General features: G+C 40.6%; 1 protein-coding gene and 1 non-coding gene across 2 annotated transcripts; both read left to right on the top strand.

Annotated features, from left to right (window-relative positions):
* The first annotated feature begins 27,238 nt into the window (after window positions 1-27,238).
* Window positions 27,239-27,345, top strand: LOC125363681. The gene has a single exon (XR_007213276.1). It is a non-coding gene; the product is annotated as a U6 spliceosomal RNA (small nuclear RNA).
* Window positions 27,346-36,903: 9,558 nt separating this feature from the next.
* Window positions 36,904-88,893, top strand: Tmem260 (transmembrane protein 260). Its single transcript, XM_048361880.1, has 16 exons — window positions 36,904-37,129; window positions 41,977-42,008; window positions 42,734-42,885; window positions 58,561-58,738; window positions 60,548-60,661; window positions 64,231-64,410; window positions 65,979-66,019; window positions 70,783-70,866; window positions 71,731-71,845; window positions 73,147-73,316; window positions 75,624-75,795; window positions 77,986-78,134; window positions 80,759-80,935; window positions 81,969-82,022; window positions 84,080-84,170; window positions 87,975-88,893. The coding sequence occupies exons 1-16, from the start codon at window positions 36,970-36,972 to the stop codon at window positions 88,227-88,229; spliced, it is 2,124 nt and encodes a 707-aa protein (XP_048217837.1). The 5' UTR covers window positions 36,904-36,969; the 3' UTR covers window positions 88,230-88,893.
* The last annotated feature ends 55,286 nt before the right edge of the window (window positions 88,894-144,179 follow it).

Below are 144,179 nucleotides of genomic sequence, written 5' to 3' on the forward strand. Positions count from 1 at the left end.
GTTAGTATTTTTAGTGTCTCAAAGGGTTTATCTTTTCGTTCTGCTTGACTTTTGTATTCTCTTGTACTCTTTCTATCTTTTGGAGGCTGGTAAATCCTTGAGAGGAGTAGAAGCCCCATGTTCCTCTCCAAGCTCCCCAAAGGCTGTTGTAGAGTTGTGCTGTCAGCTCAGAAATAGGCTCAGATTCAATTCCCTGAGGAATAGACAATACACACAGAGGAGAGAGGTGTTTTCTTAAGATTTTGTTGTTGGCAATACTGGGTTTGAACTTAGCACTTGTGTTGGTTTGGCAGGCACTCTATTACAGCCCTAGCACTTTTTTGCTTTAGTTATTTATTTATTTTTAATCAGGTCTCACATTTTTCCCTGGGGCTAGACTCTGGACCTCTATTTTCCTACTTATGTCTTTCTTTAAAAATCTTTTTTATTTTTTAATTCAGTCTTGGGGCTTTAACCCAGGATCTAGGTGCTGTCCCTGAGCTTTTTCACTCAAGGCTAGTGCTCTACCACTTTGAGCACCACTTCTGGATTTCTGGTGGTTAATTGGAGATAAGAGTCTTAAGAACTTTCCTGCCTGGGCTGGCTTTGAACTGTGATCCTCAGATCTCAGCCTCCTGAATAGCTAGGATTACAGGCATGAGCCACTGACACCAATCTGTTGTGGAATTTTAAACCCTTCCCAGTTTCAGTCTTCTGAGTGGCTGGGATTAAAGGTGTGAGCTACTGTTCCCAACCTACAAAGCAGAGATTTCACTCACTGAAAACACAAAAATAGATAACAATTAAAAAGAAACCAGCCTTGCAAAATAAAGTTACATAATACTTCATAGAGTCTAGATTCTGATCAATAATAAGTAATGTGTAAAATAAAGAGCAGAAGAATGAAGAGGAGGAGGAGGAATAGCAGTTCTCAAGAGAGTTTAATTAAGGATTACCTATTTTAAACACTAAAGCAAAAAAGAAGAAGTACTTCTGTAGGGCTAATTTCTTTATGAATATCAGATATTAAGCCCTAGACAGCAACCTATGAGCTGGACAAATGACAGGGTATGTGAGGAAGCCCCCCAAGTTTTTAAGGACTAGCTGTGATGTGTCCCCTGAGCCAGTTGTGCTAGAGGTGAAAAGTGTGCCTGCCAGAGGTGACTGTGACTCAGCAGTGGTGACCCACAAATTGATTTGTGTGGCTTGCCTTATGGAAAGCACATGGTAAAGCAAAAATCATATTGAGCCGGTGAGAAAGAAGCCCAGGGCAGAAAATCCCACCTGTCTATTAAACACCTACCTGAGAAGTGATTGCTAGTTTAAATGCTTACATGAGCCTTCCGTACTGTTTGGGGTTTTTTTTTTTTTAGCTTATAAATGTAATTTTTATTGGTCAACAGTAAAAACAATAGCAATTATAGATAGACTTAGTGTCATTGTTGTTTGGTTTGGTTTGGTTTTTTTGGACAGAGTTTTACCACTTAGCCTAGACTTGGCTCAAATTTGGAGCCTCTTGCACTGTTAATAGAAAACATGAAAACATTAGCTATCACTTAATATAAAACAACATTACCTTAATAATTTCTACAAAGAAGCAATATTCATGTTATTTATTAAATAATCATTGGCTAGACATTGTACTACCTATTGCATTTTTTTTCAGTTTATACTCAAGGTGATGTTAGAAGAATGTAGATATTTAGATGTTTTCCTCCATTTTACAGAGGAGGAAATAGAGGCCTGGAGAGGCTACATCATTAGCCCAATGTTACATAGCTAGTCATTCTAATTCTTTCAGGTGCTAGACACTGGAGCTACCAGGCTCTGCCTCTGTTATGCTCTTTTCTGTGTACCGTGGTAGCTTACAACAGGAAAAGGTCTGCCCACTAACCCATTTCATGCACTGAGCTCTAGTGTGGCCCCTCACTGGTAGAAAATACTCAGAAAATATTCATAGGTTACCTAGCAATGGAGAAGAGTGTGTGTGTGTGACATGTGCATATACTGCAAGATGGGAGAGAACAGGGAAGGAGAGCCGGGACCACTGAATGTCTCTCATAACTCACAGTGACACGGTGCATCGCTTCAGCCATCCTTCATGCCATACCTCATTTGCATGGACAGAAGTGAAGTTAGCTGCAGAGCCCATCATTTTGTGAGCATGATGGGGCTCTTCCTACCTGCTGATTCCCATTAAACACTGGTTAGAAAAATAATTGTGTGATTCGGCCCTGTTGGCATGAAGTGTAAATCATTGGTTTGGCCACTAAAATTTAACATTCAAGGTGTGCAGAGAGACAAGCAGCCTTTTATCTTTCTTGCTTGCTTTTTTTCCCCCCAAGATGCTTTAACTGAAGAGAAGAGATGCTCCAGATGGTCCCTATTGCAATCGGCCACATGTGTGCGGCTTGCTCTGCGGGTGGCCCTGTGCTGGCCACGTCACTGAGCCATCAGTCACGGATTACAGCTGCAAGGGGAGCCCTGCTTTAATCTCATTTTTGAATGAATTAATATTATTAGTTTTGACAAATTAATGGTATTAAATGTTCAAGGTTAGTAGGAATTATGCCCACCTCTTACTAAATGTGCTAGAAAGCTCGCAGAGTCCATTCCGTGCGATCCTTTTGACTTTCTGTTTCCTAAAATGCATCTTAGAAGATTGATAAAGATGGGCTAATATACCCACGGGCAAGTGTTTCATTTTGTTTAATATATAAATCTGTATAATAGTCTGTACAAAAAGGACTACACAATTCAATTGCCAGAAGAAAATACAATTTGGTGGTGGGTTATTGCATATTTTTATAAATGTAATTGTCAATATTCTGCATTTGAGGAAATCTTATCTTTCTGGAGAGTCTTGAGCCTTTTCTTTCTCCTTTCTACCTTCTTATTTAAAAAATAAGTGCTCAGGTATATCCATTTCTTGGTGTGTGTGTGTGAGAGAGAGAGGGGGGAGAGGTAAAGGAAGGAGAGGAAGGAGTGGGGGGAAAGGAAGAGCAATATGGGTATATGTACCTTTTCAGTTTGATATTCTATTTTCCTTATTTGAATCTAAATGAAATGCATAAATATGATTAAAGTCTTATGACAACAAGACTAAAATTCATTTCTGTAATTGGCATTTTAAAAGACATTATGACTAAATGTAAATGGGCATGTTCTATGTTTAATTATATTAATAATTTAAAGATGTGAGCATATAGATTGACTCTAACTCCTGCATCCAAGTTGTTGGGAACTGGGCTTTGTGTTTGACCCTGGGTTCAAAACCTTTGTCTTTCTCTCCCAGCTACCTAGGAGATAGAATACAGAAGAATCTAGAGGAATCACCTAGGCAAAAATTATGGAGACTCCCATTTCACTATTTCACTTAATAAGTGGGCATGATGGTGTGTGCCTGTCATCCTACTTATGTGGAGGCTAAGGTAGAAAATAGCTGTCTGAGGCTGGTCTTGAGCAACAACTCAAGACCATATTTTAAAAATACCTAAAATCAACAAAAGGACTAGGAGTATGACTCAAATGGTAGAGTACCTGCCTAGCAAGCATGAGATCTTGGGTTCAAACTCCATTTTTTTTTTGCCAGTCCTGGGCCTTGAACTCAGGGCCTGAGCACTGTCCCTGGCTTCCTTTTGCTCAAGGCTAGCACGCTGCCACTTGAGCCACAGCACCACTTCTGGCCGTTTTCTATATATGTGGTGCTGAGGAATCAAACCTAGGGCTTCATGTATATGAGGCAAGCACTCTTGCCACTAGGCCATATTCCCAGCCTCAAACTCCATTATTGATAGGGGGAAATATGAAACAAAAAAGCATTTTTCTTTTCCTTCTTACATCTCATTGGCCAACATTTGGTCACTTATCAGAGTACAAGATAATGAGATTATGTGGTAGATCTGGTGGAAAAATTCACCTTTCTTAAAATCAGCCTACCTCAGCTTTATACTTTATACATGAATACAATCTGAGCTTTTAAAGCAGGCAGTCAAGGGTGAAACCACGTGTACCACATCCTCTCAATTCAGAGTCCATTTTCCATTAGAACAACAAAAGACCAGAGGCTCAGAACTTGACAAAGTAAAAGGGTTGATTTAGCTCAGTTTTGAATCATAGCATGTGATTCTTTAAAAGACACACTCAACACCATACCCAAGACAAAGCAAAGGTACAATATAATTTCATTTCAACACATAATCAGTATTTTTAAATTTTGGAGGTATTTTACCTTATTATCAAAGTGTTTGTCTCAGAATATATTTTATCCTTACAGAACATCTCAACTTTAATGGCCATTACTAGCCAGCCTTTCTTTTTCCCAATATAACTTCTCATCCTAAATAGTTAATTCCATATCACACTCAGTGTTTGGACTTGTTTGTCTTGCTTAGCTAGCCAAATTTCCACTCATTTAATATCTTTCCATTTGCCAAGCAACTGCCTACTGCAAAATGAAGGAAATTTTTTTCCTGCTTTTCATTTCAGTGCATAGCTGGCTGAAGTGCCAGACTTTGAAGTCAGGCCCCACTTTACCACGCAAACCCCACTTTACCACGTGAACCTGAGATAAGCAGGCCCTGTGAGCAAACCCAGGACAAGCTTATTAGGGCCCAGCCGGTCAAGAACTCTAACCACTGGGAATGCTTAACTCTAACTGCCCCCAGAATGCCTCGAGCCCTGAGCCAATCAGATTTGTACCTGTGTCCTAATCTTGCTTGCTTGAACACCTGATTGCTGTAACTTTGTTTTTTGCCTTTATAAACTCTGTGTAACCACAGCTTGAGGCTCCCTACTAATCTCCGCTGTGTCGGTGAGTAGGACGAGGCCCGAGCTGTAGCTCGCTTGAATAAAGCCTTGCCTTGCTTTTGCATTTCGGAATGTCTGAGTCTCAGTGGCCTTCTTGGTGGTCGTCTCGCGACTTGGCACAACATTTGGGGTTTCGTCCGGGATCTCCCCCGAGACCCCGAGACCCCAGACTCCAAAGGTAAGGAAACAGCGCTGTTCATTTTATTTATTTGTCTTGTCCTGTAATTTGTCTGTCTGTTTTGCTTTTGCTTATTTCTTAAAGGGGTTCTTTAAGGGGTTTTCGAAGCGGACGCGCTTACTTGGCAATCCCAGGGAGACTGGGGGCTGCCCCAGACTCTGAGTCCACTTGGGTCCACTCCTCCTGCACCCTTGCGGGAGGTTGAGCCAACTTAGGTCTGCTCCTGCTGCTTAGCAGAAGGAGGCTTGTGGGCCAATCTAGGAGATCTCCAACTCATAACTTTTCTTATTCTCAGGCCTGTGTGTTGTATTTTTTTGTAGCCTTTTTTTTTTTTTTTTTTTGGCCAGTCCTGGGCCTTGGACTCAGGGCCTGAGCACTGTCCCTGGCTTCTTCCCGCTCAAGGCTAGCACTCTGCCACTTGAGCCACAGCGCCGCTTCTGGCCGTTTTCTGTATATGTGGTGCTGGGGAATTGAACCTAGGGCCTCGTGTATCCGAGGCAGGCACTCTTGCCACTAGGCTATATCCCCAGCCCTTTTTGTAGCCTTTTGAACTAAACATCTGATCAGAGCTATGGATAACGTTCTATCTTGGAGACCTCCATCTAGCCCCCTAGATTTGACCCTAGCTCACTGAAGGGAGGTCAAGGAGATAGCTCAGACACCTGGAGGGAACTAGTTGACAGGGACACTCCAGCTTGGGTTCGGCCTTTCTTAAAATGTTTCAGCTGTGCCCTCCGCTCTGGAGGGTCCGGACCAGTCCTGGTGCTGGCAGCCCAGGGCACGGAGGCGTTGGCCCCGAGTCCTGACCCACAGCCGCCGCCGACAGGGGCAGACACGGGGCCAGCCCAAGCCACCCGCAGGTAGCAGAGAGTGACCGCACCGCGCAGCGCTGTCGTCTCTGTGTTTATAAGTCTGACAGTCTTTTGTGTCAAACCTGCATGAGACGTACAGGCGAAAGCTCACAATCAGTGTGAGTGTCCGCAAAAAGAACTCTGGGGGGACCCCCACCCAGCCTTCTTAAGCAGAAAAGTATTTGGTGTGCTAAGATGTTTTACTAAGACTAAAAATGTTTTACTAAGACTATCAAGCCCTGGAAAATGAGGCTGGAGAATGCTAAAATCATATATTAAAGGTTTGGTCTTAAAATTTGCGTGTTGCAGGAGTAAGATTGGCAAAAATATCTCTTGCCACTGGAAAATGTATGGCCGATGCCTATTTTGTGCGCTTTAAGATCTTTTGAGTATGTATGTGTGTGTGAATGTGTGAACATGTTCAAGACTGTTAGTATGATGTAAAATTGAATGAGTTTAAGTTTAAATTTAAATGGTCATCAAGTTTGGGCATTACCAAATGCTTTAAAGCATTATTGCATTGTTTTAAAGAGGAACTATAGTTAAAAAATGTTTAATTAAAAAAATCAGAGCTAAGTGTCAGAAATTTGGATTTAAAAGGATATATATATATTAAATTAATGGGGATAGAAGTAAACTCTCATTAACTCTATGTATGGAGGAAGAAATGGCAAAATGGGCCAATGTTTCTCACTAATATATTGGAAAGCTGAATGGTAAGTGTTTCTAATTGTAATTCTTGCATTAAGGAAAAATTGTCATTTGAGTTCAAAGGTCTTCATGCCATGCAGTAACTGGGACTGAAGAAAAAAGAAAAAAGAGGCTCTTTTGAAACAAGCAGTCTGTAGGCAAAGGACGGCACCTGGTTTCAGAATGCTTGTGAGCTTCAGTTTTTCCAATGCAGATAAAAGCTGAAGTGTTGTGTTAGTGTTAAAAAGGCTTTGGAAATCAAGTGTACATTTCTAGATAAGAAATTTGGAAGTAAAATTGTCCTAAATAATTATTGCAAAGTGAGAAAAGGAGAATTATGGCTACCAAAATGTTTAATTGCCATTCCAGCTTCTTTGTAGGTTTTTTGTAACCGTTTCCAGCAGGCCCACAGAGAAGCACAGGTGATTCCTACAAGTTTGTCAAGATCTAATACTGGCCCTTAATAAGTTCCAGGTAAGAACATGCTTAAAAACTGAAAGGGTCGAGAAGCACATCCACGGAATGGAGGACACCAAGAGACGTTCTCATGCAAAGGCAAAGGGTTTATTAGAGCGGGCTCGGGCTCACAGTCATGACTGTAAACCAGTCAGCAACTGAGAGCCCCGAGCTTTTCTGAGGGTGACCTTATATAGGACTCTACTATCCGTTAGGGTAAAGCCCGCGCATTTGTAACCAATAGATTTAAAGTAACACATCGTGGTCTGCACGCAAGCAGCCAATCATTTTACACTGAGTCACATACGTTTACCAATCATTTTAAGGAATCCTAATTTGGGCTGGTAAGGGATACGTGCCAAGCTGCATGTGCGCGCCGATTCTTGGAATGGGGAAGTGACCTTTTGGACGCAATTTCCCGAACAGGGCTGGCGCCTTTTGTTTGTTCCCCTCAAGGTGGGGTTGGGTGACTGCTTGCAGGCTACAAAGTCCAGATAACTGCAAAGTCCAGATGACAATAGATGACAGGATGGGGGGTTTGTCCTCGTGTCCCGGAGGGGCTTGGGTAACTTCCTACTCAAGGGGGCTCGTATAGCCTCTTTCAAAACTACTTCTGTTTGGACCACCTCCTTGCTTTTAATTGGAGTAAAGTGGTCTCTTGTAAGACTCACTGATCTGAAATCTGCGGTTCGAAGCCGACCGGGCAGAGAAAGGTCCCTGTGAGAGACTTGTCTCTAATCAGCCAGCAGAGTGCTGGGAACAGAGTTGTGTAGAGCTCAAAGTGGTAGGGTGCTAGTCTTGAGCTGGAGAGCTGGGGGACAGCGCCCAGGCCCTGAGTCCAAGTCCAGTGGAAAGTCACTCCTCCTGGAACAAAAGTGATGGAGCATCCAGAGGCAGTAAGCCACTGCTTGGATGGCAGAGATGGTGTCAGATCCTAGAGTCACTCCTGTTTGGCCTTTCAAAAGTTAATCAAAGCCAGGAAGTCCTAGAAGAATAGTTCGTAAGCACGCCTTACTAATGCCCATGTCTGTCTACTGGGCAGGAACTTGCCAGTCATCTGTGATAGTGGGTAGTAAAGGTAAGTTTGTCAAATGAGAGGATATTTTAAAATCCCAACCCCCCGCATCTACTCAAAGCTCTGACTGGCAGTGAGAATTTTAAGCTGATACATCTGTTCAGGAAAGAAAGCTTGTGGACCTCAGACTGTGTCCTTATTGAGATCTGTTAAAGGCCTGCAAAGGTAATTTTTTTTTAGGTCATCAGAGATCAGTTCCCCAGCCAGTCAGGAAAAAGCTTTTACAAACTAGAATGTTACAAGGCACAAATTTGTAAACCTGAAGTCACCTATCTGGGCTTCATATTAAGAGAGGGCAAGCGTTGGCTGTCAGATGCATGTAAAGAGACTGTGCTGAAAATCCCTGTGCCTAAGTCAGCCAGACAAGTCAGAGTTCCTGGGAACAGCAGGCTTTTGCCAGCTGTGGATACCTGGGTTTGCTGAGATGGCCAAGCTTCTATATGAAGCCACCAAAATCCTCCCAGAATTTCACTGGACTGAGCAGATGCAAAAAGCTTTTGAGGCAATCTAGAAAAGACTTCTGGAAGCCCCTGCCTTAGGCCTACTTGACATGAATACCAACAGAGGGGGCTATTGACAGCCGAAGGAAAGGCCATTAGAAGCAAGCAGGAGATTTTAAGTCTCATCCGGGCCCTATGGGAACCAGCAAAGATTGCCATTATGCACTGTCTGGGTCATCAAAAGGGAGTTGATTCAGTGACTAGAGGGAATAATCTGGCCAACCAGGCAGCTAAGGAAGCAGCCCTTCAGCCCAGAGAAGTATTGACTCTAGTAGACCCAGAGCCACGAGCTTTGCCTCCTGTGCCACAGTATTCCCAAGAAGACTTGGAGTGGATAAAGAAAATTTCCATGGCCCACAAACCCTGGACAGAGAAGGAAACAATGGCTGGTGGAAAACTTGTGAAGGGAAATTTATCTTTCCACAAGGGCTGAGTAAGGGGATCCTTGAGAGAATCCACCGAGCTTCTCACATGGGAACCCGAAGAATGCAGGACTTGCTCCGACACTCCAAAGTACAAAGTAAAAATTAGATAAGGAGACCAACTTATTGAAGATATTGTTAAAAATTGCAAAGCCTGTCAGCTCACCAATGCCCTCAAATCAACAAGTTACTAAAGGAGCTCGTATCTGTGGGGATAGGCCAGGCGTGTATTGGGAAGTAGATTTCACAGAAATTAAACCTGGAAAATTTGGATACAAACATTTGCTAGTTTTTGTAGACACCTTTTCAGGATGGGTTGAAGCCTATCCAACAAAGCATGAGACTGCGAATGTAGTGGCTAAGAAGATCCTGGAAGAAATCCTACCCAGGTATGGCTTCCCATCCACCATTGGGTTGGACAATGGACCGACCTTCGTCTCAGAAGTAAGTCAGGGAATAGCCGCTGCACTGGGGACGGATTGGAAATTGCATTGTGCTTATAGACCCCAGAGTTGAGGACAGGTAGAGAGAATGAATAGGACTCTAAAAGAGACCTTGACGAAATTGGCCTTAGAGACTGGCACAGACTGGCTGTCACTCCTTCCTTTTGCTCTGCTTAGAGTAAGAAATTCTCCCTATCAGCTTGGCTTTACTCCTTTTGAAATAATGTACGCCCCCGCCCATTATCCCTAGCCTTTAGACTGAATTGCTTGCTGATTTGGATGATGCTGAATTTTTGTGTAAAATTGATTATTTGCAGCTCATGCACAAGAATATGTGGCCCCAACTTAAAGCATATGATTCTGCTTCTGTCCCTACCCCCCATTTATTCAGACCAGGGGACTGGGTGTTCGTCCGGAGGCATAACCCCAAATCCCTAGAACCACGGTGGAAGGGACCCTACGTGGTGCTACTGACTACTCCCACCACCCTCAAGGTAGACGGCATCACCATTTGGGTCCATTGCTCCCACGCCAGGTTAGCTGACCCCTTTGCCCTGGACGACGACTACCGTGGTGGAACATGGGAGGTCTTCCAAGCACCCGACTCAGCTACTTTGCCTTCGCCTCAAGAAAAGAAAGTTAGACTGAACATTGTTATAATTTTCTTTTTGCCTTCTACCCTGGCTAGTGTTGATGTTATTTTGGCAGCTCACTCCAAAGTGAGGTGACCCCCTTATTTTAGGTAGTTTTGGGCTTGCTCAGGAATACGGGTATAGCCACCCGACCCTTAGAGCACAGCTGAGAAGTTTATGTATTTTGTTGCTTACATTTGGATACTAAACACTATACAGCTAATGGTAAGTCTGTATAGCTGAAAGTTAATTTTCAGTTTGCAGTAATCCTGCAGTCCCTTGGTGAAGTAGACTAAGGCTATAGGTTTCTGGCCAGGTAAGGTCAATGCCCCTGAGTCAGCCTGAAGAAGCTACAGAAGATGGATGATCTTCACCCATCAGCCCCCCCACCTTAAAACCAAGGGACCAGAGTTGTTTTTGGTTACTACTTTGGGCCCTACTGGCCCATGCCTTATCTCTATATCATCCCCTAGACATGCAAGCCATTGAAATGGACAGAATGGAGCCATGATTGGTTCCCAAGGTACCAAAGAGAAAAGGGGGAAATGAAGTGCCAGACTTTGAAGTCAGGCCCCACTTTACCACATGAACCCCACTTTACCACGTGAACTTGAGATAAGCAGGCCCTGTGAGCAAACCCAGGACAAGCTTATTAGGGCCCAGTCGGTCAAGAACTCTAACCACTGATGGGGCTGGGAATATGGCCTAGTAAGAGTGCTAGACTCGTATGCATGAAGCCCTGGGTTTGATTCCCCAGCACCACATATATAGAAAATGGCCAGAAGTGGTGCTGTGGCTCTAGTGGCAGAGTGCTAGCCTTGAGCAAAAGGAAGCCAGGCACAGTGCTCAGGCCGAGTTCAAGGCCCAGGACTGGCAAAAAAACAAAAAAAAAAACAAAAAAACTAACCACTGGGAATGCTTAACTCTAACTTCCCCCAGAATGCCTCGAGCCTGCCCTGATCCAATCAGATTTGTACCCATGTCCTAATCTTGCTTGCTTGAACACCTGATGGCTGTAACTTTGTTTTGTCTTACTTGAACACCTGATGGCTGTAACTTTGTTTTTTGCCTTCATAAGCCCTGTGCATTCACAGCTCGGGGCTTCCTCCTAACCTCCGCTGTATCGGTGGGTAGGACAAAGCCCAAGTTGCAGCTCGCCTGAATAAAGCCTTGCCTTGCTTTTGCATTTCGGAACGTCTCAGTCTCCGTGTCCTTCTTGGTGGTCGTCTCGCGACTTGGCACAACAGGCAAAGTTTATAGTTAGAACATGGGCAACGTTTCCATTATACTACATTCCATATATATTTTTAAATTATTATTACTATTATTATTGCCAGTTGTAGGGCTTGAAATCGATGCCTAGACGCTATCCCTGATCTTCTTTGTGCTCAGGGCTAGTACTCTACCACTTGAGCCACAGCACCACTTCCAGTTTTTTTGAGTGGTTAATTGGAGATAAGAGTTGCACGGGGACTTTTCTGCCTGGGCTGGCTTCGAACCATGATCCTCAGATCTCAACCTCCTGAGTAGCTAGGATTACAGGTGTGAGACACCAGCATCCAGCTCATATATATCTTTATAGTAATTTTTTGGCTCCCTGTACTTAGGAAATAGCAAGGGAAACTATATTCCTTCCATTTATACAAGATATTTTAACTGTATATTCATGATAACTAGAATTTTGCATCTGAGGGGTTTATTTTGGAAAGGCTCTCAGAAGCTGTGATAGTTAAGTTTTTGTCTTAACTTGACTGGACCACAGGGCACCTTGATATTTGGGCAAACATTCTGAGTATTTCTGTGAGTGGGTTTTTGGTTAAGATTGAAATTTAAATCAGTAGACTGAGTAAAGCAGATTTCTATCTCTAATGGATATAGGACTCATCAAATCAATTAAAGCCTGACTACAGTGAATAGTCTAGCCCTCCCTCAAGAAAGAGAATTTCCCAGTCCAAATGCCTTTGAATAAAGACATTGGCTTTTTTCCTGCCTTGGGATTCAAGCTAAGTTTGAGTCCTGCTGGCCTTCAGACTAGATTAGCAATATCAGCTCTTTGAGTCTCCAACTTTCCAACATACCTGCAAATCTTGGGACTTCGAGCAGAATAGATGAATGGATGATAGATAGATGGACTGCTGGGTGATTACGCTGTAAGACAGGCTTCGCTTTTGATATATTTCATCAGATATATTAGTAAAGGTTGGACATTTCATGGCTGAGAATACAGTTAGCATGTGCAAGGGCCAGGCTTTCATCCCCAGCACTCCAGAGCTAGAAGGAGGAAGAGAGGAGAGGGTGGGAAGTTCAAAGTTGCCTCTAAATCACGCTAAAAAAAAAAAAAAAGACAGAGGATATGATGTCTCTTGCACTGTCCCCAGCTCCCTTCAGGATTCAAGGGGTGCTGACCAGGTATACGGCCAGTACACAGACACTGAAGGACAACCCTTCTAAGTGCCTCTACAAATGTTTCCCTGAGAACAGGACTTCCAAGAGCTATTCCCAGTGATTCCTAAATCCCAGCAGAGTGGCCAGAACTTGCACATTTTGATTCATTTGGTCCTTAGGTGTAGAAGTCCCTGTGGGTTTCATCTGGTGTTTTCCTCAAATTCCATTTAACTCATACTATTATGTTCAATATAATTTGCCTCTAAATAAGCCTTCTGAGGGAGCTGATTGCAGCACAACCCTCCCACTTTAGACCTAGGATTTTGGCCAACACCCAGGCCAAAACCTGTGCTGTATCACTTCTCACTAATGCTCCATCAGAATCCTTAAGTGACTCTGCCATCTTTTCTTGCCTGGAGAACTACAGGTATTCCATGGCAAGTAACAGGCAGTTGTTCATCTCCACAGTTCTGTGTGTGTGTTTCCCAAACCTTATTTCAAATTTTGCAATTCTTTAATGCCTTCTAGTTCTTCCCCAGAGGTTCTGAGTGTGCTTTTTGTACCAGTATATTTTGTACCACTTCTAACAACACTGAAGGAGGTTCTAATCTCCCATAGTAATTAGCCCTAACCAATATTTAAGTGCTTTCTTTTTTTTCAAGTTCTGTTTGTTTTGCCCATGACACTAATTTATGGTTAGGTTATCATAATGGCAACTGTAATCATTTACATTGCTAAGAAATTCATAAGCTTTAAGGGACCTTATTTGGGGGGAAGGAAAAGAAAACTACTCTGTTTTGTTTATTTTTGTTTGAAAATTCTCCCAGGACTTTCTCTCCCCACTTTCCTTCATTCTAGGTATTTTAGGAACAACTCACAGCGAACTTGTCTGGGTAAAACTGCCCTGAGCTGGTCTTTAAGTTAATTATCCCTTCTTTTGGTTCTGTGAATGGCTGTTCACTAACACTGTCAGCAAGTGGAATGAACCAAATTACTTTAATTATGGAGTAATTGCACAGAGTGATGGTAATTAAATCTTGATCAGTTTAAGTGAGTGAATTAATTGCTCTAACTTGGAATGCACACCACAGCAAGAGGAGTTATTTTGTAGTTTAATTAACACCATCCACTAAAGTCTTATCATATCTAAAATGCAGACAATTAATGAGTTTGATATTATTCTCACCTTCGCAAGAACTAGGACAGAATACATGCTGAGAAAGGCGATGTACTAGGGAATGATAGAAAACTTAATATTCTTGTCACTTGTGTAGTTATATTGGTTGCAATCTGTACTTTTGCCTTCTGGAGAAAATGTGCAAATAGAAATATTTCCATATAATTAGCTTCTGGCCCCATTTCATTTCAATATTCCCTGATCTATGCAACAGTATACATTCCAACATTTGTTAATGTTTTACATTTCCACAGCCTGAATTTCACTGTGCACATCGTTTGCTTTCTTTTCATTCTATTTCAGAGAATCTGTTTCTTATACAGGTATGCTTGGGGTCTTCATAACATTTGGTCATTCATCAATCATCATTTATTGGAAATAGCTTTCCATATTTCTTACCCGTTCCCTGGTGCTGGGAAATGCTCCGTGTTTTTTAGATTTAAAAACAAACAAACAAAAAACTCCTACCTTGATCTAGACCAGTGGTATTCACTCTTGACTTTGAATTAGAATCATTGACAAAATTTACTCAGTCTCTCTGTTTCTCTGTCTTTCAGTATTAGGACTTGAACTTAGGGCCTTGCATTCTTGCTTGATTTTTTGCCATACCTCCACTTCTGGCTTTTTACTGGTTGATTAGAGATAAGTGTTTCTCAGGTTTATCTTCTGAGGCTGGCTTTGAACCATGACCCTCAGATCTCAGCCTCCTGAGTATCTAGGATTAGAGGTGTGTGCCTCTACCTGTGGAAGATGGCCTTGAAAAGGGCAGGACTGGATGCAGAGGGTCCAGCAGGAACAGCAAGTGCTCCTGGCTATGGGAATGGAGAGGATGGGACTGATAAAAGATGCTTCTGGGCAGAAAAGATTTAAAACAAAGCAAAAGTTTTAGCTTTGGAACTAATCCCTTTGTCTCCATTACTTAATTGAGGATAAACTATAAAGAATTTCCTTTTCTTGCACAACAATGTTCATCGCAGCACAATTTGTCATAGCGAGAATCTGGAACCAACCTAGATGCCCCTCAGTAGACGAATGGATCAGGAAAATGTGGTACATATACACAATGGAATTTTATGCCTCTATCAGAAAGAATGACATTGCCCCATTTGTAAGGAAATGGAAGGACTTGGAAAAAGTTATACTAAGTGAAGTGAGCCAGACCCAAAGAAACATGGACTCTATGGTCTCCCTTATTGGGAATAATTAGTACAGGTTTAGGAAAGTCATAACAGAGCATCACAAGGCCCAATAGCTATACCCTTATGAACACATAAGATGATGCTAAGTGAAATGAACTCCATGTTATGGAAACAATTGTTATATCACAGTTGTAACTACTTTCAACGTCCCATGTGTATATGTAGCCTCTATTATTGATGATGTTCTTGTATCACCTTCCTGTGGTTGTACCTACACTATCTCTGTAATCTTATCTGAATATATTGGAAACCGTGTATACTGGTATTGGATGCAGGAAATTGAAAGGGAATACCAAATTTGAGAGACACAGGATAAAAAAAGACAAACAACTACAGAAGCAATACTTGCAAAACTGTTTGGTGTAAGTGAACTGAACACCTCCGGGGGTGGGGGGAGGGAAAGGGGGAGGAGGAAGGGGGGTATGAGGGACAAGGTAACAAACAGTACAAGAAATGTATCCAATGCCTAACGTATGAAACTGTAACCTCTCTGTACATCAGTTTGATAATAAAAATTTGAAAAAAAAAGAATTTCCTTTTCATTGCAAAGCAAAATCTAGCACTTATCAAGTTCAAGATTGAACAAATATAACTTCCCATATGCACCAAAATGTGTGGCTCTGAGAAAGCCCTTGTAGTTTGTCAGGATGGAGAGTTTGTCCTGTGTTCATTCCAGGACAATTCAGAATGAATATACTGAATCTAGTCCCACATTTTCTTGGGAGATAGACTGTGTGTTGGTCAGGACTGTAAGTCCTGAATCAACCTCTGGAAACTGCACCAACAGGTCTCAAGGGTAGGTAGTGAAATGGTCAGGAAAGCCTGCTCAAGCACAGTTCTTCACAGTTATCTTCATCTCATTCTTCCCCAGAGGAAGTCCATGGGGACTAACCTGCTAAAGTAAGAAATGAGTAGAAGACAGGCACTGGTGGCTCTTGCCTAATCCTAACTATTGAAGAAGCTGAGATCTGATGATTGAAGTTCAAAGCCAGACTAGGCAGGAAAGTCTGTGAGTCTCTTATCTCTAAAATTAACCAGCAGAAAGCTGGGAATAGAGCTGTAACTCATACGACAGAGTGTCAGCTTTGAGCAAAAAAGCTAAGGGACAGTGCCCAGGCCCTAAGTTCAAGTCCCATTAGTGGTGCATGTGTGTGTGCACATGCACATACACACAATAATAATTAATAATATGGATAGAGTGCAACAAAACACTGAACATTTGTAGAAAAAAGGAAAGATACTTTCTTTGGTGTAAGATAGAAGGTAGGCTGTGGTTGTCCATCTTTTCAGAATCAGATCTGATTATTTTATTCTCTGGATTTTTAAAAATCACAAAATTGTCATTTACTAATGTAAAAAAACAGATGCATATGAAAGCTTCATGTAATAGAAGGGAAAATGAACAGTGAAATCAGTAACAATAAATCACACAGAATTATAACTATTATTAGCTGTAATAAGATTTGAATTTTAGTCACTGGAGTAGGAGAGATAGGAAAAATACCCACAAGTCTTTCCTTGTCATCTTATTTTTTTGAAGGGTGGGAATTACCTGAAATCACTTATTTTAATCTGCAACAGGACAGTTATGTAAATGGCTTTGAGCAGAGAGCATCTTAACATTTACTTCTATTCCATTTAACACAAATGTTTCCAGGAGCACATATTGGTTTGAGTGCAATAAAATTCAGATGACTTGTTTACCCAGTGCTTCTACAAACCTATTACAGATTATTTTTTTCTAAAACTGTTTTTGTAAGCCAAATGAAACCCCCAGAAAGTGAGGATTCTTAATGTGCATAACCTTGTATTTTTGGTTGAGAAATAAATGCCTTTGCAATCCATAAAACGTGTTAATGTGAGGATAGAAATTTTTATCCTTCCACGTCTACTGGGTCCAATCAACAGAGTGGATTAGGCCATAGATAATCTGACATTAGTATTAAGACAATTTAAAAAAAATGTGTATCCGTTACTGGCACATTATGGAATGGAGCTTGAGTCTTTGATCCCCAGCTCTTTAGTAAAAAGCATCACTATTGGTGATGTTAGACATGAAGTGCACATTTTTTACTTACAACATCTTTTCAATGAATAGCAGAGGAAAGATTGATGGCCAGTTAAGAGGTGATCACTGAGAGCATGTTAATGCAAGGGACCTTAAGGCATGCTTGTGCCACTGTCATTGCTATGATTGAAGGGCAGCTGGTGTGAGCCCGCCATACATCAGGGTTCAGATTTCACAGCTGATCAATGTTGTAACTCCAGAAGGTACATTTTGGCTTCTGAATACCATGAATCTAGTTCAATTGTCATCATGTTGAAAGTGGCCCTCACTAGCCCCAGAGATTTGGGTCTAAGACTCCTCCTTCCCATACAAAAAATCCTTGAATGCTTAAGTTCCTTATATAAAATGATATCATATTTACATATAACTATATATGTTTCCTCTAAATTCTATCATGTAATGCAAAGTAAATGCGAGAACATTTACCTAACAAAATGTCATTATAACACCTGTAATAATGTAATAATAACAAGGGTAACAGCAAGTTGTTATGCTGCATTGTTTAGGGAATCATGTAGATTTTCAGTACAGATAAAAATGTTCAACTCATGAGTGAATCTGAAGATGTGGATGGGTGTTTATTTATTTATTTAATAACATGTTACTGGCTTTGCTAGTACCTACCACCAGTAAATATTACTGAGAGATAGGTACATTCGGGGTGGCTGCCATTTATCTCCATTCTAATAGCACCAAGGAATACATAGCAGTGTGGTACCTGCTGCCTGCCCTCAGGAAGCTTTCACTCTCCATGATGAATTGTAAGTCAAATAGTGGCATGATGAAACACTGTCAATAACCTAGACCACAGTATGTTGCCAAAATGTTAGCTGAATGGAGTCGATTGTACAAGGAATTATTGCTGGCTGAAAATATCAGCTAAAGTTTTATGAGGAAATGGTATTTAAACAGATGTTTAAGGGCTGGTAAAACAAACGAACAAAAACCAGTTTTTGGACTGGAGGAGCCTGACTGACATCATTCATCTACTTCCATAAATCCCAGCTATGGCGGACTTAAAACTGCCAAACTAACATTTTGAACTTGAATAAAGAAGTAAGCTTACAACTGCTCTCATTATCCAGGCCATGCTAACCGCAACACTAGTAAACAAGAGACCAGCAAGTGATGGGAATGTGCCTTGTTCTCTTTGTTGCTCCCCTCACAGCCTTTTTTTTTTTTTTTAATGTATCCAAAGATCCTATAATATGAAGGACTTGCCTCTTCCCTCTAGGCCCATTCTTTCTATGTATCCAAAGATGGAATATGAATGATTGGCTTCCACCCTATTGCCTCAGGCCCATACAGACACCAGGCAGGAACCTGCTTTGACATGCAGGCAGGACATCTCACCTAGGTCCAGCTGTAAACAACCCTTTGTGGGCCAGCGGGAAAAGCCCTAACTTCCTAGAGCTAATGGTGCTTTCAATAACCTGCCTCCTTGCTCAGACCCCATATAAGCCTGGTCCCAAATTCACCCCCTGGCACAATCTCAAAACCCGTGGGAAGGTCTGTGTCCCTCACTGTTCCTCAATAAACAGTCCTCAACTGTTGACGATCAAGTCCAGCCTACTCCTTTTCCATTCTCCTACATTTTCCCAGCAGCAAGCACCAAAGACTCATCAAGAAGTGTTTGAAAAAAAGAAAAGCTGACATGTTTATAAGTCCTCCTAGGAAGGAAAATCACATTTCTTTCCCAAATACAAGCATGATACTAATTATAAATCAGATACCTTTGAAAACTCTATTGAGACACTTTCCTATTAAAGTCTTGGCTTTAACACCAGCCATGCTTCCCAATGCTTCTTTCTGGGGGTGGCATTGGTCTGGCCCTAGTCTATTTTGTCTCTTTCTTCACAGCATCTCTTAGGAGCAGAACACACATTTCCAAGATGATGCTTTCAGATTAGAAGCGCAGGCTGTGCTTCCAGAACAGATCAAAGTTACACACAAGCGTGGAATTAGATTGGATTTAAAACTTGGTAGAACTTGGCTGATTTGCTCTCTCTTGGCTATATGTTTGAAGTGTTCAGTGGGGACTCCAAGTCCTGATCTCATCGCTCAAGAAATATTAAAACGCCTCTGGTGAATCTGACTTTAATTCACCATGACTGCTAAAACAGAGGCTTTAAAACTAAAGTAGGAGCAAATCTTCCTGTGTGAGATCAGAGCTCGTAGGGGATATTCAGAGGTAGAAGCTTTGGATAGTGTATCCAAAAATATTCATGTGACAGTATTTTCAGCCATTTTCCAAGTGAAAAAAATCTATGGTTGAAGAGGGAGAAGTTCACTCATTCACCCATTCATTCACCAACGAAAGGATTAAAATAGGTTTTGTTCTTTCTTGCTGCAACCCTTGCCTCGCTTTTTCTTTTCCCTTCCCTGTGCACCCTAGTCTTTGCTCCTTCCCCTTCCTTGATCCTTGATTAACTGACAACCCACACACTTACAAAAGCAAGAATAAGAATGAGAGAGATCCAGTGATCTCAAGCAGGAGGCATAAAAAGTCAGAACAATTTATGGCTGTTCCCAAGGGAGATTTTACAGCAGTTAGAGATAAGAGATAAGTTACAACCTGCAGGACACTGAGTGGACACACTCTTCTATTCTCAGTCTTTATGACCCCAATACTACTTCAGGTTGGGGAAATTGGGAGTCTTAAGATCCAGATTCACATCAGGTGGATAAAGCCTTTCAATTCTGTTGGGAATCTCTTGAACTGTCCACTTTCCTCTGACACTACAAGTATTTATTGGCCATCTCCTGTGGCCAAGTGCTCATCTTTGGGTGTATCAGTGAACACAAGAAAAGACCCCTGCCCTCTTGGAGTCTCTGGTCCAGTCACCACAAGCCTGATTAGGGTAGAGATAGTGAACTTGTATAGGGAAGCATACATAAAAGAAAGACAAGAGGCAGAATTCTAGGATTTCTGGGTTCTAGATTCATTGCTGATATATCACATTTGTAGCCTACTTCTTGGTATCCCATATTCATTTGAAATTAGAATGTCCTTTACCAAACATTGCACTTTCCAGAAAGGACTTCCAGAAAGTATAAGACTTTTAGTGTTATGGTATGTATATGAAGGGCAACCCCCCAAAAAAGTCTCCCCAGGTGTTGGTGCTATTTGAAAAGGTTCTGGAAACACTAGGCGGAGGGGTCTCGCTGTAGGGAGTAGGTCATTGAAGTCATATCCTTGGGTGTATCTTATCCTTGGCCCCTTGCCATCTCTCACTGCTTCCTGTCCATCATGGAGTCACCTGTGCCACATTTTCAGCCACCATGACATTCTGTTTGACTATGAGCCTAGGCTCAAAGGAGCCAAGGGCTGTGGACTGAAACCACTGAAACTGTGAGGCAGCGTAAGTCCACCTTCCCTTAAGTTGTTTATGACAGAGATTTCATTGCATAGATGAAAGAACACACTACATACTGAGGAATGGTATGAGGTAGAAAATCACAAATAGAAATCTCAATTTATTTGCCAATAGTAACGGAGAGGTTAAACACTTAAGAGACTATTGATTTCTCTGAATGTGAATATAAATTGCCCAGCTCATAGGGTTTGCTGAGAATTACAGAGGTTTTAAATGACCACAATATTACCAGAATAGTCTTTTAGAGACTAGAATTTCTGGACATAGTGATAATAAGACTTTGGGATGATTTCCTTGTTTTAAATTCTTTCCAGACAGTGTACTCTCCCCCCGCCCCCATTTTGCAAGCACCTGGATCTGATCACTACCATGGCTCTAATCCTTTGACATACCACTATCTTTTTTCAGGTATAAAGTCTTTTTCGGGGCTGGGAATATGGCCTAGTGGCGAGAGAGCTTGCCTCATGTACATGAGGCCCTGGGTTCGATTCCCCAGCACCACATATACAGAAAACGGCCAGAAGTGGCGCTGTGGCTCAAGTGGCAGAGTGCTAGCCTTGAGGAAAAAGGAAGCCAGGGACAGTGCTCAGGCCCTGAGTCCAAGGCCCAGGACTGGCCAAAAAAAAAAAGTCTTTTTCACATATAAAGTCTTGTCCAACCAGCCTATTCCAAGGAAACTCTAAGAAACTGATACTTAGAGCCCTTATTACTATGTTCTTCTATATTAGTCCTTATTTAAGTGACAAGGTAAATATGATCAACACTTTTTCCTACTGTTCCCATATCTCCTCAGACAGGATGATTGGTAGGACTTAGTCCTACCAAATGACAGCAACTGGCCATCGTTGGTATTGGGAGATAGCAAATGCAAACCAGTACACTGCCAAAACCTTGCTCTCTTTGTGGTAGGCTATCACATGTATGTCTCAGCTGCTGCCCAGGTTGTGCTCCCTGAAGATCCAGTGATGTATAGCAATGTTTAAATGGCAGGCCAGTGCAGCTGGCCCATTGGAAGTATCCTAGGATAGGAGCAAAGGAAGAAAAATAAAAGTTCAATGAAACTTTGGAACCACATAAAATAATGTGTCTCAGAAAAGGCTGGGATTCTGCCTGTGCTACAAATTTGTGCAACTTCTCTCTGGCCTGCAGGCAGCACAAAGAAGCTATCTGATGGAGGTGGGGATTAGGGAAGAGTGGCATCAGGAAGGGGCAGGCGTGCCTAACAAAGGTAGCACCTGGCAAGGGCAGTCAAACCTAGCAGGGGCCACCTCTTAGTCATAAAGCTCCAACACTAATGATTCCAAACACTCTGCAAATGTGCTCCCTCTGCACACCTTATTGACTAGTCACCATGTCATGAGGTAGTATGATTTCACAGATACAGTGTGATAAGATCAGAGGAGCAGCTATGCAGATTTGCTCAAGAATACAAGGTGAGACAGCCAAATGTGGTTGTCTACCTATCATCCCAGCACTCAGGAAGCTGAGGCAGAAAGATCTTGAGTTTGAAGCCACCCTGGGCTACATAAGTATAAAAAGGTCTCAAAAGGATAAGATGAAACAAAATAAAATCCATGTTGGACACAGTCAAGGAAACATCAGATAGAATTTTAAAGTGACTGTCATGGCAAGTAGACATCTGTGAGCTTTTCCAGTGAATTTTTGTTTTTCTTTATACTCATGTGACTACTTAATTTCAGAGGTTGGTAGAATCTGGAAAAATGTGGGTAAGAAAAGTGAAATAATCATACTGGATCGATAAGAATGGAGATAATCATGAATTGCAAATAAAACCGGAAGCATAATATCCGGAAGCATGACTGTGCCCTGAAATCCTAAGCTTGGGAACTAGATAGACATTGATTGGCACTAGTTCCTGGCAGTTTGCTATCCCTTGCAGGGTGAGAAGAGTAAAATAAGACTTAGGGGTTCGCACTCAGGGTGGGATGCCTCTCATCCTCCTTCTACCTTCCTTATTAACCCCGAGAGGAGGCTAATTAGCCTCTGCCTCTTAGTAGGCCCCAAAGAATTGGCTGCTGCTTAGCTCAACTTTACCTGAGGTTCTCAGCCTGAACTGAACGAATTGCAACACACCCCAGGGGTTTGAAAAATGGCCTCCCCTCAGGGATTTATTTCATCCCCTCAGGGATTTATTTAATTGGTGTAGAGTGTGCTGGGAGCTTGAGCCTTTTAAACACCCTCCACGCCCAGGTGATTTAAATGCACACTGCCCAAGTTGAAAACTCCCAACTTACAGTCAGCCTTAATGGAGTGGCCCTACAGTTCATTGAGCAACTACCACGTTTTACATGAATCCGACCTAAGCCGAGTCTACTTGCAGATAGATGTGCTCATCTTAAGTGGAGTCAAGTTCACAGAGATGGCATTCCATTCCATTGCCTCTCCCAAAGCCAGTCCTTTCCTGCCACAGGTTGCCTCTCCTGAAAGACCACACAGTACCATGAAGGGATGGGGAGGTAGAAGATCAGGGGTCATCTTCTTGATGCTCCTCTGCCCTCTCAAAACAGAAGAGGTCATGAAACAAGAAGTGAGTGGGTAGGATTCCTTTTCCATGAATGTTGCCCAATTGTCCTTGAATGTATCTTCTTCCTCACAGTTTTGCTGCCAGTATATACCCATGGAAAGGGTTTCTGCCATAGCTATACTTCACCTTGTTCTAACTCCGCATCAAAGGAGAAAAATGCACTATGCAAAATGCATGCCAAGAACATCTCTTTTGGGGTTGAGTACCAAGTATTAAATGAAACTACTTGGGGATAGTAGTTACTTGGTGAGGGGACCAATCAAGTGAAAGGCTGCTCTAGCCCCTAATTGATTAACTGACAATTTGATTTGTTTTTTTTTTGGGGGGGGGGTGGTGTTAGCACAGTACTGGGGCTTGAACCTAGGGCCTGGGCACTTCCCGTTAGCTTTATTTGCTTAAGGCTGGTATTCTACCAACTGAGCCACAGTTTCACTTGCAGCTTTTTGGTGGTTAATAGGAGATAAGAGTCTCATGGTCTTTCCTGTCATGATCCCCAGATCTCAGCCTCTTGAGAAGCAAGGACTAAAGCAAGAGCCATCAGTGCCTGTCTCTAGCCCCTTATTTAAAAGATGGTCAGTTGTACCCACACTGTGGGAGCATGTTAGAAATGCAGAATCACAGGCCCCACATGCCAATCAGAATTCGCACGTGAAAGACTATGTGATACACACTCCTTTGAGAAGCAGTTGTCATGACCAAACACATGACTTTGGTCCCACTTTGTTGCTTTGGCAACATTTGTTTTATCCTTTATTTTCCCTAAGAATTCCTCTCATTTACACACACACACACACACACACACACACACACACACACACACACACACACAGAGTTTTTCTTTTCCAAAAGCATGATTGCAATTTTTCTTGCCCTTCTTAAAGTACAGGAAACCAAGATGAGCGGTCGACCGGGATCTTGTCCATAACTCAGTCTTTGTGAGGCTTCTTCCACGGCCCCAGGTGCTCTGGCGCAGCTGCTTGTATTTAGTTATGTTCCGCACCAGCAATTTTAGCATTTGGGAAGCGAAATTCATTTTTCTTTCTATCTCTCTGGATTATGAAAGCCTGGGGCAAAGGAGGTGAAGAAACTAGCAGTTGGAGGAAATCAGTCTTGGAAGACTCAGGTGTATCAAGAAGGTCAGAACTGATTTTGTTATAAGTTATGGCATTTTATTTCAGACTTGGAAAACTCTTCCTTTGTATGGATATGATCTTAAATCAGGCTATGAACAAAGGTGGCCTTTGGTAGTTTAACTCACAAGTCCTTCTATTGAGTTATACTACAAATGGGGATTGTTTTCTGTTTGGAATAATGACTTTCAGAAAGGTTGGGGGTAAAACCCTCTCCAATAAGATGTTTGAACACTTCTCATATTAATTGCTCTTGTTAATAAGGGAACTGCAATCTCATTGAACCTAACATCAATATGTGGTTTTCATTTCATCAAGTACTAAGACTGCTTTCTCAGATCCTAGATGGCTTGCCTCTATAACACATCCATTTTGCTCCTGATTTCAGCATTTAGAATAAAGACTTCATCTTTGCTACTGAACATAGTCAAAATTGAAACCTGCCCAGAGGGGAGTGAATTTGTTCCTACTGGGGGGAGATCTTCAGAGTTTAAAGGATGGGGGTGACTTAGTAGTAAACTGTGTTTCTTCTCTCAAAGTTCCATTTCAGAAAATTAATTACAATCCAAAGTCACAAGTTAGAGATATAATCAGGGGCTGGGGATATGGCCTAGTGGAAAGAGTGCTTGCCTCGTATATATGAAGCCCTGGGTTTGATTCCCCAGCACCCCATATATAGAAAATGGCCAGAAGTGGCACTGTGGCTCAAGTGGCAGAGTGCTAGCCTTGAGCAAAAAGAAGCCAGGGACAGTGCTCAAGCTCTGAGTCCAAGCCCCAGGACTGGCAAAAAGAAAAGAAAAGGAAAGGAAAGAAATATAATCAAACTGATTAGTATTATAGGACAAAAATTAAAAGCAAGGCCTGTAATCTCCATTAAGTTTCCCCACCCACCGCAGAAAGGCTTCTTGAGGGAACATTTAAAACATAAGCTTTTTTGTTTGTTTCCTTAATGTATGGTGCTCAGGTCAGACAGCCCCTGTGGTACAGCTGAAATATTTCTGAGTCACTCCCAAATGTGTCATTTAACCTGCTGTTCTTCCAAAGAGGTGTGAAAAATGTGTTTCTGGCTGAGATAACTTGAAATCAAATAAACATAATCTCTTTAATTCTTTCTAAATAGTTCCACATTTTAAGTCTAAACACAATAGAACACAAAGCTTCTAATATAAGGAAAAAATATTTTGTATTGTGCGTTGTTGGATTATTTTTCTTCTTGTTTGTATGAGTTTGATTTTAAGAGTATAATTTCCATTTACAAACCAAAGGGACACATTTTTTAAAAATTTGGACACACACGAGAGATGGCAGTGTTGCTACCTGGTTAAATGAATGAGTGAGCTGTCCTAAGAATGCGGTCATTAAGCAAAGACAAACACTCTTATTTATAATTAACCATCACTTGATAGACTACAGGAGCATTTGGCTAGGCAGGCAACAAATTGAACAATATTTCCTTATGTAAAATTGGTTCTGGTCCATTGTTTTTATTTATCTGAAATAATGGTACTCACTCAAGTTTGTAATGACACTGTCATGGCTGGCGGGAGTTTGCTTTAGGTATTACATTTATTCTCTGCTCGTCCTTCTTTAAACAGAATCTCCAAGGAGAAAATTTGAATGTGTCTCGGATTTAAGAAGAAAGGAAACAGTAAAAGCTTTTTGTCAAACCCCACTCTGTAGGGTGTTATTTTAGATTGTTTTAAGATGTTTAATAATTCTTGTTTGTTTGCCCTTCACATTGGGTAGTGGATGAAAGAAAAATAAGAAATTGCCTTCTGCTTCCAGGAGAATTATAAGAGGAGTCGCCATATTCTCTAAGGCTTGGAGTTGTCACAAAGTGCTCTATTAATTTCCTTTGCTCTTTTATGAGGCAAGCCTACCTAACCTTTTGCCCAAACCCCGGTGTATTTATCTAGTTTTCCCCAGTGGTGGCTAAATTTAGCACTTTGGGAGTGTTTGGTTTTCTTTACTACCACTAGAGTATGCTCTAGTGCCACAAGATCCAGAATCTTTTTCTTTAGATAGTAGGCAAGGGGAGTCCACAAACTGCCCAGAAAAAAAAAAAAAAAAAAGAAAGAAAAGAAAAGAAACAAAAAAAAAATTGCTCTCCATCTAACGACAAATATGTCCCTTAATGGTCTTGGTAAGACAGGACTTTTTTTTTTTTCTTTTTTTGGCCAGTCCTAGGGCTTGGAGTCAGGGCCTGCGCACTGACCCTGGCTTCTTTTTGCTCAAGGCTAGCACTCTAGCTCTTAAGCCACAGCGACACTTCCAGCTCTTTCTATAAATGTGGTGCTGGGGGATCGAACCCAGGGCTTCATGTATGTGAGGCAAGCACTCTACCACTATGCCATGTTCCCAGCCTAAAACAGGATTTTCTTAAGCAATTTGACTGAGGTAAAACTGGAGACTATCATTTCAGTATTCCTACATGACATTATTCTTTTTCTTTTGTGCTAGTCTTGCAGCTTGAACTAGGGAATTTGTGATTTCACTTCGCTTTTTTTTTTCCTCAAAACTGGCACTTTACCATCTGAGCCATGCCTCCATATCCAGCTTTTTGCTAGTTAACTGAAAATAAGAGTCACCCAAATTTCCAAATTTGTCTGGGTGGGCTTGAGTCATGATCCTCGGATTTCAGCCTCATGAGTAACTAGGATTTCAAATGTGAGCCACTAGTGCCCAGCTCTGAGTTCATTTTTTCCCCTTGTCTTTGAACTAACTTAATTCAGCTGTGGTTGGGTGATGAAAAGTATTAGCTCCCATCTATCCACAAACTGCATTTTCAACTGGAAAAAAAACAGTCTTTCACTTTATTTATGAAATTTAAAAATCACGATGTCCCAGAACATTGGCTAGCTACTGGGGTTACTTGGCTAGAATTGAGTCCTCTGAAAAGAGGAGATATCTGTAACAAGGATGTACCTATTATTTTTATCTCTACCATCTTAAAAAAAAATAATCCCATCCACCATCTGAGAGGCTAACCTTTGTCAGTGTCAAGGCATTGTATGACCGGAGTATCTACTGCCTTTGTCTCCAGTCTGTGGCAGATAATGTTTTATTCAATGTTGGATGCTCTGGGCAGTGGCAGGTGCAGAATGCCAGCATGTCTACTGGCAGGCATACACGAGGCCAGCACCATGCTCATCTATGTGATGTTCACACCTCTTAGCCATCCCTTCCCCTCATCCCTCTGTGAGGACAGATCATCATTCCATCTTATTCCTGCCCATTCTCTGTAGGCACTGGGGCCCTTCAGTTCCCTTAGGTCTCCTAGGATCTAAAGTCCTTTTGTTTTCAGGCCTTTAAATAGCGTCAGATGCTCACTCCAGCAGCACATACATTAAAATTGGCAGGATGCAGAGAAGATCTGCATGGGCCCTGTTCGAGGATGACATGCAAATGTGTGAAATGTTCCATGTGTTTTAAACATATAAGTGAGCACATACAGAGTCATATGCACATGCACACAAATATGTGAGCACAAGTATGGTATATGCAGGGGAGAATTCAAGTTGTGTGGCTCCTTAGAACGATGAACTCACAGTCTAGCAAAATGAATTCCAGGAATCTTGTACTTGAGATGGGGGAAGTAAGGGGGAGGCAAAGGGATAGAAGTAGAATGAAGAGAGGAAGAGGAAGTAAGTTCAATGTATATCCTATGAAACTAGGAAAACTGAGAGGATAGATGGGCTTTGAAGGGATGAGAGAAAGAAGAAAGGAGTGATATAGCTGGAGATGTAGTGTCCTTATAAACTGACTTATTGAATGGTAACCCCTTTATACAACTACTTAAAGATAATAAATATAGGAAGGGGTGACACTGTACAAGAATACATGTACTCATTAACTGACGTATGTAACTGCTAACCTTCTGCACATCACCTTTATAATAATAATAAAAATTTAAAATTTAAGCCAGGCAACAGTGGCTCACAACTGTAATCCTAGTTACTTAGGAAGCTGAGAGCTGAGGATCATAGTTTGAAGACAGCCCGGGCAGGAAAGTCCATGAAATGTTTATATCCAGTAAACTACTCAGAAAAAGCTGGAAGTGGTGCTGTGGCTCAAGTGGTACAGCACTATCCTTGAGCACAAAGAGGCTTAAGGACAATGCCCAGGCCCTGAGTTCAAGCCCGAGGACTGGCAAAAAAAAAAATTTAAACAAAAATTAACATAAAAAGGTAATAAAATGTAATACAAAATCTACTTTCAGACCATGAAAACTTCCTCCCCCAGAGGGGCAGTTATATTGTTCCAGAAAATTCTGAAACCTGGTCCTCATTTGTCTCCAGAATGTCTAAGTTTTCTGTTCAGGACTGAATGATCCTCATCCCTCATTCTCATAACTTCTAGCCATAGGTTTCCTAAGACAACTTTCACAAAAGTATGGTGCTGCTTTTGCTGGACACTGGAGGCCCAGCTCAGGGGCAAGCTGTGGGCCACCCTGAAGCAGATTGACCCCAGAGAGCCATTGGAGGTAGTCAATGTGTCAAGCCTTCCTTCGCTCCTGATGGGCCTAAAGGGGCCCATACAATGTGGTCTTAAAAGGGTAGCATAAGAGCTTTAGACAGCCCCCTCTTCAGAAATCTTGACTAATCCTTTTTAAAGACATCACAAATAAAAGCAAATTCTGATGGTGGTGGTAGGGGGTGGGGAATAGTGACTAAAATTTTGTATTCTGCAAAATCATAATGTAGAATCAGGGTGAAGAAAAAGACAACTTCAGACATTCGTATAGATCCAGATAATACTGAAGAAAGTGAGCCAGGGAGAAAGCAAAACAAAACAAAAAGAGCCCAGAAGAAAGAAGCAGAATTTTTTAATTGAGGAGAAAAGAAAAATAAAAAACATTCTGATAACCAAAAGTATTGCCTGAAAACATGTTTAAATATAAATATTAGAGCACATTTAATTTGCTTTTCTTCTTCTCCACTACCATTACTTCAGTGAGGACCAAAGACCAGTTCACACCTAGACTACCAATGCCAGCACCTCTTCTCCTTTACCTGGCTCTTTCTTCTTCGTGTCTTCTCCACTCTAAAAACCAGAGAGAACTTTTAAACATGAACTCTAGAACCTTTGGAAAGTTCCCTAATATTTTTAGTGTAAAGGTGGTGGGCTAGTCCATGACAAGGTAAGGTATGATGCCCATTTGAATTTTAGTTTTGCTTTCCTTTTCCAACCCAAGAAGCTAGTTAAATATTTGTTATTTTTTAAAAGAAAAATTTAAACAAATACTGCTGCAACTATGTGTCAATGCCAAGGTTTAAACTCATGGTCTCTGCACTTGCTACACAGGTGCTCTTCCACTTGAGCCATACCTCCAATCCCTTTTGGGTTTTCTTAGTTGTGAGTTAGAGCACTAAGTGTCAATGTTGTCAGGAAGAAGACAGTTCTATTCTTGACTTTTGTGACATTTGGCTGGTCCAAAAGAGAAAGGAAGGAACTAACAGCTGGGGCAGGGGGTGGCGTTGAGAAACAGAAGTAGCTAACAAAAACAATTAGGGAGATCATCAGGGACATAGAGCAGTTTCTCAACCATTTTGGAGCAAGTAGAGACCAGAGCCACTTGTCAGCAACACTTCCAAATAAGGGCTGATGAAAGGTTCTGGAATGGGGTAAAGGGAACAAGGAAGGTGTTGTAGATAGCTATGTGTTTTCACTCAAGCCTGGCACTGGTATTCATGATTCCTGCCTTTAAAGATCTCATGTAGGGGTTGGAGGTGTGGCTTAGTTGGTAGAGGACTAACCAATGAGTGAAAGCAGCAGGTAGAAGTTTGAGTCTCAGTCATGAACCTAAAAAAGAAGGAGGAGAAGACAAGAAGGAAAGAAGGAAGGAAGGAAGGAAGGAAGGAAGGAAGGAAGGAAGGAAGGAAGGAAGGAAGGAAGGAAGGAAGGAAGGAAGGAAGGAAGGGAGGGAGGGAGGGAGGGAGGGAGGGAGGAAGGGAGGAAGGGAGGAAGGAAGGAAAGGAGGAAGGAAGGGAGGGAGGGAGGGAGGAAGGGAGGAAGGGAGGAAGGGAGGAAGGGAGGAAGGGAGGAAGGAAGGAAAGGAGGAAGGAAGGAAGGAAGGAAGGAAGGAAGGAAGGAAGGAAGGAAGGAAGGAAGGAAGGAAGGAAGGAAAAGGAAAAATCTCATGTGGATTTAGACAGTGGCACTAGTAGAGGATACCAGGTAGATTAAACCCAGAGTGTTGTGGCTATTTAAGAATGAAGAATTTGAACACCTGCCACTCCCTGAACTACTATGAACATGCTTACTATTGTGTAAGTTCCCTAATTTCCTTCTAGATTACCTTGTCTAACTGTATGCTCACATTTCTTACAATTACATTTCTTTTGCCATTGGCTTGTATCTCAGATCTAGGTTTGGAGACTCTATCCTTAGGGTGGGTAGTTTGAATGTAATCTTCTCTAAAAACAACAAAGTTAGATTTCCTCTCTACATCTCTTCTGTATCTCTTCTAGATCCCCATTATATCTTCTCCAACCATCAACTAATTTTGGCATACTTATTGTGTTCTAGGTAATGTCCTAGGCCCTGGGATAAAACCACAATTCTAGTATTCAATATTCATTTTGTATCTAATAGATCATTCTATTATTATCATCTTACTGAATGTAAAAAAAAAACCCAAAACTTCATTTTCAAGCAGGGCACTGGTGGCTCATGCCTGTAATCCCAGCTACTTAGAAACTGAGGTCTGACAATTGTGGTTCAAAGCCAGCCCAGGAAGAAAAGTCAGTTGGACTCTTATCTCCAATAAACCACAAAAAAGCCAGAAGTGACGTTGTGACTCAAGTGACAGAGCACTGGCCTTGAACAAAACAAGCTCAGGGATAGTATCCAGGCCCTGAGTTCAAGTTCCAGGATGTACACACACACACACACACACACACACACACACACACACACACACACACACCAGCACCACCACCACAACCACCACCAACAGAAGTATTTCATTTTCTCTATCTGAATGACAGCAAGAATTTGAAAATAGCACAAACATTTTTTAAAAATCTGTAAATTTGTTATGTCTCTTATTTCTTGTAGGTCTCTTCAGTGTTGCAGCCTGCTATTTCTTTCCCAAACCATACAGAGAATTAATGGTTTGGATTTTCTACACATCTGCCACTGGCAGAAGAAAATACTATTTCTCATATATTTTCCTTTGATTTGTATATCAAGGATCTTATTAGGGAATGTAAAGTTTATGTTCAAAAAGTAAAATGGTTTTTATTAGATCATCACAAAGGGTTTTGAAAGAAAAATGATTTCCATGCTGGAACCTACTGTCCTTGAGTAGATATTCATATTAGATAGCACTAAGAAGGTGCTGGGAAATTTATGTGTTATTTATCTCATGTCAACTCAGGTAATACTTGGGTGATCAGTTCAAAACTGTCCACTAGCTGCAATTGTTCATCTTGATTGTCAATTTGATTGAATAGAGAAACATCTAGGAGATTAATACAAACTGGTGGCTAAATGTGCCTGTGAAGGCTTCCCAGAGATGATTGGCATGTGGGACAGAAAATGAGGGGGAAAGACCCACTCAGAATGTTCATGTCATCATCCAATAAGCTCCCAGCCTGAATGGAACAAAAGCAGAAGAAAGCCAGCCAGTATGAGCATGCTCCCTTCCTGCGTGGATGTGTCTGGCAGTGCTTCCATTGCCTATGGACATCCTACTCCAGCTTCTCCAACTCTTCACCTTCTCACATTAGCGACTCTACAAAGAGACTCCAGACTTTCAGCCTTGGGCTGGGGCTGTATCACTGGTCTTTAGTCCGAGGCTTCCATCTTCTTGAACTAAACAAGTGCTGGGTTCTCCATCTCTCCATTCCGCAGACAGCCACCATGTAACTAAATAGTCTTTGATTATGTAAGCCAATAAAATAAATCCCCCTTTACAATTGCTTTTTATAAATTCCCTTTGTTATATGAACACACACACACGCACACACACACACAAAGTAATCACTGCAGTCTTGTCTACTTTTTAAAATCAGCTACATCATGTATTTAGAATATATCCATGTAACCAGTACCTAAATCAAGAACAGAAATACTAATGCCCATATGCATCCTCTCCATTCACAACTCTTTGCCCCCAGAGGGAAATACCATGACAATAGTTCAGAAGGAACTACAATAATCCATCTAGGAACATTGCATCCTTGTGTCTTTTTGTAGTTCTAAATTATGTTGATGTATCACTAAGAAATAGTTTCGCTTGCTTCTGTTTTAAAGTCCAAAATCATTCTATAGAGTTTTCATACCTTTTTCCATTTGCTCAACATTGCAACTGTCATCTGTAATCTTCCCTTGTAGCTAGCTACAGCTTATTCTCTTTGTTGTATGGTATAGCATTGCATGAACATATGAGGATATATTTATTTGATTGCTGATAGATGTTTGGGTGTGTTCCTACTCAAAGGCCTTTATGAGCAGCCCTATTGTGAACATCGGTGCCCCCTGTTTTCTTTAGCTATAAATCTGGAACAGTACTTCTAGGTTCTAGGCTCTGTACATCTTGTTTGTTTGTTTTTTGCCAGTCCTGGGGCTTGGACTCAGGGCCTGAGCACTGTACCTGGCTTCTTTTTGCTCAAGGCTAACACTCTGCCACTTGAGCCACAGCGCCACTTCTGGCCATTTTCTGTATATGTGGTGCTGGGGAATTGAACCCAGGGCCTCATGTATACGAGGTAATCACTCTTGCCACTAGGCCATATCCCAACCCCGACTCTGTACATCTTTGTCTCTGTTGGAAAAATATGTGATTTCTACAGTGGTTGGACCAACTGGTTGGACATTCCTGCCAACATTCTGTTGCCAAATACCTTTCATATTAAAAAGGCAAAAATGGCATTTATTTAAAATTTCTTTGGTTGCCATAAATTCAGATATTTAGAAGTATTTTTTTTCTAAAGAAGATGGGTATGCTTGTATGTTCCTATCACTCCACGTATAAAGGAGGCTTATGAAAGAAGGATAGTGGCCCAGGCTGACCTGGGGCAAAAATGTAAGACCCTACCTGAAAATTAACATGAGGGAAAAAAAAAGGGGGGGGGGGTGGAGAGAGCCTGGAACATCTTTTGAGTGGTACAGCACCCACCTAGCAAGTATGAGGCCCCAAGTTCAAACCCAGCATTACCAAATGTATATGGATGTGTATTTTTCCCCTAAGGCACTAGAGGGGATATTTGTGTCTCTTCTATTGTCCTATTATGGATGGTTTATTCAGTAGTATTCCTAATTTTTAACGTGAAGTTTCAAATAGAAAATTTTGTCAATTAAGGAAGATAAAGACACATTTGACTAAAATGTCAAATGGGGGCTTGAGGGAGGATTATAGACTTCATTATTATATTTTAAAGTGAACCCATAGATGTATGCCTGAAAGTTCATAAACAATAAGAACGTGAACAGTAGGCTGTGGAGATGGCTTCAAGCTATTTTCCAAGCAGCCTATCACACAGCCCATGCCCTCTAGAAGCTTAGAGTAGAGCTGAGAAGATATTATGGAAATACGGGGAAACAATGACTGCCAGTCAATGTAAGTGTATATTACATGAGAGTAGAAACATTGTGTTCCTATTAGAGTGACTTTGACACATCTGAGACTGACTGGTTTTCAGTGTGATTTGAAATACATCCCATAGAGGTTTCCCTCTTCCCTTGCCACATCAGAATAATTTATATAATCGTATAAAATAGAGGCTTAAAATGTTTATAAAGATTCCTATAAACTTATAAGTAAACATGTTGGGTGGTATGCAAGTGTTTACGAATGTTTGAACTGAAATATAGTAGATTTAAGGGAGAACTCAGATAGTGTCATCCCTTAGAAAGGCTAAGTTAAAGCCCAATAAAATAAGCATCAGGAAATGATACTTGCAAATGGGGGTGTGGAGGGGGAGGGGGAGGCAAGGAGAAAGGGATAGAGGAGTGAAGTGGGGGAGAATGCAATGTATGTACTACAAAGTTAAAAAAAAGTAAGGGAAGGGGTGGGGGGAGGGATGGGTGAGAATCTTCAAAGGGGTGACACAGATCAAGGTAAGGTGTACTCATAAACTGCTTTGTTAAATGGTGACTTCTTTTGTATAATTACTTAAAGATAATTTTTAAAAGTTTCCTGCTGCATGGTTGCTCAATAGCTTCCCTTCTCCTTTTTTTGTTTTTTTTCTTTTCATTGTGATTACTGTTAGGTCTTTAAAGTAGGTAGCCGATAAGCCACGAGGTATACAGGCAGGAGAGAAAGTTTATTACCCAACTGCTGGCCAGTGGCTGAGATGATGCATGGCAGGAAAGAAGGGGCCACCCCCACTCAGCCCTGCCTTATCTAGGGCAGGGGTAAGGGGTGTGGTCAGGTGGATTCGGATGTGACCTCAGGGAAGGGGGAGGTAACTGCCTCCTGGTATACCAGTTACCCAGGCAACTGGGCAGAGACTTAGCAAGGCCCTCTGGGACGAACCTTACAGTCCAGCCTTTTAATAGTTATGAAAAAGGACAAAGACTCTCTCTGGCTGCTTCCTGCTGGCATGGGGCATTGACATTAGGGGTAAAAGGCAGAAATGTGGCCCCTCCAAGAGAAGGCAAACAGCAGCTGTCCCTTGGTGATAGATGCCAGTCCTTGAATGAAGCCTGGAAGAAGTCTCATGAGGCAGGGGCTTGACCAAAAACAAACAAACAAAAATATTAAGGCCGAAGGAAAGGTTTAGGGCATAATACTCAGTTATGGACATTAGATGGACAAGCTACTATCTCTTGATCTCCAGGCTCTGATTAATTTTGAAAGGGTGTGATAAAGTGACATAATTCTCTTACTCCTCTCCATGATCCTAGTTCCCTGAACTGGCTTTATCTCAGGGGTCTAGGTGTTTGTTGCTGGGATGGCTCGCCCCAGTTGGCATTCACAAGGGTTTGAACTCAGGGTCTGGGCACTGTCCCTGAGCACTTCTGCTCGAGGCTAGTACTCTACCACTTCAGCCACAATGCCACTTCCAGCATTTGGCTGGTTAGAGATAAGTCTCTTGAGTCATGCTTCCAGTCTGGCTTTTCGCTGGTTAGTTTGGAGATTGAGTTTAAGAGAGCTTTTCTGCCAGGGCTGGCTTCAAACTGCAATCCAAGGAGTCTTTGCTACACAAAGCCCTTTTTTATTCCCAATTAAAGCAACAAGGAGACCAAGAGGAGTAGAGCTTACCTGCACCTTGTCAAGAATTCACCAACAAATACTTAACAGAATTCTGCAATGATAAAACTCAGTAGATGTGATGAGAGTTTTAGCACAGATATATAGCTAGATGGACATATAAAGAATGGCATACTGGTTTTACATCAGTGTTTTAATCACAGCTAACAATTATACACCAATTTAACAAGCTTTGTCTTGTATCAATTTAAGACATACCCATACCATCTTCTCCCTACACTATTTCTTCAATTCCCTTTTCTAAGACTTCACTAACAAATGACATTTACACAGACATACACACATGGAACATATATACACACTGTGCACATAGGTATTATAGCATGCAAAAATAAATTTTGGAATTCCAACAGTAAATGACATTTTTTTGCCCAATATTTTAGAACCACGTGGCCAGTTAGAAAAACAATTTTGCTAGTAAACAAAAACTTTCAGATTATAAAATGGAGAAACTATATTTTGATAAACCAATTCAACTCAAGTGGGATGCCATGTTGACTGGAGGGGGCAGGGCCAGGAGGACACCAAACACATTAACAGAGATGGGCATGGCATAATGGTGCCCGAGCTGGTTGGTGCCATGGTGCCTGTTAAACCCAGTATCCACCACATGGCCAATGCTAGAGAAAATAAACAACTTTTAGATATCTTTGCTGACAAAGCACATTGGTGGTCAAGCCTCAGTTTCGAAGGCCTGTGAAAAGAGGCAGCTTTGTTAGCAAGGCACATATCAGGATGTAAGGTCTGTCCTGGAGGGCTCCAAGCAGATGCCCCCACCTGTTTAAGTCTTCACCCAGTTACCTGGGTAACAGGCAAACCTGGAGGCAGTTACCTCCCCCTTCCCTGAGGTCACATCCCAATCCACCTGACCACACCCCTTACCCCTGCCCTAGATAAGGCAGGGCTGAGTAGGGGTGGCCCCTTCTTTCCTGCCATGCATCATCTCTGCTACTGGCCATCAGTTGGGTAATAAACTTTCTCTCTTGCCTGAATACTGTGTGGCGGTCTCCTTTATCGGCTACCTACTTTAAAAACCTAACCGTTACTTATATAATAATTGTGTTCATTTCCTTGTTCACTTGCCTGCCAAGGCATTAAAGTAGGAGACATCTTTACCATGATATGAGCTATTTTCATTAATCCAGAAACTTAAGTTTCCCAACTCATCTACTGAGTTTCTCTATGCTCTAAAAGAAAGACTACCATGCTGCTCTCTGGAAGTTATTCAGTGATTAAATAGTTAGCACATGGAGTTACAGTTATTTACAATAATGCAAATCGTTATAAATAATCTCTACAGACGTATTTACTGTTACACATAATTGCGACTGCTGTACATGTGACTTACCTTGCACCATACTGGAATTGCTCTAATTCCACGCCTTGTTTTAACAAGGATCTGAGTTCAGGGCTGTTGCTGTGGTCTCTTTTGGGCAGTTCCACCCCACACCACAGGGGGCAGAGCAACTCTTCCTCACTCTCGGTTTTCTACTTTGCTTCAGTCTCTGTCGGAACCAACCAAGTCATTGTGAGGGGGGGGGACACTTCCATAGTGTGTACCCGAGACCGCTGTTTAAAGAAATTATCGCCTCCATATGACCAGGCACTGTAGAACACACTGCATGAGTGCAAACAGTCGTGGATAGTGGCTAGCAGAATCTCCCAGTTCTTGTCTCTCGAGTGTCTGGAATTTTTTTGCTTCCCCTGTCTGGGCGCGGAAAGGTACGGTCCGGCTTGCGGACTCCCCCGGAAGCCGCAGTGGCTGGGACGTTCATTGCCACCCCGAGTCCTGGGGCCGGTTGGGTCCTTGCTTTCTTATTCCGCCCTCGTCCATGGGTCTCCATGGCGACAGCAGGGACCAGACCCGGGGACCGGCAGCCCGAGTGGGGCCGCGGGGCTCCGGAGGCCTCCGCGGCGGCGTCGCCGTGTTCGCCGCCGTGGCCGCCGTATTCACGCACACGCTGCCCCCCTCGGTGCCGGGGGGAGACTCGGGTAAAGTACTGTCGGGTCGCCCTCCCGTCCTTGCGCCCCGGGGTCGGCCCCGCTCGGGGGCCCTCCAGCCGGCCCCTGCGCCCGTGCCCCCCGGGATCGGCCCCGCCCGGGCGCCTCGGGGCCCTCCGGGCCGCCCCGGCGCGGCCTCCCCGCTCCTGTCACGCTGGCCGCCGGGGTTTCGGGGTTGCCGAGTCGGGGGGCGGGGCTGGTTGGTTTCGCCTCCCTGGCTTTAGCTACCCACTCTCTCCACCCGCATCCACAGATCATTTTTCTGGTCCTGAGTGCAAACTTTCCTCTTTAGTGCACAGTGTTTTCCCGCTAGAGGAATGCGAATAGTGGCGGGGCGTTATCTCGGAGAGAGTTCTGGGGCGCTTAGAGAGGACATACAAGTGACCAAGTGAACAACTACATTTTAGGGGTGGGGTGCCATGAGGGCTTGAACTCGGGGGCCTAGGTGCTGTCCCTTAACCTTTTCGCTCAAGCCTGGTGCTCCACCACTTGAGCCACAGCTCCACTTCTGTCTTTTTGCTGGTTGGTTGCACATAAGAGGCTCACTGACTTTTCTGCCCAGGCTGGCTTTGAACCGCGTTCTTCAGATCTCAGCCTCCTTGGTAGCAACAGCTGTATGTTCAGTTGCGTTCAATTATGGAGGCAGTGAGAGGGAAGCGTGATTTCAGAAAGCCAGGGAAAGTTTCCGAAGAGGTTGTAGCGTAAACCTGAATATTGAGGAGGAACCAGCCATGCCCACTATTTGGAGGAGAAACCTTTAATAAGTGGCCGCCAGAGGCAGTGTAAAGCGTGACCAGAGGGCCATTAAAGTCACATGTATAATGTGTTCCCTATTTGACACCAAAGGCAAGTTCCTGGTTTTGGCTTTACTACAAAATTAAGTGATGGTCATAATGCCTTATAATGACCGCTAATTTTGTAAGAATGGTGTGGTTACTTCAGATATGAATCTATGCCCTAAAGAAAAGAGATGAGCTACCTTTTGTTGCATCAAAAAACTAACCTGTAGGTAGTGACTGAAGCACGGTGTTTGTAGACCAGAAATGTGGGTTCCGGTACTATTTGGGGGCAAGATGGCATGGGCCTGGGCCTGCACTTCCACAGCCTCAATTTGGAGAGCCGCTGATCTAAACTCAGGCTAGTCCTTTGCTCTTTGGGCTTTATACCATAAGAGAGCTGACTTCTGTCAAGAGAAAAGTAGGGGTTGGCTGTGACACCTCTGTCACTTTGCAACTTAATCAGACACTGCCCTATTTGTGGGAATCAGTAAGCCCAGCTCACAGTAAAGAGAGGTGAGAATAAGAGGAGTTGGCATTATTGGGAACTGCCTCAAGGCTGACTGCCACACTGAGAATCTTTGATTTTCCCATCCTCAAGTCATTACCTTTCCTCTTCCTTTCAGGTCCTATAAAACCAGTCAGGTTGATTAGTGTAGCAGGAAGTGGAGTTACCCAGCTTCCAAGATGAGTACTAAATGATGGGAGTCACTGTATAATTTCAAGCATTTGGACATTCGACTGTATTACTCCAGCTCCCATTAAAAAATATTTATAGCTACTTAGGGTTATTTCAGCCTGAAAGATGAGGGAGACATGAATAATAATAAACTGACACTTATTGTGCAGTTACTGTTTGTCAGGCTCTATTCCAAGTACTTTTTATGGATTGTTTTAGCTCTCCCAGCTAACTTACCAGATAGGTACTATTATCTTGCTTGTAGATGAGAGAGAGCCAAGAATTAAATTATGTGCACAGTCAAAGCTAGTAAGGGCTCTCAGGGAAAGAACCCAGATAGGTTGACTTCAGAACATGTGTTTTTTTTGTTGTTGTTCTGCAGTAGTAGAGTTTGAACTCAAGGCCTTGTGCTTGTTAAGCAGGTCCTCTATCACTGAGCCGCATACGCAGTCCTTTCTCCTTAAGAAATTTTCAGGTAAGGTCTCACATTTCCACCAGGTCTGGCCTCAGGTTACACACCACCTACTATGGCACTCCTCTTGCTCCCACTGAGATTCTAGGAGTGCCATACCACGTATACCCAGCTTTTTGTTTAAAATGGAATCTTGCTAACTTTTGGTTTGGAATGGCATCAGACCCTGATCTTTTTAATCTTTGCCGCCACAATAGTTGAAATTACAAGTGTGAGCTATCACACCTGGCTTAGAGCACTCTTCTTTTCTTTGCCAGTCCTGGACCTTTCATCTGGGTCTGGGTGCTGTCCCTAAGATCCTTTTGCTCAAAGCTAGCTCTACCATTTGAGCTACAGCTCCACTTCTGGCTCTTTCTGGGACTAACTGGAGATAAGAGTCTCAGAGTCTTTCCTGCTCTGACTGGCTTCTAACTGCGATCTTCAGATCTCAGACACCTGAGTAGCTAGGATTATAGGTGTGAGCCACCAGCACCTAGTTTAGAGCATATTTTCTTAATATCTAGTTCTCACCAAAATTTTTTTTAAAATTCATTGTTAAATCCACCATCATATGCATAGTGATATTTAAAGTGTATGTTTAATTTGATGCTAAAAAGTAATTTTTAATGTTTCATGTTCATTTTAAAGAGGGATTAATAAATCTTTCCAATTATATGCCCATATGGAAAATGTTAAATTTTTTATCAGTTTGTGTATGTTGAGTGTATTGTCCTTGAATATTTCTGAATTGTACTTTCTGTCAATAAATAGAACACATCTCAAAACCAAAATAAAGCATGCAGTCTTCTTCCTGAGAAGTCTTAAGTTATGCCCCCTAAATCCTTCACATTTTATGGCATTGCTAAATTACTATTGCACTACTTGACATGTATAGTTCTTTCACAGACATCAGTGCTGGGGTACTTTGTGGGGAGAGTGGGACTGTAGCCTTCACTGAGTTCACCTATATGTAGGTTGACACAGCTTAAAGGTAGTGTCTTTAACAGACTGGATCTATGTCAATGTAGTAGTATGATTCAATAAACATATAGAGGGAATCTGGTTGGTAAACTAAGAATCTTCAGACAACTTGATGCCAATTTGTATTAAACCTGATACACTACAGAATTGCCTAGGAAACAGAGGATCTTATTTGTGTTTCCAAAAAGGAGTCTTCCATTGAAAGCAAACTAAGCAGTTCTGATGTAAGTATCATAGGACTTAAGTTTGAGGAGACCCCATTGTAGGAAGTTGGGATAAAGCAAGAACTCAAGAGGATTTCAGTTTGCTTGTGTTTTTTTGTTTGTTTGTTTGTTGGGTTTTTTTTGTTTTGTTTGTTACTATTTAATCTCTTAAAAGTATTCAAGATACAAGAAGAATCTTGTCTGAGGTGCTGTGAGTACCTTCAGAAGACTGAAAAGATAACCTTTAATGTAAGCAATGTGTATGTGCCTGAGTGGCCTCCCCGGGGGTTTCTGGAAAGAGGAATGAGTTTTATAGCAGCCAGGCTTCTGGTCAGCTCTGTGCCGGGGGAAGGACAAGCGGTGGTGTCTTGGCAGGATCCTGACATGGATAAGAAAATGTTTTTTGAACTTGGTAGAGAGGATTAAAAACAGCTACCCAGACTGCAGCAATCTCAGTAAGTGTGAAACAGACTTGGGTAGGTTCCAAGAAGGAGAAAGAAGTGACTGGTTCTGGTGAAAGAGGCTAGGGAAGGAGGTGTGTGCAGGGAGCTGTCATCAAGAAGGTGGTGATTGAACTAGGCTTTGAAGGACATAGGGGAAAATATATATGGCAGGCTGAGAAAATGAGTGATAAGGGATGTGAAAGGGGCCACTCCAGAAATGCTGGAAATTCGGATCTTGCGGGGCGAGTGAGCCTCAGTCATATGGATAGTAAGCCTTCCAAAGACACTTTGAAAGTACAGATAGCTTAACTGGTTTGCTGAAAAATCTGAACTTAATTCAGTAATAGAGCAGCCATTGAGAAATTTCAGATTAGGGATAGGATCCAGCCTGTTTTGTATATGGTATGGGCCAAGGGAGTCACATATCAGTAACCAACTCAAGGAGATTTGGCAAGCCTTGCTATATCCAGGCCAAGGGAGGTCAAGTCCTAGTTAGAGCTGAGACAGTAGAAATGAAACAAAAACGTTGGTACCTATTGAAGGATAGAAAATGTACCTTAGTTCTTTTCCTGCTAGGTAGTTGTCACTTTCACAAACCAGTATTGACTAATGTCTTTCATTGTTCTGTTCCATAATGCATGGAGATGACTCAGTCTCTGTGCTCAGAAAACTTAGAATATTAATAAACAGGCATTGTATTTTTTTAAATAACCACTAGCAGTGAGGAACTATACATATAAACTAAAACAATCTAATGGTTTTTAAGTGCATTGTAGGAGAAATGACCAAATAACCTGGAAGAAATTGTTTTAAAATGTTGAAATGTAATGTAATTAATGTAGGCAAGGTATCCAGATGCTGGTTATTAGGGCAGTATGACACATTTTATGTGGGGACAGGCTCAGACCTCTGCAACCTTATATATTATACAAGTGCATCTTTATAGACCACTAAATTCTTGAGAAAATATTACACAGATACTTTATTGAAGCATTTTCATATTTCTGAGTGACCATAACCTTCAGAAGGGAACAATCAGCTTTTTTTCTTCAAAAAAAAAAAATGAGTAGTCAAGGTGTATTTCCACTGACAAATTATTGAGACCTATCAAAGATAGGTCTGTTCAAACAGACCTAAGGGAGGAAGTATTTTTAGGCTATTTCATGCTGTTAAATCTCTACAGATTTACAGTTTTATCCAGTCAAATTAATGCAAAACCCCAGTGCAAGCATTTGGATTTTGAAAAACTTTGGAGGAGTGTCATTCTCTAATAGTAATTATTGGTTTTACATTATTTTTTCGCAGGGGAACTGATCACAGCCGCACATGAGCTTGGAGTAAGTATTAGTTTTATTGTTTAATCAATGCTCTCATTAGCAGTTTTAGGAATTAAGAAAGTTTAATTAAGCATGGAGTAAAGTAGATTAATTTATTTCCAAACCCTAGTTTTTAGTAACTTATAAGTACAGTACGTGACAATTTACTTTAAGTTTTAAATCCAATTAAACTAAATTATAAAGCAAAGCCTTTACTATATGTACAGTAGCTGGGCTTATTATCACCCCAAATTTTGTATAAGCCGGAGAGAATAAATCGGGTTAACAGTTTTAATAAGTTTATTATTTAATAAACTTTATTATGGTGTATGATCCTTTTAGTCAAGACCTTCCAACTGTCAGCATAGTGAATAATCCGATATCGGTGTGGTCTTTCAACTTTCTAACCAAGGCAATATTTCAGAACTTGATTTTTTTTTCTTTAAATAGCTTTTTAAATGACCCTTAATGTACTGTGAACCCAGAGAACAAACTGCTTAAGAACTGACAATAAAATATGTCACCCTTTCTCTAGGTGACGTACCATGAGGTAGACACTGCTAGATCCACTGAAGAAAATATTTATTTGTATTGGCACAAGAGGATTACAATAGGAAACCACTATTCAAACGTTTAGTCAATGGTGCAAGTTTACTCCTTGTTTTAGAAAAGGGCCTCTCTTCAATTGAAGCCAGTGTGATGCTTCTTTTCCAATGAAAATGTAATTGTTGCCCATTTTTCCATAGGTTGCCCATCCTCCTGGCTATCCTTTGTTCACAATGGTGGCTAAACTGGCGATAATACTATTTCCTTTTGGTTCTGTTGCCTACCGAGTCAACCTTCTCTGTGGCTTATTTGGAGCAGTAGCTGCATCGTTACTTTTTTTCACCGTTTTCAGGTAAAGTAGTTGGTGACTTAATTTTAAGTTTGAGTAATTAGAGATATGGATTCCTTATGGCCAACTGCATACATTTTTAGAGGAAGAAGAAGAAGAAAGACTTCTGTGTGTTGCCCGCGTGGCTTCTCTAACTCTTGTGATGTCACTCCCTTAGTTTGCAGTCATTTCATATGCATTCAACCCTCAGATGGTTCCCCAGTTGGTCCTGCTTTGTACAATGGAGTGAAGGTGTCACCAGTTCATTATCACAGTTCTCTGGTTAGGCAGAACTAATGAGGTTTGTCATTTCATGGAGATGCAGATGGGCCAGTTTAATTCAACAGTATAAAAGCTCATCTTTTAGTAAATAGTAAAAATCTTTTAATTACTCACAGAATTGCTGATGGACAGCTGCCTATGAAGCTGGGCCTGATGTCTAATTATATTGTATTCTAAATATGACCACCTTGGATACTTTTTAAAATGAAGATGCAATTGAAGAGAAAGAACATTTGGGATGTGGTTTTAGTGAGGTTTAACTTTATACTATTGTAGCTGTAAGGACGGAGAACAAATTAGACTACATTTATTTCACTGATGAAGCCTTTCTTAGTGTTTCCTGCTTTTCATTTGGTCATTGGTTTAATACATTAATGAATTCATTTGTCTGTGAGATTTATCTCTATCTCAAAATGCAGTCTAACCTAAAGTAATGTTTAAGAGGATCATAATGAAAAATACAAATTACATTTGATGATAGAGAGGACAAAAAAACTCTTCTTGCAAAAATTTTTGCAAGTGGTTATTGTAAAAAATAATTTTAATTTAATTATAGTAAAATTTGAGTAGACATAATTTCACATGTTATTCTTTCTCTTTTTTCTTTTTGCTCAAGGCTAGCACTCTACCACTTGAGGCACAGCACCACTTCTGGCTGTTTTTCTATATATGTGGTGCTGGGGAATCAAACCCAGGGCTTCATGAATACGAGGCAAGCACTCTTGCCACTAGGCAAGAGCCCCTCACATGTTATTGTTTGAGGCTAATATTTTATAGTATAATAGTCATAATATTGTCCTTGAGCTAAATTCATTCTAAATTCTGTTTGTGTTATTTAAAAACAGGCAAAAGTTAATATGTGTAACTATAAAATTTACTTTGAGATCTATTTGTAGTTTGCCATTGTTGATCATTTGCTAAATGTATGTGCATTATTTAATTTGCTTATATTTAATCTTAACCTCTTTTCAGTGGCAGCTGAATCTATAAGTGTGAAATATTTAAAATAACATCACTGCATATGTTGATTAGGGTTATGAATATATTCCTTTTTTAAATGGCTACAATGATTTTGATCAGAATTATTTTTCTTGAGTCTTTTATAATTATGAATCTGCTAGCATTATTTCATTGAAAGAAAATTGCTCTTCATGTTCTTAAATATCTGAGTTGAAATTCTACATAATGTATTTTTCATTGAAAATATGAATTGCAAATTTTCACAAGTCATTTTAAGACAGACATTTGTTTATTTGTTTATTTATTGTAAAGGTGATGTACCTTGGAATTACAGATACACAAGTCAGGTAATAAGCACATTTCTTTTAGGCAGACATTTAATAAAACTAATACATTTATTCTATACTTCATCTTCACTTTAAGAGATCTTTTTCTATAACACGTGTGTATTTAAATGTTACGCAGATACAGATGCTCTTAGTTAAATAAAGTGCTTGTTATCCAAAACTTTTTTAAGTTTGTCAAAATATTGTTGTGCCCTTGTACACAAGAACTGCTGTAAAAATATTATGTTAAAGCCTTTTCAGAATCCAGATAACTTTGGACAATATTTTTTTGTGTGTTGTCCACATTGAAAAGTAGCTTTGGTTAATTATTGTGCTTGTTTATGTGAGTTTTAGATAAGCCTGTGGCCCTTTTCTTTTGATATACAGCACTGATGATAAATGTTTATACTTGTGCTCATGTTTTTAAATCAAAACTGTAATACTACTATACTAGCTATTTGAGTGGCTTTAATAATGCAGTATTTTGGGAAAGTTGCTTTCTTTCCAAAACAGGATCTAACAATATTATCGCTCACATACATTTTAATATGAAAATGTTTCATCATTTTGAATACAAATAACTGACAAGGTACACGTCCTTTGGGAACAACCCAGTTCAAGTGGCAAATCTGTTTTGTCAAACAATAGACACCCTTCAGAAAAGAGAAGCCATCTCTATGGTAATCGGACTAACAGTAGCCTATTGATTGAGTGGAAGAAGACATTATACAATGTCAGCTGGCTTGTTACAATTTCATTTGTTGTATGACCTAAACTTAACCTCTAAACCCTTTCTTCTGTGAATATAAACCCAACAGCAGGACACAGTTTGTGTACAGCCATTACAGTGATGGCTTTTTCTCAGTCCTAGCATCCAGTAAATATATTTATGCCTTTCCAGGTTGACTCCTTTCTCCAAATTTGTTTAGGAGACATTTCACTACTTTATTCATTTACAGACCAAATCATCATTCCATTTTGTTGTTGGATGTCAAAGAGTTTGGATCCAAGAAGCAGTCTGATTCTTTCTTTCTCCCATCACTTACGAGAACATTACTGTACATGTGGGATTAGTGCTGACTGGTGTGCAGCAAATTAATTCTTTTAACAGGTTTAGTTTTTTTCTTTTCCAGGTAATTGTTCACATAGCATTCACTATATTTAGCTCTTGGGGTGGACATAAAGACTTTCTGTACCTTTTAAACAAAGATTGTATTTCAAAAGCAAATTTCTGTTTAAATGTGTTGATGTAAAAGCTCCATTTTTTTCAGTAAACATGACTTAGATTGAAAGAACAATTTATTCATTTCTTCCAATTACTATGTAATTTTTGCTTTTTCCTGCATCTTTCTCTTGCTTTTAAAAGCTGTAAGATGTCATTAACACTGCATTTTTTTCAATCTTTGCTAATGGTTGGCAAGAATTCATTTATATTTTCTTTGCCCTAATGTAGAAAGCATATGAGTAAAACAGCACATTGAAAGCTGGATGTGTCACTGTAGTATACTGAATTACGAATAGTAAGGTTGTGACAGTTTCTGTATTTATTTATGACTTGTCCCTTTCAGGGGCATTTTTATAGTGAATTAAATTAGAGGAGTTTAATACATTTCATTTATATGAAATAATCATCCATTTAATTCATCGTAGATCTGTGTATTTAAAGCATTGTAATAAAGTTGGTGTTTTATAGGAGCTAGGATTTTTCTCTTTCAAGGCCAGTTTTAAATTTAACCATATGATAGATAGGTCCTATTTGCAATTCAAAAATCCCATTAATATAAAAATTTTAGAACTTATGGGTAATGAAAATCACAAACATGAGCATCATTTAACTCTGCTTAATTGAATTTCAAAATTATTTTTTAGGAAGTATCAGACATGTAGTGAATAGGAGGGGTGTTACAGCCACTGTCAGCAAACAAGTTCATTTTATATGTGCTGTAGTCCCCAAATAGCCAGAAGAGTGTTGGTGACCTTGTATAAGAATACTGTGCCTTGGGGAAGGCCCAGCTTGCTTATGACCTCACATGAAGACATAAGTTGTATCATTTATGTTGGCAGTTAGAGGACAAGCAGTAAGTCCTCAACAGGCTTGGGAATCAGCAAACTATTATTTATTATTATTTCAAACAAGTAGTAGCATGCAACTGTAGACAAATTTACCAACAGTGTTTGTTAAACCATCAAGGAAGTAGAAAATAAAACTTGTAGTTTTTATGATCAAAATTCATTGCTTATTTTTAAACAAAGTAAGACAAAGTAACCTTTAAATAAGCAATTTTTCAGGTATTTTCCCCCAAAGGCACTGTTTCCAGAGCTTAAATAAAAACACTTAACACCACTAGCATTGTACAGTAGGAAATCAAACCTGTTCGTGTCAAGGAGTTACCTAGAGTGCATGAATATTAATAATAGTTAGATCTATGTTAAAACTATGCCTGCTTACTACCAAGAACTTATGATCAGTTTCAGTAACTCTTAAATATCTTCTGGCAAATTACTTTGTGCCCATGTTGCATGCATGGAATTTATCATTTTTTTATGGTTGGTATTTCTTAATGGATTGCTGCTAGAAGTTAATTTGATTATAGTTTTGGAAAGTGAATGCTTGATTCCTGAGCACTATATATGCTATTTCTACAGAGTCTGTTAAGATTCCATTCAGTAAAGAATAGAAAATTAAAATGCCATACCTTAGAGAATGCAGAATCTCCTGCTTAAGAGACATTTGGATTTTCCAGCTCAAGGAGTATTTTTAGATTATTGCCATAGAGAATAATGTGAAGTGCTTCCTAATTTTGAAGTAAGGATGCATAAGTAACAAATTGTCTCCAGGTTTTTTTTTTTTTTTTGTATATATGTGTGTGTGTGAGTAGAGAAGAATAGAAAGTACTGGAGCATTAATTTCCATTCAAGAGAATATCTGTCTTGATCCCTGGTTAATTGATCATATATTTCTCTCATACTTGTATTAAAATTGCAGTGACTCAGCCTGGTTAAGCATATTAAGAGCCTGGTTCATTTGCATTTTCTTATAAGTAGGGGGACATATTAGGCTCAAATAGCAGCGCTTCATTTTGAAGGGAGAAAAGCAGGGCAGAAACTCTTTTAAGACTGTAGAGTTTTTTCTGACAGCTAGTCAGAGTTAGAATTAGTTCAAGGAAATGTTAATAATGCACTGCCTGGCCTAATCCCTTTGATATCACCAGGTATCCTCCTGTTCATGGGTTAATTGCTTTAAAAGCGAAGGCAATATTCTGAGCGGTGGGCCGCTTCACCTTTTCACAGCTGTTACCATTGAGTGACAACTAAATCCCATGTGTAAGATGAGGAAGAGCTCAATCTCCAATTGGGAGAAAATTTATGTAAACCGCAATCCCTTCAGAATGTGCGGAAGTCATAGACTTTCTTGATTTACTCTGCTTTTCCCAGAAAGCTCTATTGTTCACTTTCCTAAGTCCCATCAACCCTTTGTAGCAGAATATCACAGCGGCAGCAGATAGCTTGAAATATATAAATGCTATCATAGCTCTGATTAATAGCAGTGCTTATGAGTCAAGTCTGATAACAGTGCAGCTCTCCACTCAATTTCAGATACTGCTAATGGAATCTGTCTTCTCCAATTGTAATATGAGAAGGCCTAATTTGCCATGGAGCTTGGAGCTGTCACCAGTAGGGGATTGTGGGGTCAGATGGGAGCTGCCAGGTTTTTGCCCTGCAGCTTGTATCTCTCACTTTGAATAGAGCAGCCCCCTGCCTGCCAGTTAGCTGATAGGCCGCCGTGGGGTTTATGCCACCATCTACAATAGGAAAGGGCTACATAGACTGACTTTATAATTGTGAAGCTAGCTCATATTTCCACAGCTACTGTGCTGCATAATTTCTAATAAGTGGTTTTTAACAAATGTCAGATTATGAAAAGTTTCCTCAATTACAAAAACTTATAAAACATTTAAATTGCTAAATCTGTTTCCTGCCGAGATTTTGCCACTGGAGCTACTCATTGGTTATTATGGCTATACTAATAAATGCATATATTTCTTAAAAGTACAAACAACATAAGTCATAACTCATAACATGACCCGAATTTCAAAGCCATAAAAATAGAAAACAATCTTAAGAAAGCAAAATATTTAGATATACTTCCTAACTTGGTGTAGTGAGACTAACATTAAATCACTTATTTATTACTTTGATTTGTGTTGCCGATAAAAGTGGTTGAATACCTTCATCCTACTGATTTTAGTTATTTTAAACATGTTTTACTTTTTCTTCATATGCGTTTAGTTGCTCAAATTGTAAGCATTTTGCCTTTTCTGTTTTCGGTTAAAAAGAACTTAGTATGATGACATAGAACTTTGAGAACAATGAAAACTATCCCATCAAGACTGAATAACTAGGTAATAGTAAGGTCCTATATGTTTTTACACATTTCAAACAAAATTGACTATAATCTATGACTTGGCATTAATTTAAACCTTGCTACACTCGAGAAGGTGTGGCCTCCCATTTGCACATGTTATTTGGCATACGGTAGAAGCTCATGTGATCGTGGGTCCTCTCAAGACCAAGGCAGTGTTTTCTTTTAGATAATTCCAGTGTAAGTTGGTGGGATGTCATGAAATGAATAGTTTTAAATCTTGACCAGCTATACTATTGTAGTCAATGCATGAATCTTCATTCTAGTGGAAATTGTGTGATTGTTTTATTTACATATTCATAATCATCTTGCATTTCAGTTTTTAAATTAGGAATAATACTTGGTACTTTTTCCTTTCAGAGTACTGGTAGTGAATGTCTATGTAGCTGCAAATTCAGAGTAGAAATAGTTTACTTTTTGACTGGTTCTCAAGAAAAAATTAACCTTGGTTAGATTTTATCTGGAGCAGCAGTAATTTTTTATAAAATGTAGAAAAACTTATTAAAAGTGGAAATGGATTTTTTTTTTTTTTTTTTTGCCAGTCCTGGGGCTTGGACTCAAGACCTGGGCATTGTCTCTGGCTTCTTTTTGCTCAAGGCTAACATCGTACCACTTGAGCCACTTCCGGCTTTTGCTGTTTATGTGGTGCTGCGCAATTGAACCCAGGGCTTCATGTATGCAAGGCAAGCACTCTACTGCTAAGCCACATTTGCAGCCCAAAAGTGGAAATGTTTTCATTTTTGAGACCCAGTGGCTACCATGATATACATTTACTATAACATGTTCTCAGTTATTGACTTAAGTTCTGTAGGCCAAAACTTGAAAATGAAAATACTTAGATCCCACTGCTCCCTAATTGGCCATGAATACAATATTCCTACAGAGAACTGGGCATGTGTGGGGGTGCACAGTGCACATCTGCAAGAAAGAAGTTTAGCAGTGCTTAGTTTTTCCTCATTTACAGCCCCATTTTACCCATCCACCTTGCAGACTGGAGAGTTAGAGCTATGGCACTGATTATGTGACTAGGCCAGGAGCAAACAGTTACATCATTTTCATGAAACAAGAGCCAGAGTATAGATAAGACACTGGAAGGATGAGGACGAGAGACTGGAGTTTGATTGCACCCTGCTTTACCACACTTCTACCTGTGACCCACTGCAAATTTTTTAGTGCCTGTATGAATTGACAGTAATAGAAATTTATTGAATATCATTGTTCATATGCTGCATTGTTGTGGCCTGCCTACCCCAGTTCCACTTACTTTAAGTAGGAGTTTATTGTTGAGGAGTAGTACACCAACTGTGTTGAGTTCTCTGAACGCAAGGAACACTAAAGACAAACACATTCATGAATTTGATGAGGCACATCAAATGTGTGTTTGGACAGAATTTCAGGTTTCTGGTATTTGCCTTTAGATTGAGGGTTAGACAAACATGTGACTACACATGAAAATCAAATACTGCATTGTGGAAAGAAAAATATACCTTATCATTGATAGCAAACCTGTGTCAGTGGTGTAAATTGTAACTTCCTGATTTATCCATTGTGTCAACAAGTGAATGGTATTCTGAAAAGGAAAAAAGCACTATATAGTCAGTAGTAGTAGTATCCTCAGGAATCTTCTCTGGGTCTTATGATTTTGTGGACCAAAAAGAAGGCAGTTAAATTTTTGCTTTCTTTTTTGTTGTTGTTTGTTTGTTTGTGGTACTAACTGTTGAACTCAGCGTCCTGAACATGCTAGGCAAGTGTTCTACTACCATCCTGGCAATTCTGTTGTAGCCAAAGTGTTCTGTTGCTTACATTTGTTAGGATGCTCTTAATAGCCTCCTAACTTCCTTGTCTCAGTACTGAATTTCTATCATTTGCTTTAGCAGGGTGAGATTTAAAATACTTGACTACCTTTTCCATTTATCATATGATATATCCTTCTTCTTTGTGTATAAACCTTGTACTCTCTCAGACCATAAACTAATGATGTTAGTGCTAGCCCAAGTAAAATTGGGAAGATTTATTATGAATATACTGTGTGTTTTATATGTGAAATATGAAGTGTTTATATAAAATAAAAAGTCAATGACTTGGATTTGATGTTTGACTCATCTGTATCATTGCTTTGCTCTATTAGTATGAGACCCTTGAATTAAGTATACCCCTCTAATAGTACAAAACTTTGAATTTGATTATTCATATTGATATGTGATTATGCTTTATAATTCAGTTGGTTGTATTATTAAAATTGTCATAGCAATGCTGTTCAGAAAGTGTGCCCTTGTAAGTCAGGTTAGGTTCTAAGAATCTGTATTTCCTTTGAAGCAAAACTTCCTCTAACCTTGTTCTATGAGAATTGGATTAAGAATGGAAAAGATTGTTTATCATATTGTGGCAAATTCATCATAAATTTGTCATAAATTAAGATGGATTATTTGCAATATGTTAGTGAGTTCTAGTGGAGAGTTATTTTATTTAGAACCCCTCAATAAAGTGCTTTTCTTCAATGCCAGCGTACTGTTAGTTTGTTGATGTAATTTAACCAGATTCAGTAGAAAACTATGTTTTGAATTTTGGTTCTGTGTGTGTGTGTGTGTGTGTGTGTGTGTGTGTGTATGTGTGTGTTGGTCTTAGGGCTTGAACTCAGGGCCTGGATATTGTCCCTGAGCTTTTTTGCTAAAGGCTAGTACTCTACCATTTAAATCACAGATCTACTTCTAGGGTTTGGGTGGTGAATTGGAGATTAGAATCTCATAGACTTACTTCTCAAGGGGCTGGCTTTGAACCTTGATCCTTGCATCTCAGCCTTCAGAGTAGCTAGGATTATAGGCATGAGCCACCAGTGCCAATGTATGTTTTTCATGAAATATTTTTAAGATTCTGTTTTAGTAGATTATTAATTCCTTAATTGCTGTCTTACAAAATTGTTACTTAGGGGCTGGGAATATGGCCTAGTGGCAAGAGTACTTGCCTTGTATACATGAAGCCCAGGGTTCAATTCCCCAGCACCACATATATAGAAAATGGCCAGAAGTGGCGCTGTGGCTCAAGTAGCAGAGTGCTAGCCTTGAGCAAAAAGAAGCCAGGGACAGTGCTCAGGCCCTGAGTCCAAGGCCCAGGACTGGCAAAAAAATTGCTACTAGGTTGGGCTTCAGTGGTTCATACCCTTAATCCTAGCTACTCAGGAGGCTGAAATCTGAGGACTATGGTTTGAAATCAGCCCAGGCAGGAAAAGTCCATGAGACTTTTATCTCCAATTAATAACCAAAAAAGCAAACATGCAGCTGTAGCTCAAGTGGTAGAGTGCTAGCCTTGAGCAAAAGAAGCTCAGGGACAGTGACCAGGCCTTGAGTTGAAGCCCCAGGACCACCACACACACACACACACACACACACTCTACAACTAGCTTGTCTAGTCACTCACAGCACACTGCTTCAGAATGATAATTAATTGATGAGCTTATGACAGAGACCCCCATAACCAAAACAGACAATACATTCTTTGGAGGCTTGATGGATTCTGTAAACTCATAGGAAAATGCCTTTTGCTTAAACTCCTGAGTAGAAGATAAAGGGCTTTTCAGACACTTCGTTTGCTAAGTAAGTTTAAGACTAGATTTCCCTTCAGGATTTCGTCTTTGTGATGTTCATGGCATCACCTGTGTAAGCCTTCTATACACTTAATGGGTTTTGTGTCTTTTTGTCGCTTATATACAGTAGTACCTTAGTCATAGGGAGGTCCATTGGTATTTGGCTCAGTAATGTAGCAGATAGGAATTTTGAGGTATTTTGCTTGAATTCTTACAGAACTTGGAAAAATGTATATTCTTTCTGTATACATCAGTGTGAGAAATACAGAACAAGTAACTGAACTTTGTATCTTATTATTCCCTTGCAAATATTTACTTTTTAATCACATGAAAATGAAAGGTCTCTTTGAATAAACTACATCAGTGCTCTTCCCAAAGACTAAGGACTTAAAACACAGAACAATAGAAGACATATCCATATGCACATTAAAAAAGTTCAGTGTACAAATCTGTAGTGAATCCAAGACACCATTTTCTATGCGGACAAAACAATAATGGACATGGTTCTTAAAAGAAGCAGTTTTGCCCAATACCAAAATATCTTCCACCTTTTTCCAGGTAAAGAAATATTTCTTTCTAATGTTTTATGTGGCACTCTGGCAACCAGTCTAAGATTCCCTGTCTCCTGACTACAGTAGGTTTTCCTTGGGGTTACTGGCGTTCTTATCACTACAAAGGCAGTTTTTTGGCACATTGTCATAGGTTGGTGGGATTCTACGAGTCACTTTGTACATTAAAGTTCTAAGGAACATTCAAAGTGGGAGAAGTAGTAAGATCTACAGCAGTTTTGTTAGCAATGTGTGAGTTAGAAACTAAAGGAGCACACAATGCTGAGACACATAGTTTTTCCCAGCTTGTCCTTGCCAGTTGACATCAAAATAGTAGCTTAAGCCAGCCAGACTAGAGAAGAGCAATTACCTAAAAGTAAAGACGATGAAAGGTTGGGAACTACTAGGACTTATTTATAGTAATAGCACTGAAGGCTTTGGGGAAGGAAAAGGGAAGCATAGAAGGAAGATCCAGAGTTATATATGGAAAATCAGAGGATTGTGGGGTCCCAGGCATCAGCCCAATAGAATATGTCTGGGAGAGTGACCATCAGCTTTGACCCACACTACAAAAGGGTCCATTGCTATTTGAGGATCTCAGAACAATTGCCATGGTGTTCTAGAGTGAGAAGGATTCGAGAGCCTGCAAATAGGGACAATGTGAGGTTGATAGATACAGAGCCTAGCCATGACTTAAAACTTGGCTTCCTGAAATCATTACATATATCAGCTTGCATTTGAATAATTTATCTCTTATTATTAAAGTTCATTAGATAAAATTTATTAAAGGGGCTGGGAATGTGGCTTAGCAGTAGAGTGCTTGCCTAGCGTGCATGAAGCCCTGGGTTCGATTCCTTAGCACCACATAAACAGAAAAAGGTGAAGTGGTGCTGTGGCTCAAGTGGCAGAGTGTTAGCCTTGAGCAAAAAGAAGCCAGGGACAGGGCCTGATCTCAGTCCCTGAGTTCAAGCCTCAGGACTTCCAAAAAGAAATTATTGTTAAAATGAAATGTGCTCAAAAAATGCTCAGGAAATACGACAAGCAACCCAAGACTGCCTTTCTACTGAAAACTTAGAAAAAAAATTAGAAAAGAAAACTTAGAACTGAAAACTTAGAAAGTCTTCAGAAAATTGTTATTCTGGCCATTACTGACTTGTGAGCATGAATCAGACTGAGTTGACTGTGTGCTGGCATTGGGTGGGTGGGGGTGGGATTCCATCTCCTGCTTAGCATGCATGTGAGTCCTGGCAATGCACCACACACACGTGTTTACATTGCACTCAGCCTGCAGACCTTTCATTCATGCATTGGGTACCAACCAGTACTTGGCTTTCAGGACAAGTACTTAATTTAATTTGATTAAAGTGATTTGAGAATCACTTTATTAGATTCTTTTCTATTACAAGCTTCTTAACCAGTTTTGCTTAACCACGCTCTTTTGCTTAGTTAACCACACACAGTTTTGCTAACAACTTGATATTAACTTCCCCAACCCACTTTTTTTTTTACTCCCTGGTATGACTTTACCTTTCTATTTCCTATTTCATTGGTGTTCCATGCTTTCTTCACTTTGAAACCTACAATCTCATCCTTTTAATCTCTTTTGATTTCCTACTGACTCTGCCTCCTTCCTCTACTCTATACTTCCTATGCTTCCTTCCTATACTCTCTTTCTATCTTGTCCCTCCTCTCAAAGGCTGGCTGTATCCAATCTCTAGGCATGACTGGGGTCTGTAGACTTTTTCACAGCCATGTACGCCAATCCTGTCCACACAGCCTTATGTGTAGCTCCTGTGTGTGGAGCTTTGCCACAACAGATGTTTCCAAGTACTTCAATTTTTCTTAATCCACTAATTTTGTACGTTACAAATTTACATAGTAAAGACTGATTCTGAATCTTAACACAAAGCAGATCTCTACAGGTAGTATGTTAAAATTCAGTTTGACTTACAAAATGGTATTGAAATTGAAGAAATGTATACAAGTAGAGCCTGTGCACATCATTTTATGAAAAATAGTAAATGAAGGGATCTCCAAAACGCTTCATTTTCTACCTATAGGTGCACAAAAATCTTTCTGCTGTTCAGGCATAGTCAGTGTCTTCTGTTTCCCACAATACCAACAGAAGTTTACACATTTACTTTCAGAATTTCCTCCCACAATTTCCCTGAAAATGAAATTGAAATTACAATGCATGTTTCAGTTAGGAGTTTGGGTTGCAAGCAATTGACTAGCTGTGCCTAGCAGAAAAGAAACATTACAAGGAAGCTGGGAAGCACTCTACATTTCAATTATAAAAAAGACATGATCCAATTTAAAAATTGGGCAAAGGATCTGAGTAGACATTTCTTCAAGGAGACCATATAAATGGCCAATAAACCCAGCAAAAGAGCATCACTTGCCTTTGGGAAAATGCAAATTCAAACCTAAGGAGATGCCACTTAACACCCAGGAGAGTGTGAGGGCCCTCATACAGTGCTATTGACAAACAACTGTATCTCCTGCATTTCCTAGCAAGTTCTTTGATGCTTAAAAAAAAAAGTTTGAGAATACTTCTGATTTCCATTCTTGTTTTTGTAATAAGTTACTTACCTTCTCTTCTGTAACTTTACTCAACAGCCTCAGATTATTTCTCTGACAGGAAAGTCAAGTGAGAGAGCACATAGATTATTTATTGCAAAGCCATCCTGACATGGGGAATGATGGGGATTCAGATTTCGCCAATGTGGGATTAATCTTTAATGGAATGCTAATGTGCCAAACTCTAAGTAAGTCTAAGGTGACTGAAGAAATTTATCACTGAAGTCAATAATTTCACCTTATGAAAACCTTATGAAATCTCAGGAAAAAAGTCAGCATAATTCCAGTAATTAATGTCAACAGTTCAAATACTTTGGGATGTCTTCCTAAGCATAATATGTTTTAAAACTCACTGTCGATGAGTGAATCTCGACTTCCCTCCTTGAGGCTTCATTTGCGTCAGGCCTTTCAGTTCTCTTTAACTATTTGAGAATGTTAAGCTTTGACAAATTTGCCTTTCAAATAGAATTCAGGCTTGTCATGTATTGTAATTGTCATGACCTTGGAAATATTACCGAATGTCTCTGTGCCTCAATTTCTTTATTTGAAGAGAGGTATTTGTTGATTTTTTTTTAAGTAAGCAAGTATTTTGTTTCAACAAGATGTTTCGGATTCATTCTGTTCTTGAGTTGCCCTACCCTGCAACCTGCCATTTTTCTAAGGGTACTAATTTAGTGTTTTTTTGTTTTGTTTTGTTTTGTTTTTTGCCAGTCCTGGGACTTGAATTAAGGGCATGAGCACTGTCCCTGGCTTCTTTTTGCTCAAGGCTAGCATTCTACCACTTGAGCCACAGCACCACTTCTGGCTTATTTCTATATATGTGGTGCTGAGGAATTGAACCCAGGGCTTCATGTATGCAAGGCAAGCACTCTACCACTAGGCCATATTCCCAGCCCCTAATTTACATTTTAAGGAAGGAATCTTGTATCGTATTCCAACTTTCCACATTACTGACAGGTGAAACTAAGAAATTTCTCTAAAAATGTTAGAAAAGCTTGAAGATTCATTCATTCTCTCAGTCATTAAGTTCACTTTGTGTGCTTTCTATATAAATGAAGTTCAATTTCAGTTTACATTCCTAAAGCAATGTCAAAGTATTCAATATACATGCTTAAAAATGGGTTAGAAACCTGGGAAGTGAAATTTGAGAAAATAGCAAGATTTGAAGACTAGAAAGGAGCGGAGAGACCATTCCTTTCCAAGGCACAGCAGGAGCGGAGGTATTGCACTAGGAATGTCAAGTTAGGGCATTTTGAGGCACCTGACTGATTGCTGGAGAGAATAAGTTGATAATTTAATGAATGGGTAGCATCCAGTTTATTGGAAGCCTAATCCCAGCTGACTGATTTAAAATCTGTCCTAAAGTCATATTTGAGAATCTGAATTGAGATCCAGATTGCTGATGGGTCTGAAATGCATGGCTCTTGGCATTTTGGAATGAGAAATTTAAGAGCATTTGGTAGTTTTAATGTTAAAATTCTCATTCCCGTCCTGTTTAAAATGTGCATCTTTTTTTGTGCATGTATACTCACCCTAAGGTTTGAACTTAGGGCCTCGGTGCTAGCACTCTACCACTTGACCACTTCTGTTTTTTTGTTGGTAATTGAAGATAAGAGTCTCATGATTATTCCTGCTTGGGCTGGCCTTGAACTGCGACCCTCAGATCTGTCTCTTATGTAGGTAGGATTACGGGCATGAGCCACCAGCGCCTGGCCTAAAATGTTAATTTTTTTCCTTCCTTCCTTCCTTCCTTCCTTCCTTCCTTCCTTCCTTCCTTCCTTCCTTCCTTCCTTCCTTCCTTCCTCCTTCCTTCCCTCTCTCCCTCCTTCTCTCCCTTCTTCCGTTCCTTTCTCTTCCCTTCCCTTCCCCCCTTCCCCCCTTCCCTTCCCTCCCTCCCTCCATTCTTCCTTTCCTCCCTCCTTCCTTCTTTCCTTTCTTTCCCTCTTTCTCATTCTTTCCCTCCCTCCCTCCCTCCCTCCTTCCCTTCCTTCTTCCTTCCCCACTCCTTCCCTGTCCTGGATCTTGAATACATTGCCTAGGCACTGTCTCTGAGCTTCTTTTGCTCAAGGCTAGCACTCTACCATTTGAACCACAGTGCCATTTCCAGCTTTTTCTGAGTAGTTTATTGGAGATAAGAGTCTCATGGACTTTCCTGCCTGGGCTGGCTTTGAACCATGATCCTCAGATTTCAGTCTCCAGAGTAGCTAGGGTGAATCATTTTTAACTTCAAATTTGTGACCAACACATTCTGTACTTTATGTTGGGAAGTTCAGGTAAGTACTGCTTGAATCCAAATATTCTGTGAGACATGAGAATGAATGTTCCTAAAGAGGCATTTTACTATTTTATTAAATTGGGAGGGCGGGGGGAGACCTGCATGCACGCCAGTACTGGGGCCTGGTCTCACTGATTTCAGACACTAGTTGTCGCTCAGATTGCTTTTTCATAGCTGGTATTCTACCACTTGAGCCATGCCTCCAGTCCAGCTTTTTGCTGGTTAATTGGAAATGGCATCTCCTGGACTTTCCAAATCAGGCTAGCTTCAAACCTCAATTCTCCTGATTTTGGCCTCCTGATCTTAGCTAGGATTCTAGTTGTTAGCTACATGCATTTTTATTAATTGTTATGTTTAAATATACTTTGGTCTTCGCCAGACCATCTCTCCTACTTCATGGCTATAGCAAGAAAACGATCTGGGATTATTATCTGTAGCTACTATCCCTTCAGATTTTCTGAACTGGCTTAAATCCTAAAGATTACAGCTGAGAACTAAACTTCATTCTGTCCATTAGTTTGTTCTATCTTTTGTTGATAGTTTACCATGTGGGCTTCATAATTAAAATCTGTGGGAAGAAATTATTACATGAAGTACTAACCATATAATGCACTGGGAAAGTGCTAGGTGACTGTCATAATTTCTGCTGGTACAGTGTGTGAGAGGGAAAATAAAGTCGGTCCTTTTTGTTGCAAAAGAAGATTTCATGTTATCTGTATTTGCAGGCTTTCTGGCTCGTATGCTGGAGGAATCCTTGCTGCGGGGGTGTTTTCATTTTCTCGTCTAACATGGCAATGGTCCATTGCAGCAGAGGTTTTCAGCTTAAACAATCTGTTTGTGGGGCTGCTTATGGCTCTTACTGTACATTTTGAGGAGGCAGCAACTGCAAAGGAGAGATCAAAGGTAACCTATTTTGATCAAAGTGAAATCACTTTTTGTTTTAATTTTTAGACAGAGACTGTGTTTCTTTTGAACTTGCTGTAGATACTGTTTATTCTGATTACTGTCAAAGTAATCTGGGCAGGTTGACAGACAGAATGTCCCCAGTCCTTTTATTGTGAATGGAACCCTGATAGCCCTCGTGAAACGTAAGACTTTTTCCTCAGTTTAGAAGTGTTTTGGAGAATGAGAGCATTATGGAATTCGGGAGTCCAAAGGGAAAAGCAGGCTGGTTGGTTCATTCACCATCACTTGTTTGTGTGTGTTACCATAAAGTTCAGAGCTGTAGGTGAACCTCCTTAAATTGTATATCATTATGTACCCCAACTGACTAACTACAAACTAGCCTAAATTCATTTAAAAGAGCATCAAATGTAAAGGCAAAGCCATTCAGAAGAAATTGCAGTGCATCTAAGGCAAACAGTGTTATGAAAATCATTTGAAATGGGAAGAACCATCTTCTAAGACCTGGAAAAATGCCATACCATGTTAGCATAGGCAGCCTTGTGCTATCAGAGATACCTGGTTTGTTTGTGGTTTCCTTAAATCCATTTATGATGCTATTAGAGGCTTGGTTTTGTTTAAAATGACCTTTTTTGCTGAATTATGTTCAAGGAAACAATCAGTCCACGTATTAAAGTATAAGCAGACATTCAGGTTCTAGAGGGGCCATTGCAAAAGGGTTTCATAGTGAGGCATGAGAAACCAGACTCAACTTCAAACACAAGAATAGGAATTTATAGCCAAGGAACAGGCTAGACGCCAGTGGATGGAAAGCTACTGAGAGAAAACATCAAGGGTAAAGGGATATTGGAGGCAAACAGAATTCAGAGGTAATTGTGAAGGCAGGCCAGAGAATTGGGCATCACCAGAGGGAGGTGGGGGTAAAGAACCTGTTCAGATTTAAAGTGTGATTAGATAGCTTGGCCAAGTGGACATAGTAGGATTCTTGATAAGACTGCATATTGCAAATATAACAAGCTCCAAAATCTGAGCTTGAGAAGAGAGTTCAGAGGAGCCTGATTAGACTTTGGTCAATGAGAGAAACTTTATTAAGTATAAATATCTGTTCAACAAAAGCAGAAACACCATGGAGAAAAACAATTTCTAAATAAAAATGTTATATTTTACTTAATAGGATAAACAGAATTATTCAACTTTAGTTATATATTTCACTTGAGTAAGATTACATAAGACTGTCACTGTCAGGAGTTACTTGGTTGATAAAGGACTTTCTATCCATCTGTTTGAAGATAGTCATTTAAGTTCATGGTGTAGTTCTTTGGTCAGAGTGGAAAACATTAATGAAAAACAATGGTGATTGTAATCCCAGCTACTTAGGAGGCTGAGATCTGAGGATCATAGGTTCAAACCCAGCCCAGATAAGAAAGTCTGAAGATTCCTATCTCTAATTAACTACCACGCTACAAGTAGGGTTGTGGCTCAAGTGGTAACTTGATTTTAAAAAGTTAAGGGATAGCACTAAGGTTTTTCAGTTCAAGTCCCAGTACCAGCACACACACACACACACACACACACACACACACACACACACACACACACACACGCACACACACACACACACACACAGTGATAAATACTAATGATGATTAAAGTACCATTACTTGTATCTTAGAGGTTTGTTTTTACATGAGATCTATCACACAAGTGCTTAGCTGTTATGTTTTACTATTGTGGGATTTTTAACTTTCTGCTTACTTAGAATGTTAGATGAAGTTTTAACTCAGTTTTTTTTCTATGATTTATTTTCAGATAGCAAGAATTGGTGCTTTCTGTTGTGGCCTTAGTTTATGTAACCAACACACAATAGTACTGTATATTTTGTGCATAATACCATGGATTCTCTTTCAACTTTTAAAGGAGAAGGTAGGTTATTTGATTTTTGTAAAAAATAAGTTAAAGTTTGTAATATTTCATTTCGTTGCAATTTAACATTTGTGTCATCAGAAAACTCAGGGCTTTAATTTTTCATGAATTTCATGGAAAGTATAAATAGCCTATGGTTCTAACAATATTGACTACAAAAAGAGGATTTACAAAATTATGCAATATTGATTGTAGTGGCATCTGGTCTCTTTCATAATTTTCTTTGTGATTCTGGGCAGCATCTCAATGAAATAGGCAAAAGAGATTCTGTGCAGCAATATCATATGTTCTTAACAGTTTTGTTACATGTTCTGAGACCCAGAGTGATATACCAGTAATACTCCATTCATTCACTCTGTGGTCTGCTCCACACCGTATGCTTCACCACATACTAGAGATTTTACTGTCAATAGACAATGCTGTTGCCAGCGTGAACTCATGAAAATCTGGTCATAACTGTCCTGTTACTTAGAATATGTTTCCCTAGAATTAAAAAACATTGTTTTTCTAGAAAGAAAAAAATATAGTTAATTAAAATGTCAGTTAAAAAGCAAAATGGTTAAATTTACTTTATAAGGCATTGGAAAGATTTTGGCAGACAAAAGGCCGAGAATTGAGGTAGACATGAACTCTTGCAAGGGTAAGTGCCTTTTATTCTCACAGCTTCCTCCTAGAGGGTAGTCCACTTACAAAGCTAGTATTGGGGTCATTTTTATTTTTTAAAAATTATTTATTTGTGAATAAACTTAGCTATACCTATTTGTCATTTTACTGTTTGCTAATTGTCCCAAGTTATAACCAGAATTACAATAGAAAATACATAAAACATAATATAGAAATAAGAAAATAATTATACCAAAGCTTTGAATAATTGTGTTTTTTGTACTCTTAACATATCTTGTTTTTTAATATGGTGACAAAAAAGCAAAAAAGGGGCAATGTGAAGATTAAAAAATTCTTATTCTGTGATTCAAAAATAAATAAAAGAGAAACACTAGTTGCAGAGAAAGGCAACTACTTTTTGGAATTGAATTCTGTGATGTCAATCATGTAAATCCTTACCTAGGGGACATTAAATAGCCTACCAGGCTGTGTTTTCACTAGGGATTTCATAGAGTATACTGAAAGTTCTTCATATGATCTTTTATATCATAAGCCCTTGATAAGAAGTGGAGACACACAGCTGGGATATGGCAGAGCATGTCTGTAATCTCAGTATTTGGGAGGGTTGTTGAGTTTGAGACCAGTGAAAGGAGAGGGGTGGGGGGGAGAAAAGGAGGAAAAGAGAGAGAGGAGGAAATCCACAGCAAGGAATTTTCTGCTGAATCAGTGGACAGCACAGCTTGGTCTGAGTAGACATCAGAAGGGCATATTCTCTAGGAAGGACGTACACAGCAAATGTTCTGTGTTAGTTATTGAAGGAAGCACCACACACTTTGTATGATGTGAGTCACGGCTGACAATTTAGGAGCCTGGACTAAGGCTATTTGCCTGATTTCCCTGTGGGCTTCTGGTGAATGATAGAGTTTCGGGAACCATGACTCTTCAAGGTACTCTTCCGTTCCTATCATTTAAATAGCAGAGGCTGGAGAATAAGGTCGACCAGTGAAGGGCCAGGAGGAGGCCAAAGCTAGTTATTTCAACCTGACTGCTCACTTAACTATTGGGGAAGCTTAAAAGAAAAGTATGTGTGGGTTTTCACCTAGGTACACACATATTTAGTGATGTGATATAATCTGTTTCTGTGTACATACATACATAGGTAAAGTTATGTATTTATGCTTAAATTTAACCTCACCACTAAAACATTCTGGTTTAGTTTTCATCTGCGGTGACACTTGGGCATCTGTTTTATTTTTTTTTTCAGAAAAATATATATATATTTTTTTTTCTCAAATTTTTATTATCAAACTGATGTACAGAGAGGTTACAGTTTCATACGTTGGGCATTGGATACATTTCTTGTACTGTTTGTTACCTTGGGCATCTGTTTTAAAACAGCTCTCTAGGGGTTCCAATTGGCAGCACTGGGAGAGCTCTACCCAGACTAGGAGATCCTTGTGTTGTCATCTTTATTTCTCACCCAAAAGAACATTCTGCAGCAATCACACATCTCACCATTCCAAATGCACCTTTGTACTATGGAAAGACATTCACAAAACATTTTAAAGAATAGCAAAGGCCTGTTGTTAGGTCCGATAGTTCCATATTTTTGTCGTGCCATAGTTTTCATATATCTCATTACTCATCTTAAATGAGATCAATATTGTAATGAAAACACTTTACTTTCAATTAAAAGTGCTTATTTGAAAATGCTAATATAAATCAACTGCTGCTTCTGCTTCTACTTCTGGAGAATAGAAGCCTTGGTTTGTTGTTTTTTTCTGGCCAATCCTGGGGCTTGAACTCAGGGCCTGAGCACTGTCCCTGGCTTCTTTTTGCTCAAGGCTAGCACTCTGCCACGTGAGCCACAGCGCCACTTCTGGCCTTTTCTGTTTATGTGGTGCTAAGGAATCAAACTCAGGGCTTCATGCATGCTAGGTAAGCACTCTACCGCTAAGCCACATTCCCAGCCCAAGCCTTGGTTCTTATATTCATTTTCACAGATAAATTTGGGGATTTTAAAGGAAAAAATTGGTAATTTTCAATTACAATGTATGTAAGAGAGCCCCTTTCCCTGTTATTCAAGCAACCAGTATTTGATTCTTTGTAGTATACTAGAATACACATTCTTTTTGGACCTAATCTTTATAAACCTTTGTCAGTATTGTTTTTATTTTACAGATGTACAGATGAGGGTCAGGAAGGGATTGGACAAGATGAAGGAAAGTGATAGAAGGGGTAACATTGGTGACAATGCATTGTTCACTTGACTTGTGGAAATGAAACTCCTTTGTACAACTACTTATAAAATAAAATAAAATAAAGAAATGTCCAGAAGAGAAATATATTCCCCCAAACAAGGCATGTGAAGACAACATTGTTATATATAAAGCAAATTTCCTTCAGTATTCTATCCTAGTATAAGTTCAAGGGGGAAATTCAATGAGCCTAGAGGTTATTTTTTTTAAAGCTAGCTTTATGTGCACGAGGTATTTTTTATGAAATGTCCAAAGCCCTTGTAGAATTATATGGTCATGTATAATTACAGTAGAATGTAGAGTTGAAGCCTACTCCTAATGAAATGAATTAGTTTTAGGACAGAATTGGAGTGTTCTCAAAATCAGCCAGACAACTCCTAATCACTTCCAAGTGGGTTATCTCAGCTGTGCAATGCTGTATGTCATGACATGGTTTTAAATACAAAAGATGCAATAAACATGATACTCACGAGTCTTTATTTGCTTCACTCAGATTTTACCTGCCAGGGAAAGTAGTTCAGGCGAATGCAATTTTCTGGTAATCCACAGTAATCAGAAGGTTTAACATAGTGTTCTGTGGTGCCTTAGTATAAATTGAGAGATCAGCTCCGAGCAAACACATTTGGTGCTTCCCTGGATGTATTCTTGAAGTTCCAGGATGATGACTAAAATAAACACTGTTCTGCCACACAATGTGCTCTGATGCAGGAACTGTCTCCGAGCTGTTTGCTGACGTTGATTCTGTCCTTCTCTGCTGGTTTGCTACCTTATGTCTACCTCCCGATCTCATCCTACGTCAATCATGCCCGCTGGACCTGGGGAGACCAGACCACACTGCGAGGATTTCTGACACATTTCTTCAGGGAAGAATATGGGACATTCAGCCTGGTAAACTTACATGCAAAGCACTTCTAAGGAGATAGGTGGCAAAAACCTCAAGTTTCCTCGAGGATCTTGATTGAAAAAGCAGCCAGTGTTTAGATAGAATTTTCACTTTAGTTATTTGTGTAACTTGTCACTTGAAAGGTGGCCCCTGGCATATGTCTCAAAAAAATCAGAGTCACTAGCTCCAAAATCATGCATATATGGCTCAAATAGACTCTTGAGGAAGTCAGGCATTAGAAGGAGTCTTTAAAATAAATACTTGATGGACAATGTTTATATTACTGTTTTGATTATTTATTTATTTCTGTTCTGGGGCTTGAACTCAAAGCCTGGGTGCTACCCCTGAGCTCTTTTGCTCAGGGCTAGTGTTGTACCACCTAAGCCATAGCTCCACTTCCAGCTTTTTGTTGGTTAGAGAGAAGAGTCTCATGGACTTTCCTGCCTGGGATGGCTTCAAACTGCAGCCCTCAGAGCTCCACCTCCTGACTAGCCAGGATTACAAGCATGAGCCACCAGCACCTGTTTAGTTTTAAAATTAAAGATCTATCTGTAAAAACTGAGAAAACCTTGCTTTCCCTGAGCACATCTTAGGAGAAACTCTAAATGTACTTGTGATATAGGCTACTTAGCAAAAGCAAGGAAGGACAGAGATACTTGATTTTTATATAGACTTGTTGTTGGGGGTTTTTTCCCCCCAAAGGCTGTTTTAGTTAAGGTAAATCTCAGAAGAGTAGATAGTATGTGATACCATTTTTGCAGAATTCTAAACCTCACAGAAACTAAACAGCAGGATACAGGGTTGAACTTAGGGCCTAGGTACTGTTGCTGAGACTCTCTGTGCTCAGGGCTAGCACGCCAGTGCTTGAGCCACAGCCCCAATTCCCGCTTTTTCTGAGTAGTTTATTGGAGATGAGAGCTTCAGGGACTTTCCTACCTGGGCTGGCTTTAAATCGTGACCCTCAGATCTCAGCCTCTTGAGTAGCTAGGATTATAGGCGTAAGCCTATAAAGGTTGTTTAAGTGAATGGTGAGTTACAGATTTAAAACAAAACTCATCCTTTAAATATATATTGTATATATAATATCTATAAAATATTTCATAATAAAACCTTAATAAAATGATCATTCTCATTTTGGCATAGAATACTTGATACTTTAAATTTGTATTTGGTTTTCTTGTACTGGTTAATTCAGATTGAGGGAGGGCCCTATCATTCATATATAATTGTAAAATTATGGGCTATCACATAATGACTCCAATCAAAGTCCTAGAAAGCACAGAGTCTATAACAAATGTAAGGGGGAAAGCCTAATAATTCATTAATATGTTATTTATTTCTGCTAGCATAGTTTAATTGATTCAGCCAGTTATTTCTAAAATTCTTCCTCAAGGGTATCCAAGGTTTCACTGATTTTTATAAGTCCACCAAGGCTCTGAAGACTTTATGTAAAGAGAGACATCACAGTTATATATAAAACTTGTATCTTTTAATTCAAGAACATGAAACACAATGATCCAACAAAGCTTCAAATGAATGCTTGTGCAAATAAACTTTTCTCTTTTATGTTTAGGCCAAATCTGAAATAGGATCCAGTATTTCTACAATATTACTGTAAGTATGAAGTGTTGGGAGTTGTTTTTAAGTGAATTCCCTCTGAGCTCTCTTTGGTGATTTGTAGGGATTTTTCTGAGTCCCTCTCTGTGGACAAGTATGTCCCAGAAGTAGTTTTCATCTCTACAGTTAACATTGTTTTTAACTCCTGCACATAATCTAGTGAGATAAAGTGAGTAATACAGCACTGAAGAAAAATATGAGGATACTAGAGAGAATATATATAATATTTAAAACCTACACAGATTAAAACAACTTGAGAAAATGTGTGTCAACTTAAAATATAAATACCAACTATAATGCTTTAGAATTTATTTATTTATTTATTTATTTTGGTGTCAGCCCTCAAGGCCTGAGTGCTGTCCCAGAGCTTTTATGCTCAAGGCAAATGCTCTGTATTTTGGTGGTTATTTGGAGATAAGACTCTTACAGACTTTCCTGCTAAGGATGGCTTGGAATTGCAATCTTCATATCTCAGCCTCCTGTGTTGCTAGGATTATAGGTGGGTGCCAATAGTGCCTGGCTATAAAAAATATTTTTTATAATACTAAAGTGTTTTTCTGATTGCCAGTTTGAAATTTGTAGAGCTATTTGAAGAAACAATAGGAAGAATAGTTCAACTTTATATATGAAGCAGCTCATAGGTTCTCCCCTTCCTTCCTTCCTTCCTTCCTTCCTTCCTTCCTTCCTTCCTTCCTTCCTTCCTTCCTTCCGTCCTTCCTTCCTTCCTTTCTCTCTCTCTTTCTTTCTTTTCTTTTCATTTTTTTTGCCAATTAAACTAGTTTTATTCAAAGTACATTAAATTACAATATTAACAACCTAGACACAATGAACTTAAAATGTAAGGAAGAGAAATAGAAATCTTATCTGGTCTTTTATAAGCCTAGGTATCATAGAACTCAAATGAAAATTTACAAATATAGAAAAGATGATACTTAAAGAATAAGGATTTTAATATAGAACCCAAAAGATACCTTATTTTAAACACGTATGTTTCAAAAGAGGAAAATTCTTTAATAATTTAGCATAAAATCAAATTATATAAATGTGGTATATTCCAGAAAATATTGCTTTAAACACTTACACCATGATCAAAAGTCCTTTGGTAGCTTTTATTTATTTTATTTTATTTTATTTTATTTTATTTTATTTTGGCCAGTCGTGGGGCTTGGACTCAGGGCCTGAGCACTATCCCTGGCTTCTTTTTGCTCAAGGCTAGCTAGCACTCTGCCACTTGAGCCACAGCGCCACTTCTGGCCATTTTTTGTATATGTGGTGCTGGGGAATTGAACCCAGGGACTCATGTATATGAGACAAGCATTCTTGCCACTAGGCCATATCCCTAGACCCTTTGATAGCTTTTAATCAAAATGAAACATGCTCTTTTTTGTAAAATATAAAGTACTTTTTTTTTTTTTTTTGGCCAGTCCTGGGCCTTGGACTCAGGGCCTGAGCACTGTCCCTGGCTTCCTTTTTGCTCAAGGCTAGCACTCTGCCACTTGAGCCACAGCGCCGCTTCTGGCCGTTTTCTGTATATGTGGTGCTGGGGAATCGAACCCAGGGCCTCATGTATACGAGGCAAGCTCTCTCGCCACTAGGCCATATCCCCAGCCCCAAAAAGTACTTTTTAAGTGTTATCACAAAAGTATTTTGTCAGTTACCATACTAACATCACTATTGAACCTTCCTGTCACAGCTCAATATTGTGTATGTGTCAAGTGGCCAGGCGCCAACAAAATCCTAGTCTCCCAACAAATGACCTCACAATGTCAAGGCTTGGGTCTCCTGTGAAGCTCTCTACAGTGGGCAGAGAACAAGGACACTCCCTGGGCATGACTGTAAAACCAAACCAAACTTTATTATGGTAATCACACAAATACTGCAACCTAAAAAAAAAAAATCAAAGAGCATCCACCCAATGCTAAAACCAGGGATTGCTAGACTCAATCTTAGAATGAAAACAGCAACACACTAATCCCAAGGCCATAAACAGAACTGCATGGGAAACTTGGCTGAGCTGAACTGGTGGTGGCGATGGGCATTGAACACAAACCTCTTTCTTTTCTTTTCTTTTTTGGTTCCAGTACTAGGGCTAGAACTCAGAACCTCACAGCTGAAGCTCTACCATTTGGGCTTCAGTTCTGGATTTTTTTTCCTGATTACTTGGAGATAAGGATGTCAGATTTATCTACCTCAATTCTCAGATCTCAGTCTTCTGAGTAGCTAGGATTATAGGAGTGAGCCACCAGTGCCCAGCTTGTTCTCACAATTTCTATCTAGCTTATTTGCTAGCTTGCTTTCTAACATTTGTCCTTTATTATTATTGTTTTATTAAACAACCTGTTTTTACTTTTAAAAAGATACATCATTACAGAAAATTTAGAAAACATGAGTAAGGAAAAAGTAATTTGAACAACCTAATAATTTCCAACAGATAGACATAATACTATTATATTAATCTGTTTACATTTTTGTTTATAGTTTTCTAAGCCTTTTAGAGTTTTGTTTTTAAGACACTGATTTCTGCCCAATACCCTTAACCGTCACACAGGTTGGCACAAAAAATACAGATTCATACTATTTCATTAGCCTTGTGGTTTTTACTTTACATCATCTTGAAAATATTTCCCTGCCTTCATTTATTCTTATATCACCCTTTTTATGGTTCTTACAATTGTGTGTGTGTTCACCTATGTGTGTATGTGTGTTCACGTATGTGTGTATGTGTGTTCACGTGTGTGTGTGTGTGTGTGTGTGTGTGTGGCTGTGCCTTTCCTGGTCTTGAACTTAGTAGGTGGCCACTGTCCCAGAGCTTTTGTGTTCAAGGCTAGCGCTTTTACTACTGGAGCCACAGCTCTGCTTCCAGCTTTGAGGTGGTTAATTAGAGATTAATCTCCTGGGCTTTTTCCTGCTTGGGCTGGCTTTGAAGCATAAGCCTCAGATCTCAGCCTCCTAAATAACTAGGATTACAGGCATGAGCCACCAGTGCCTGGCAGATTTTAAGTATTTCTTCAGATGTCTGTCTCAGCATTTTTGTTTTGTTTTGCTTTGCCAGTCCTGGGCCTTGGACTCAGGGCCTGAGCACTGTCCCTGGCTTCTTTTTGCTCAAGGCTAGCACTCTGCCACTTGAGCCACAGTGCCACTTTTAGCCATCTTTTATATATGTGATGCTGGGGAATTGAACCCATGTATACAAGGTTTCATGTATACAAGGCAAGCACTTTTGCCACTAGGCCATATTCCCAGCCCCTGTCTCAGCATTTTATGATTCCTTTTTCTTTTCTGAGGAGAAAAAGTAGCAGAAGCCACATCTTTTAATGAATCATTGTTGGCTTTGATTTCACTGTGTCCCTTGGTAGCCCATATGGAAAGAGTGACTACTTGTTCTTTTCTGTCTACCTTTCCAAGGTCATTGGAGTGAGCATTCAGGATTACTGTGATATTTTTTACCTTTAGCAAATCCCACTGGATCCCCAAAGAACTCCCAAGAGTAACCTTAGACCATATATCCAGCTTGCATTAGTTTCATATAACAGTCACTTATTTAATGTAAGTTAAATAATAGCTGTTGGGTTTTTAGCCAGGAAAAAAAAAGATTAGACAGAAGCCATGGCCACCCCCATCCACATGATTGGAGTCAAAGCCTTATACTCTCTGAGTGAGAGAATTTTGACTCTTAATTGTTTCAGATGGACAGGAATGTTGAGAAAGGCAGTTCATAATTAACCTACAAGAAAATCCTTTAACATGATGGGACCCAATCATCTACCCTTTTCCAGTCAAGCAAATTAAATTCTTTACCCATGCATATCTCTAAATTGCAATCCTGTACAAGGAAATTATTGAATCTAACCTTAGGCAGTGACCATATTTTAGAGCTTATATTTAAGCAACAGTTCTCTAAGAATTAATTTCAAGACTGACTCCATTTCTTTTGAAGCAATAGGCCTCATGCCGGAATCAATTTTTCAAGTGTATTTGCAGATGAGTTAGGATAGCTTCTCATGGTAAGATGGGTCTCCATTAGTAAAGTACACATTGTGTATTTTCCTTAATTATGACATCACATTTTCTCCAGTAAAATTGCCAGTAGGAAGAAGTTTCTTGAGATGGGTTTACACTTCTCTTTTTTTTTTTTTTTTTTAGAAATAAAATACTGCTACAGCAGTGACTATATCATAACTTTAGACAACACTTAAAGGTTCCTTTGAATTAATGGAGTTGTTTAGTTTAATTGGGGAGAGGAGAATAATTTTCTCTGAGATTGCTTAAACATTTTGCAAGCCAAATACTGTAGACAAGGAAGCTTTCTTAAGGAAGACGATAATACAGAAAAGAATGATTAGAAATCCCTAGGCCTTTTCTTCCTTCATGATTGGATCTTCAGAAAACTGATTTAATTTTGTCTTCATTTGTTAACTCAATGGTCACCATATTTACACTGCTAATGTAAGTTCTTACAAACAACTTTATAGCAGAGCAATTGGGGATGTCCTATACAGTGTACCAACATAAAAAATGAAGAACTATTTGCCCTGTCACTGTCCTCATTTATATATGTTGATAACCAAATATTACATTTGAAAAACATCTTAGAACTGTGTAATTCTGTCTTTAACTTAGAAGATGACAAAATAATTTAAAACGCCAATCATAGTCCTTAAAATGAGGTCAGTGCATAACCAGATATTTTTTTCTAGAGAGAACATTTTCTTGGGCATTTATCAAATATGTTTTCAGCTGATGATGTTTTGATTTTACAGTTCTCAACTAACCAGTATGAAGACAGAGCTTTCATTCAATATCCAAGCCCTTGCCATCTGGGCTAATATATGTTCTGTAAAAAAGTGAGTAATACAATTCTTTCTCTTGATATTTTTCTCATTTTCATGAATTAGTGGGATGTGTGGGTGTGTGTGCATGTGTGCTGGTATTCAGACTTGAACTCAGGGTCTTGCATTCTCACCTGGCTTTTTTGCTAACGGCTGAAGCCCTACCGCTTGAGTCACACCTCCACTCCTTTGAATTAATGTTTCGAAGATTTCCATGTAGAATGGTGCCAGTATATTTTATATACCATCAAGGCAAATATGTACTGTTTTCTTGCTATTTTATTCTCTCTTCTGATTATGAATAATTTCAAACATTTGACCAGTTTGTAAGAGTTGAGACAGGTAAGTCATTTGATGTCCTAAACCACTGGTGTAAAGCGAATGTTGATTTGCAAAAGCAGCAATTTTTCTAATGATTAAAAAAAAGCCTTCAAAGTATAGAATTATTAATTCCCATTAGTTTTTTATTCACTTACTTCCTGATCTGTTGGTATAAGTATGTATATAAATATACACGTATTTATAGTTTTCTTCCTTAGCATTTAGCACCATGTAGATACCATTATCCCATATTAAAAAAAATTCTTAAGATCACTGAAATACTGTATGATATATTCCATCCACTGACTATTGAAGACTCATTATTTATATTTTAGGTGAATTTCAGCTTTACATCTTTGCTGCTACATTTACAATGTAATTAAGTTTTATTACTATGTTTAGTGTTAGTCATTCCAATGTAGATTTTTTAAATTTAAATATTACTTATTAAAACTGGAAATTGTTCCTGTTCAGAATATTTTCCTGAGGTTTAAATGTATGTAATATTAATGGTATACATATAGGCAATCTTAAACATACTTTTATTACTTTTTTTAGGGACAGACAGAATCCATCACTAGTTCGGCTTTTTACTGCAATGTTTTGCATTTATTCATTATTCTTTGCATGGAGGGCAAATCTAGATATTTCAAAACCACTTTTCATGGGTGTGGTAAGTTTTACTTAGATATGTCTTTTAACTAAAAAGTTTGTGAAAATTGTTCAAATTTGTCTTTCATGAATCTGTAGAAGAGCAAATGATTTCAGAATTGTTAAAATTGTAAATACATTCTTATCAGTCACAAATTAAATTGTTGAGCCATCAACACTATGGCCCATTTTTAGAGAAAAAAAGTACATTTATTTTTAGTTAACAGAGTAGCTAAATTGAAAAATAAACCTAAACTAGAATTCAGTAGCTGTGTGTGCCTGTGTGCATGTGTGTGTGCACACACGTGCGTGCGTGTGTGTCTGTGTGTATGTTTGCAAATATGGGTCCAACTGCACTTCCGAGTTTTTTTTTTATGGTATCTCTCTCTCTAGATAGGTAGATGGATGGACGGACAGATGGATGATTGATGAACGGATGGATGGATGGATGGATGGTATTAATCCTAACAGGAGACTCTTATCAACCTATTCCTTTACTTCTTACCTTACCAGTCCCAGGCCTGTGGAAAAGAGAACCTATGTTTTATTTTCCCTGCCAGTCATCTGAGGTTAGGGCTTTTCCCTTATATAATAGAAATTCTAAATGAAGACAGCCCTTTTCCAACAGCTGAAACAAATTGATGTTTTTATGTCCAAGAAGACTAATAAATAATACCCTAATTGATCACCTGCACTGGGAATCAGTTGAGAAGCCAGATGAGCCATCAAACTGAGTAGGACAGTCACCCTGAACTTGGCAGATGTGGCGCCATCGTGGGCAAAGGGATGTCCTCATGCTGCTTCTAGAGTGGATAGGCTCACCAGCAGTCACCACAGTGCCCCACAAGGCAGCCCCGGCACATCCATTCCCACCCATGGGTGCTACCGGGACAGAGTCTGCCCTGGCCTAGTGCTTCCTGTGGGCAGCTGTCTTCAGGGGGAAAGGGAGAGGAAAAGGAAAAGAAGAAGAGCTGTGCTGGCCTTGCCCCAGCTACCACCCCACAGGAGGGGAAGCCAGGGAGGGGAAGGAGAGCGGAGAGCTTGCTTTTCCATGTGGAAAAAAGGAATAAAGTGAAAACCTTTCTCTACTTCTTCCACCCTAGGTCCTACTGGGGCTCAAGGTGAAGGCTACAGGACTGAGATGAATATGTGGTTCCAAACTGGGGAGGAATGTTTTGAAGTTGAAAAAATAAAGTGACCTGGGGCTAGACTCGGGAAATGAGTCAGGAGGGTCTGAGTAAATTATATATATGTAAATTACCCATACACCTGACTGACAGCATCAACTTACCTGAACAGACAACTTGCGTGTCTCCTTCCTAGGTGGAACGATTCTGGATGCAGAGCAACGCTGTGGTGGCTGTCCTTGCTGGCATTGGTTTGTCTGCACTGGTGTCTGAGACTAATCGAGTGCTAAACAGCAGTGGGCTTCAGCATCTGGAGTGGCTTTCAGCAACTCTATTTGTATTTTACCAACTATATTCTAATTACAGGTAACAACACAGGGCTATCCTTTGAAAACTAACTCAAGCCAGAGATATCTGGAGCTTTATTTTTTATTTTTAACTTGTATTGTTTTTTTAAGACTTGAAATGAGACAGCTTGATCTGAATGCAGTGGTTTTAAGCTTTGGAGGTTGTTAAGCTTCCAGAAACAGAATGTGAGCATGGGTGTTTGTGGTTCCAGTCCATTGCAAACAAGGACTCAGAATGTGGGAATGGACTATTTGTATTTTCCTCTAAATAACCCTAGAAGCCAAGCAGTGGGGGTGGAGGGCGGTGGGGGGTGGGTGGCAGTGTCATGCATGAAATCCTAGCTACTCGAGAAGTTGAGATCTGAGTATTAATGTTTGAAGCCAGCCCAGGCAACAAAGTCTTTGAAATTTATCTTCAAGTAACAACCCAAAAGCTGTCAGTGGAGTTGGCAGAGCACTAGCTTTGAGCAGAAAAGGTAATAGAGAGTATGAGGTCCTGAATTCTAGCAGTAAAAACCCTAGAGATACTCTAAAAAGTGGAATATATTTTAAATTATATGATATAAAATACCACTTACATGGAAAATATAAAGATTTGGAGTTCTTTCAGTGCTCTAAAGTAACATGCTTCAGAGAGTTCATCTTTTGAGTAATACTTGCTCCTTGTCCATTTAACTTTGGATTGTAGAGAATAGTAGTTATTTTAAAATTAAGTGGGATGGCTGGGATGTAGCTTAGTGGCAAAGTGTGTTGGCCTAGCAAGTGCAATGACTTGGGTTTGATCCCCAGTACCAGAAAAGAAAAGAAAAGAACAAAAAAAATTAAATGCTAAGTATAACATATACTATTAGTGTTATATGTATTTTTCAAATCTTTTTAAATAATCACTGCAGTGAAAAGCTCAGTGTAATATAAAAGATGTCCAAATTATAAATGAGAATTCTTTTATTTCTATCAGTGTCCAGCCCATTGCTACAAAAGTGAAAGAGAGTCTCTTGATGTCCTGTTAATAACATATGACTCAACCTGTATTATTTTAAAAAATTAAATTTCCCCTTTCAACTTATCTTGAAAAACCAAAGTTCTTTATTCAGGGTAGAGACCCTGGGGGGAAGATTTCATCCATCATGACACCTTGCGAGGTGGACTACACAGCCCAGGCTCAGTTCCATCATTGGCTAAGGGGGGGCTCACCAAGCCTTAATGTGTTGTCTTTTTTTATTCTTGTCTCTCTTCTCTGAACTCAGGTCACTAGGACATTCCAAGCTTAGTAACCAGGATATCTGCACAAGGCTGGGGGTTTATCTTGTTTTGATATTTTTTTAATTTACCTAGAGGAATGGAGTAGATAGCAAGTTTCCTGATGAAAAAATAGTTACATATGTAGTAGGAAGCAGTCATAATGGCATTGATTGCAAAGGTAGGGACAATTGTATTCCTAGATGTGTTTATTTTCTTCGTGATACTAACTTAGTCATTCAACTTCAGGCAGTGTTCCTGGGCTTTATTAACTATAGTGGACCTGATAACTAGAGAAAGGATTTTGCCTTTCCTAGTTTTTGCTGCATTGTCTCTCATGTTGTCCTTTATTCATAGAAAGTTCTCAGAATCCATGCACTTTTTCTTTGAAGTGAGAAGGTCTACTTCATTGTTGAAAGGAATTGCATTGCTGTTGTGACCAATAGAAAGTAATGTCTAAAGAGAAATAAAAGCTCAATGAACTGCTCCATGCCTTCCTTCTCATTGGTCTCGTTTCCTAGAGAGTCCTTGGGAGAAAAGAACACAGGAATCTTAGGCTACTAGGAGGTGGTGGGAAGGACCAGCCACTGCATGCGAAAGTCTCACAAGTGTCAAACAAATTTGTGTCAGAAACTGGCAGATTTCCTTTTGTATTTCCAAAAGTTCCTTTGGAGAAAATATAATTAATATGAATTTATCTTTAGTTTTCTGTGCAATCAGAAATTGTTAAACAAAGTTGCATTACTTTTGGGGGAAAAGGTAGCTATTCTTGATCATGAACTGATTCCCTCTGTGTATAGAAATGATTATAAATTCCAGATGTAAAATAAAGCTGTTTTGTGTTTTGTTTATTTGCAATTAACTCCTTTGTTATCAGATGATAGCAGGGTGTGTGTGTGTGTGTGTGTGTGTGTGTGTGTGTGTGTGTGTGTGTGTGTGTATACCTCTTTGGAGAGGATAGCAATTAAAATACTTTGAAATGCTAAATATAGATTGTATGTTGGGAAAGAAATAGTAGGGAAAACAAGCTATTTTTATAACTGTAGCAAAGATATACCGTTTTAACTTTTAAAATGTTTTTATTTAGTATTTGTGACCAAAGAACCAACAACGTGATTGATAAATTTGCCAAGAACCTTCTAGACTCTATGCCTCGTGACTCAATCATCTTACTCAGAGGAGATTTACCTGGAAATTCTCTCCGTTACATGCATTACTGTGAGGGGCTGAGGCCTGATATTTCATTAGTAGACCAAGAAGTAAGTATATGAAAAATATAATTAGAATATAGCAATCATTCTAAACCATTTTTAATTCCTTTTAGGCAGTTGATGATACACACCTATAGTTCTAGCTACTTGGGAAGCCAAGGTGAGAGGATCACTTAAGACCAAGACTTAAAGGTCAACCTGGACAACATGGTGGTACTCCAAATAAACATATAAATACGCATTAGAAAACAGTGATTTGTATAATTGTCATAATCTATTGATGGTGACTTTTTTTGTTTGGGTTTGGTTTTTGCTTTTTTGGGATAGGAGGATCTTTCAGTGTTGCCTAAAACTCAGAAGCTGCTTCAGCTTCCTGCATGCTGGATTACAGGTGTGTGCCACCACACCTAAGCCATAATCATTCTTTGGTATAATCATTCTTTGGTAGAACACTTAACACATTCTTTTTGTTTATTTTAGCTCATTGTATAAATTATATGAGTTGTTGCTTTCTCATTTAAACTGAATGGTTTTTACTAAAATTAACATGTTAGCTAGGTACCTGTAATCCTGCTTACTCAGGAGGCTGAGATCTGAGGATCACAATTCCAAGCCAGCCCCAGCAGGAGACTCTTATCTCCAATTATCCACCAAAAAGCCAGAAGTAATAGAGCACTAACCTTGAACAAAAAAACTCAGGGACCGTGCCCAGGCCCTAATTACAAACCCCAGGACTGGTACAAAAAAAAAAAAAAAGAATTAGTATGTTTTATGGTAAATTCAAATATTCGGTCTCTAGCTCACATAATAAAAACCTGAAAATATTATGTTTATCGTATTGTAAAAATCAATATTTCTTGAATATTTAGTGAGTTCAGACATTCAAATTAACACTGTCAACTTGCCTAGGAACTAAAAAATATATTATTACAATATATTCTATATTATTCTATAATATTATATCTAATATTATATATTATAAATATAAAATAAATCAATCCATATGTGAGCAGTTCACACTGCTATAGAATTTTTGCATAAATTTTATCAATCTATGACAAAACCATGTTAGAAGAGGGATTTTTGAAAAATTTGATGGCTTTTGAAATAATTTTCCAGAACTGGGAAATAGTACTTGTGATGTATGATTTATAATCTGTCTCTGACATTTTCAGAATAGCCATTAGGAAAAGAGAACATTTTAATCTTGAAAGAAGAATGATAAATTCAATCAAGCAGCATATTAGGTAAATACTTACTTGATTTTAAATTGTGTTGAATTAAAGAATAATTAGATTCGAGTTTTACCTTATTTGAAATTTTTTCAAAATACCTATATATTAATAAGTTATTTGGTATATGCACACAAGTAGATGGATTTTATCTTCAGTCTAGCTTCTGAAAAGCTAGCTTATTTGTTGGTACATGCTATTATACGTGTGTGTACGCGCGTGCATGCACGCACCCTATTGGGGCTTGAACTCAAAGGTCTTGCACTTTTACTTGGCTGATTTACATCCCCACTTGTGGCTTTTTGCTGGTTAATTAGAGAATTTCACAGGCTTTTCTTCCTGGGCTGGCTTTAAACCATGATTCTCAGATCTCAGCTACTATAGTAGCTAGAATTACGGGCGTCAGCCACTGGCACCCAGCCAAACAAAAGGATTTTTAACTTAACTTTGAGACTTAGGTTATTACATGATTGTCCTTATGAAGGGAAGAATTACATCTTACTTATAGGTGAGCAATGTATGTCTTTTGAACAAATGCATGAAAGAGTAGAGATATGTTACATTTCTCTATTTTATCTAGATTGTCTAGTTTGGCCATCAAAGAAATTTCAGCTAGGCGCCATAGGCCTAGAGCCATTCTAGAGGAATGCATGGAGCACTAGAGGAACACAAGATGGGGCTGTGGAGACTAGAAGTGACTGACAGTGCTGCTGTTCTGAAAGCCAAGTGCACATTCCCCAGGAATAAGAGGGGGAATTCATCTGGGCTGTAGATTGTATGCATAGATGCTAACTGCAGCTATGTATTAATGTCATGGATTGTAGACATCTCCTTACTACATAATATCCAAGATGTAGTTCTTAAAAGAGTAGCCCTGTGACTGATTCCTCAGTTGTTCAAATGTATTTTTCAGTCATTTAATGAGTGTGTTTATACTCTGAAGCCTTTTCATAGTACTCTTTCAGGCAATACACTAAAGGTATGGCCTCCTGTGATTTTTCTACAGATGATGACTTACGAGTGGTATTTACCCAAGATGGCAGGGCATTTACCAGGAGTCCACTTTCCTGGGGACCGGTGGAATCCTGTGGAAGGAGTATTACCCAGTGGAATGGTCACATTTAATCTTCATCACTTTCTTGAAATAAATAAACAGTAAGCATTCTTTTCATATAATAGCTTTTCTAAAATCTTAAGCTTTTCTAAAATTGTTTCTGTAGCAGCTGTGCCTCATCCAAAAGACCAATTTTCTACACCTATTTCCTTGTCACCGGTGAGATTATCTTTGTAATTAAATTGAATATCTGTGCATAAATGAGGCCAGGCAGAAATAAATGTTATTGTTCTGGGTAAAGGAAAAATAAAGACAGATTAGCAAGAACAGCAAATAAGATCTTAGCACAATTCTGAGAAATTGGAGATGTGCCTGCCTACTTGAAATCATGGCAGGTGGATCGCAAGCAATTACAGTTTCCTCCTGATCAACACTGTGGACCCCTTTTAAGTGCAAAGCAATTTTTTTTTCAGGAATAATCACTATATAAAAATAGCTTAAGGATTTTTATAGAGGATAAGACATTTTTATAAATAAGAAAAACGCCTACAGTTTATGCTAGCTGAGAATAAAATAAGAGAATTGTGAATTCTATACTTGAGAGCATAAAATTATTTTGTAGTTAAGGTCAAGAATAAATAACTCCTTCAATGGTGTAGTGTTGAACATTTCTCCTGTCCATGAAATGCTTGGGATAATCCAAGAAAACCTTATTTCATGATCTTTTTTTTTTCTTATAAAGATGACTTGGGGAAAAAAAAATCCCCATAAATTCCAAAGTTAAATTATCCCTTTCTAAAAACAAGAGAATGTGATATTTTCAGTGACAGAACCTGTGTTTACAGTTGTTCATGGAATAATATAAGTTCATACCCTGTATATATTTCTTTAACCACTTTTCTCCTGTCCCATAAAAGTAAATTTTTACTGCAGTTTTTTTTTTTTTACCATAATAGCTCTCCCCATCCCCCCTCCTGGTCTTGGGGCTTGAACTCAGGGCCTAAGCACTGTCCCTGGCTTATTTTTGCTCAAGGCTAGCACTCTACCACTTGAGCCACAGCGCCATTTCTGGCTTTTTCTATATTTGTGGTGCTAAGGAATCAAACCCAGGGCTTCATGTATATGAGGCAAGCACTCTAGCACTAGGCCATATTCCCAGCCCCTACCATATATCTTAGTACAAGTTGTTGTTGTCTTTTGTCCTACTAATAGTTCTTGCAGTTATCATTTACACACATAGCTTTTCACAGACTATTTTGAGTTAATAGTTACCATTTCAAGGGCCATGTAGAAACCTTATGCTGTATGTCTCTTCATTCTTCCCACTTAGTATTGTGTTGTCATATGTGCTATATGTAAGCTAATTGCCTCTTCAATTTTTATATACATATTAGATAATTTAAGAGAAAAACAATTCAGTAATATTTACCCAGGTCTTTTCCTGGTCTGTGGCTGTTCCTTCAACCCTAATATTCCATCTCGCCTCTGGTGTCATCTCCCTCTTCTGAAGACATTCTGTTACCATTCCAACTAGAGCATGACTGGTAACAGTGGGATCTCTTTAATCCTCCCATTATCAGGAAATAGGTTTATCTCACCTTCATTTTCTTTTAGTTTGCAGATGTAGAATTCTGAGTTGATAATTACTTTCCCCAGGAATTAAAAAAATGTGATTTTTTAAAAAGATACTTTTGAATTATGTGTTTTCTGATGAGAAATCTAACCTCATTCAAGTTATTGATTGTCTTGTAGTCAAACTGTGTCAGCTTCCTCTGGCTGCCTTTAAGGCTTTGTGTTTGTTTTTAGTTGTCAGCAGTTTGATTATGATGAGTCTAGGCATGGAATTGGTTTTCTTTTTACTTTTATAACCTGTTTGGAGTTTACTGAGTTCCTTAAACCTGTAAAATTGTCTTTCATAAAATGGAGACTGCCAGGTTGTCCTAAGGCTGCCCTCTGTTGATTGTGGTTCCAATGTCATTTCTGTCTTCCCAACATTTGTAGTCATAGTTCTATGAATCCACATGCGCTATTGAGTGCATGATGCAGGACCTGGGTGGTCATCTGTTCCGTCATCAATTTTGTTCAACTCTATTCAGGCTCAGATCTGTGCATGACAGGTTGAGCTCACAGCTCAGAGGTAGGTCAGAAATTCACATTCAACCTCTGCGCTGGGGTTTTTGTTCTGTTCTGTTCTGTTGTGTGTGTGTGTGTGTGTGTGTGTGTGTGTGTGTGTGTGTGTGTGTGTTAGTACTGCTGCTGGGGTTTGAACTCAGAATCTCATGCTCTCACTTGGATATGGCAAACCAGATTTTTGCTGGTTAACTACCCAGGCTGGGTTCAAACTGTAAACTGCCTCCTGAGCAGCTAGGATTGTAGACATGAACCACTAGCTATTTCTATTTTTATGTATAAAATAAAAACAGATGTGGAAGACAACATATTACACAGTAGCATAGTGGTTTTCATGGTAATAAGGCTTAATACCAAGTGATAAGAATATATTTTTCATTTATATTTGTCTCCTTACTACTGCCGTCATAATCAGTAGTTCTACACCAAGATAAATTTCAAGCAGATTACTTGAAAGATTTAATAAGCCAAAATGTTCATAAATGGTTTATTGGTAACTAAAGATTAAGAAGTCATAAAGGAACTTTCATGAATTTTGTATAGAATTTAGAGTTTTAACTTAAAAGTACATCATGTATTTTTATCTTCTTCATAGAAAAGAAACATTTGCTTGCATTGGAATCCATGAAGGTGACCCGACATGGAGAAAGAACTATTCACTTTGGCCTTGGGGGTCTTGTGACAAATTAGTTCCTTCAGAGATTGTATTCAACCCTGAGAAATGGATTACATTCACAAGAAACATCTATAACTGGACTGAAGAATATGGAAGGTATGAACAGTTATGTTTTTAAGTAGATGATAGTGGTTTTATGTGCCTAAAACAATTACTACATTTTGAGATGCTATAGTGAGACCTTGCCTCAAAAACAAAACAAAATCCTCTGAACAGAAGCTATGAAGGTCATTGTAAAGGAATATTGTATGTATTGTGTAATATATATTATACCACATTGGGTAATAGGCTATTGCTGGCATGAAAACCAGGCTTGAAAAAAAGCACACTGCCTCCATCCATAAAGAAAAGGTTGAAAATAACACATCATGGACATGTAGCTCACATAGGAGAGGAGAAAAACCAAGTGAGAACTCAGAGAACTGGCACCAAAAAGAGAAAAAAAAGGAAAGGAAAGAGAAGGGAAGGGAAAGGAGGACAGAAGAAAAGGAAAAGAAAGGAAAGAAAGAAGGAAGGGAGGGAAGGAAGAAAAGAAAACAGAAAGAAGGAAAAGAAAGTTCTTCAGACAGCTAATGAATAGTATGTATGTACAATATTATTCATTATTTCCATTCTATTAAAATAGATATGTAATTTTAAGTTTTCAATTAAGAAAAACCAATAAATGGTGTGATCAGTGTCTTTAAGCAGCATCCAAGCTCCAGCAATGGTTTCTCAAAGCCAAGGGGGAAGAGGGCTTCCGAAAACTTTCTCTACATTTAATTTTTTTTAATCATTAGTAACTGTTTGCTGCCCACAAGTATCATAATGGCTTAAACGTTTTCTTCTGCCACCTGGCTGCCACCTAATAGTTCTTTGGAAGGGGCTGATCCATACTCTTCCCCATACCTCTAGCCCCCCTACCCCACAAAAGTCTCTTCTTTGCTGTCTGTAGGCACTCGAGCTCATTATGCAGAACACATCTCCCCCAAACCAAAATTTCTGATACTTGAACTTTTTTAATTTGATCACTCTCAGTACTTCAATATCCAGCATAGTCAATGGTCTCATAAAATTACAAAGCAAACATTATCTGTCTATAGCAATAAATGTAACTGACAGAAAAATGTTCTTTTTCTTGAAACTAAAGGTTTGATCCATCTTCTTGGGAATCTGTGGCCAATGAAGAAATGTGGCAAGCCAGGTAACCAATCTCCATTTTGGTCTTTGAGATCCATTTTTATTACTTTTGCAGCACTGAGGGTTGAACCTAGGGCCTCATGCTTCCTGCACAGTACTGTGCCACTTGACTCATGCCCCCAGCTCTGCAGTCTGTTTTTAATATGGCAGAGAAATAGCCTAAAGCACTTTTCACTTGTGGAATAGAGATAAGTGGTAATAAAAATAAGTTATGAACAATTATTTGGTTTGAGGCATTGTATGAATCATCATAATCCACAAAGGAGCTTTATTAACTCTTTTATAAAAGAGAAAACTAGGTGTACAGAGAGTTTTCAAGGTTACTTAGCTACTTTAAGTAATAGAGTCCAAAGCTCACATCTGACTCTGAGACAACTGTACTCCTTGTTTAGCTAAACTAATGTGAGTCAGAGCTATTGAACATAATTGCTTATTTCAACCTTCTCTTCCTTTGTAATATGTCTATGGATTCTGAAAGCCCTCAGTTAATACTTACTAGAGGCCAGGCACTGTACCAGCCTTCAAAGCTACACACATGAATACAACACAGTTCCTACCCTCGTGGAGCTCTCAGTCTGATGGAGCACACTGCCATATTTGCAGAAAGTTGACATGAATGTGGTAGGTGTCTTACTCTCTTGTTCGGGGAGAGAAGTTATACTTTCTATATAAAGTATTTAAGAGTGACACTGATTCTTGGTATTACTGTTATTTTTGCTGATCAAATATATTTTATCTTTTAATTTTTAATTGTTGTTATAAAGGTGATATATACATGGGTTACATTAGTCAGGTAAAGAGTACATTTCTTTTTGGACAATGTCACCCCTTCCTCTTCTTTGTTTTTTTTATTGTCAAAGTGAAGTACAGAGGGGTTACAGTTTCATATGTAAGGCAGTGAGTACATTTTTTATGCAACTTGTTACCTTCTCCTTCATTTTACCCCTTCCTCTTCTCTCTCCCAGTTTTTCCGTCTCATTTCTACCCACACATTGTACAGCTCATTTTCAGTATAGCATCCAGTGAGTGCCATTGCTGCATTTGTTCACACTTGGTGCCTCCATTTCTATGTCTCCCCTTATACTCCCAAGGAAAGATAAATGGACCTTGATATTATTTTTAAATAATCAAAACAACAAACACTAGCAGTCTGGGGCCTAAAGGTCCTCGGTGATATCGACAGAGGTATTAATATATTTGGAATGCTTTTTTCTGCAAGAATGTATTGATGCTCAGTCTGTACCATGAGCTGTACACCAATAATTGAGTTATGATATAAAGGCTTACATATTTTACATATTGTTAAGTAGGTTTACAATGATTTGTCAAGAAATGCAACTCCAGCAGAAAGAGTACAAATATAGATACATGTAACCAGTGAGAAAATGGCATTCTGAAGTTGCCAGTCTAATCAGAGGGACAAATACTTGCCTTGAAAACCTGATCAATGATGCCTACATAGTTCTTCATTGTGACTGCATGCAGGAAAGCTGCGGAGAAATCACATAAAAGAAGAAAATAGGCCATTATTCATTAGTTTATGTGCTGAATACAATTTGGATGAGTTCATTTGGTCAATGAGTCTGGCTGTCTTTGAAGAGTTGGTCCCATGTGGCAGGAGCTCCTGCGATGACCTTCAGGGATATGCTGGCAAGTGCTGCGGGTCTCCCCGTCAGCTGCTCTTGCGTGACAGTGATGAACATCTGGCAGAGACCAGTCATGACAGCCATGAGGAATACATACTTTTTCCTACAGATTGGGTATTAAATGTGAATGTAGCATCTTGAGGAATAGTACCTTGGTTCTGAGTAAACTTACCTAAGTGCAGGAATATTAAGATAATACAATAGGAGGTTTTGTGAGATTCAAGTAGTCGCATGCATGTTTGCCTAGCAAACAAGCCCTAAGTTCAAACCAAGAACAAAAGCAAAAAAACTGTGTTGTTGGTGGGGTGGGAGGGGGTTAGAATTGTACATATCATACCAGTTGGTATGGGAAATGCAGCCCTGAATGGAAACTTGGTGGTGTGATTTTAATGAAGATCCTCACTCCTACCCACAGGATGAAAACCCCATTCTTCATCTTTAGTCTGGCAGAAACTGTGGATATGCCTTCCGGTGTGAAAGCTCAACTCTATACTCATGCATATAACGTATGTGACTCTTGTATACAGAGGGGTATTGGGTAGGAAGGCAGTAGTGACTGGAGTGTTCATTGTTTTGTTTACAGCTTATTGTGGGCATTGTATCTATGGGAAAATGCTCAATTGTATCACTGTGTATGAAGCAGATGATTGGTAGACAGAATGATACCCCCCTCACACACACACACACACACACACACACACGCACACACGCACACACACACGATGTCTGTGTCTTTACATGATATGTTACCATCCATGGTAAAGGGAATTTTGTGGATATGATTAAGTTCAAGGTCCTGCTAATGGGAGTTTATCCTGAATTACCCAGGTGGGCCTGATGTGATCACAAGGGGAGGTATAGACGGCAATTAGGGCTGAGGTCAGAGGAAAAGCAATGTAGAGGCAGGGTGTGTGTGTGTGTGTGTGTGTGTGTGTGTGTGTGTGTGTGTGTGTGTTCCCACATGGACACATACATATACACATATATACATGTGTATATATATATAGAGAGAGAGAGACACAGACATACTTAAGCATAGATATACAGATAGATATAGAGAAAGGGAAGTGGGGTGGCCCTGGAGGAGGAAGGACTGTGAATTAAAGATTGCAGGCAGCCTTTAAAATAGAGAGGAAGGAAACCAATTGTCCCTTAGAGCCTCTAAAAGAAACACAGCCACAACTTCTCACCACAAATGCAACATAATAAATTATACTGCTTCAAGCCACTATGTTTGTGGTAATTTGTTCCAGCAGCAGTGGGAAACTAACATATGGTTTTGTGAAAATAAGTTTTGTAAGCTTACCATCTATGCAAAAGTCCTGATCCTGAATATACTTGACACAATGATTGTTCCCAAGTAAAGATAAAAGGCTGCAGAGAGGCCATTTCTGACTGACCCAGGAAGCAGATAAAACCATCTTCACAGAAGCTGTGGTACAAATTGCTCCTGTCTACTGGGAAATGAGAGCACAGATGAGAGCCTTTGTTTTTCTGTGATACAGCTCTGGGCCCTACCAACACCTGCGGACAGTCTTGGGAGTTTGCCTTACAGAGACCAATATCCTGGCAAGGCCCCTGAGCACCCAGCCCAGGATGTGTAGGCCTTGTGCTCCCTTTAGATTCTGTTCCCTTTAGACTGCTCAGGTTCTGCAAGGCCAAGACCACTTGCTTGATGTTAAGTCAAAATAGCCTGGTGTCTAATCATGACTAATTTTATTACAAAATTTTGGTTTGGTTTATTGTTCATTCATTTGTTCCTGATTCACTGAGCATTTATTGAGCATTCACTCCATACTGTATATTGTGTCAGAGATACTCAACTTAGTCCCTGCTGTCAAACAAGGTGGCAGGCTACCAAGGGAGACCAAGGTTCCAGGGCTCCGTCATGGTCCAGATACATACAGGTGAGACACACAGAGATAGGCTTGAACGCTGGGGAGCAAATGTCACAGGAATGTCATCTTGAAAAATCAGGAGGTACTAGCCAGACAGATAGTGGGGCAAGGAAGAAGCAGAGGAAGGGGTCAGTCCATACAGAGGAAACCACAGGGGCAAAGGCAGGACCCTTGGACCTCCCCCACTGGAGCTCAGCAAGAGCACCATTGATTGTAGGAGGTGGCATGCTGGAATTCCAGCATGGTCGCTGCAAGTCTTAAACTTTAAAAAATTAGCTCTTATGTACTGAGGTTGTAGATCAAGTAGTAGAGTGCCTACCTAAGCAAGCACAGTAGCTCAAAAGGAAAATGATCTTGCATTGCTCCACTATTGCAAATCCTGTTCATCTCTATATAGGGTCTGTAATCTTGAGAAAACCAGGCAGTATTTATGTGGAGAAATCAGAGACTTCCTGATAGTTCCTGTTCCCACCGGTGATGTCTGCTGGGGTCGGTTGTTGGGCTGCTGCTGAAGCTCATTTGTGGATTCTTTGTCATAGCAGACTGTTTTTCAGTGAATGCAAAGTGTGGCTATGGTTCTGGCTCCAGATGTACAGTAACATTTATAAGACAACTGAGACCAGTTACTTGATAGGTCAACACAAATCCACCCCCAGGACAAGAATATTCTTGTTAAGTGTAAAGAGTATCTGTTATTATAACAGTTTCAGTAGCTTATTCATTAAGTTAGGTGATAGTAATTATAGAAGTAGTAAGAGAACAATGAATAGCCAGCTCCATAGGAATAAATTGGATAAGGTAAAGATGTCCCCAATGAACTGATTATACTCCACAAAGACTAACATCAGAATAATGTACAGAGAAGAAAGTATAATTCCCCATAATGGGAAATTACTGGTTACTTAAAGTTCAACAGATTTGACTCAGTCATCCAAAATAAGTTAATATCACATCAATTACAGAATGCTGTAGAAAAAGGTGGTGAGATTGTTCTGGAGAATTGCAGGTAGGTCATGTGGAACCTCTGATTCTATGCAGTGAGGTGAGGGGGAGACAAATATTCCTTGAAATGCTGTCTGTATTTTAGACCCCAAACCCTTACAAGTTTGTAAAACAGTTTACTGAGCAGCTATTTGGTGTGAGCAGCATTCTAAACTTTTCCCCACATTCTCCCTTGGAGAGAAGCTGGGGAAGAGGAGCAACTGGGAAAAACAGATGAAGCAGAAAGTGTGGAGAAACAGAGATTAAAAGGCAAGAGGCTGACGTAATAGCTTTGATGTATATGAAACTGCCTGTAACCCTTTACTGTTTCATAAAACAGAAGGAACCAAGAGAGAAGTTGCTGTAAAAGGCAACTTGAAGCAACTTGGGACTTAATATATATCAAAATGATATTGGGATTATGGAATTTTAGGTGCGCATGTTTTGGGAGTAGGAGTTGGAGAGACAGTAATGTATTGGTCTCTTTCAAGTAAATGATACTATGTATGTGAGTTGAATAAAAAATAAATACTTGTCCCATAGAAAGCATTATTGCTGTTTTGTGCTCAGAGTCTACTAGAAAACCTCTGGGAACCCAGCTCTGATGTGGCAGTCCCCAAGAAGGCTTTAACATTTACAGAGAAGCAAGCCTAACACTCCATTTTGCATATTTTTGTCTGCGTTTTTATGTTAAACTTTAATACACTTTTTTTCTGGAAGTTTCAGTATCAAAACTTCTAACTGCATATAATTAGCATTGTCTGATGTTGGACAATCAGATTTCTGAATTCTTGTGGACAAAGTTTTAACTATCAAGATCATAGACTCCAAGCTACTGTGAAGATTTTAGATGTCTCTTGAAGCTGTCTCTGAAATTCTTTTTTATGCCCATTATGATAATGGGATTGTTTTGATTGTTTTTATTGTTGCTAATTATTATTGTTATTTTTAATGTAGAGAGAAATTCACATAAATAATGTGGAGCAAAATTTAAAATTCCTTCCAGTTCTTTCTTCCATGCAGTCTGCTAAAGAAAGCTATTTTTTTTTCCCTCCAGCAGCTAAATTTAGAGTTTCAACCTCTCTGCCTGTTGAGTAAATAGCTTTCCTCCAGTTAGCACTAAATCCTTTCCCAGAAGATCTTTCTGGAGGAAGAGCATTTTGTCCTAACACATGTGTCTCGGGTTCTTCCCACAACATCTGAAACCTCAGAAGCAGTTTGAGATGAAGCATATTTACCTCCTGCTACTGTAATAATTACAGTAACATCCTTGCATTTTCTGCATGACCTAGCAATGGTTAGATTTTTACTGTAGGCTTCTTGGATTTTTTTCCCCCTTGTGTTATTAATTCCTCTGTGTTTTCTGTTCTTGAGGGGGGGAAAAGAGACAAAGAATAACCATGGAATAGCAACATTTTTGCTGTTTTCCAGTTGTATAAGGAGATTGTCCACTTACAAAAGGAGCACCCAGTGAATTGGCACAAGAACTATGCCATCGCCTGTGAGCGGGTACTGCGTCTTCAGGAGAGAGACATAGACCCGGAAGTCTTGTTGTCTGAAACCATCAAACATTTTCGTCTCTACACTCAGAAAGCACAGAATGATCCCCAGCTAGCTGATATTTCAGTTGCTCTCAAGCACCTAAGAAAAGAACTGCAAAGTCTGAGAAATAGGAAAAAGGCCTGAGCCAGCAAGAAGTGAAAAACCTGCTCGTCATTTTGCTTCCAAAGTTCTGAAGTCCAAAAGTTTTTCCTCCAAGCAAAAGAAAAAACAAGTATAAAAAATTGAAAGTGAAGGCATCTCCAGTAACATGGTCTAGCAGTACTGCATCAAGCTGCTCTGCCTGAAAGTACTGTGTGTGCAAATTCTGTTTATCCCATGCTACCAAATTAGTATTTCCATGAGAGGCTTTCAGAAACATCTTCCTCCTTCCACACTCCTTCAAACAAATGACTGGGCCTGACTAGGTTCCACATGAACAGTTTTCCTATGCTGAAAATACTAACCATAGTCTTTTAAGGGCCGTGCTTATTAGGATCAGTTTTAAAAATTAAATTCTTGAAATATTCATACCAGCTCCAAGATGCTTTCTGTTTTCTGCAAGTGAAATTGTTTTTCAAAAGAATAAACCTTGATATACTTCATTTTAGGATTTCTTTTTTAAGTAATTGGTAGTTCTACCATCTCCTACTTCATACTACCTACCTTTCCGAGCAGGTGATATTTTGAAAAAAGTTTGAGTCTTATTGTCTTGATAGTTTTCCTCCAGTCACTAAAAAGAAAAGCTAATTTAATGTTTGCTTATTTCAGTTACAGAAATGAATGGCAAGTAAAAAGCATTTTCCATTTACGTAATTTATTTCATATTTATGTTTTACTTACTTTTAGACTCACAGATCTAGGTCCAGTAATTAGTAGGCTCCTGCTACCCAAATGCAAAAAAGGGCGGGGGAGGAGTGGGTACAGAGGGGGGTGGGGAAGTTGTTCAATAAATTCATTTCTGTTACAAGCATCTTTTATACATATTACTAAAGAGAACAGAGTAAGAAATGCAAATAATGGTTCTTTATTTTATTATGACAGTTAATTAATAGCAACCTGTTTTAATGAATAAAGTCACTCAGAGTCCTTCAGCACTTCCTAAGTAGAGGCCAGAATCTGTAGGGATTCTTTTCCTCCCAATTGTATAGCTCCTAGACTCCAAGCACCATATAGGCCCTGTATAGAAATGCTCACTAATGAAGAGGGAGGGCCAGAAGCTTGTCTGCATTCAAAGATCACTGGTGAGTCATTCAGCAAGAAAAGGCCCCTTACCAGGAATAGTCACAGTTCCGTGGCATTGTACTAGCAAAAGGGTCTGATCAAAGGTCTCCTGTGGAGCTCGCATGGTTCCCTTTCATACTACGACCATAATTAAAACCACTAATTCTCTTTTAAAATGCTGCAGGATGCCATGTAGGCATCTGTCTGGAGTGTCCTTTGTGATGTCATAAGCTGTTAAGGACCGGTGCCGAGGGCTTTTGAGCGAAATGCCAGTCATGAAGGTGCTTCAAGACAAGGGTGCCTCTAAAAGCTTGACAGGGCCTTGACTGCACAATTCGAGCTGAATTTGCCCCTTGTCAGCTGCCAGTAAATAAATCTCAAAGGGGGAAAAGCTGAAGTTTCATTACCTGATCCATGGGGCTTTGTTGGTTTTGGCATCACACAGGGGAAGCTCTTGCCCCGCCATTCTCTGGATTTGAAGATGCCCATTGGAGCCTGCAGTGCCTGGACAGGGTTCAGAGCGGAACCTTTTGAAGAGTGTCAATAGTTGTAACAGTTCAGCTGTTAGGAAGACAAATAAATGGAGGAGCTCATTAATCCGCTTTTGGCTCTCAGTGCCTTTTGCCCTTTTATCACAGCCTTATTAGGCTCCTACTCATCTTGAACCAGGAAAAAATGAATTGAAGTTGTTGAGGACTAATTGGCAAAGACTTTTAATCATGGGCCAAGAACTTTCACTGACTTGAAAGTAACTTCTCCACAGGGAAGAGCCAGAAACCTGGTTTACCTTAAAACCAAAACCTGTTGGAGTTCAGTGTGGTGTAAAAATTTAAGAAAGCGTTGATAAATTGTCTTAGCTTATCCCTTTGAAAGAAATTATGCAAGAGTATGACTTTTTTTTACTTATCTGGAAAAAATACAATAAATACAAAGGTTCCTTAAAGAGTGCACTGCCTTTATTGGTTAGGAAAAGATGACGTGCATATGTGAACCGATGTTTGAACATCTGTACCCATGAGTGTGAATATTTATCTGCATACCTGTGTTACACATAGAATCATTGAAGAACCTTACTAAAATAGTTTCTATTAATAGCCTTAACAATGGCATTGGAGGCCCCTTTTAAGAATATCTACTTTTTTTTTTTTTTTTTTTTTTTTTTTTTGGCCAGTCCTGGGCCTTGGACTCAGGGCCTGAGCACTGTCCCTGGCTTCTTCCTGCTCAAGGCTAGCACTCTGCCACTTGAGCCACAGCGCCGCTTCTGGCCGTTTTCTGTATATGTGGTGCTGGGGAATCGAACCTAGGGCCTCATGTATCCGAGGCAGGCACTCTTGCCACTAGGCTATATCCCCAGCCCCGAATATCTACTTTTAAATTTCATGTCTCTACTTACTTTGAAATATTCATGTCTGAAGATGCTTTGCGGATTCATCATTGGTGAATGATACACTGGTTTATCTGGTATTTGTGCAGCAGTGGCTGTTGGCCACTCTGTCTGAGAAAGTAATAGCATGTGGCCTAGAATAGACAGGATCATAGTTATTGAAACTTTTACAGAAGTGGAGATAAGGTTTAGGGATGGATGTTGGGCTTCAGTCCCAGACCCACTGTTGAGGAATGCTTTTCCCTTCTACTGTGAGATTCAACAAGCTTCTTTCTATTTTTCCTCCTTTTCTTTCCTTCCTTCCTTTCTCTCTCTTCATTTCCCCCTTTCTCTCCATCTCTCCCCCTCTTTCTCTTCCTTCTCTTACTTTCCTTGGCTAGTGGACAACACCATAAAATCTAATAGAAGGGGTGTCCTTCAGTCCAACCCCCTAGGCACTGAAGAGGATGTGAAGATGACTACTCATGCAGGATTTGGCCAGCGTCCCATTAACAGTGTCCCAGGAGTGCGGTGGCTTGGCAGGACTACAGGAACCCCACAAGGCCAACTTCTGCCTGGACTTTGGCCTGAGGAGCCAGTGGGAGCCAGCAAAACTGTCTGCCTCTCCACATGCTCCAGGGCCTTGCCACCAAGGCTGGCAGACACCAAATGCAAGTGGCAGAGGACCTGGGCTTGGTTATCTAACAAACTACCAAGTGTGTTGAGCTCCCTGTCCCTTCTGCACCTCAGATGGGAGCATGCACAGTTAATGGTGCTCATTCTCTTCTTTTCCATTCCTTTTAAGAGGACCTGTTTGGTTTTCAGTGCCTTTGTTCCACTTCTCAAAATGTAGCCAAAATAAAAGGAAACCAATTACTGGTTTGCTATTTGAAAACTTACTATGGAAATTGTGACGTGTTATTTCTACCATTATTGCTCTCTGGTAATGCAGCCATGTTTAGCTTTTATGGTTTGTAATTAAAGCACATTTAGTAAAGGTTATTGTTACAATATTCTGCTGTTATAATACCCATAACCTAAAGTCATCAGGGTAGATTTTTTTAAACTTATATTTTAGAAGTTAAATGTCATGAGTCATTAATCATAGTTCCCATCAATATATTATATAACTTAAAAATGCTAATGCTCTTAAGAGAAAAACAATTCCAAAAATTAAAATAATGAATCCTGTTAGAGAAAATCCTTTTGTTCATTTTGCTTCTGTTATATTTTGTAAATGGACTATCTATAAAATTTTGCCTAAGGTTATATTCTTCTAACTGGTTTCATCCAAGTGCTAGCCCAGGAAAAGATTCACACTACTTTATTTTCCCTTGACTTTTTGTTGTGGATGCAAAATCATTCTAAGGCTTCTACTCACAAACAAATAAATGATGTTTCCAGGGATTCTGGAAACATCTAAAGGCCAAGATCTTGGCACAGCATTACAGAGCAAACAAGGCGCTGAAGCTTAGACGTGATCACACTCAATGAAGTCGTCATTGTCAGCACCCTTGAAAGGTCTATTTGATTTGGATCAGCATGGATGATATTTCTTAAAGCCCTAGAAATAGTACAGTGTGCTTACCTGGATATAGGAAAGCAAACTTAGAGGGAATATATCTTGAAAAGTTTCTCTTTTTCAGGAAAAATAGAGATCTGATAGCCTTCAACTATCTAATGCATGTCTGGTGGAAATTTTATGTTCATGCTATATTTAAAAGAGAAGAGAGAGAGAAGAAACATTACATAATTTTAATATCAGTGCTTTTAAAAAGCAATGTTCAAAACAAGTGTTCTTTTTTATTATTGTAGCAAAAGCTACAGAGAGAAAGAGAGAGAGAGAGAGAAAGAGAAGAGAGAGAGAGATCTGAGGGTATAATGGTAGAAAGGACAAGCTGACATTCCAAAACTAAAAATGTGAAACCAGTGGTGCTTGCCTTCTAAGTAGGTTCTCTTGCTCTTTTCTTCAGATCCAAAATGTTGTTGGTGGAGATTACTTTTCAGCAATGTAGATATTGTGGTGATATTTAAAATTTTTGAGGTGCTAAGGTTGTGACAATTTCAAGATAAAGGTCGGGATCGCAAAGGCATAGAACAACAAGGAGTTGTACATAGTTTGCTTGAGATGAACAGAATGACAGAAGGGGTGACTGATCAAGATGCATTGTACTCATAATAGACATGCTGAACTGAAACTTTTCTACAACTATTTAAAGATAATTTTAAAAGACAAATATTAGTAAGCTGACCACAAGAGTTAACCCTCTCCTAAACCCGATTGTTTAGAACTTGTGATGTGTCTGCTAAAAGTGGTATCACAGGAATAATACAATAGGTAGAAATCAGACATAAATCTTATATTAGTAAAATCATTATTATAGTTAACTAGATATTATGGACTATGTTCTGCTTTTTAAAGAATCAAACCATAGTCGTCTTCTATTTAGAAATATCTCACATGAGATTACTTTATAATGTAAGTTTTTAAAGACAATAACTTGGGATTTCTCTTAGATAAATGAAATGATTCCTTAGATGATTAAATCATTAGGAATACCCTTAATATCTATGGTTGTGGTTCATATACAGAAGTATGTGTGCTGAAAAGGAAACAATACTTTGGACTGTTTCTCATCCCTGGATAAATCGGTCACCTACGACCTCAGAACATTGAGAGGTACATAAGACTAATTTCCCATGATACCTGATATGTCAAGACTTGGACCCAGAAACTGTGATAGTGGGTACATTGAGGATCTTGTGGAAAGGGTAACCAAAAAAAAAGAAAAGACAGGACTAGAATCTTCTTATAGTCTCTTCCCTTAAAATAGATTTTGAAAGTAGAAGGAAAACATTACATAATTGTAGTAATAACAGTGCGTTTTAAAGTTAACTTTCATTTTTATTTTTTTTGTCAGTTGTAGGGCTTGAGCTCAGGGCCTGGGCACTGTCCCTGAGCCTCTTTGTGCTCAAGGTTAGTGCTCTCCTATTTGAGCCATAGTACCATTTTCAGTTTTTAGTGGATAATTGGAGATAAGAGTCTCCGGGGAGGGCTGGAGATATGGCCTAGTGGCAAGAGTGCTTGCCTCGTATACATGAAACCCTGGGTTCGATTCCCCAGCACCACATATACAGAAAATGGCCAGAAGTGGCGCTGTGGCTCAAGTGGCAGAGTGCTAGTCTTGAGAAAAAAAAAAAAAAAGTTTCCTGGGGACTTTCTGCCCGAGCTGTCTTTGAACCATGATCCTCAGATGTCAGCCTCCTGAGTAGCTAGGATTACGAGCCACTGGTGCCCAGGAAAAGTTAACATTTAAAAGTAAGTTTTCTTTTTTCTTATTGTAGTAAAAACTACAGAAATTTTAGGAGTTGGTTCTAAGTGAAAGATGATCTAGCTGTTCATCAGAAGTTCAGAGCCAGATGCCAATGGCTCACAACTATAATCCTATTCAGGAGGCTGAGATCTGCAGATCAAGATTCAAAGCCAGCTTGGACAAGAAAGGCTATGAGACTCTTATCTCCAATTACCACTAGAAATCCAGAAGTGATGCTGTGGCTCAAAGTGGTAGAGCGCTAGCCTTAAGCAAAAGCAGCTCGAGGACAGCACCCAGACCCTGAGCTCAAGCCCCAGAACAAAACCAATAACCACAACAAAAATTCTGAGGTTTTAGTAGCTCATGACTATAATTGTAACTACTCAGGAGGCTGAGACCCAGAGGATTGCAGTTCAAAGCCAACCTTGGAAGAAAAGTTTGAGAGACTCCATCTCTGATTAATCAGCAAAAAGATGGGTTAGACATGTGGCTCAAGTAGAGCACCAGCCACATAAGCAAATGTAGTGAGCACAAAGCCCCAAGTTCAAGCTCCAGTACCAGCAAAAGCAAAAAGGAAAACATCCCAAACTGAGGTTCTAATGAGGCATGATGACATCTAATGTCAGCACTGGGGAGTCTGAAGTAGGAGAGCCATGGTTTGTGGCCAGCCTGGGCCATATAGCAAGATCTTGCCTCTAAAATGAAACAAAACTGAAACATTCCCTTAACAACAGAATTTAAAAGCCAGTCAAGCAGATAAACTGAAGCTGAAAGAGAAATATTTGCATATACAAAACACAAAAATTAGAAAACAAAGTTTAATTATGAAGAGCACGAGACAGTTTAATTCTGTGATGGAGTACTTGAACTTAGTGGTTGTTTTTAGTTTGGTACGGTGTAAGTTTTGGCCTAAGTGATAGAATATTTATTCAGCAGGAGGACTGTTGAATAACACAGTCATTTTCTTCAGGGTTTAGCGTATTACCTAATGGTGAATGTGCACTCACATTCACCTGGGTGTAATTCCTCCACACGAAGAATTGTGCCTCTTTGGAATGGTCATAAAGTCTTGGGATTTCTCATAGATAAATGTATCATAAAGTCAGTTTCTTAATGAAATAGAATAAAAAGTACCATACTGCAGCTGAGCTAACAAAAGGGTAGCTTTAAGTTTCATTTCACAAGATGAAACACATGTTTATGCCATACAATGTATTTTTATGTGTACATAAAACATTCACACACACACACATATATATAATATAAATATTATAAATGTGTGTACTGGGTCAAATTATACCTATAGAGAGAGAAAAACTATATATGTATTATATATATTTATTATTGTGGATCACAGTAAAAAATGAATTTGAAAGTCACTGGCCTAGGAAAACTTAATGCTAAAAGGGTTAGTAAGGGATCACCTAGTATTAACTATACGCAACTAGTCTTGTTTGACATATAACAGTAAGTCAGTGACTTAGTTACTTTCCCAGCTGTAAGTATGGTAGAACTGAAAAGAGAGCTTCTTGTCTCTGTACGGTGTCTTTCTCCACTTCCCTCACAGTTCACTAAAGCCAGCTGCACCTACCATCAATTCTATAGCATATCACAGTTTGCAAATAATGCAGCCATATTCAAATTATGGCAAAGTTTTCTAGAGGTGAATGGTGTGTGAAATCAAGTGTGCCACAGGAATTGTTTGAGTGTTGAACTTCTTTTTCCCCTGCTTCAACATGTGATCCTACTGCACTTCTATTAGACAAAACCAGTTGTACCCTTGGCTTTTGAGTCCCTCTGCCTATTCTGGATTTAGAAAAATATACTCAAAGACTTTACTACATGTGGTAAGATAAAAAGTCAGTCTGAAATCCAGGTGCTTATTAGTATGAATTACATTCCAGCTGAATCAGCTACTGGGAGCTCTATATTTGAAAAATGTTGTACCAGTTTATATATTTCTTCCCCCTCCTAAGCCAAGTTCAAAACACAGTTCTATTTCTGTGTTTGCAGAACATGTGCCAGCTCCATGGAATGTTTATTGAGTTGGGAACTAGAATTTTCTCCCCAATAACCAAGGCCACCCTGAGCTGGTACTCATGGCTATTCTAGTTGAGCCATTATTTAAAATGCTGAGGTTCCATAAGACAGAGACTTCTTTGAAGACCCAAAAATCTAATTTCTTACTTTGGAACCAATTCTGTGGGTTCATGATAATAATTCCAAATCTGGCTGAGTCCTACATATGGCTTGTAAAAATGTATAAGAATAGTAACAATCACTATTTTATGACAACCAGTCTTGGTGACATTTGTCATCCATTGAATTGCTTCAGTGGTTTGAAATTACTTGAGTCTTTTATTTCCTCTCAAAACTGGAAGTAATCTGGCCCAACGTCTTTGGGAGACAAGTAAATGTAGTGTCTCTCATAAAAACCAAGACCCCACAAACCGTATTACATGCAGTGTGTGTGTGTTTGTGTGTGTGTGTGTGTGTGTGTGTGTGTGTGTGTATTTTTGGTTGGACATGGGGCTTGAACTTGGAGCCTGGGTGTGCTCCCTGAGCTCTTTTGCTCAAGGCTGACACTCTACCACTTGAGCTACAGTGCCACTTGCAGTTTTCTGTTGGTTAATTGGAAATAAGAATCTCAAGGACTTTCCTGCCTGGGCTGGCTTCGAACCATGATCCTCAGATCTCAGCCTCCTGAGTAGCTCAGATTGCAGGTGTGATCTATCAGCACTCAGCTTCTTTACTTCCTTCTTAAATGCTCAAAAGTGTCTTCACTAAATATTCATTTGGAAGTTTTGCATAACTCAACTGAAATCACAATGATAATTACAAATAATGTTTTTTTTAATTATATGAATAACTGGCAACTATGAGAGGAACCAAAAAGTGCTGAGCAGATAAAGAAATGAAATCAGCCCCATCAGTAAGGGAAGCATGTCTCAATATGGCCCAGCACATGTGTATATGTACACACACACACACACACACACACACATACACATACGGAAAGATATGTGGACCCGTTTATTCCATATGGACCCATTTCCATGACCAGCCTTTCCATTCTTCTGGGTTTTTTTCCCAAAGTATAACCCCACAGGAAGCAGGTTTCATCGTGATGGCTTTCTGGCTTTTTCTTCTCAATCTTAGATCATCTCTATTCATTTGATCTTAACTAACTTCAAGTGTGTTGGGCCTGGGAGCTGCCAAAGAACAGTGTTTTTTGGCACAGCCTCTCCAGGCCCTCGGAGAGCGGGTATGCGGCAGGAAGCTCAATTCTCAGTGCAGGACCACTAGAGGACTTGCAAACCCGTCCTAAAGGCAGGGGCAGAGATTTCCGAGTGGGGATGCATGAGTACCCAAGCAGTCTGTTTGGTAAATGAACTCTCCATTCGCTTAATATTTTTATTCATGTAATCAACAAACATACCTTGTACCAACAGTATGTTAGACTTGGGTACCAAGTTTTAGAGGGGAATTAGGCAGGGATCCTGTATCCTAGGTCAAAAGGCAAAATGCAAGTCTAAAAAATGCCCAAGGGTCCTTTTTAACCACTGCTGTAGTCTACCCAAACAAGAAAATCAAACTTGACAAGTATGCCATTTTGTCTGGCATGGTTCCATCTTTTTCACGTTTACCACAGACTCATGAGATTGCCTTCTTTCTCTGGCTTTGCCTTTCAATAACAGTATGTTGAACTCACAAAAAAAAAAGAAAATCAAACTTACTTTCTCATTGTTAAAAATACATTTTTGAGCTGGGAACTGGTGGCTCACGCCTGCAATCCTAGCTACATAGGAGGCTGAGATCTGAGGATCATGGTTCAAAGCCAGCCTGGTCAGGAAAATCCATGAGACTCTTATCTCCAATTAACCACCAGAAAACCGGAAGTGATGCTGTGGCTCAAGTAGTAGAGCTCTAGGCTTAAGATGAAGAGCTCAGAGATAGTGCCCAGACCCAGAGTTCAAGCCCCATGACTGACAAATATATGTATTGACTGACATATATATTTTTTGAGAAATGTTTATGACCATCTCTTCCACACCCATTGATAAGTTTCCCACCCTTGCAGTGTCTGCATCTCATTCCTGCATTATCTGGGATGCCACTTCATCCTCAAAGGGCAGCAATGGAGCACAAAAAGGTCACTTTACCCACTCTATCATATTGGTACAAGGCTTCCCACAGCTTCTCTCCACACCCACATCTATAAACCTTTACCAGACTTCATTTTCTATCTCTTAGATGTAACACCAGATTTTTAAAAAATCTAACAAAGAAATATTTCCCCTTCTCCATTTGCCATCCATAATAGCAGAAAGAAGGCAACTGAGAGGTGAGTCCCCTGCCACTCCCACCTCCCTCTAGAGATATCACTCATGATTGCTAAACTCATGCAGCCTGGGCACCTGCCCCAACTTACCTCTGCTTTCCCCAATGCAAGGAGAAGGAAATCATTGCTTCCCCAGCAGTCTTGCCAAAAGTGGGTAATCTCAATTTGACTGTGAGAAAGCATCTCAAATCTACAAAAATACTTGACCAGTATTCTCTCAAGGGTCATGAAAGACAGGCCAAACTGAGAAAGTCAGATTTAAGGAAGAAAAAAAAAATGCAGGGAGGTATGCTGGATCAGATCCTAGACCTGAAAAAGAAACTAATAGAAAACACTGGTGAAATCTGATTTAAAATCTACAGCGAGGGGCTGGGAGTATGGCCTAGTGGCAAGAGTGCTTGCCTTGTATTCATGAAGCCATGGGTTCAATTCCCCATCACCACATATATAGAAAATGGCCAGAAGTGACACTGTGACTCAAGTGACAGAGTGCTAGCCTTGAGCAAAAAGAAGCCAGGGGCAGTGCTCAGGCCCTGAGTCCAAGCCCCAGGACTGGGAAGAAAGAAGAAGAAGAAAGAAAGAAAGAAAGAAAGAAAGAAAGAAAGAAAGAAAGAAAGAAAGAAAGAAAGAAAGAAAGAGAAAGAAAGAAAGAAAGAAAGAAAGAAAGAAAGAAAGAAGAAAGAAAGAGAAAGAAAGAAAGAAAGAAAGAAAGAAAGAAAGAAAGAAAAGAAAGAAAGAAAAGAAAGAAAGAAGAAAGAAAGAAAGAAAGAAAGAAAGAAAGAAAGAAGAGAAAAAAATAAAATCTACAGTGAACGTAACATTAATGCTGGTGTGCATTCATTGGAGTTGATCATTGTATTAGAGTTATGTTAAGTATTAATTAGGTAGAATGTAGAGAGAGACTTCAATTTTTTTTTGCAACATTTCTGTAATTCTAAATTATTTCACAATAAAAAGTCCTCTTCCCCCCTCCCCCCCCCAAAAAAAAGTTTTTAAAGCACTCCTTTCTGGCCTTATTCTGTGTCATCCTTTGTTGACTGTTTTAGGCCCCAAGACAAACAAAAGATAGGACAGGGGTCTTTATTACTTGGGTGCACCCAGTGATCAAAGAGACAAGATCCTTAAGGCTAAAGGCCATGGGCCTCCACCAGCCCAGCCATTAGGATAAATGACCTGCATTGGTCCTGGCCTGAGCCCCCTCCCAGTGACCATCAAGGAACCTGGGTGAGGAGTGGGTATCTCCAGGGAGCCTAAAGCGCTGTATCCAGCGCCTGGGAAGGTTCACAGGAGGCTTGTGCCTGAAATTCCCCTCCGAGCCACTGGTCTCAAACCCTGCATGAAGGCAGCAGGATCCAGTCCTGGATTATTCCTCCCCTCCTTGGTTTCTTCTGCAGTCAGCCACTACAGGGAGAAGAGGAAGTAGGGGCAAAGCACCCTTAATTCCCTAATTCTTTCAAAAGATGATTCAGGGTTTTGTAGCCTCATTAGCATTTGCAGATAAAAATACATTTTAAGAGGCATTATGCTAAGTAATTATTCTTACATGTTGAGTAAAAGATAATTTTACTCAATAGGAAATTATTCTTGCCACACACTCGGGTGACAGCTTGAGAATTTGGACAGTGGGCAATCTCTGTATTAAGGGGGGGAGTGGGGGAAGGCAACTCAAAATATTCCACTAAAGGTAAGACCTTATAGCAAAATGGTTTTGGCTGGATGGAATATTAAACCTGCTACTATAAATTTCACGCCTCGCATTCCTAAAGCAGATGTGAAGTGGTGATGCCAAAAATTAATTGGAAATAATGTGACTTGTCTTGTGTACTCTATCCAGTAGAGGGCACAGCAGATAAGCATTGTGTGTGCCGGTGACTTAGCAGCTGCTGATAAGGCTTGTTTGTAATTGCTTCTGTAAAGATATGTAGCAACATGCTCGGATGCTTATTTACATTTAGGAATGTGGTTGGGAATAGAAGGTTTAGACTTAGAAGTTTGTCAATACATGGGAGACTTCTAGTTGTTGCGAGCATTGTATTTACCAATGTGCAATGTTAAATTGCTGGATTTAATTGTTACAGTACAGTGAATTATTCTATTATTTCGTACTTTCTTTTTTTTTATCCAAGGAAAAATTCAAACTTTCTAGGCTTTAGGGCAGGATAAAATAGCTCTGAGCATGTCAAAGTCTCAAGAGCACATTATTTTCTTATTGGATTGTATTAACTTTACAGATGGAAATTTGAAGGAGAATTAGAAGGCTTAGAGATGGAAAATTTGGAGAAGAAAAGAATAATGTCTTAAGATTTCTGGAGGGGCTAACTGGTAAGCCATTTTGAAAGCTTGCTGATGCTAATTCTCCTAGCAAAAGACATAGCAGACCCTAAAATGATCGGGAATGAAGCACAGAATTGCTAAGAAGGGAAAGAATCTCGTGTCACACTTAAAATCACCCAAGGATTATTCAGCTTTCCATCTGTCCCTCCTCTCCTCCTCCTCCTCCTCCTCCTCCTCCTCCCTCCTCCTCCTCCTCCTCCTCCTCCTCCTCCTCCTCCTCTCCTCCTCCTCCCTTCTCTCTCTCTCTGTCTCTTTCTCTCTCTCTCTCTGTCCATCTCTCTCTGTCTCTCTCATCTATTAAAACTGTCCCACATTTTCCCTGAGTACACTCCTATTAAAACAACTTTGCCGAACCGGGAGAGGGTGTTTGGCATTTCCACTTAGTTTAAAAAACAAACATAGTCCCCTGTCTCAGATGCACGTATTTGTCCCCAAAGGGACAGGAACATGACATATATAAACAAACATTCATCCATAAGCACTCTAATTGGTTGCTGAAGGGAAAGCTGATGGAAAACACAACATAAAAGTAACACAAGCGCGCACACACACACACACACACACACACACACACACCCCAAACAAAAAGTAATAGCCCTCCCCCCCTCCTGGCAGGCAGGAATCTGGCTATTTCCTGAGTATCAGGTGGCTAAGAGTGGGAACCCACAGGCCAAGCTGCCCTCTCACTGTCCAATCAGACTCCTGGTAGGCTCTAGCCTGGGGGGCCTGAAAAGCTGGTTGTCACCACCTCTGTCCTCACTACAGATGCCCTCTCTCTTGGGAGGTCTTTGCCATAACTTTGGATGCAAAGAAGTGATTGCAGCTGTCTCAACTGTAGAACCATTACACCACCACCAAGAAGCCACACAGTCTCAAAGTCACTGTGACTACTACAACCAGAAGCAGCCCACCACCTACCCACACCAACATACCACCCGTGCTTCCACTGCCTTTCTAGCGATCAGCACGGGGAAACCAGATATCCCTGACCATGCCTGCCAGCAAAGTGAGCAACCCCAGGGGATGTGCACAGCCTTGGTGCCATTGAATGCCACGTGGGTGCCACGCCCACATCCACACCAAATGTATATTCTGAATAAATTAATAATACAGGGTGTATGGGTAGTGAGGCCAGAAAATACAAAGGGGATGAGAATTCTCTTATTTCCTCCTTTTCAGTGGTGGAGGGATTAGCAAAGGTTAACCCAATGTACCTCTTTATATGCCAATCAGTACATTAGTTAGAAGATGGCTAGTCATACTCACAATGACCCAAAAGCTGGTGGGTAGAACTGAAGACTAGAGCTGAGAGGAGACCTATCATATCATCCATTCTCCTGGTAAAAATGTGAAGAAGTCATGGCCAGTCCAAGGAATCAGGTACATGAGTGGCTAGAATGGAACTCACTTCAGAAAAGATCCTGGGTCTTTCATGAAAAGGGGAAATACAAAGGAGAAACAAGAGCAGATTCTTTTCCCCTTTCCTCTGAAGGCCCTCTTGGGGCTGCCTGGGTGGGAGTGTGGCCACATCTTCAGGTCGCTGCTGGAGGTAGAATGGGACATGTGAGAACTAGGGCAAAGTCATTTATGCTACTGAAAAATAGTGGCCTAAAAAATATCTGTGGCCCAGGCAGAAAAGTCTGTGAGACTCTTATCTCCAAGTAACCACAAGAAAAATGGAAGTGGCGCTATGGCTCAAAGTGGTAGAGTAGTAGACTTGAGCAAAAAATTTCAGGCCCTGAGTTCAAGCCCACAACTGATAAAAATATATAATAATAAAATGATGATAATACTATCTGAGAATTCAAAATCAAATAACTGAAGAGACCATAGGACCCACACTGTTCTGAGGGTTTTAGAAATGAAGTCACTAATGAAGAGTTTTTGAGCCACTCAAGGCACCTGTAATCCTAGCTATTGAAGGGGCTGAGATATAGGGATCATGATTTGAAGCTAGCCAGGGCAGGAAAGCCTGTGAGTCTATGAGAAAAAAAACCCAAGTATAGCTGTGGCTCAAGTGGCAGAGCACCAACTCTGAGCAAAAGGCTACAAAAAAGCTTGAGGTCCTGAGTTCAAGTCCCAACACTAGCACAAGAAAAGAAAAAAAGCATTTGCTGTCAAAGACCATCCATACACAGACTATAGAAGGCCAGGGGGGATAGGAGGAGCCTGGGACGGAAACAGCTGAGCTGATCCTGTAGAAACTCACAAACTCTCATGCAACTGACTCTGGAAAGTCTGAAGTCAACTGAAAACCAAAACATGAAGCAAGGTGTTGGGTCCCTAGTGTCAGCTAGAAAAAGTAGGAGATGGAGAAGAGGAGGGAGCAAAGCCAGCTGTCCATGTACTGCTGCCCTGCCTTCCAGAGTTCAAAGCCAATATGGGATGCCTGAGGCTCAGATCACTGCCCCACTGTATCAGGAGCCTACATTCCCTGGGACTTTGTTTGCTTGCTTTGGGCATTGCCTCCTTCTCCTTCTCCCTCTCTCCTTCCCCTTCCATGTCTTTCCTCATCTCCCTTCCCCTCCCCTTCCTTCCTCTACCTTATTCTTCCCTTCCTTTTCCCTTCCCTTCTTCCTTTCCCTTCCTTTCTTCCCTTCTCAACCATTCCCTTCATTCTCTCATCTGCTAGGCCACACAGAACACTCCAGCATCCCAACCTCCACGAATCCTCCTTAGGAAAACCATCAGTATTGGTGCTGCTTGGTGATACTTTTGCTCCTTTGCAGATTGATGGCCTCCAGTGAAAAGGGCAGCTTTTATCAAATGTAAGGGGTTTCTAGAGGATGTCAGTGGACCTCGTAGACCTTCAGACACTCCCTGCCGCCTGACTTCTTTTTTAAAAAATTGTTACTATAAAGGTGATGTACAAAGGGGTTACAATCCCCTAAGTCAGGTAATAAATGCATTTCCAACCAATGTTACCCCTTCCCTGATTCCTTCCCAGTTTTTCCTTCCTGTCCCCACCCACAAGTTGTATAGTTCATTTGCAACATAGTGTCTAGTGAGTACAGCTGCATGTGTTCACCCTTTGTCCCTCCATTTCTGTGTTGTTTGATTTCTTGAGTTGGGCACCTATCTTCCTGGTTGGGAGGTGATACCTTATGGATTTACAGAGCACTTCTTAGTGTCTCAAGACACTTCAAGGAGCAAAAGCCCTGAATGTGCTGATATGTGGCATATATTTGGGATGTGAGCTCTAAAATATTCCAGGTTTTCTCTTCCTTTCTCATTGGCCCCGGGGGGTGGGGGGAGTGGGGGGGGTGCTTGGATCAATTTCCTAATTTCTCTGACCTTCAGTATCTTCATCAGTAAAATATAGGACTACTGTACTTTGTAGGTACATACAAGTGAGGGGCTAAGTGATTGAATGCCAGCTGGCCCACACATCACTGTTATTAGAACCCATCACAGGACTAGGCTTGGGCTCCACTAACTCCTACTCCTCTAGACCCTCCCATCCAGACTTCTAGAACAGAGGCTTATGAACAACAGATTTTTATTTTCTGGAGGCTGAAGTCAAAGGTCAAGATGCTTACAGTTTCTAGCAAAGGCCTGCTTCCTGGCCCAAAATTCTATCTCCTGTCCTCCCTCTTATAACAGAAGATATGAGAGACTTATCTAGAGTACCTTTGAGAAGGGCACCAATCCCAGTTATAAGGGCCCACCCCTCCTGAGCTAATCCCATTTCCAAGTAGAATTCCAATAGATACGTCTTTTTTTTTTAATTGTAATTTTAATATTGCATTTAGGGTAGAGGTTGTTTTTTGTTTTTTTTGTTTTTTGTTTTTTTTGTTTTTTTGGCCAGTCCTGGGGCTTGGACTCAGGGCCTGAGCACTGTCCCTGACTTCTTTTTGCTCAAGGCTAGCACTCTGCCACTTGAGCCACAGTGCCACTTCTGGCCGTTTTCTGTATATGTGGTGCTGGGGAATTGAACCCAGGGCCTCATGTATACGAGGCAAGCACTCTTGCCACTAGGCCATATCCCCAGCCCCCAATAGATACGTCTTAAGGGGAGAGGAGAACAAATATCTACTCCACAGCATCTTCCTTCTATTATTCTTAGATAATGTATTTCCCCTTCTGGATCAAACTCTGATCCAGAGCTGAGATTAGACTCAGATTATATATCAATGCCTGCTTCACTTTCTAGCAAGAATCACCCAAACAGCAGCTTGGCCATTCTCAGGGTAAGGGAGCCACGTTACTATTGCTGCCACCAACATAATACATAAAGGAGGCCTCCTTGTTCTATCATGGGCTCTGGTCTTCTCTATGGCTGCATAGACTAACACAAACCATTGCAAGAAATTTAACCCCCCTAATGGGAAAGAGGGATGAGAAGGAGCTATTGGAGGAGTCATTGTTTCTCCCTTTCTCCTCCTAGATAGGCTCTTCTAAGACAGTAGTTCATACAGCTTCTCTGAGACATCCTACAAGATTGAGCAGTCAGCAGCACCTGTTGCACAGCTGGGACCTGCTTGGTAAGGTATGGTATTTATCTCTGTCTTTCTTCTGCCTTCACTTTTCCTTCCTCTGCTTCCCTGAGATTGCTCCCTCCACCCTAGCGAAGAGCTAACATGTAAGCTCATCTCCGAGACTCTCTTTAGAGAACCAAGATGCACTGGTGTTTTCTTAGCATGTCTGGCAGGTGGATAAGAACCTAAAGCAAAGGCATATGAGGGCAAGGATGAGAAAGCTTAGGGAAATCGCCGTGTCACAGCCACCCAGGGTTTGCCATTGGGTCTGAACATTCTTTTCTCTGTGAACTGGTTTAAATGCCTTCTCATACCAGGGACATGATTTTCTTCCTGAAATCCATGGCATAAGCCTATCACTCTTCTATAAGTTCATATTTTATCCAAAACAATGTCTTCCTTTTTTAAAATGTTGTTTCTAAGCTCAGAATTCCCATTGATGTCACTTTCTAGGGCTATGGTGTCAAAGATCAATGTTCTTCTTGAAAAGTAGCTTCCAGAAAGGGGGTTCAGCATCGCAGACGGACGTGAGTCAGGAAGGGCTGAAGTAGGCCATGGCCATTTGTCCCTCAGCTCGCTGTCAACGCCACTGACCTCACTGGGTCTGAAGCATCACTGTTGCCTCATTCTTATGTAAAGAGCAGAGAGAAACCAGTTTTCATTCCAAAAGCTACAGACTTACTTCACTGAGTCCTTTCAAAATTTTCTAATTCAGAAAACCAGGGGGTACTTGGCATCATTCGTAAGTTTTGGAGTCGCGCGAAATTGGATTTGAATCCACCCTCTCACACCTATTAACTTTGTGACACAAAGCAAGTGACAACTTTGGTGAGCCTGTTTTCTTCTCTAAAATGGAAATATTGATTTCTACCCCACAAGGGCATTAAATTGGCTAATGCAGTGGTGGGTACCCAATAAATGTCAGTCTCCTTCCCTTGACCTTCTCTAATTACTGAGCTCTGGCTTCCTAAGTCCTAAGGACAGCTCCAGGACAGGGACCATACTCTGACCTGGCCTGAGCAGAGTGGGAAACAAGCCTGCCTCTCTCTCAGCACAAAGAAAAGCCATGAATCCTGTTTTACATAGTCTTTTATGCCAATATGTACATGAGAGACAGTATTGATAGAAATCCCTTAAAAGGAGAGCCCCTGATAAAGTAGAAGTCCCTTAAAAGAAGGTACCTGATCAACATGGGACCTTTATATTATTTTAATTTTTTTGCTAGTTCTGGGGCTTGAACTCAGGGCCTGGGCCCTGTCCCTGAGCTTTTCTGCTCAAGGCTAGTCCTCTACCACGTGAGCCATAGCTCAACTTCCAGATTTTTAGGGTACTTATTTGGAGATAAGAGTGTCACAGATTTTTCTGCCCAAGCTGGCTTCATGAGCCACTGGCGGTCAACTGTTATTTTATTTATACTTAGCACATATTTAGGGTGTACTTGCCAACTATCAGGCTTTGCCAGACAGAGGATGTAGTAATGTCTAAATTAATGATAACTTCCTCAGTCACGTTTGAGACTCTGAAGAGGCTGGGGCCAGAGATTCTATTTCTTCACATAGTTTAGGATCTTTTCAAACCTATCTCTATGGACCAACGACTTAGCTAGATTTCACTTGGGCCTTTCAGGCAGATTAACCTCCAATCCAGTGGGCTTCCTACCGGGGCTACCATCTAGTCTATCTGGAATGAAACTGCTAAACAGTTTCATAGTTGTCATAGGATTGAAGCCCAACCACCTAACTGAGAAATCTTACCCAAATTCCCTCACTTCCCGCTGCTTTGTAGAGTGGGCATGTCTGCTACATGGACATAATACACCCACCTGCTGGTGAACAGTCCAACTTCCTTTTGGTCCCTTCACCATTGACAGGAAAGCTTCCAAAAGCTGTCTTATATAATTGTGAATTCTGACACTGTGAACTATGAATTCTGAATGAACCATAATACTTCAGTAAAAGATCCAGAATGATTGAGATGTTGTCTTGCTAACAGACTATGGGCTTCTCTAAGGTAGGGACTTGGATAGGTCTGCATATACTAGGAAAACGAGTAATGCTCACTTCAATGAAATAGTTTGTCAGTCAATGAATAAAGTAAGCAATATTCTCAGCAAAATGCAACAATTAGTTTCTTTTTTAATAGCATCCCATATTTAGCAACAATGAGAAGCTCAGAAATGCAAAGGATGAATGATGAGAACTTTTGGAACTGAGTAAACTGGGGTAAATTGGTATTACCCTGACAGCAAAGGGTCTTCCATGTCATGGTAAAACAATAACAACAACAATAAGGTTTTTTTTTTTTAATTAATAGATTTCTGGTACATAGAAAGCTGAAGTAAGAGGATTGTGATTTTAAGGACAGCCTAAATGACATATCAAAATCCTCTCTCAAAAAAGAACAACAACAGGGGCTGGGGATATGGCCTAGTGGCAAGAGTGCCTGCCTCATATACATGAGGCCCTGGGTTTGATTCCCCAGCACCACATATACAGAAAATGGCCAGAAGTGGCGCTGTGGCTCAAGTGGCAGAGTGCTAGCCTTGAGCAAAAAGAAGCCAGGGACAGTGCTCAGGCCCTGAGTCCAAGCCCCATGACTAGCCAAAAAAAAAAAAAAAAGAACAACAACAACAAATAGACTTCATTTCATTTATTTAACCACTTAGACTTTAATTCTTAGAGCAACTTTTTGCTTCCAAAAAAAAAAAAAATAGGGGCAGAGATGAAGCTTAGTGGTAGAGTCCTTGCCAAGCATGCATGAGACCCTGGGTTCCATTCCTTGGTACCACATAAATATGAAATATAAATACAGCTGGGTGCTGGTGACACAAGTCTGTAATCCTTGCTACTCAGGAGACTGAGATCTGAGAATTGTGGTTCGAAGTCAACCAGGGCAGGAAAGTCTGAGAGACTCTTAATCTTCAATTAACTACCAGAAAACCAGAAGTCATGCTGTGGCTCCAAGAGGTAGAGCACTAACCTTGAGAGGAAAAGCTTAGGGACAGCGCCCAGGCCTGAGTTCAAGCTCCAATGATGGACAAAAAAAGAAAAAAAAAAAAAAAAAAAAGAATGGGCCAGGCACTGGTGGCTCACGCCTATAATCCTAGCTACTTAGGAGGCTAAGAGCTGAGGATCATGGTTCAATGCCAGCCCTGGCAGAAATGTCCATGAGACTTTTATCTCTAATGAACTACTCAGAAAAGCCAGAAATGGGGCTGTGGCTCAAGTGGTAGAGTACTAGCTGTGAGCAAAAGAAGTGTAGGGACAGTGCCCAGGCCCTGAGTTCAAGCTCCAACATTAAAAAAGGAAGAAAGAAGTTGGGAGGGAAGTACAGAGTTCCTACCGTACACACCCACCCTTTTCCTTCATTCCTTTGCCCTTTCCCCACAAGAGTTAGTATAGAACATTTGTCACCCATACCAAAGTACTATTATTAACCGGGGCCCACTTTGTTCACTTTTTATGTTGTGCCATTTTATGGGTTTTGACAAATACATACTGTCATATATCCACAATTATAGATTATACAAAAAGTTCCAGTGCCTTAAATTTTTTTGTGTGTATATCTTTTCACCTTTTCCTGAAACTTCTGGTTTTTTCTTTCTGTCTCTGTACTTTTGCCTTTCCCAGATTGCCATAGAGCTGAAACATGGAGTGCATAGCTTTGTTAGACTGGCTTTTTTACTTAGTAATATGCATTTAAGGCCCCTCCATGTCAGTTTATATGTGTGTGTGTGTGTTTCTTTTTTTTTTTTTTTTTTTTTTTTTGGCCAGTCCTGGGGACTGGACTCAGGGCCTGAGCACTGTCCCTGGCTTCTTCTTGCTCAAGGCTAGCACTCTGCCACTTGAGCCACAGCGCCCCTTCTGGCCGTTTTCTGTATATGTGGTGCTGGGGAATCCAACCCAGGGCCTCATGTATATGAGGCAGGCACTCTTGCCACTAGGCCATATCCCCAGCTGTGTGTTTCTTTTTGAGACAAGGTTTTGCTATATAGCCCAGGTTGACCTATGATTCTCCTGCTTCAGCTTCCAGAGTTTGTTTCACATGACCAGCTTGTCTTTTATTCTTTTACTATATCTTTGCAAAGCAGACTTTTTGTTTTGCTCTATTTGCACAACAGATTTTTAATTTTAATGAAATTCAGTGTATCATTTTTTTCATGCTTTTGGTATATCTAAAACATTACCACCCAGCCAAAGATGATTTAGATTTTTGTCCTGTGTTGGCTTCTAGAAATTTTATGGTTTGACAGTTCACATGTAGATCCCTGAGTCACTTTGATTAAAGTTTTGTTAAAAGATATGAGCTTTAAAACAAGAGCAGAGGTGACACTGTTCAAAAAGAAATGTACTTATATCTTGACTTATATAACTGCAACCCCTCTATACATCATATTTACTATAAAAATAATAATAATAAAATGATGTGAGGTTTGCACCATAACTCATCTTTTTGCTTGTGAATATCCAGTTGCTCCAGCACCATTGGTTGAGAAGACTTTTCTTTCTCTATTGAATTGCCTTTACTTCCTTGTCAAAGATCCATGGACATACTCTGTTTCATTCATCTATTTGTCCATTTTAAAAATAAAACCATGCTGTTTTGATTATTGTAGTTTTATGGTGAAGTCTGGCAGTATCCATCTCTTCTTTAGTTTTGTGTGGCCTATTCTGGAATATCTCGCCTTTCTGTATAAATGTTCTAGTCCATTTGCTGATATTCAGAAAATAATTTGGTAAAGAACCTCAATGAAAGCTCTTAATGGAAAGATGGGGATGGAGGGTTGGGGGGAGAAATAGGGTATTAGTGGTAGGGTATTGAATTAACACGGAGGAGGAAGAAAGTTGAATATAGTTGAAATAGATTGTTTGCAACTATGAAAATAGAACAATGAAACCCATTGAAATTGTTTGGGAAGGAAAATATGAAGAAGAGAGAGCAATAGAGAGGGTGAGAGCAGTTGGAATTCATTATAAACATGTGGAAATATAACAAATCCTTCCCTGTATAGTAGTGTAAGTAACTAGATAGAGAAATAAATAGCAAACAATATACAAATAAAGTACTATTGTTACCATTAAAATAATTGGCTGGAATTTTATTGGGATTGCATCACCTGTAGATCATCTGGGAAGACTTGATGACTTAATTTTGAGTCTTCCCATCCATGAGCGTGGAATAGCTCTCCTACTTAACACTTCTCTGACTTTTTTCATCATATTTGTTTTACTTATAAAACATTACTCATGGGGCTGGGGATATGGCCTAGTGGCAAGAGTGCCTGCCTCATATACATGAGGCCCTGGGTTCGATTCCCCAGCACCACATATACAGAAAATGGCCAGAAGTGGCGCTGTGGCTCAAGTGGCAGAGTGCTAGCCTTGAGCAAAAAGAAGCCAGGGACAGTGCTCAGGCCCTGAGTCCAAGCCCCAGGACTGGCCAAAAAAAAAAAAAAAAAAAAATTACTCATATAATTTTCTGCATCTTTTGTTATATGTACACCTAAACAGTTTCATGATAATGCAAAGATTTTTAGCTTTATCAGGCATAAGCAATCAAAAAGTTTAGTAAGAAAGAAAATATATATTTATTTTTAAAGATTATTCTACTAATGATGTGAAAAAATGGACTAGATTTAGATATACTTGGAGGTAAGAAGATAGTGTGTTTTTTTTTAAAAAATATGTACATGCAGTAGTAAAAGCTAAACTAAGAAAGTAGCTAAAAGTGTGAAAATAGTTAAGTCCTATTCTAGAAATAAGGCAAATAGGGTGTTCCTTTTTTCCTTTCTTTTTTTTTTGAGAAACCAAGCAAATAGACATTCCAATAGCTAGTCCGTTTTTCACATCTCAGGCAGATATTTGAAGGGTCATGACAGTGTTACCTTGTCTCCCCATCTGCTTGTCTACTTCGTCTTCTCTCTGCTTAGCACGACCCCAGTTTCATGCAGGTATCTTCCTTTCCCACCTGGCCCACTATTCTATAGGCAGCCAGCTCCATCCATGGCCTCATTAGTCTAATGATGACTCCACCCTCTTGCCAGGGCTGGATCAGGAATGGGTAATTCTGGCCAGTGAGCCCAAAGAGAAGTCTGCTGTAAGAAGAGACATGAAATAGAATTTTTTTTTCACTCCACCCCCAAGAGAAAACCATGAGAAGAAATGGTCTCCTGACTTCCTTGAAATTTTATCCTTAATCCTTCTGTCTCCTAGAATTGCTGTGGCCATTTTGCCATCAGCCTGAGCATAGAGGCTACACTGACTAAGGCACAGAATAGAAACAGCACTGTTGAGCTGTGGAATCAAAACCCCACTTTGTGTTACTATTGTTGATGGCACTTTGAGGGGGGTTCTAAGACTTAAATCTGCAAGCACCTTATCTGTTATACCTGTATTTTGGTAGCATCCAAGCTATACGAAGCTGCATGCCACCTATCCACCTCTCTAGAGAGTCTGAGCTCTTAGAAACAGGTTAGATCACACCCCTAGGGTAGGCTGTTGTCTACTTTTCCACAATAATATCCCTCTACCTAGAACCTGACATTTGGTACACACTTAATAAAGAGCTATTGTATCAATCAATGAACATACATTTGTATAGTTGTTGTTTACTTCTCTGCTTTCTCCTCCTAATACTACATTACTAGCCCAACATTGATGACTCACACCTGTAATCTTAGCTACTCAGGAGGCTAAGATCTAAGGTTTGAGGTTTGAAGCCAATCCCAGTAGGAAAGTCCACTAGAATCTTATCTACAGTTTTCCACCAAAAGGCTGGAAGTAGAGCTGTGGCCCAGGTGGTAGAGCACCAGCCTTGAGCAAACAAGTTAAAAGACAGCTCTTAATTCCTGAGTTCAAGCCCCAGAATTGCACATGTGCATGTGCACACACACGGGCACACACACAGGCACACACACACACACACACACGATTTATCATTACTGAATTGGCATACAGTCCTTATAAATGCCAAAGGTTGTATGTAATAAGCAATAGGCCCATGAGAATAACCTTGGTAGTTGCAGAAAAAAAGATGATTACGCTGTATAATGCTCCAAGAGTGGTGATTCAGTTGGTAGAAGGCTAGCCAATGAGTGAAACCAGTAGGTACTGAGTTCAAGTCTTGGACCAGAGAGAGAGAGAGAGAGAGAGAGAGAGAGAGAGAGAGAGAGAGAGAGAGAGAGAGAATATGGGAACATGAGGGTGAGTCCACCCACCTCTTTGGGGGATGGGGATTATCTTTCCCTCTCTTAGGAGGTTGTGTGAACTGTCTTAACTGGGTATTTGTTTTTTGCCCTGGCTGCCAGGAAACTCAGGGCCTCCTCCTCTGATGCTAACTCACGGTGTCCCTATTACACTTCATAATCAATGCTTGCTTCTTCCTCCTTTCCATGGCTTTGCTTTTCTAATTTTAGTTGAATGACCTTATTGTGTTTGTCTTTATTGTAAATTGCCTCGAATCCTTTTCAGAAAGAGGTGCATATAAAAAAAAATTAACAGCTCAATTCTAAAAAGCCACGCAGAGACAGAGCTGGCACCACTTGCTCTTTGTAATAGCCTGGGAGGGCCCCCAAAGTAGCCTGGTGCTTTATCTTTACAAACACATGTCAGCCAGAGCAGCGGCGCTCACCGGAGATCTCGGGAGACAAGGGCAAAAATCACCCGTCATTTTCTACTGAATGGGTGTCTGGAGGACCATTCAGGCTCCTAGCGGCTGGATTGGGGTGAGGATTAACGTGGAGAGCCCTTGGAAATCAGCATCACCCCTGCCTGTGTGGCTATTGTTCAGAGGTGAGTGCTCGGTCTACGTTTGACGATAGAATCTCTCCTGGCCGGTCTGCAGCTCTGGAGCTTTCTGCACTACACGGGATCCAGTGCCCTTTCCTCTTGCCTCTGGGCCACGGGCGTCTCCAGCCAGCCCTCGGTGCCAGCTGGCAGAGGGTGCTCTTGTACAGCAGATCTGACTCCCTCCCCGGCCGAGCTCCCAAGGACTCGCTGCTCCAGCCCGCTGCCACCGAGCCCTGCTAGGATCCTGGCACCTTTCAAGCTGGGGAGGTGGGAGAAAGCAAACACTTTTCCCTGAGGCTCCCTAAATGAGCTGGCCTCATTCACTTTCAAAGCCCACTGTGCACCCTGATTCTCCGCCCCACCCCCCCAATCCCCAGGTCAAACAGGGTGAGCTTTCTTAGATATGTTTGAGACTCATGGGTTTAGCTTTCTTTAGTTTGATATCCTATCATATATGTATGTTCATTTACAGATGGATAAAGGAAGGCAAAGGCAGACACAGAGAAGTGGGGGAGGGAGAGAGATAAGACACTGCCTTCCTTCTCCGAGCCCTGCGATAACAGATTTCATGATTTAATTGGAAATTTAGTAAATCTGCTAAAACATTTAGTGGTTTAAATTTTTCCTGTTCTGCAGAGAAACAAAGGCTGCTGGTTTACCCTGTGTCTTTCAACAACTTTAATTTCATTGGTAGATTAAAGATGGAAGTAGCATTTCCACTCAATCACATACTAGGCTTTAAGAAGGACAAAAACCTTCCTTGTTTGCAGTGCTCAGAATTTTATCCAGACATTAAGCTGTAGGTGGCATTCTTTCTACCTGACATCAGAGCACTTTTGTCAGGCGTTTAGTTGACAGGATTCACTGCAAGTCTATCCTAGGCGTGTGAACGGAGAAAACAAGAAAATAGTCCGTTCAGGTGAACAGACAGAGAGGAGCACATAGGCCAGTGGCCTGATCGGGTAACCGCTGCTTTTCAAACTGTGTAATTAAAGATCTTTAGAGTTCTTGGAAGGGAATTAATTAGGAGAGAAAGGCTGTTTTATTTACAGTCATTATTATCAACATAATCAAAAACAAGCCTTGATATTGGTAGCAAATTGGACTGAATTCTCCCAAAGCCAAGAATCCTTCATGAAGAGTGCTTTTTGTTTTGTTTTGTTTTTCTGAGGTATGTTCTAACTGCATTAACTTACCATCCAGTATCACAGATCAGGTGCATGGAAGCCAGAGGGGGTGGGGTGCACTGTGGATAGGGTAAGAGGCCAAAACAGTATTGTCAAAACACCCTGGTCCCAGTGTGCAGTTACTGCCACTGATCACCCACCTGTGGGGGAGCACAGCAGGCTGGGATTATGTTTAGGTTCACCTGTCTGTCTGACCATGGATGGCTCAGTTTTCTATCTAGATCACTGCACTTGGGAAGCCATAAGAAAGTTACCTGGTGATGTGACTCAATGAGTATCACTCTACCAGCCTGGTGGCATCAGAAATACCTGGAAGGCTTCATAATAAATAGATTTCTGAGTCTCATTCAGCCCAACACCTCCTGGGATTTGGTTCACAAATCTGCGTATTGCTTTGTGCCACTTATATTGGTACTCAGGGCCTTCTGCTTGCTAGAAATGTGTTCTACCAACCTCCAGCTGAAAGAATCTGTGTTAGCTCACCAGTGGGGTGCTTTTGATATACAGTTATGTTTGGAAACGACTAATCTGAGCCATTGTATGGTGACCTTTGGGTGAAAGCTTGAAGTACAAAGGGTGGGGATGCCCAGGAACATCCTTGGGACTGAAAAAATCCAGTCATTACACACTAGATCATGGCTTCTAGGCTATAGACTACAGCTGCTAGAGGCATAGCTCGTCTGCAGTGTTCATCAAACCTTCAGTGAAAGATAATTCTGTGTACCTAACCTGAGCCACGGAGCCATCCTCCAAGCCAAGACACCCCATAAGTGCTGCGGCCCATTGTTCCTCATCCCCTAACGATTCCATTCATGCTGCCAGGAAGTAGTCTAAAGGAGGGAAGATTCAGGCTGATGGGAGTAAGTGATCACATGATCATCTAGCTTGTAAGAAGTTTGTGTTGGTGAGATCTGGCTTTAAAAGGCCCAAGTACCTCTGATGATCCCAGGGATAATGTTTGAGATCCTATCTTATCCTATCCTTGTTTCATTTTTTTTTGGTTGGTGCTGGGTTTTGAACTCAGGGCCTTGTGCTTGTTAGACAGGTGCTCCACCACTTTTTGCTTTAGGCTGTTTTTCTGACAGGGTCTGGTGGTTATTTTTGTCCAGGACAGGCCTCTGCCTGAGATCCTCTTATCTTAGCCTCATGCACAGCTGAAATGACAGGTATGGGCCACTGCTACTCTCAGCTTATGGGTTAAGAAGGCAGTCCTGCAACCTTTTCCCCAGTCTGACTTTGAACCCAGATCTTCCCGATCTCTACTACCTAAGTAGCTGGGAATTACCAGACCCATAAAGTCTGGTAAATGAGGAGTAAGAATTATTTAATTTCACCCTTCAATGATAGTCCCTGTTAATTTCATCTAAAAAATGCGGAAACTATAGTTCCTAGAGGTGAAATTCTATGGTGATTCTGTGATGGAAATAGGGCTTCAGACCCGTTTCCCAAGTCTCTCTCCCCCACTGGTCCTTGTAGCCACCTCTCCCAATAGCCTGAGTTCTCAGAAACTTTGCCATCATCAAAGAGATGACTAACCCATTCCTCATGCATCGGCAAAGGTAATGAGTGTACTGTTCTAGAAACAGCCAGCCACATCCCCAAGCTGCTACTTCCAAACTGCAAGCAACACGCCCTGTGACTGATTCCTCCTCCACCCCTTTGGCCTTTCTATACAGCAATTTCTCACCACAGGGCTTTGCTTTGCTCATCCAAGTTCCCAAAGGTTGCAAATTCTCCATGAGGAAGGCAGAATGGAACATGCTCCATAATTGCTAGCTGGCTGGGGTTGGGAAGCCAAGCATTGAAAACCATCTTGGAAATGCCTTGAGAAGAGCCAAAAGAATGACAGCACTCACAGAGCACACTGGGTGTTTTGAGAGATCCCCTAAAGCAGAACTGTTCAGTTTTCCCACCTCTCTGAGATGCAATCCAACCTACCTGTGATTACAACCTGACAATGCAATGGGGAGTGGGTAGAATTGTTGAACTAAACATTCCTGATTCTCAAGTAATGGGGCAGGATGGGAACGTAGATGAATGTGTAAGTCAATAATCAAAGACAGATTAAGCTGGGCTGCCAGCTCAAGAGGCTGAGATCTAAGGATCTCAGTTCAAAGCCAGGCCAGGCAGGACAGTCAGTCCATGAGTGTCTTATCTCCACTTAACCATCAAAAGAGCCAGAAGTGGGCTGGGGATATAGTCTAGTGGCAAGAGTGCCTGCCTCGGATACACGAGGCCCTAGGTTCGATTCCCCAGCACCACATATACAGAAAACGGCCAGAAGCGGCGCTGTGGCTCAAGTGGCAGAGTGCTAGCCTTGAGCGGGAAGAAGCCAGGGACAGTGCTCAGGCCCTGAGTCCAAGGCCCAGGACTGGCCAAAAAAAAAAAGCCAGAAGTGGAGCTGTGGCTCAAGTGGTAGAGCCCTAGCCTTGAGTAGAAAGGCTCAGAGACAGTGTCCAGGCCCTGAATTCAAGCCCCAGGACTGGCATAGAAAAATGAAGATAAGCCAGGTGCCAGTGGCTCATGCCTGTAATGCTAGCTACTCAGAAGCTTGAGACCTGAGGATCATGGTTCAAAGCCAGCCCAAGCAGGGAAGTCCACAAGACTCTTATCTCCAATTAACCACCAGAAAATCAGAAGTGGCACTGTGGCTCCAAGTGGTAAAGTGCTAGGTTTGAGTGAAAGAGCTAAGAGATAGTGCCCAGGCCCTGAGTTCAAACCCTCTGACTAACAAAAAAAAATTTAAAAAGAGGATGGAGACTGAACTTTCAAGCAAGTATTTTGTTTGATTCAATGGACTCAGTGAAGAGTCAAGTTCATCCCATTGAACTGTAGTACAACACTAATAAGTCTCATGATATTAACTGTTGCACATTCAGTGTCAAACATGTATCAAAGTACCAAGCTAGATGTCACATCAATGACCTAATCTCCTCTAACAGAGCATCTCATTATCTTCTCCATATTACAAATGAAAGAATTGAGGCTTCAAGAGGTTATTAGTTCTTTGAGGTCACATGACTGGCTGCAGACAGTCAGGTTTCCAATCATGTTGATTTAACCTCAAGGCCTGAGAGTTTATAAATGCCAGTACAGGCCTAGTGTCAAATCTTTGTCTGTTTTTCCCACGACCAGAGACAAAGCTCATGGGAGAAGTCCAGGTCAGCCTCAGTAAGGACTGGTGTCCTACACTGCACCCTGATCAAAGGACATCAGGACAAAGCTGCCCACCTGTTGTGTTGGTTAAAACTTTGGGGGACACCATGTTAGTGGGGTGATGTGTATGACATTTGACAATTACATGTCAAGTGCAAGACAACTGCAGATTCTTTGGGGCTTAGGAATTCTGCCTTGCTGGTTATTTATTTTGGGTTTAATATCCTTTTCCTCTAGAAAAATGATCTCCCCCTCTTTTGAAACTCTTTGCCAATGGTTCAATACATACTGGCCACAGCAACTGATAAAGAAGGGAAAGGCCTCTGTCACATCTCAGGTTGGAAGGAGGCTGAGGAACCACTAATCACCCAGAGAGGCCTCCCCAGTTCCAAAGTCATTTTCAGGGGAGCCCAGAGCCCAGGGCAATTGCTTATTTTCCTCTTACCATTAAAAAAAAATCGTATCTATACTCTAGGGTCTCCCTGCCACCCCTCTGAGAAACGTCTTGCTTTTGAAGCTTAGTCTGTATCTTCTCTGTATTTGTTGTGGCATTGTAGGAAAAGACCTTCATTTGAATTCTTTTCTCTTCCTTGGGCTCCTACCCCCTCCCCAAATGTTTTAGCATCTGTTAATCCCAGTTGGATACCTTAGCAGATAAAGTCATGTTCTGTATAGATTGCTTCCAGAACAAATAGGGTGAGGGAGACCTGCAAGTGGGGGGAGGGGGTCGGTAGCTAATTCAGCATTTGCTTTCAGGAGGGCTGACAGTGGGGGCTGCACAGGACAGCACCTCTTCCTTAGGAGACATCCAGTCAGAGTAAAAAGCGAAGTAATTCCCAGGCTCAGATGAAATGCATGTAGATGGGCTCCATTCCCAGCACTGCTGCCGCCTGCATTTAGGTGATATTAGAAGCCACCATGACAGAAAAGTAGTTTTATGCATAGCGGCTTAGCGAACACTTTGAGAACTAGTTTAGAGAAGCTATCAGGTTGAAAAATACCAAGTCACAAAGTTTTAATGAAAGTAAGTGTGGATCAACGTATCATAAAGAGCACCCAGGACGACTTAAAAGATCCTTGGGTGGAAATTAGAATGGATCTTCGGGATTTATTTGGCAAAGCCTGTCTATTTTGACCTTTTTTTCCCCCTCCAGTTCCTATTTAGGCCACTGAAAATGTGTTTTGTTTGGCGATGCTGGGAAGGACAGCAGCTCTTGGTGCTGTTGCAGCAGGGCTGCCGCTGAAGTTCAGCTGCATTAATTGACTGATAAGGGCTCAGGCATCAAATAGCAGAGAGAAAGGCCATCAGAGATTTTCTTGCTTTATTTCTCTCTGCACTTCATTTACATCTTAAGCCATACTGGTGATCCAGATTTGAATAAAACCACAGCTTTAAGCAGTGATTAGATCTCAATAGTTGGATTTGCTATGAAATTGCTGCATTTTTACTCCATGTATTTAGAAACACTGCTGAAAACTGACACCTTGGGTAACTATCATTTAAAAATGGAGCTTCAGATGGATAAAAATAAAATTAAGAAAACTGCTAACATGGGGCTATTAGTTGCCAAGCCTTTGACTCAAACAATGTCAGGGGTTAGAACGAGACAAAAGCCAAACTCAGAGACACTTGGGCAAAAGAAGGTGCTGATAAGTCAACCTAGCACCTTCCTCTAAGCCTGGTCCCCCCAAAATGTTAATCAAAGCAGTGAACCCATAACCTGAAAAAAAATAAAGAAGCCAAAAAGGAATACATAATGCAACATGCAGATTTTTTTTAAACCATAAAACAATATTTTTAACTCTAAGGTTAACCTGCTAATCCTTGAGCTGGTGGCACGACAATGTCAAATGTGACGGGATTTTGTGATTCTCATTATTGTTATGTATTGTTCCTTCCCTGTGATTCCATATTAATATTTATAAATGCCCTTTTTATAGAACCAGGAGGACCAAAACCCATTATTAAATTTTTTTAAATGGACAACCTCGCATCCAATATAGTTGATTACAATTTAGAACAAAAAGGATTTGGGTAGTAATCCAGTTCCTGTTTCTCGCTGTTGATTTGGGTAGACAGCAGAGCTCCTGATGTTTTCTTTTGTTTTGTTTTTAACTGCTGTTTGTACAAGGTAACATCCAAATGACAGAGAATAATGGAACATTGATGGTACTTCATCAGGAGGAGTGAAAACCATGTGTACGGGTGAGGGAACATGTTAGAAACAAAGTGCGCCTTTAGAGGCTAGGATGTTGCCCACGAAACAGCAAGATGAAAACCTCCATTAGAGTGTTTAAAAGAGGAAGGTTGTTGACTTGGTTGTTTTCATGTATCTCATTTTAGTTGATAAGTGGCATCTGCAGTGCTCAGTGGCATCCATATCTACCTAGTCTATCTCCTTTCAGCATGAGCAAGCATCCTTTAGAGACAGAAAGGAGGGAAATGTCTCTCCTCTCAGCCCAGGCACATTGCTATGTCCTACGCTCTGAGGAGCCAACAACAGTCTTTAGGCCTAGAGGGGGTTATGTTCATAGAGAGATATGTTATGGCTACCTGGCCCCACTACTCCATCAACCTCCAAAACCACATTTATAAGCCATTTTGAACGATCTGGTTTTATAGGAGAATAGCTAACAAAAGGAAAAAGGGTAATATCTCTGCTCAAGAGGCCAAACCCCTGAGCAGTTGTAACTTAATTTACCATCTCAATTTTTAGTCTTTTTGAGAGAAGGTACTAATTTTCCTGGGGCCTATTTTTCTTCCTTCCTTCATGTTTTTTCCTTCTTTCCTCTTCCTTTTTGAAACTGGATAGCCCAGGCTGACCTCTCAAACAACACAATTGTTCTGTCTCAACCTTACAATTGTTGAGATTACAGGTACCATGCCACCACACCTGACTGAGAGCCATTTTATTTTTACTTACAAATATTATTTTTCCCCAACTCAATATTCGAAGTCAGATCTGATTCTGAGACTGCCCTTGAAACTATGTGGTCTTGGGCCAACAACTTGATCCAGTTACCTTGGTTATAAAATGAGGAAACTAACACCTACATTGCACTGTGGTGGGGATTAAATGGGTTAACTGCATCTGTACAGGGCCTGGCCCACAGCAAACATGCAAGAAATTGCTGCTCGAATTAACAATAAATCTGACTTTGGAGATTTGGAACTCAGGCTTTGTTTGTGTGGATAATTTTCTGTGTTGCTGTCTTCTGATTTGGTAGATAACAACCTATGCATGCGAGACTTTGTTAACTATAAATTTTCCATGCAAAAAATAAATAAATAAACTACTGTGCAGTGTGGGGGAACCCAGATTGCTTGGGAGAATTCCAAGCCATAGTTGCCCTTCCATGATGATTTCAAAAACAAAAAGCACTTGGGCATTTTGTTTTAAACACATCTGAGGTGTTTTCCAACACACTTAGTAAGTTTTGGGGTCAGAATTGATGCCTAGTGGTTCTGACAGTTATTGTATTATAGTGCAAAGCTACGACCATGGAGGTGGTGTCTTAGCTCCCAGCTGAGCATTGTGTGTTCAAAGCAGCAATGGTGTAACTCAATTCCAATGAAACCCAAGTTTGGTGGAGCAGTGAGAAGGCTATTCATTGTGACCATTCTTACAGAAACCGGCCTCTCCTGCTGGGGAAACGGGTCTTAGGTTTCAAACATGTGTAGTAACCTTGCTTTGCAATGTGGCATTAGCTCAGAAACTATGCCAAGGATGCAGGCTTCTCAGACTTTGCAAACGCTTGTCAGCCTACTGTCCTGGCCATCTTGGTGTCCTGTCTCGAAGCTCCTCCAGGAGCAGGTAGAGAGATTTGATCTAGGACTTGCCTCCTCATTCCCATGGTAGACCCTTCAGACCTCTTTATAGATTCTTCTGAGTCCCTTGTGGTTTTTCCTCTTCATCAGCACTCAATCTCTAAGCTTCTCTGACTTCTCAGAAATTGTCTGTCCTCTGATCCATTTCATTGAGACTGAATATATGTAGTCAACTATTAGCAGCAGCCTACCATCTCAGCAACCTGTTCTCACTTAAGTAAATTTTCCTTTGTGTTTGTGACAGACATCGTGTGTGTGTGTGTGTGTGTGTGTGTGTGTGTGTGTGTGTGTGTGTGTGTAAGCTGGTATTGAGGCTTGAACTCAGAGCCTCATGCTCTCACTTGGCTTTTTTGCTCACTGCTGGCACTCTACCACTTGGGCCACACTTCTACTTCTACCTTTTTTTTGGCTATTGGAGATTAAAAGTCTCATATATTTGTCTTCCCAGGCTGGTTCTGAATGGTGGCTTCCTGAGTAGCTAAAAATTATAGGTATGGGCCACCGATGCCAGTGTTGTAGTGCTGTCAGTCATGCTCAGCTGCCAGACATCTTTGATATCCTTTCTCACATTGACTCAGGCCTCTGTTTAGCTCCCACTGTTGTTGTGGCATTCACACACGCATGGCTGAGAGCTGACAGCCCCTTTCCTCCGTTGTGCGTCCTTCTCCTGATCTCTGTGCCCCCACTGCCCATGGGCGCTCATGTAGCCTGCCAGCACTGCTCGACAATACCTGAAAATGTGAAGGAATCTATACTCCCAAAGCAAACAGACCAAAGGAAAGAAGAGCCTGTGGAGTAGCCAGGCACTGGTGGCTCATGCCTGTAATCCTAGCTACACAGGAGGCTGAGATCTGAGGATCGTGGTTCAAAGCCAGCCAGGGCAGGCAAGTCCATAAGACTCATCTCCAATTAACCACCAGAAAACCATAAGTGGCACTGTGGCTCAAGTGATGGAGTGCTAGCCTCGAGTGAAAGAGCTCAGGGACAGTGCCCAGGCCCTGAGTTTAGTCCCCAGGACAAAGGAAAAAAAGCCTGTAGGTAAGCTCTGTCTGCGACTTTCTAGTTGGATCCTCAGAAAGTAGTCATAGGGCACTGATCCTGCTTACCCTGTGCCATGTACCCCTACATTGGCCTTTCCTGCTTCCTTGTTTAGTTCTTCCTGGATCCCTTCTCCAGATCTCTAAGAACACTTCCCAGAGTAAAGTTCCTCCACATGGGTCCCGATCTCATTCTCTTTTTCAAAAGAATCCAAGGTAAGGCAACCTTCTGAGTACAGGTGTGGTTTTATTGGTTTTTTGTTGTTGTTTTTAATTTTTGTAGGTTCTTGCTATATGACCCAGACTGACCTTGAATTCTCATTCCTCTTGCCTCTACCTCACCAGTGCTGGGATTACAACAAAGAACCTAGAAGGTTGACTGCATCTAAGATGGCACATCTCTGTGGGCAGAACCTCCATGCTGTGGGATGCCTTCTGGAAGCAGTGCCTTCCTCCGAGGCTCATCATTAGCAAGGTGCAATCTTTGACGACTGAGTACTATAAGATTGTTATGGCATATTTGTTTGCCTCCCCACTATGTTGAATCCAGAGATGGTATCTTTTCTTTCTATATCACTGTGCCTGGTATAGTGTCTGGCAATAAGAGATACTTAAGAAATAGTATTGGCAGATGAATGAATTAACCCACAAGTGATGTGCATACAAGTGAACCATAGCAGCTACACTGTCACATGCTGTCACACATCATCGAATACAATCATAGTACAACATGAAAGTGACATACCTTAGGGGAAGAAAGGAGAAGCAAAATATCACATATACCCCCCCCCATACACCAAGAACACATTTGTCATTGCATGCGCTTCATTATCATCATCAGACTTTATAGCACATCATGGGGAATGGGGTCATCACTTAAGCTTAATTACGCAATAAGAAATAATCCCCAGATCTCAGTGGTTTGACAGAGTAAAGGTTCATGTCTTGCATCATGTAAAGTCTGAGGTGGATGTCGACACTGCCCAGGGCGGTGACCTTGAGGAGTTGGAAGGTTCTCTTGTGCACACGTGGATCTCCATTCTTCCTCAGTCACTGAGGCAGAGCAAGGGAGTAGAGCAGAGTGTGTGAGATGCTGCTGCTGCCAGAGCCTGGAGTGATACCTGCCACTTTCCTATGACCCCATCCCATTGCAATTGCTTAGAGAAGTATGGCCTTTCTATGTCCCCAGAAAGAACAACTTAGCTCATGTGGGTCAATGTTGGTGAGAAAAACATACATCAACCCCAGGTAGTTTGCCAGTTAAAACAAAATATAAACTTTTTAGATGTTGGAAGATAACATAGAATCAAGATGAGTTCATTCTGTATTAACCACCTAATCTTTGATTTGTCATCAGAAAAAAAAAATTTAAAAGAGGACAAATTCACTTTCCTAGCTTAGACTAAACATACCAAGTCCCTTCTGTCTAAAGAATTCTGATTTTGGAGAAATAGTTGTTTCATACAAGATTGGGGCTCATTTGCATGTTACAGAGGAATACTAGGGAATTCACAAAATGTTTTTGGACCCTACACTGCGATCTAGTTAATAAAACACCATCAAATCTCTAGCAATCAAATTTAGTTCTAAATATAAGGACAAAATGAATGGGCAACTTTTGAACCTTTCCCCCATCCCCATAAAAATAAACAGGACTAGCTGGGGGCTGGTGTCTCAAACCTGTGATCCTAGCTACTCAGGAGGCTAAGATCTGAATGTTGTAGTTTGAAGCCAGCCTGGGTTGGAAAGTCTATGAAACTCTTAGCTTCAATTAACTACCAAGAAGCAAGAAATGGATCTGTGGCACAAGTAACAGAGCATGAGCCTTGAGCTAAAAAGCTTAGGGACAGCACCTAGACCCTGAGTCCAAGCCCCAGAACTGGCACTAAATAAATTAAATTAAAAAATAAAAATAAACAGGATGTCATAAAAGTGGATTTGTGTGTGTGCATGTGTATGTGTGTTCACAATTTCTTAAAATACAGCCTAACTTATCTAAAAAGTAACTCCATCTAATAATGTTTGAAAACTTCTTTCAGTCCCATCCAGTGACCGACTTCATCCCAAGTTCATGGAGAATTTCAACTAGTCCCACTCAGCACATGCATAAAAATTCAATAAATAAACATAAATTGAAGTTCATGCAAATTGACTACAGCCCATGGCTCAGGAATCTGCATTTCTGAAAGGCCCCTCAAGTAATGGAGTAATTGGGTGCTACGTGTCCATATCTCTACTCCCTGTCAACAGGCAAACAGTTCCCAGTGATTGGAGCGGTTTCTTTACCTGATTGTTATTAGTTGGTTTTACAAGTACTGGTTCTTATTAAGTTGTTAGAACAAAAAGTAATCTTTATTGAACCTAGTAAAATGATAAATCAAGTTTGAAGTCATTTTATTGTGTACAAGTCTAGTTTTCTTTTCCTCTCTTCCTCCCTCACACCCTCTCCTTCCCTCCCTTTCTCCCTCCCTCCCTCCCTCCCTCTCCCTCCCTCCCTCCTTCCCTTCCTTCCTTCCTTCCTTCCTTCCTTCCTTCCTTCCTTCCTTCCTTCCTTCCTTCCTTCCTTCCTTCCTTCCTTCCTTCCTTCCTGCCTTCCTGCCTTCCTGCCTTCCTTCCTTTCCTACCTTTCTTCCTTCCCCTACCTCCAGTCCTGCCTTTCTCCCTTTCCTCCCTACCTTCCTTTTTTTTTTTTAAACTCTGCTAGTTCTAGAATTTGAACTCATTCTTTTTCTCTTTTTCTGAGGCTAAGTCCTGGCTTTGTGGCCCAGGCTGGTCTTCAATATGTACTCTTCCTGCCTCAGCTCCTCCCATCTCTACCACCAGTGCCAAGACTAGGAGACTACAGTATCACACTCAGCTGTGTTTTGGCACTTTTCTTCTGTAGTTCTGGGGGTTGAACTCAGGCTTGTTCTACCACTGAGTTACTTATACCTCTAGTCCCCCTTAAGATGAATTTTAGTGTAACTGAGCCCACTTTTAATTTAATCTTTTCTCAGTATAAGCCGAAGTAGTTGGTAGTGTTCATTGTATGTCTGTTGTAGTAACTTAATTGGGATTATTTTTAGCACCTTGTTTCAGTTCGCCATATTTCAGCTTATTTTTCTGTAAAGTGGAGACAACAGTATCACCAACCATAAAGTTTTCTTAAAAATTAAACAAGCTGGGGCTGGGGATATGGCCTAGTGGCAAGAGTGCCTGCCTCATATACATGAGGCCCTGGGTTCGATTCCCCAGCACCACATATACAGAAAATGGCCAGAAGTGGCGCTGTGGCTCAAGTGGCAGAGTGCTAGCCTTGAGCAAAAAGAAGCCAGAGACAGTGCTCAGGCCATGAGTCCAAGCCCCAGGACTGGCCAAAAAAAAAAAAGATTTAAAAAAAAAATTAAACAAACCAATAGGCCTATCATTCCAGCAGTCAGGAGGCAGAGATAGGAAGATCATGACTTTGAAGCCAACATGGGCTAACAGGGAGATCTTGTCTCAAGCACACAAACAAACAAGCAAATAAAAATTACATAAGATAGAATAGGGGCTGGGACTATGGCCTAGTGGTAAAGTGCTCATCTTGTATAAATGAAGCCCTGGGTTCGATTCCTCAGCACCACATATATAGGAAAAGGCCGGAAGTGGCGCTGTGGCTCAAGTGGCAGAGTGCTAGCCTTGAGCAAAAAGAAGCCAGGGACAGTGCTCAGGCCCTGAGTTCAAGCCCTAGGACTGGCAAAAAAAAAAAAAAAAAAACCAAACAAACAAAGAGAGAACAGAATACCCAAAATTACATCCACAAAAATATGCCCAGCTGATTTTTTTAACAAGGATACAAATGAAGTTCAATAGTAGAAGGCAAATTTTTTCAGCCAAAGGTTCTGAAACAAGTGAACATTCACAGAGCAAATTAAAAATAAATAACAAAGGACACACACACACACACAAAAACCCAACTTTACTTATATTTCTTAGCCAAAAGTTAACTCATAGCCCAATGTTGGTACCTCACACCTGTAATCCTCAATATTTAGGGGGCTGAGATCTCAGGATCATAGTTTGAAGTCAGCCTGGGCAGGAAAGTCTGTGAGACTTTTATCTCCAGTTAACCACCAAAAAAACAGAAATGGCACCATGTCTCAAAGTGGTAGCAAAACCAGGCCATGGTTAAAGCTCCAGGACTGGCACTCTCACACACACACACACACACACACACACACACACACACACACACACACACACATAAGGACCACAGAGAACTGTACAATTTACAAAAATAGAAAAAAAAATAGGTTCTTGTTTGTTTGTTTGGGACAGTTTTTTAGGTTGAACTCATAACCCTATACTTGTAAGCAAGTGTTCTGCCATTTTAACCACACCCCAGTCATAGAAATAGAGAAAATCTTTAAGATCTAGGGCTAGGCAAGGATACCCAAACCAGGATCTCCAAAAGGAAAAATCAGTAAGTGGAATGTCATTGAAACCCTGTTAAGGAGTTGGAAGCAAACTACAGAGAGGGAGAAAACATTGCAAATCATATATCCTATAAAAAGGGTAGGCCTTGAAAGTCAACAGGTATAAAATAATCCAATAAAAAAGAACAAAAGGCCTGAAGGGATATTTCATAAAAGGTATTTTAATGATAAATAAGCACACAAAGAGATTGTCACACTACAACCTGAGCACGTTTTAAAGAAACTATTTGCACTGGTCAAAAACTAGAAACAAGCCAGATGTCCTTTGACAGACAAATGGTTAAACAACTTGTGGTACATCCATGACATCTGTTATTACTCAGCAAGAAGAAATAGTTTATTAAAACTATTGAGAGAGCCATCTCCATGAGTCTCAGGAGAAAAAAAACACAAAACATGTCTTGCTGCCTAATTCACTCTAAAAAGGTATCCTTGAGATGACTAACTTACAGAAATCGAGAATAGGTTGTCATAGTCAAGGAAAGTGGGATACAAGAGGAGTTGTACTACTAAAGGACAATAGAAGCAATCCCACAGTGATGGAATCTTGGCTGTATCTGTAGTCATTGTCCTGGTTCTAAAATTGTTCTGTAATTCTGCCAGAAGGATACATAGATCTGTTTTCTTCAGTTGCATGCAAATCTGCAATTATTCCAAATGAGAAATTATAAATTAAATAAATAAATAAGGGGCTGGGGATTTAGCTCAGCGGAAGAGCGCCTGCCTGGCAAGCACAAGGCCCTGAGTTCAGTCCTCAGCTCTGGGGGGGAAAAAAAAACCAAATCTATAAAAGACAAAAAACAAAACAAAACAACAACAACAACCAAGGCAATGGGACACACAACTGGGACTGGGAATATGGCCTAGTGGCAAGAGTGCTTACCTCATATACATGAAACCCTGGGTTCTATTCCCCAGCATCCACATATTTAGAAAACGTCCAGAAGTGGTACTATGGCTCAAGTGGCAGAGTGCTAGCTTTATGCAAAGAGAAGCCAGGGATGGTGCTCAGGCCCTGAGTCCAAGGCCCAGCACTGGAAATAAATAAATAAATAAGTGAGGGGGCTGGGAATATGGCCTATTGGTAAAGTGCTCTCCTTGTATACATGAAGCCCTGGGTTCAATTCATCAGCACCATATATATAGAAAAAGCGGGAAGTGGCACTGTGGTTCAAATGATAGAGTGCTAAAGAAGCCAGGAACAGTGTGCTCAGGCCCTGAGTCCAAGCCCCAGGACTGGCAAAAAAACAAACAAAAAACAAACAACAACAACAACAACAACAAAAAAGAGATAATATCCATGACAATAATGTCTGTGAATAGTAAGTCTTAAATAGATTTTGCTACTGTTATTTGTATTCTCCCTGCAATCACTTAAGCTAACTCCTGTTTTGTCCCTGGGTCCTTTCTAATCCACCATGAGGCAATGTGGTCCAGAGGAAAGTTCTAGTTCTAGTCAGAACTCTTGACACTTATAAGTCACCTATGTGACCTTAGGTGAAATTCTAAAAAGAAATCTTTGACCAGCCTTCTTTTTGTCATCAGGAAATTGAGGATAATAATTCCCTCTTTGTCCTCATCCCACAGCTTTTTGGGTTGTTTGTTTGCTTGTTTAAAGCTCAAACAAATGATGAACAGGGAGGTTAAAAAAACATTGAAAACTAAATGCTATAGAAACGCTCACACATTCAACATACATTTATTAAATACCTCTTACTCATCTACTACTGCTATTACTAATAAATATGACCATTTACTCGCTTGAAACCCATGCTGGAATTTGGCATGCAAATTTCCTGAGTGTTGCTCATTTGCATTGGAAAAAGGGAGAGAGGTGGGAGGCCTTTTGAAGCCTTTTGAAAATTGAGCTCAGGGGAATGAATTCTTATCACTGGGCCCAAGGTATAATTGATTTTCTACACAATGGCTCCCAGGTGCTACATTTAACACCCTGAGTAGTAGGAGGATGGAAATGTATCCTAAGGTGCTGCAATTACTTAAAATATCTACATAGTCAACCCCTTCACCTTGGGAGGGCTGAGAAGCTTGGGAAGGTGGAGGGGGGGGGGCGGCAGGCTCCACCCAGCTGTCCACTGAGGCACCTGCTCCTTCCTTAGCCCACCGGGAGAACTAGGCCTAGGTTTTCTTAGTTACAGTGGCCAGGAGCCAAAAGTACCTCTTTTCAGACCAGGATCACAAGGTAGGAGAAGAACACAGGGCAAACCCACCATGAAATACATATTAATATTATAACAACCCTTTTCAGAATTCACTGTTGCTATGTCAACAAAGCAGCTGGGGAAATTGGGTCTTTGGGAAATTGGGAAATGAGGTCGGCTTTGGCAACATGGCAAATGTTTCCAGCTCTCAGACAGAACAATTGGTCTGTGACACCAGTGGGCCTTTTTCTACCTACCTTTGCTTTTGCTTATTGATAGGAAAATTGAGGAGCAAAACAATAGCCATTAAGAACTGGCTTAGAGAACATCTGTGTCCTGTAAGAAGAAAAAGAAACAAAAGCATCCCCCTCCCTCTCCCTTCTCACCTATTTATGTCCATTTCTCAGTCCCACCCTGGACCCTGCCAGGTTGCAAATGGATTCTCTGCCCAGCTCTATGTCTTTAAATGAATTACAGATTCATCTCAATATCAATTGCCTCTTCCTATAAAATTAAGGTAGGTGTGTGTGTGTGTTTGTGTGTGTGTGTGTGTGTGTGTGTTTGCAGGATCAACTACACAGTTTGTGGGACCCAATACAAGGGTAGGACCTTCTATTTAGTAATTCAGCATTTCTAGACAGCCTGGCCTTGAACCAACATAGCACACTTAGGAGCCTGAGGCCTTTTTGTAAGCAACAGGTTGAAGCCCATGAAGCTGGGTCTCTATATATTAGATTTACAAAGGAAAGAAGCCAAGTCCTACTCATTCCACAAACAGATGCTTTACTGGAGGGAGGGAGCAGCAGATTTCACTGGAATGAGTGACTGTGCTCTGGTCTCTGTTCTGTCTCAGGTCTCCCCTGGGTTCACACTTACCCTGATGATGGAGGAGCCCAGACAATGGCCTGGGTTTTCCTCTCACATCTGCAACTCCTTGAGGACTCACTGCCATACTCTTGGTCTCCTCAGTGCAATCGCTCTGGGAAGGAGACAACTACAGACTAGGTCACATGCCCACTCTAGCCCCATCTCCATGGATGAGAGCCCCTGGTGAACTTCAGAACAGTGATGAGAGCTGGCAGGATAAGGCAAGGCTGGTGTTCCACATGTTAAGAACAGGTAGGGCAGATTTTATCTCCTAGCAGCTATGTCAGTCAGTCAGTTGCAACTGCCTAGAGGGACACATAAAGAAGATGCCTGGGGCCACACTAGAATGGGTGGGATCTAGACACCCTGCGGCCTGCCCTCTGCAGGGATATCAGGAAACAGCACTTGCCACCCTTAGGACTAGCCTTTGTGCGTTTAGCATCCCCTACGGCGCTCACAGCCGGAACTTCTGTCCATCTGGCGCTGGTGCTCATCCACTAACTCAACTTTCAGGAAGTCTTCAGCTGTGATCACTTGAGGTGTTGGCAAAATGTGAGGAAATCCTGTAAAATAGAAATAGTCCCACTTAAACAATCCTAAAGCAAATCTTTACTCCTATTTAACTTAAACAGCTGCTTAGCTCTTTCATAAGAATGCATTCTTTTATATAGAGTGCTCTCCTTTTCTGAGCTGGACTGAGGGGTCCAAATGGAAAAAGGCATCCAGTAGAAAAGAAAGGATGGGTCTGCAGAGACTAGAAAGACATAGGGGGGACAGGTTTTATGTGGTGGTACACACAAGTAATCCCAGCTACTCAGGAGGTGTAGGTAGAAAGACCATGTCCCAAGGCCAGCCATGGAGTAAAAAAAAGGGCTGGGGGTTGGCTCAAGAAAAAGGCCCTGAGTTCAAGCCTCAGTACAGCCAAATAGCAACAACAAAAAACAAACAAATAAAAAGATAGAAAGAAAATATATTATTGAGCCTTGACCTGCATAAGCAGCTCTTGTAGAGGGATTCTTCCTTTTGGGGATAGCCAACAAAGCTTTCTGTCTGCACTGCCCAGTATGCTCCTGAGACCCTGAAGCATGGCTGGTACACAATGAAATCTACTGGACCTGGATGATTAAAGATACACTGGATGGAAGAAAGAAATGTAAAACCGTCATGTTAAATTGAAACTCCTTTGTACAACTACTTAAAAATAATAAAATGAAATATATCTCTGTTGTATTGCTGGATGGTATGGCTCAGTAGTAGGACATGTACTTTGCTTGCATTAGGCCCTGGGTTCACTCCTTAGCATAAGCAAATAATAATCACATAATTTTGTATTCGTTCTCTATTGAATTTTCTTTTACATATTAATTTCACCCATCTCTTTTTACTTTTTGATACAGTTACCAAAAAAAAAAAAAAAAGTGATTCCTGTGGCTAACACTGATAGGTAGCAGTGAGCTCTGTTACCTATATAGTCCTCTGTTATCCTATACTGTTTCTCTGGGCCTCTCCATCACTCTCCATCCAAAGGAGCTAGCTAAAGGAAGCAGAGATTGCAAGCCCCTCAGACGCTAGGCCCAGAGTAGACAAAGCAGTGCTGGGACCTAAAGGGAGGAGACACAGACCAGCTGCCTATGGAGAATGTAGCTAGGGATCAGTATATCTCTGTCTTGGGTCTCCTGTTAAGGTGCCAGGCTCCTTGCTTCTTCAGATCTCCTCTGGGCTGGGAATAGCTTTCAGCATTCAGTGGTCCTCAAAGCCAGGAAGGCTGATAGTGCATCAAGACAGATGCAGAGCGAAGGAGCAGAACCCTCAGTCTGCAACCGGCTCTGCCTTCACCCACCCCGCAGACCCAGGCATGCTATGGTCCTTGTGTAGAACAGAGATATTGGAACTGCTAGATAAGATGTTAAAAGCGTGCGCACCCTAAATCTCTGGGGACCCCAGGGCCAGGAAGCAAAGGCCTCCACATTAAGGCTAGAGGAGATTTTTCTAAAGCAATAAGCTAGTGTTCCTCCACTCTCTCACACTGCAGGCTTAACTCTGGAGGGCTTATTTTTGCCTCTATTTATTCTCACTCATTTCAGATTTGGGTTTGAACTCCAGGCCTTGTGCTTGCTAGGAAGATGTTTATACTGCTGAGCCACACCTCCAGCACTTTTCATTCACTTTTTTAGGATAGGGTCTTGCTTCTTGGCCCCACAATCCTTACAATCTCAATAGCTAGAATTACAACTGTGAGCCACCAGCACCCAGCTGCCTACGTTTTTCATAAACCCTGGTAAAAGACACCCCATTGGTAATGAGTACCCACCCATTTTGCTTGATATGTATATCAAACCAGCCGATCTGTTTTCTGTTCTTCGTACCCGTCTCTTCCCTTACCTCCAGTTAGGTGCAGTAAGATTGGCTCCCTGTGTGAGAAATGAAGCAGAATGTACCAGTGGATTTGTTACCATTTCTGAGATGCATTACCTGTGTAGCCAGGAGGGCGAGGGGGGGGGCAGTACAGATAAATGACACTTTTACTCCCTGAGACATTATTTGAAAATGACATCACCTCCAACAGCCAATTAAAATTCACACCTTTTAACCTCCACAGTCATCTGAGATCCATATCATTAAGTGTGATTCCAGGAAGATGGTTTCATATTCTAAATTATTTGTCAGTCTGGCATAGCAAATAAACATTTGTGAAATTCATTTCGAAAGATGTTAACACTGGGGAAACCCTGGTTGCCCCTAGAGGGATTATATAAATTTCCATGTCAAATATTTGAGACAAAGTACTTGTAGAGAAAATGTTTTTGTATATGTGTGTGTGTGTGTGTGTGTGTATGTGTGTTGATGCCTTTCATTTCCATAAACTAGATTACTTTCTGAAATTACTTTCACACAGAGAACGGTTTCTATTGAATTCCAGTCCGTGAACTCCTCTGGGTCTGAGGTGAATGAAATAGCTTAGATTTGGGGGGGCTTCCTTGAAGTCAGCAAACTGTGTTGTGTAAGAAGAGCAGATGTTATCTGTACAGAGCTCCTGTAGCCTTGTCTGCTGTCTTACAGTAATTGCTCAACAAAGCAATGCTTTTAAAGTCCAACAAGGAAGCTCTGGTCTTTCTCTTTCTCCTGTTCCTCCTACCTGCCTAACAATGACTCTGGCTCTGTTGTGACGGGAGATTTGCTGGCAGACAACTGCTAGCTGCTCTGAGGTGCTCCAACAGTAAAGTTTTATCTGCATCTTGCAAATACTGATTGTGAAAAAGGGTTTCTTTTTTTTTTTTTTTACCCGAACAAACATTGTCATTGTGTCTTACTTCTGTCAAGCCTATAAATTAAAATGGACTCAGCTTGCTTAAAGGGAGTTGGGGGAGAAGTAGTTGAAGAGCCAAATGAATATGGCTGCTCCATTAAATATTACTCAAGGCCTGGTGCCCCACCCATTGCTCATGCCTTTAATCCTGGCTACTGGGGAGGCTGAAATCTGAGGATCCAGATTTGAAGCAAGCCTGAGCAGGGAAGTCTGAGAGACTTTTATCTTTAATTAACCACCAAAGTGCCTGAAATGGCGCTGTGGCTCTAGTGGTAGAATGCTAGCCTTGAGCAAAATAATCTCAGAATTAGCAATTCACACGTGTGCATGTGTGCACACGGGTGCGCACGCGCACACACACACACCTCTGTTACTCTATAGGTGTGGACTCTCCACATTCTAGGAAGGTGATTCCCCTGGGCTGGGTACAAAGAAGACAACCTTCCTTAGATAAAGTGAAAACCATTTCTTATCTTGCAAGGTGGATCTAGATTTGGGATTTAGGAAATGCATTCCATAGCAAATCTAACCTTAAACTGATTAGTTCATGAAGATAGCTGTAGCTACAAGCCAGGTGTGGCTCTGACATGGTTGAAAGCTCTCCTTGCTCCAGACTGCAAGGAAAAACACAAAAGGAGGACCCAGAGAAGGGAGGTGTTTTGTTTTGTTGCCCCTAGAAAGCTTGACTCCTCAGAGTGAAGGGGCAACCACTGGAGGGTCCCCCAGGAGTCAGGCAATCTGCCTTACTTCTTCACACATCACTCTGACTACTGAGTTAAGAGAAGACTGGCAGAGCCAGGTTACCAGTAGTAGCTCATGCCTGTAATCCAAGCTACTCAGGAGGCTAATTGCTGAAGATCGATATGTGAAGCCAACTTGGGTAGACAAATCTGACAGATTCTCCAAGTAGCCAGCAAAAAATTAGAAGTGATGGGCTAGGGATACGGCCTAGTGGCAAGAGTGCTTGCCTTGTATACATGAGGTCCTGAGTTCGATTCCCCAGCACCACATATACAGTAAACAGCCAGAAGTGGCGCTGTGGCTCAAGTGGCAGAGTGCTAGCCTTGAGCAAAAAGAAGCCAGGGACAGTGCTCAGGACCTGAGTTCAAGGCCCAGGACTGGCCAAAAAAAAAAAAAAAATAGAAGTGAATGTGTGGCTTAGTGGTAGAGCACCAGCTGAGTGCAAAAAAACCAAAAAAAGTCAAGTAAGAGCTTAAAGCCCTGAGTTTAAGCCCTGTACTGGCACCAAAAAAATATTTTAAAAGATGCCACATTGAAGTTTTCAGCCCCTTTTTTGTGCTCAAAGTAGGTTCTTTTCTCCCCATCCCTCAGTGAGGAAACAGACTAGAGTTGGGAAGGGAAGGGTTTCAAACAGACTATGCAACAGCCATCATTTCACAAAATGTACCATGCTATCAGGCCTGTAAATGCCAAGCCCAATACTCACCAAACTGAATCTGAACACAGCACTTGTCACCATAAAGCTGTTATGACTAATGTACTCAAAGTCATAATCAGGTTAGGATGTACACTTTACCCCGGCGGAGACAGATAAGGACTCAAGAGACATAATGACAGCTCTGAAGGTCAGCTGTCACCGGCTATTTTCAAGGGAACACAAGGCAATTTGAGCCATCTTCGTGAGATTCTCACTCCTAGGTATCCAGCTAATTTTGTCAGCCAGGGTTGTTGATCTTTTGAGTTAGTAGTTAGTGGGATGGTTTTGTTTTTTGTTTGCTTGTTTTTAATTTCTCAAGTGGGAAATAATGGATCCTGCTAGTTGCTCTATCAGTTTATGCTAATCTATTAGAAGAGGCCACACATTAAGCAAACCATTTTCTCTTGGTTAGATTAAAGCTAGCAGCCAGGAAATCGATTTTCTGACTTCTAATTTTGCGTGTATGTGCCATGTGAAGACTTTTCTGACATAGAATAGTCATGGTAGGCTTAGTCTCCTGAGACCAACCCATAGTCCAGCAAGTTCCTTCTTTCCTCCCTCCTTCTTTTTTCCTCTCTTCCTTCTTTCTGCCCTCTCTCACTGTTCCCTCCGCCCCCTTCCCTCACTCTTTCCTTTGTTTCTTTTGGAGGTGCTGGGGATTCTGTATGCTAGGGAAGTTTTCTCCCCATTTAGTTAACATCCTCAGCCCATTAAAAAATTGTTATTGTTATTGCAAAGGTGATGTACCAAGGAGTTATACTTACATAGGTCAGGTAAAGCGTACATTTCTTTTTGGATAATGTCACCCTTCCCTCTCTCTCTCAACCCTTTAAAAAATTTTATTGCCTACACTGACCTTCAACTTTTTCTCCTCCAAATTGATTTCCAAATTTATTTCAAAGCAATTAAACAGTAAGTACTTTACTGCCTCAAACTCTTGCAAAATTGCTAAGGATATACTTGACAACAAGAATAGACACAAGGGCCAGGCACTAGTGGCTCACACCTGCTATCCTAGCTACTCAGGAGGCTGAGACCGAGGATTGTGGGTTGAAGACAGCCGGGGCAGAAAAGTCCCCATGAGACTGATCTCCAATTAACCACTCAAAAACTGGAAGTGGAGCTGTGACTCAGAATTGTAGAGTGCTAGCCTTGAGCAAAAATGCTCAGGGACAGTGCTCAGGCCCTGAGTTCAAGGCCCACATAGGTTTTCTTTCTAGGTTCTCCCTTCATTTCCAGATGTATATAGTGCATTAAAAACAGTTAAAGATGACAAACCCCAAACTCAGCTCTGAGGCTTGGGCAAGAACTAAGATGATCCTCACAAAGCTCACAGATCTGCCTGGAGTAGACACACTTCCTCTGCCAGTACTACTCCAGAACCACCTTCTCATTTTCCCTGCTACTTCCAGTCTCATCCTGCCCCCATTGCTATACCAGCCCAACATCCTTGTCAGCCCCTGGCTCACCTTGTGTTTCTCACCTTCCTTCCACACAAGATCCTCAGTGTCAGACAGCCCCAGCATCTACCTCCCTTCCTTGCCAAAGAGCAGTAAGGACACTTCAGGATGCTCCTTTCCAAGAAGGAGGTGACTCGTGCTACTCAGGAGGCTGCTCTAAGAATCAGGACTTAAAGCCAGCTCAGGCAGACTAATCTAAGAGACTTTTCACTCCAATTAACAAGCAAAAAGCCAGAAGTTGCGGAGCTTCAGCTCTGAGCATAAAAGCCAAGCAAGAACAGGAGACCCTGAGTTCAAGCCCCAGTACTGGTGTATGCACACACGCACATACCCTCCCCTTCCCCTCACCCCTCCCCGACACACACACTGCTTTGGAACATAAACTAAGAATGAACGTCCTGATGGGTGTCCTGAACCAGTGTCCACCTTTGGGGCCAAGGTGAAAAGGAACAAGTGGCCTTCACTGCCGCCCGAGTCCCCATTTCCCATAGAGTAGACCCAGAAGCACTGGGGGTGGGGGTGGGGGCTGCCTGTCCCTTCCTGAATTCCAGCAAAGCCTTGTTCCAGAAGAGAACACTGGGCCATCAGCCCATGGGGAGGGCAGCTGACCATCCCATCTGCCTGCGTGGGGCTTAACTCAGTCCCCTACATCAGGAAATGGCATTTGTCTGTTCTTTCCACACAGTCACATTTGGAAGCTTTGTCTATGCTTTTCAGGTAATTAATTCGTTGTGAAAACAAATACGAAGAGAAAGCAAACTTTTCTCAGGGATGCAAATAAGCGTGGATGCTCTGTGTTTTGTAAGGACTGCTGAACACCGCTGGGCTCATGAATGGCTTTATTACATGTGTGAACCATCAGACATTTAGCTCACTCCCCATCCACATGAGCCATTTGTAATCACAAACTTTGTGACAGAAAGACAAATGCAGAAATCTCAGGACCAAATTAGGCATAATTAGTACCATACAGGAAACTCGCCAGTAACCTGGCAATTTGCAACCCGGGAGGACACGTGCAGTATTGTCTTAACAACAAGTTCATTAAACGTGTAATTAGCCACCGGCCACCAGCCACCTTTGCAAAGGGAACCTGAGCTGCTGCCAGTCACAAACAGGCCTGCAGACGCTGCCTAGCTGGAAACAGTTCCCAGCAAAAACTAGGGTAGCTGTGCAGATTCAGTGCGCACCAACAGAGGCACCTACTAGGGCTCTCTGGCTTTTTATCTGAAAGACTAACACAATTTTTCCTAATTCTTTTTAAATGAACTTGTACTTCAAGAGTCAGTTTCTTCCTTCTTTCCTTTTTGGATTACTTGATTGCTGGGTAGCTTTTGCCAGAATTGAGGCTTGAACTCAGGGCCTGACTCTTTCTTTCTTTCTTTTTTTTTTTTTTTCCACAATGCTGGTGCTCTACCACTTGAGTCATACCTCTACTTCCAGCTTTTTGCTGGTTAATTGGAGGTAAGAGTCTTTCAGATTTATCTGCTTGGGCTAGCTTCAAATCGTGATCCTCAGAGCTCAGCCTCCTGAGTAGCTAGGATTACAGGCATGAGCCATCAACACTTGGCTTCAAGTTCCTTTCTTTCTTTCTTTTTTTTCTCTATTTATTGTCAGGTTCCTTTCTGAAGAAGTTTAAAACATCTTTTCATATCAGAGCTTAGTGACAGCTGTGAAGGTAGTAGGCCTATAGAAAATGACCTTGATTCTGACAATTCTATTTCTAATCCTAGTTTTCAAGTACAGCAGTTCTTCCTTATCCAAGAGGGATTCATTTCAAACCCTCAGTGAGAATATCAAAACTATATCTGGGTGCTAGTGCTGATATCTGTAGTCCTAGTTATTTCAGCTGAGCTCTGAGGATCTTGGTTTGAAGCCAATGTGAGCAGGAAAGTATATGAGACCTTTATATCCAGTTAATCACCAAGAATCCAGAAATGAAACTGTGGCTCAAATGATAAGGTGCAAACTAGCCAGAGGCAGAGATCAGGTCCTGAGTGCAAGCCCCAGTACAAAAACAAATAACAATAAAGAAAAACAGCTATGTATACTGCTGGACACTGGTGGCTCATGCCTGCAATACTAGCTACTCAGCAAGCAGACATCCAAGGATGGCATTCAAAGTCAGCCCAGGCAATAAATTACTTGAGACTCTTATCTCCAATTAAGCAAGAAAAAAAGCAGATGTAGAGGTGTGGTTCCACTGGGAAAGTAGCAGGCATGAGCAGAAAAAGCCAAGCAGGAATATGCAAGAGGCATACTAAGTTCAAACCCCAGTATGGACACACACACACACACACACACACACACACACACACACTACATAGATTATTTTTCTATATATACAAACCTATGGTAGAGTTTAATATTTAGGCACTGTAAAAGAGTCTGGGTAATAATAAAAAAGAGAATAACTATAGAGTAACTGCACTAATATAAAAGTTACACAGACATCGGTTTGTCTCTCAAATATCTTCTTGTGGATGAATTCATGTTCTGATAACTATGGGTGAGGTGACACAGAAAGTTCTTTCCAGCTTGTCTTTGATATCCACATTGTCAGTATTCCCTTCTCTTGTAGTTTATGCCCCTCAGTAAGTAAAAACAAGATCATGTGAAGACAGGCACTGTGTCAGCAAGACCAGCAATCTTCCAACAAAGTGCTACTAAGTGACTAGCAGGTACATTACCTATGCAATGAAGACACACTGGACCGAAGGATGATCTCAACGTGAGTGGGCCTGTGTGGGTTGGTGGGAGTTTTTCTCTTGATATTGAGAATGGTGGATCACTTAAAACTCATGCATTGTTTATTCCTGGATTTTCCACTTAATTTTTTCAGTGTCCAGTTGACCACAGATAACTGAACCCACAGAAAACAATATTGCATGTAAAGGCAACTACTGTACTTCCAATAAAGAGCAATATTCAGAATCCCAATACTGTCTGCCACATAAAAACAGTACAATAAGCAAGTCCCCAGAAATCTTCCCTTCCTATTCCAGCATTATGGAAAGAATTAACTGAAAAATATTGTCTCTACAAATAAAAAACGAATGCTCTATCCAATTGAGCATGACCAATAAAGATTAAAGTCAATGACTTTTTTTTTTCTGGATATATCTGTCAATTCACTGTATGACCAATATAGACTATTTCTCTCAGGAGGTAAGATTACAAAGGAAGAAAAATGTTTTTGGAGCTCAGTTGGTAATTAATCTTTACATATGACTTCCTCAAACTTCCCATTAATTATCAATATTCAATCATGCATTAAAATGGATTTTTCTTGGACAGAATGTAGCTGTTTATAAGACTTAGTATATCACACTAACTTCCAGTACAATCATAGAGCTTGGCCTTGCATACCTCCATTGCATTTTTGCAAATCTTTTAGTAGAAAGTTCATATTCAAATAAATTACTAATAGGTCATTCCAGCAAAACCAACAAGCAGAAAACAATATCAAAAGCAAACATAGGCATATCAACTAACTGGAATGTGTGGAATTCATTTGAATTCTGATTCAAATAAACTAAAATTTTAAAATATTATGACAACTTTAGAGGTTGGGTGCCAGTGGCTCACACAGTGTAATCCTAGCTACTTAGGAGGCTGAGACTTAAAGATTACATCCAGCCCAGGAAGGAAAGTCCTTGAGACTCTTATCTCCAATTAGCCACCCAAAAGCCAAAAGTGGAACTGTGGTTTAAGTGGTAGAGCACCAGACCTGAGCAAAAAAACTAAAGGACAGTGCCCAGGCCCCGAGTTCAAGCCCCCAGTATCAATACAAACATTTAAAAAAGACAATTTAAGATGATTGGAATTTAAACACTGGTTGAACATTTAAAAGTAAAGAGATGCTTATAATGTTGGTATAAAATTAGATTATAGTTATGGTTAAATATTAATAGATGGGATAATATCTAAAATCTGCTTCAAAATAATATGGGAGGGAGTAGGTAAGGATGGAGATGTTATTAAACATTAGTTGATACGCATGCGTAGGAGCTTTTTAATATGTCTCTGTCAGATGTTATACTTTAAAAAAAAGTAGAAAAACATACACATGAAGTCAGCACCAATGCCATCTTTTAAAAGATTTTGGGGTAGCAATTACTTATAAAAATGAAAGCTGATTCTTCTATAATGATCAAAACTAAAAAGCAGAGATGTGACTTAAATGATAGAGTGCTAACCTTGAGTGAAAAAGCCAAGTGAGAGTGTGAGGCCCTGAGTTCAAGTCCCAGTACTGGCCCCAAAATAAACATATATATATATATATATATATATATACATACATACATACATACATACATACATACATACATACATACATATATACATATATTCTAAACTAGAAGTGTCAAGTCGGATTGAATTTGGTTACCACTATGGTTTGTTTGGCTTCCAAGGTAATCTAGCAAACATTTGAATTTGTCATTAACACCTGAATCAAGATCTTGGGCTAGCTTCCCATCTTCCCTAGAAATCCTCAAGATTTGATGCCTCTGGGCTCAAGTCCCTCTTAGGCACCGATAGGTAGAGTCAACCTAAAAAGGCTCAGGACCCTCCTTTAGGAAAAGTCCTCCAGAGTTAGTCAGGGACCCATTTTAAAGGGCTTGAAATCAGCTTATTGGCAATTTTTATGAGTTGTAAGAAGTTACTCAGGTTCCCTCTTTTCAAAAAGGCTATTGTCCTCTTATCAGAGGCCAAAGGAGTCCTTGGGAAACCATCTAGCATAATGGTCTCTAACATAGCCCCAAACTGGAAATCACCCAGAGAGTGATCACATCTGCCTCAACTTCCACCAAGATCTCGAATCAGTCTCTCCTGGTTGATGCGTGAATTCATCCCTCACTTTCTGCCTTCCTCCCCAGCCCTGTGAAGGGCTCCACAACCAGGAGTGGAGCTCAACAGTGTCTAAATGTGGCCCCATCTCCATCTCTATCTCCATCTCCATGTCCTTATGGATGCTAGCCTCCCACTGGGAAATACCCTCTGCCTAGCGCAAACCACATCCTCCATGATGCCTTCCCTGCTTCCCCCAACACCCAGCAAGGAATTTATAACTTTATTGTGTTTACTCCTTCCTATGTTACAGCTTTTTCCTACAGCTGCTTTCCATAGATACATCCTGAGATCAGGAGTCATGTCTACATCATTTCATGCAAACAAGAACTCCAAGATGCCAATTAATTAATGTAGAAAATGAGGGAGGGGTAACATATTAAAAAAGAAATATACTCATTACCTGACTTATGGAACTGTAACTCCTCTATATATCACCTTTACTATAAAATTTAAATTAAAAAAGAATGAATTAATATGAATTGCATTAAGGAATGGGAAACTTGCTAGCTGCTAGCAAGTTTGATTAATACCAGATATTTGAAAACACCATATATTTCTCTGCCTTTCATTCTCCTCTGTCTCTTGCTTTCTCTCCTCTGCCCTTCTCTCTGTGTCTTTGAAATAGGGTATATAGCTCAGGCTGGATTCTAACTCCATTCTCCTGCCTCAGCCTTCCAAAGTAGCTGGGGTTACTATCAACCTCCCTCATCACACCGAGCTCCCCATGGTTCTTTAAGTTTGCTTTTATATTTGTGTGTTGATACTAAGGGGAGAATGCAGGTGAGTATTCATATTTTAGAGATGCAGTTCGTATAGAAAGGACAATGTTTTCTTGAGAGAACTGAAATGGGCAAAACCTCAGATGGGCTTCTTGCAATGAGGAAGCCTGAAACATTAGAAGTGAAAGAGGATTGCAGCACTTCAGCTATCTAAGCTTTCTGGAAACTCCTATCTAAGCTTCCCAGAAACTTCCTGAGCTCAGCAACTGGTGGCATCCTGCTCTCATTACCAGTGAGCTAGGAGTGAGTTATCTAAGGTAAACCCCACACTTCTTCCCCAGCCCTTCCTTCCTCAGTCCTTCCAATGGCTAAGAGTCCAGCAGAATCCAAAGCAGGGCATACACGTTCCTCCACCATCCATGGTAGCTGGTGCTGTTTTATTGGTTCTCAAGAATCTGACCAAGTCTAAGTATGGAAAGAGCAGCAGGGATGTTAAGGACCCTAAAGGAATCTGTTGCTGGTTCTTATGTAAAGCCCAGGACAGCAGAATGAGTTGAGGGAGACTTTTCAGAAACTGAAGGAAGTTGTGTACCCCTTCTTCAAACAGGTGCCCATCCAGGGACTTCATGGTCTTGCCAAAGCTCGTCCTTCATAATTTCTAAGAAACTAAGAGTGTCCCTAGTGGAATGACCTTGTCCACTGACCTAGTACAGTGCCAGTGCCTGTGACACAACTTGCTGGTCTCGTGGCCTTAGATTTCTCACTGCTAGTAGACAGAATAGAGATATTGCCCATTTATCTGCAGGATTTTAGAAGAGATTGAAAATGAGTCATTTTTTTAAAAATACCTGGCACATTATGGTATCCAATTGATATAAACCACCTCAGCAGAAAGGGCTAGAATTCTAGCTAAATGATTCTTAGGCCAAGAAAACATAAGCAGTCAACATATTTGACTCTTTAGAATCAGAAGTGTATTTTGTTTTGTTTTTTCTGTTTTTTTGGCCAATCCTGGGCCTTGGACTCAGGGCCTGAGCACTGTCCCTGGCTTCCTTTTGCTCAAGGCTAACACTCTGCCACTTGAGCCACAGTGCCACTTCTGGCTGTTTTCTGTATATGTGGTGCTGGGGAATCGAACCCAGGGCCTCATGTATACGAGGCAAGCTCTCTTGCCACTAGGCCATATCCCCAGCCCAAGAATCAGAAGTGTAATCAAAGACGAGGGCTTGTAGCACGCGCTGAAGGTCGGGGCTGTAGGTGTGTCGGTGGGGATGGGGGGCGTTCTGCGTTTAGAGCCGATTTTTCTTGAACTGAAGGATGGAGATGATCTGGCACATTTGAATCGCAATCAAAGGTAAACAGAGCCTGGTGAGTCAGAGTCATGGGAGAGTAAAGCTGGATGCTTGGTGGATGGATGGGCTGATCTTATTTTTACATTACACAGCAGTCCCATCCTCCAATACCACACTCCAAACAAGGAAACTAAATGAAGCATTGTTTAAAATGTCTCAGACAATAATACAAGTGTGTAGTAAATGAATTTAGTGTCATTATCTTGTTTGGAGTAGAAGGTGAGGCAACACCGGGGTGGTGGAAAGAGTAAATAGCTAACTTGATTAATCCTACAGAGAGAGAGGATGGAGCCACATAAGCGACTTCTGTGTGTGTTTGGTTAATATTTTCCTGAAAAAAATTTCTCTTAGTGCTAACTAATCTGAATCAAACATACTGTGTAATGGAGCCAACAACTTAGTAGCTGAACTATGGGATGGAAGGCCTGACATGATTCTATGCTATTCAGAGAAAGAACACCAGGAACATCCTGGGAATCAGGGAGGCTGGAGTGTGGAGTTCAAAACCTCTCAGAGGGATGATTCAAGTGAAGCAGAAGGTGGGTTCACTGGTGGATGGGGGGAGAAAAAAGGATGGGGGCAGAAACATGGAGGCCATACCTTATTGTTCCGCTGGAACTCTGGTTTCAGTAATTCAGGAGGAAGAAAGAGAACAAGGATGGGTAGCAAAAATCTCAAAGGGGCCCTGCATGTTTTCCCAGTACATGGGAGGCTGAGGCAGAAGGATAACATATTTGAGGCTAGCCTAGACTACATAGAGAGACCCTGTTTCAAGAGAAGGTGAGAATTCCCACAGTATCTTCCTCTGGCTGTGGCATCATTTTTGTTGAGGTGGTTTTTTACCCTTAACTTGAGCAACAAGGGGTCCTTTTCATAGGAGTGTGAACACAGGCTGGGAGATGGGGCCCGCAGAGTAGACTGTGTTAGTCTATGTAGCATCCATGACTCAACCAGAGTTGCCCTGTCTAGTCCTGGGTGTTGGGCCCAATAAGGCTCAGGCACCAAGGACAAAGGAAGATGACTTGATGACCCAGATGGGCCACATCCTGACACAGTGCAGCCAGGAAAAAATGCAGTTTCAGTCCACTCCACAGACCCCTGTGATGATGCACAGGTTTGGAATCCTGGCTTTGCTACCTTATGGAACCAAAGGAGTCAATTCTGTGCAAAGCTCAGAACTGTCATGGAAGATTGCAGTAAGGTAATGAGGATTTTCTTTCTAGTATAAGAAAGTAAACATCCACTCGATTACTATTCTTTCCAGAAATGCTCAACTTCCCATCCAGGAGATGCTGGCCTAGACAAGAGGAACTGATTGTATGTGGAAGTTCAGATGGTCTCTTATGTATCTCTAAAAGGATGTTCAGGTTGACTTATAATGAGAAAAATAACATAAATGGAATCACTAAAATTAGAAACAGCAGAGACCATCT

Source organism: Perognathus longimembris, chromosome 14 (assembly GCF_023159225.1).
Source record: "Perognathus longimembris pacificus isolate PPM17 chromosome 14, ASM2315922v1, whole genome shotgun sequence".
In the NCBI taxonomy this organism is placed as follows: Eukaryota; Metazoa; Chordata; class Mammalia; order Rodentia; family Heteromyidae; genus Perognathus; species Perognathus longimembris.

Bases quoted from the DNA above. Each gene is read 5' to 3' on its own strand.
- Tmem260 (XM_048361880.1), top strand. From the start codon at position 36,970: ATGGGTCTCCATGGCGACAGCAGGGACCAGACCCGGGGACCGGCAGCC. The intron at 58,739-60,547 runs GTAACCTATTTT...ATTTATTTTCAG, and splicing joins CTGCAAAGGAGAGATCAAAG to ATAGCAAGAATTGGTGCTTT. The intron at 82,023-84,079 runs GTAACCAATCTC...TCCTACCCACAG, and splicing joins GAAGAAATGTGGCAAGCCAG to GATGAAAACCCCATTCTTCA.